At 35.5% G+C, this 144,179-nt stretch overlaps 4 protein-coding genes across 49 annotated transcripts; 3 read left to right on the top strand and 1 right to left on the bottom strand.

Annotated features, from left to right (window-relative positions):
• Positions 1–26,659: 26,659 nt before the first annotated feature.
• CPSF73-II (cleavage and polyadenylation specificity factor 73 kDa subunit-II) lies at positions 26,660–83,000 on the bottom strand. Of its 25 annotated transcripts, none has more exons than XR_016054436.1 (14): positions 82,721–82,924; positions 82,440–82,617; positions 82,259–82,331; positions 79,381–79,498; positions 77,872–77,945; positions 74,076–74,212; positions 73,073–73,136; positions 48,260–48,325; positions 46,230–46,299; positions 36,038–36,142; positions 34,207–34,253; positions 31,418–31,559; positions 28,106–28,199; positions 26,660–27,743 (listed from the first exon to the last, which is right to left on the bottom strand). XR_016054436.1 is itself a non-coding variant. In XM_088865143.1 (14 exons), exons 7-14 carry the CDS (start codon positions 73,126–73,128, stop codon positions 26,739–26,741), a joined length of 1,629 nt encoding a protein of 542 aa, XP_088721269.1. In that variant the 5' UTR covers positions 73,129–73,136; positions 74,076–74,212; positions 77,872–77,945; positions 79,381–79,498; positions 82,259–82,331; positions 82,440–82,617; positions 82,721–82,797; the 3' UTR covers positions 26,660–26,738. The 25 variants fall into 25 exon arrangements, 17 of the variants coding, with proteins under 17 accessions (XP_088721269.1, XP_006828470.2, XP_088721268.1 ...); XR_016054437.1 differs by having other exon boundaries at positions 28,106–28,179; XM_088865143.1 differs by lacking the exon at positions 34,207–34,253 and adding an exon at positions 55,482–55,572 and having other exon boundaries at positions 82,721–82,797.
• A 7,020-nt stretch (positions 83,001–90,020) lies between these two features.
• Positions 90,021–102,740, top strand: LOC18423812 (Tetratricopeptide repeat (TPR)-like superfamily protein). 18 transcript variants are annotated; one of them, XM_088865164.1, is made up of 7 exons: positions 90,021–92,144; positions 92,320–92,425; positions 92,729–92,802; positions 92,972–93,057; positions 94,339–94,473; positions 94,734–94,826; positions 101,966–102,740. In XM_088865164.1, the coding sequence occupies exon 1, from the start codon at positions 90,441–90,443 to the stop codon at positions 92,085–92,087; it is 1,647 nt and encodes a 548-aa protein (XP_088721290.1). In that variant the 5' UTR covers positions 90,021–90,440; the 3' UTR covers positions 92,088–92,144; positions 92,320–92,425; positions 92,729–92,802; positions 92,972–93,057; positions 94,339–94,473; positions 94,734–94,826; positions 101,966–102,740. The 18 variants fall into 18 exon arrangements, with proteins under 18 accessions (XP_088721290.1, XP_020531204.1, XP_006828472.1 ...); XM_020675545.2 differs by having other exon boundaries at positions 92,267–92,425; XM_006828409.4 differs by lacking the exon at positions 94,734–94,826.
• On the top strand, positions 101,848–102,740 carry LOC148782434 (uncharacterized; the record flags this gene model as incomplete). Its single annotated transcript, XM_088864635.1, has 2 exons — positions 101,848–102,068; positions 102,402–102,740. Coding segments are annotated over 2 exons (363 nt in total), but the record flags the coding sequence as incomplete, so codon positions are not given.
• A 20,310-nt stretch (positions 102,741–123,050) lies between these two features.
• Positions 123,051–135,846, top strand: LOC18423814 (carbon-sulfur lyase). Of its 5 annotated transcripts, none has more exons than XM_011629779.3 (2): positions 123,051–123,191; positions 134,690–135,846. In XM_011629779.3, the coding sequence occupies exon 2, from the start codon at positions 134,702–134,704 to the stop codon at positions 135,131–135,133; it is 432 nt and encodes a 143-aa protein (XP_011628081.1). In that variant the 5' UTR covers positions 123,051–123,191; positions 134,690–134,701; the 3' UTR covers positions 135,134–135,846. The 5 variants fall into 5 exon arrangements, with proteins under 5 accessions (XP_011628081.1, XP_011628076.1, XP_020531437.1 ...); XM_011629774.3 differs by lacking the exon at positions 123,051–123,191 and adding an exon at positions 123,220–123,360; XM_020675778.2 differs by lacking the exon at positions 123,051–123,191 and adding an exon at positions 123,308–123,397.
• The last annotated feature ends 8,333 nt before the right edge of the window (positions 135,847–144,179 follow it).

The raw sequence follows: 144,179 nt of genomic DNA, 5'->3' as shown, positions 1-144,179 counted from the left end.
CATAGGGAATTTTGCTCTGCCTTGCTAGTTTTAAGTGACAAGGAATATGTGACTGGATGTGAGAACTCAATGTTGGGTGTATATTTTAGTCATACTACAAGGCTAAATACACTTAGAGAAATATGCAAATAAATTTGATGCTGTAATGAATAGAACGAATATTGAACGGACGTCATGCATATGCATCTTGGTAGACATTACGTCACTATACTAATAAATATGGTTCTTGGAAAATATTTATGAGGCATGCTCCTGGTGTGATAATAGACTATGATATGCATAGGACTCATCATATAAACCCTTATATGCCTTAAGAGTCATGATCGTCAGTCAATCCATATACCTTGGCTAACTACCAATGATAACAAACACTATCAACATCTTAATTTGAGATAAGCTCTAAGGTCATGTATCCCTGATGCAACTATATGTCTTTCTACATGACATTAAAAGAGTATGGATACGTTAGGATATGCCTTTGAACCGATTGTCGGTCAAATATGTTCATCATGGCTAATGATCGGTCACAAAAGATTGTCTGGCCATCTTAGCTTGAGACGAGCTCTGAGACATATATCCCAAGTCCACAATATGTCTTTCCACATGATATTGGAAAAGTTTGGATACGGTATGTTACATCTTTGAATTCATTGTCGGACAAAGAAGGGCTGCTTGACAGCCAGATCATAAGGAAACCTCATCATATTATATCACTTTGAGTTGTGCCCTTGCATTATATGCTCAATAAGGCCCAATGTGCTTTTAGACCAATAACCATACAAAATTGGACATCATTTGGCTCATCATCCATTATTCGTCGGTGACTACAATATGCTTTGATTGACGACTTCAAATATAATATTTTGGGGATTAATACGAAATTCTTGGGAAACCATATTTGAGGCATTAAATACCTCATCTTAAATTTTTTAGTCATTTGGAGATGGCTTAACCCCTATCCATGTCTATCGGCAACGAGATCTTTATACGCCATCTGTCAGACAGATAGCTAGGATAACCTATGGTCATTAATTTTAAGATTTCTCCCAATTTATAAGGAGTTTTTTTATGAAATTTGGATCATTAGATTCTTGACTCAATGCGCTATCATCCATGTAAGTGTGGCATCCTATGGATCCCTCATGTGAGGGTGGCAAGCTCCGAACAGTAGCCATAAAAATTGTACAAAAGATTGGCTGCCGCCGCATGATTTCTCTTAATATATGGAGAATCTTTAGCCCAAATTTTGTGGAGATATATGTCATAGTCCCTTCTACAAAATGATCATACTCTCTAGGTCTATAATTTTTTGTGATGAGAGCGATTGAGTACACAAACCTCATATCCGTTTTCGCAATCTATTGTAGAAATGGGTTCAATTTGACATGTTATATCTCCCTCATCTGTTACCCATTTGAGATGAGGTTTGAACTATTGTGTTTATCTTTGTGTCCTCTATCAATTTATAATATTTCATAGTAAAAGTATTAATTATCAGAGAACTACAATAAAATACTCAGATATATCAAAACTATTCTACAGACTAGCAGATGACTAATAAAAAATAATTACTTTCCTTGATTTTCTCATGAAATATCACAATGGATCTTGGTAGTTATATATTCAAATTCAAACATCAAGATAAGATCAAGTTCAAACAAAGGCACTCGGAGGAATTTTCAAATTCGAACAAGGATAGGTGCTTATCATTTCAAACCAATCATGAGAGATGAGAGGTTGTGGTCAAAGGTTTGGATAAGGTTCATCAGCTCTGATCTTCATCATATTAGACCACTTATTTAAACCCCACTTCTCAATAAGAGAGGGGATGGATTGAACTAATCTTGGAATCCCTACACTTGCTTTAATATATTTCTATTCTTGTACGTGATATAGAGAGAGTGACGTCATACTTCTTGCATTGGCAGTCAAGAGATAGGTCCCCAATAGTGCCATCTTTTATTCTATAGGGTGTAAAACCATCAAAGAAAAAAAAATATGCCGATTACTTGACTTATTTGAAGTCTCAGTTCGAGAAGGAGCAGGTCCGTGGACATTATCCCTATGTATAGTCAATTACACGGATCCTATACGCCCATTGGTATTAATATTCTCAATTTTTTTGTATATTTTCCTTTTATATATGTGAATATATAAGCTTTGAAGCTCGAATTAAGGGTATTCAACCCCATATAGAGGGTTGATGTAAATTGTAATGGGAAATCGATGTTCCTGAAACTCTTTACGTATCCAGTATATATGTAAAAACTCCTTTTTGTTTTCATAATATAAAACTTAAAGGCGAATTTGGCCCCAGTTGTATTAGCTCTCTAGTTTATTTCTCTAATATGGAGTCATAATATCATAAATATATTTTATAATACATTTCTATAGTTTATTTCTCTAATATGGAGTCATAATATCATAAATATATTTTATAATACATTTCTATAGTTTATTTCTCTAATATGGAGTCATAATATCATAAATATATTTTCTAACACATTTCTAGTTAACCACTTAGACAATCTGAAAGGGTGGGATTTAATTCGAGTTGAACTTCCGGTTGCAATCTTATTTCCTGCTTTGGTTCTCCCTTTCCAAAGTTTGTAGTTTTTTGGGCTTTTCTAGGAGTATATTACATAGTTTTATTATCTTTAGGTTTTAGGGATTTTTGGTCTTTCTATTTCCTAAGGGTATTTTGGATTTTAAGGAGGGGTAGTTTAATTATTGGTAAAGTTTTCTCACTCCAGGCCAGAGGGTAGAAGGTTCGTCTGTCTAAGGGGGAATGATTAATTCAATTTTCAAACTCTCAACAATTGGGGTTGTGGGCTTTGATAGAACTTAAGTGAAATATGGGTGGAAAATTAAAATAAAGCCTCATAGTTGGCTCGGGCTAGAGGGGAAATTAATCATTTGGAGGCCTGAAGATTTTCATCAATTTACCTTGGGAAGAGCCTCTCCCATTTAACTATCCATTATTTTCCAAGTTGATGTGCTTTTGGGCCATTTTTTCTTAAATTTTCCCTTGGATTTTGTGGAGAATACAACCAGAATTATTATGTGACAAGTTTGGATAAAAAACTCTAAGAAATGAAAGAGTTGTGATCATTTTAGGGATTTGGCAACAATTTCTTGAAGAACACCCCATTCTTCTCTTGAATTATTATTTATTATTCGATGATTAACCACAAAAATTTCGTCAGGAATAATCTTTGCCATATTTGGATAAAAAACTCCCAAATTGACAAAGTTATAATCTAATCATTGTCGCTTTTTATTTTTTATTTTTTGATCTTTTTTAGCAGCCATGAATTTTTGAGGAACTTCTCTCTATGATGTGGCTCTCGAATCGTATGGAAACCTTCACTGTTTTATATTGATGTGAAAGGGATCAAATGAGGCATGTCCCTGCAAAGTTAAGCTCAAAACTCCCAAAAGATCGTGAGATATTGGTCTGAGAGTGGAATGGGGTCATGCGGATTGCTACACATGAGCCTACCTTTGATCCCCACTTTTGGTTCAATCTACCTGGGATTTGGTTAAGGATCCCAACAATATACATGAATGGAAAGGTAGCAGAGACATAAGCATATCCAAATTTGAAGTCATTTGGCCATAGAAGTCATGAGTTGTGGCCTTTTCTTTGGGAGAAAGAAAACTTAATAGTTCTTGTAAATTGGTCAACTATTGTAGACCATGCTTATACTGTGCACTTTTCATAACCATTTGTGGTCTGTCGAGTGTTGCTTTAGAAATGGCACTTCCCGACATTGGGTCATTCACAAATTTGAACCTAAGCTTTTGAGCATCATGCCTTTCTTCTATAAGATTTCAGCTGATTTGGCAATGGATTCATGGAACTCATTTGTAAATTTTGATCATTTAGACAGTGGCACCCACTATGTACCAATGTGTTGGAGATTAAAAAGGCCATATCTGAGTCATCCAACATTAGATTAGCCTCAAATTGAGAATTTGGTCTTTTATCATGGGCTATTTCCATCTTATAAATCTTGGACCATTCGGTCATGGATTTCATAGGGCGCCTTTGTAATTCACGGGTTGATTTGGGCAACCACTCTATACTTTCAAATTTGTAGAGTTGGATTTTTATCATCCACCATCTAATCGGCTTGGGTTTTGGAAGGAAATCTTGAGGCACCTTAGATTAAAGACTATACCATTGGATTATAGTTTTGAGTAGGTTTAAATAATGTTACACCGTGATCATTTTTGGACCATTCGATTGCCAACTTGATCATGAAACTAGTTTGGGTCTCCCTCTCATTATTTTGAAGAGAACTGTAGATTTTGGGCCTGATATGAGCTTACTTTCACTAACTCTACCTAGTTCCATTGATTCTTGCAGAACTCAGCTAGTTATTGTGCCAGACATTTGTTTGGCTAATCGGTCCTGTGGATTATACCTGGAGGGCCATTGTTTTGATTTTTTTTCCTTTAATTTTTTTTATCTGGGGTGACAAAATGCTATCTGAAAGATCAAAATCCTGGGTTTCACTTCCTTGTGACCATAATCTAGTGTTATGCTTCGCAATTGTAGTGACGATGGTTCAATGATTTTATTTTGTAAGAAAACAACCCCGAACAGGGCCAACAACTATATCTCACCCTATGAGATCTAATGTAGGATTTAAAGTGTTGGAATTGCATAGGATCCTACTGGAATCCTCGGCCTTGATTTGCATTATGAATTGGAATACCACCACGGCCTGTAATAGTAGTTGGTTCTCGAAATTTGGCCCCTCTACTATTGTTTCATTTAGTTTCTCCTCCAACTTGAGAGCCAGCTAGTATACTACATCCACCTTTCATAAATGATGCAATGCAACTTTGTCTTCGATTTGAAATTTCAAAAAATTTATATATGAGCTACGAAGTATTCTTCACTTTCTTGTGGCCCATTTTGTATGGAGGGCTTATAGAATTCCTCTATGTATTTATGTACACTCCTTTCTCCTCATTGTCGATTACGAAATCTCCGAAAAAGAGCTTGTTCATGGTCATGTGGTATTACTTTGCCTGTATATGCTTCTTCATCTTCTCCCAATCAGTACTCTTTCTCTTGCCTTTCTGTTCTCCTAAAGAATGTACTTGTGACCACCAAATCAAAGCATGTCCCCAAAACCTAATAGCAAAAAAATCGACATTCTTGTTTTCTAGGAGATATTTCTTCTCAAAGAAGTTCTCTACAACACTATTCTAGTAAAAAATCCTTCGGCCAAGGTAACTATGGAACTTCAATACATCAACTTTTATCTCATTGTCCCTATGAAGTTCAAGGACTTGAATCACCTGATCTTAGAGTCTCCCTTCTTCCAGCTCTTCTTGAGGACAAAATGGAGGAAGGGATTCTTATTGGTCCTTCTGGAGTATTCTGAATCATATCCATCCTTATGATCGGAAGTTTGTCGGCACATAATATGCCGTATGAAGTCGTCTAATCTCATATGAAGTTCTTGGAGATCTTTCTCCATCTGTGAGTTTCTTTATGCCCCTCGAGCAAAACCATGCCTAATTGTCATCGCGATTTCTCACCACTATCCAACAATTGAAATCATGCTCTGATACCAAATAATGAAAACATAAATTACAATGGAAGAAAATACAAGATACTAAGACAAATAGTTGCAAACCCTAATTAGGGCAGTAAGAAATAATCCCAACAAATTGATATATTTTCAGTGTCTAGAATTCCCCCTCCAAAATTTTGATCTATAAGTTATAGTGATTACAACCATAGTTCTTTTTAGAACATTTATATTTAATAGACAACTAATAGTCACCTTGTGAAATGCAATATATTTTAAAAGACAAGCAGCCAAAATTCAATAAGACTTGTTGACCTGGTGTTTATGCACAAATCTGACCTAGTGTTTATGGCGCAAATCTGAAGAGATCTCAGATGAAACCTCCCCAAATTTATGTTATAAATTGTTAAATTAAAATCGATAAAGAATGGCGGGGTCCATCTAATTACAGTTCAGAGAAAGATTTTGATCTCAAAAGATTAGTCCTCTTTGACAATTACCGGTAGAGCCAGCATGAAATCACCCAAAATCCACAAGAAGAAACCCAAGAAAACATGACAGAAGTTAAAAGAGAGGAAACAAATTGTAATTTAAAGAAAATAAAGACTTACTAGGAAACCTGTCCCTCTAGCTCGACAATTTGAGTTGATGACCCAGATTAAACTGCCATTTAGAGTGTCATCATCTTCGACCCTAGAGCTCTGCTTGAAATTTGAAAAGTACCTAGGGTATCTTCATCCTAGGGTTTACGGATTTGAAATTAGGGTTTGAAGCTAGATTCAGATAATCAGAGAGAATTGGCTATGGTTTCGCCTTGGGTTTTCTTGGGTTTCCTAGATCTAGGGTTTAGGCTTGAGTTTTTATGTTTCATCTATTCTAGTTTTAAGGATCTCAAAACTATGTGTTTTAGGCCTCTAAATTTTTTCCATGGCTTGGATTAAACCACGAATCAAAAAATAGGCCCTTTATAGACTTTTTTATGCAGCAAAGCACATTTTTGGAACTATCCAAAGTGATCATCTCGATCCGATTTCAAAAGCAATAGTGTCGTTGAGCCTTCTAGTGTTGTTGAGCCTTCTAGAATAACCAACGCGCTCTGCGTCGTTTAGAGGTCTGTTGCCCTAAATTTTGGGCCATGTGATCTTCTTGAGTTTTAGCTAGTGTTGTCAAATTCACTTCACTTTAGCTGAAGAGGTCGAAGCGTTTGGATTTTAGGCTTAGACCGAAGCGAAGATAAGCCTGGTACTGTCGCTTCGGTCAGATTCAGGTGTACTTCGACCCAATTTAGCCGAAGCTTTGACCTCTTTAGCCTAAGGAAAGAAATATCTATAAAAAAAAAAAAAAAAATTATTTTCTTGAAATTTTTATTTTAATTTTTCTCAATATTTTCATATATTATACATAAATATCTAATTTATTTATACTAAATTAAAAAAAGTCTAAAATCTTCTCCTCGAATTGGCCGAAGCACATAATTGTTTCATTTTCTCACAAAACTGAAGAACTCCAAAAACGAATTTGACAATATTGGTTTTAACCTCTTTTGAACTAATATTTATCCCATTTTTAGCTTGGAACGGTTCTAAGTTTTGGGTTATCTTATACTTCTTAGATTCTGATAACTTTAGGTTTGTAGGATTTTGTTGGATATTTCCTATGGTTTTTTAGAAGATTGGAACCATGGTTTGGGGTGATGGACTATGGGCGATTGTACACCAAGGTTGATTAGGTTATTGTTGTCCCTAGGGCTTCATTAGGCTATTTCAAGGATTTTTATAAGGTTTTTTTTAGAAAATTGGGGTTTTAGAAATTTAGAAAATTAACCAATTTCAAATGGAATGCCTATACCACGCTAGCTAATGTACCAGGTCCCTAGACCATAAGATTAATGACCTCAACATAACTAAACCAGCTCCAAAATAAATTGAAATGCCTAAACTGCCCCATAATTCCGGCAAAGCTAAACAAACCAAAATGCCCCTAAATATGAATTTATCCCCCTGGCATTATATCAAGTTGCACTAAGACAGCATTAAAAGTTGGTTTTAACTAAATCAATGAGAATTCCGACAAACTCTCAAAAAATTAGATTCGAGTAAAAGCTCCTTAAAGAGAAGCCGCCTTCGTCGTTATGGCCCCTTAATGTCTCATAAGATCCTCAATATCTCCACGTTGCTTTAACTATACCCTCTAGAAATTCTAGCATCTCTAAACTTCCTCGTGTTCTTGTATGAATATCACGATTCTATGAGATGCAACAGGATTGTTGCTTATCACCAGCTCGTCAAAATGAAACCCATTTTTCATTGTAAGTCCTTGAATTTTGCTCGCCATAAGAATATTCAGATATACACAAATACTGAAGATTAATTAACCATAGGTTTAATGATTCTCCTGAATTTTATATAACCCATCATTTGAATAGATATTGTTAATCTTATCTTATATTGGACATCATCATCATCAAAGTCTTTTTCCAACTAATTGGGGTCGGGTATAAGTCCTCGGATTTTTTCTCATGACTTCCAACCGTGTCCTTTTGGGCCTACCCCTGGGTCTGTGTTGCACATAGCCAACCTACCTAATGGAGCCACACCTAAATTCTTCTAAATGTTTTCAGTTCGAATTCTACCCCCTTCATGTTTTACTAGTCATCCATCTCAACATCATCATCTCAGCTTTTATGGGTACGTTGTTTCTTGACTGTCCAGCATTCTTCCCCATAAAAAAAAGCTAGTCGCACAACCATCCTACAGAACTTGACATTTACCTTCATTAGTATGCGGCAATCAAATAAAATTTCGATTGCACATCTCCACGTTGCCTACTCAGCTCTAATTTTATGTACAACATCTACTTCAATTTATCTATTTTCTTGTGTTATCGACCTAAGATATCGAAAGTGCATTCGTTTTAGTGTTTCTTGACTGTTAATCTTAACTACTTTATCGTTTTTACTCATATTATTACTAAACTTGCATTCCATATACTTTGTCTTAATCCAACTAATTTTAAAATATTTAGATTGGCCACAATTAAGAAAATCAAATGCTATAATAGTTTAACTAAATAAATATTTCTCGAACAAATAATTAAACAATTGAAATGGCTCATTTCTTTTGTTTGTTTTAACATATCCACTAGTTACACAAGTATATAAAATCACATATTTGGATGGCATGTGATTAGGAATTCACTTATTCCTTAATAAGGTTATCAAGCAAAAGTAAATCACTGCTTTCTTTCATAATAAAGTTCATAGTGAATATTTCTAAACTTCCGAGCCATAGCGGTGAACTCTAAATTTTTCACAAGTGTAACCAGTAAAAATAGATAGGCTATTTCACATCTATTTAATGAATCCCTTTGACAAAGTAAAACCCAACTCTAGATTACTTTGTCGAAAATAAACCTGAAATCCCTCATTAGACTATAAATATACAAACCAATAAGAACCCAATTGAAAATCAATACCTCTTAACAAATTCCCAATAAGCTGAAGACACATCAAATATGTACAGGATCATCGCTCTCTCTTTTCTTTTTAACAATATTCAAAACTTTTATTAGTAAAGAGAAATGATTACAGCAAGGAATTTACATCCTCTGAGAGTAATACTAAAAAAGAAGTAGCACCCCTCTTAGCCAAAATATCCACCAGCACATTAGATTCCCTATAAATATGACGAAAAGAAGGGCAAGCTTTCTATACTTCCCCTACAACATAAAACTTACATAGTTCCCCTTATCCAACCGTCCATTCTAAATGGAGGCCTAAGATTGCTTCAATCATAATGTCATGTCTCTACACTATTTTATTTTTAATTTTTTATATAAAATATTTTCACACTAAAGTTTGGGCATATAATCCTCTATTAAACTCGCACTTGTAAAAGATATAAAAAAAATATTCCCAATCAAATAAAATAACCAAAATACATTAGAAAGTTTTAAGGGGTATTTTGGACAGTTGGTTAGTAGGGGAAGCATAGATCTTCTATATTATAGGGGAAATATAGAAACCTTTCCCCAAAAAGAAATCCTTAAAGAAGCCGTCAGATCTTCAATCTGAAGCCAATAAGATCATAATTGCCATGACACACGTTGCTCTTTATTGAACCACTTGATGACATTCAAAGAATCACCCTCCACCATGCAAATATGTCCTACAAGCTTCTCCTTAAAAAGCTTAAATCTTTGTAAAAGGGAAGCTAATTCAGCATGATTGGCTGTAGTAATCCCACACGGATCAATATAACAAAAATAACATTATTATTCCAGTCTCTAACTACCCCTCGAGACAACGCCCAAGCCAGCAAGTTTTGGGTTACCAAATAAACTCTCATCAAAATTGAGCTTATAGCAACCTTGTAAAAGAGGTTCCCATCTAACCTTTGGGTTCACCATCCCCATTTTGAACAAACTAGAAAGATTCAATATAACTTCAATCTTTGTAGTTCCCCATCTCCTTGCTAACCTACCGCCTACACCATAAAATATCAACGTCATTCAAAAGTCCCTCCAAAAGCAATGATTTACTTTCAAAGGTCCGACGATTTCTCTCCTTCCAAACTGCCATAGAATAGGTCCCGTAAGGATTTTCCGTATCATCTGACCCTACACACTTGATCCTACCTTAGCCGATGAAATTTCCTCTCTCCCCCAAAAGAACCTTAAAGAAAACTTCACATGCTCATAATAACAACATTGAGCATCTATAAAAGTGAGATTTAGTAAATTCGAAGATTTGCAAAATAAGACTTGAGTAACATGACTCTACTCCCCAAGAAAAGATATTTAGGTTTTCAAAGATCTAGCTTAATGTTTATGCATCATCATCATCATCGTAGCCTTTTTCCAATTAATTGGATTGGTTATAAAAAAAAACTTCATACATAAATAAAAAATCGAAAAAAAAATAATACAAAGCAAGAATTTACTCAAAATAGTACTATTTTGTGGAAAACATTCAGCGATGACACTGAAAAAAAGTGTTATCTAAAAAAATGTCATTCGAATGAGAATAATTCACCATAAAAATCATTAAAAATAATAAGACAATTATTATAAGCAAAACAAAAACACAAATATTTTACATATTTCCTTCTTGAGATTAAATTAATGATAATTTTTGGATTCAACATGTTACTGCAATTTATTTATATATTTAAAGGAAAATGGTTTGATGGGGTTGCAGCCTTGTCAAAATAAATAAAGCCTCACCTAAACACTCGCCCAAAGTTGCAGTTCTTGCATGACATCAAATTGGTCAGTATGGTAACGAAACAATTTAGGATTTTGTGCCCTAAAATATTGTATATTGTATATATTATCTAGACTGTCTATTTTACCCTAAACAAATATATTCACAAATCCGCAAGATTTATATTATTTTTTTAGCTTCAAATTTCATAGTCGGTATTGAGAATTGATTTTAGAGCCATAATAAAGAATGCCCAGAGCGTTTTTTAAATTAAGATTCTAAGTGAAGCTTTACGTTGTTTTCATAAAGCCTAAGCCTTATAGAAACTGCATCCTAATACAAATGGCCTTGTTGTCTATTGTGAAGCATTATGTTCAAACCGCACTTCTAGCGCTCTAATAATGTATTCTTCCGATTTTTTAGGTTTTTCTTGATTACTATTTTAAACTTTTTGTTTGCCGGATTCCCAATTGGATAGTCGAAATGATATGTAATTGTTGATTCTAGTGATTTAAAGAACATGTCGGTGAAGTGGTGGTGTGGATCGCTATTTTGCTGTGCAGAAAAAATCATGAACCAGTGAAAAAATAGTGAACCAATCGAAAATTAGTTCGGATCGGTGAATCGTCGATCCGGAATCACCGTTTTACTTTACAAAACACCGGTTCCCTTCTAGACTTAGCCGATTTCCTAAATGTATATAGAATCGAAACGTGATGACCAATTCCCAAGTCAGACCGAGCGTTTATGTATCGACCGATCAGAATCCATGTGGGCTATTGGTCCCATTGGTCTTTTCGGAAACATCGGTAAAATAAATAAATTTGAAGTATGTTTAGGATCCTAAAAATTATGGACGTAACCTCCTCAATCTAAAGGGCAACTTTGTAACGAAAAAATAAAATAAAAATTAAAAAGGTCTTATACATTGAATACAAGCCTAAAAGATAACGTCCTCTTTTCTTTTTTTTTTTTTTTTTTTTTTTTTTGTAACACATGAACTAAAAGTTTACATAAAGGTGAGATCCTAAGCAATCAAGTTAAGGTGCATATAAAAAAATTCATTAGAGGAAGTCATTTCAATGTTGACAAACCCTCGATCCAATCATCTTGGCTCCAAGATGTATGGATATGAGAAAATAAATAAATTTTAATCCTTGAAAATAGTGCATCTTGTAATGTATTATCTAGACCTTCAATTTTCAAGATCTTTCAAGTGTTCAAAAATCTATTTGATCTACACTATTTTGATTTTTAAATTGTATAATTAGAGAATGAAAATAAATGTTGAGGCCATCACAAATATTTTTGATACTGAAACAACATATTAGGTATATTTAAAGATGCATCTTACTTTGATTGTTTAGGGCGTCAGCCTTATACAGACCATATCCCAAAAACATAATCATAATATTGAACATAGACGGTCTAAGTTTTCAATGGTTAGATCTATTTTTAGGAAATCAAAATCTAATCTTTTTTTTTTTTTTTAAGTACTCGTCTAGTGATTATAAAGAATAGGAAAAATGTTTCACATGTGCTGGACCGCATGATTACATATGCAGTCCACAAAATATAAAGAATCCATCTTAAAGATGGATACAAGCTGGTGTTCCATCTAAAAACAATGGAAACTAATGGTCCAAATGTTTTCTTACTAGAATTATTATTTCTAGTTTTTAAAATTTATTTATTTATTTTATATTCATGATCTCTATGTTAGAGATTACATGTGCTTAAAAATTAAGACTAAAAATCTATCTCAAAAATAGATTTATTAATAGGCCCGCATTTCTACATATGCGGGCTTGGCCGCATAGAAACCGGGTCCTGAAAAATATCTAGAAATTTAAGATTAAGATAAGGGTCTTGTTTCTATAAGGTTGCAACTTTAAACAATCCAATTAAGGTGTACCTCCAAATTTTATCATAACATGTAATTTTGGAGTAAAACGTTCTTAGGATGATCTGAATTTCTATTTTCGTATTTAATTATAGAATTTTAAACTAAAAAAATAGTTAAAAAATTCTTAGGATTATCTGAATAGCTATTTGTGTATTTAATTATAGAATTTTAAACTCAAAAAATAGTTAAAATCAAGTGGATCTACAAATATATGAAAAAGATGCACTATTTCTATGACTCAAAATCTATTTTTTTTTTATATTCATAAATGTCGATGTCAAGATGATCAATTATAAGGCTTTTTAACATTAAAACAACCTTCACTTTTTGAGACGCATATGTAATTCTACATTTCACGGTTGCAATCTTACATAAACTTTTTTGTTGAGATAATATCCGTAAGTACATCTTTTACCCAAGAGAATAAGTGCACAATGCCACTCCACGTGTAGACAAACCAAACATCCAAATCTCATTACTAAATAATCATCGAGATGATATAAAGCTTTTGGCAACTGCAGTTCTAAAAGACAAATAAGTCGTCTTCCCAAAGTTACAATAATGTTTGTGAAAGGAAAATGGTTTGATAGGGCTGCAGCGCTATCAAAACAAGTAAATCCTTACATATATAGAAATGAGAGGGCTTATTAATAAATTTATTTTTGAGATAGATTTTTGGATTTTATTTTTGAGATAGATTTTTGGATTTAATTTTTAAAGATATATAATCTCTACCACAGAGATCATGAATATGAAAAAATAAATAAATTTTAAAAATTAAAAATAATAATTCTGGTAAAAAAACATTTGGACCATTAATTTCTATTGTTTTAAAATGAAATATGCTTTGGTTTACACTTTTTGGACAGCATATGCAGTCTTGCGGTGCAGCCCGCATGAATCAATTTTCTTTCTGAAGGCCTACCGTCAAAAGAAAAACAATAAGCAGCTACCTCCAAAAAAATATCACTCAAGGTAAGGTGCAGATTCTAGAGAGAAAGCATGACAAAGGTAAGGTGTAGATTCCGGAAATGAGAGAGAGAGTTGCACTCTCATGGGTAAAGGTATAAAACCTACTTTTGCAACAAACACCGTATCAATGTGTTCCTTTTCTCTTCTTTCAAGTCTCCCTCCAGACTTCTCATCCTTCCTGGACATGGGGAAGAGCAAGAAAGGGGAAAGCATGGAAAAGGAAGTCACGCTGGTTAAGGCTGCAGCATGGGCATGGTACCAGCACGGCTCGGGTGCTGAGGGGCGGCCAGCGAGAGAGTTTGATGTTAATCGGGCCCAGCGGACCCCTAGCTCGTCTCGGTTCAGGCAAGAAGTGATAAAGAGTGCTAGCCTACCTAGCTCCTCAATTCAATATGAAGGGGCAGCTCCTGATCAAAAGGACAAAGAGGCAACAACCACTTTGAGTCCAGAGACAACTGAAAACTCATTGCTTGATTCATATGAGATTGAGAAAATCTCCCAGCACTTCGACCATCTGCTTGAACCACCCCAAGATTCCGACAGAGACTGGCCAAAAAATAGCCGGTATAAAATTCCTCGCCGCGAAAAGGCCAAGAGGCGGGGGCCTTCGATCAAGTTTTGGCAGAAGCATGTGCCTGCGATGTGCAGCAGCTCGAGGGACACTATCGTGGCGGCGACACACGTGCCAAGAACCACCGGAGGCAAGGCTCACACATGTGGGAAGATTGAGGCCATGCCTCATTGATACAATTGGTTTGAATGTTGTGAATGTTATAAATGTGGGGATGGGGATGTATTGATTATGAATGGGAATGCGGGGGAAAAGGTCTGTTTAGAAACAGGCATAATGCTTTCGTATTTATGAGAGGAAAGCGTGGAAGATAGGGGTAGGTTGAGTTGTGTTCAAGGTCCACAGCAAGCAACTACAACACGAGAAAAGGGGTGAAAAATGAAATGTAAAAAAGGAAAAGGGATGTTTGCTCTTATCCTTGTTTGGAAATCAGTTATATGTTTTTTGAGAAAATAAGGTACTTTTAGCACATGATTCTATCATCTTTTGGGAAAATTGGCTATGTATTTTTTTTTTTTTTGGGTACTTGTGTCGAGAAGAGAGGCTCGTATCCGGGTTTTTTAAATATGTTATAGTTGGTTTTTTTTAAGGTGATAATCGGGTGGGATATGTGGAAATAGAAACCACAACACAGTGTGGTGACTAGAGTGTGGGGGTGCTACCACCACAACCTTAACCCCTTTTCCAACATACAAGGAGGCGATTTATTTTTTATTTTTATTTTTATTCTTATTTTTATTCTTATTTTTGTTTTATTCTTTTTGAACATTAACAGTTAGTAGTGAGTAAGCAATTTTTGAAACTATTCGTAGTTTTCGAAACTATATATTTATTTATAATTTGTGTACATTTATCATTGGGAAATTACCAAAATTATTCTTATATTTTTCAAAAATTAAAAAAATGTCAAATTAAAAAAAAAACTAGATCTATCATACCCAAGAATTTTTGTTTAGCCCAAAATGCCTTTCATGTCCTCGATAGGGCTGTAATGCCCAAGGATTTCCCATTGTAGTTGTGCTTGGGCATCGCGGCTCATCATAGGGCCGTGATGCTTTGGATGCACCCAAGGCATCCAATGCTTTGGATACACCCAAGGCATCTGAGGGAAGGAAGGGGGCCTTGGGCAGAGGCATGCCCAACGAAAGCTGCAATGGGAAGCATCACAGCCCTATTAGTTCCGTGAAGGGCAGTTTAGGCTAAAAACAATTGTTGGGTATATACATAATTTTTTTAAAAAAATAATTGATATTTTTGAATTTTTGAAAATATAAGAATATTTTTCATAATTTCCCCTTATTTTTCATTATTTCCCTTTGTATAAAGCCGAGGCTCTAGGCAATCAAAGTAAAGTGCACCTTCAAATAGTGTCGAGAAATGTGGTTACAATATTAAAAATATTTGTGACAGCCTTAAAATATATTTTCATCTTTAATTATAAAATTTAAAGCTTCAAAAACATTGCAGATCGAGGTGATCCATAAAAAGTTGAAAACCTTGAAAATTGACTGTCCAAAAATGTGTTGCAAGCTTCACTATTTCCAAAACTTGAAATTCATTTTTATGTCCATGCATCTTGAAGTCAAGATGATCAATTTGAGGATATTTGGGCATCAAAACAATCTCTTGTAGTGAAATTTTTGAGGTGGGCTGTAATTTGATTATTTAGAGCCTCAGCTCTATATATAAACATTTTCCTTTAATTAAAGGGGAAAAGTTTATATAAGGTTGCAACCTTAAAATGTAGAATCACCACCTCAAAAATATATCGAAAAGGTTATTTTAATATTGAAAAACACCCTTTAATTGATCATCTCGGCATCAAGATGTTTGAATATTAAAAAAAAAAATTTAAGTCTAAAAAATAGTGCATCTTGCTACACATTATTTAGACCGTCCAATTTCAATATTTCCATATGTTTATAGATCTACTTGATTTTAACCATTTTTAAAGTTTAAATTTTCTAGTTAGATATGAAAATAGTCTTTAAGATAATTTTAAAAATATTTTTCAATAAAATTACATGTTATTATAAAATTTGAAAGTACGCCTTAATTGAATTGTTTATGGTTGCAGACAGAGCACCCTTAATTAAAACGTAAAGAGCAGTTATTCAAAATTTTGACCGCAAGCTTTTTAGTAGTTAATACCCCAGAGCCACGTACGAATGCGCAGAATGCAAGTCAGTCGCGAGAAAGTTTTCAATAATTAATACCCTAAGTACTTTATTTTTTTTTTTTACTAATATATTTTTATTATATTATTTTGAAAAAATTATGAATATATCTGCTATAGTTTGCGTTACGACGAAACTAGCGAATAGTTTCCGTTATTCTCTGCGTATTCTCTCTCTATGGATTTTCTTGTTTTCGGTTGTTGAACAATTGAATTAACTGAATTTTCAATTATTCCATAACTGAAATTCTAGATAAGAAACAGTTTAAACTCTAAAGTATAGAGAGAATAGATAAACATAAGAGAAAAAATAGATAAAAGTAGAGAAAAGTTTAAACTCACTCAAAGTATAAAAAGAGAATGGATAAACATCATAGAGAGAATAGATAACCATAGGGGAGAGTGTAAAGGGTTAAGAAGAGTTTCAACCCATCCAATCTAAGGTATAGAGAGAGAATGGATAGACATTGGGTGGGTTTAAACTCTTCTCTACCTTTTAAACTCTCCCCTACTTATCCATTCTCTCTATGTAGCTCAGATTGGGTGGGTTTAAACTTTTCCTATATTTATCCATTCTCTATGTTTATCCATTCTCTCTATACCTTAGGGTTTAAACTCTTCATTATCCATTCTCTCTCTACAATGATTAATCTATGTGGATAAATATCTGGAAGAGTTTAAAGGGAAAATATGAATAAAGCATGGGTGAAAGAAATGTAATGACTAATCTATGTGGATAAACATCTGGACGAGTTTAAAGGGAAAAGACGAATAAAGTATGGGTGAAAGAAATGTATAAAGGATTTCGGTTGTTGAACAACCGAAAATCCATTGAATTCGATTGTTGAAAAAAGAAAACTCCATAAAGAGAGAATATGCAGAGTACCTACGAAAAAATTTCTGTTGTTGAAGAAGCGAAAATTTTACTTCTTTAACAATTGAAAAGTTTGAATTTTTGGTTTTTCAAAAACCTAAATTTGCTTGTTTTCGATTGTTAAACTATCGAAAATCCATTGAATTCAGTTGTTCAACAACCGAAAAAGAATAAAATTATCTTTTTCTAAAAAAAAGTTCATTATGACATAAAAAAGACAGACATATAGGTAATAACGGAAACTATTTGATAGTTTTGTAATAACTCAAACTATAACAGATATGTATGTAATTTTTCCTATTATTTTTTACAATAAAATAAGATGCATTTTGGTGGGGGCATTCTGAGAATTATATTATTCATATATATAATAATCTTATCATGGCATTATTCGTAGTTTGCAAGGCATATTTTCCATATTTTTATATTTTACAACATTCAACAATAATCTTCCAAAAAAGTACGAAACAGATGACATTAGCTGGGTGTCGCTCAGTGGCGAGAGGCAAGTCCATGAGTTTCTCTAAGATTTTTTAATTCTAATGAAAATAAAGAATTTAGGAGGGATATTCAATACATTTATTATCTATAATATTTATAATCCATTTTGTTAGTAAAATTTTAAAAATATTAAGATTAAAATAACGATAGATAGAAAAAATGACAGAAATTTGATAAATTAATGGAGAGGGGGCACTTGTCGGAGTAGCCAAATAGGGCCGGTTCACTTGCCGAACTAGTCACATAATTTAAAAATTAGGAAAAATAAAAAATAAAAAAATAAAAAATGATAAATCCAGAAAATATAGGAAACTCCAAACAAAATTAAGAAAAATGCTAGGAATAAAAATAAGAAAAAATTGGATAAAACCTCAAAAAATGAACTTTCTAATCAATTTACCCACAATCTAATTTGTTCTAGCAACTTCCCCTAAAAACCATGTTTCCTAGCAAATACCCACAATACAAAAAGTTTATTTATTTTTGATGAAAATACCCTTCCCGTACATAACAAATCATTTTCGGATCCCAATAAAAGGAAACGCCGGACCACACTTTTACAATGCCTGCTCACTTCAAAATCCCGGATCGTCACTTTAAAATGCTCGACTGCCCATTCAAAATGCCGTACCGCCACCCCGGACTACCCCTTCAAAATGGCGGACCACTATTTCAAAACGCCAGACTGCCCATTTCTGGAATAGCATAATCCCCGGACCGTCACAATGAAACGCCAGACCGCCCATTCGAGCAAACTAATCGTAGGACAACGTCTTCTAAACGCCAACCGCCCTCTCCAACGAAAATAATTTGTTAGATTATGGAAGGGTATTTTAATTAAAAAAAATGAAATTTTTGTATTGGGGGTTTTTGCTAGGAAACATGATTTTTTGGGGGAAGGTGCTAGGAAAAGTTAAGTTGGCGGTAAATTACTTAAAAAGTCTATTTTTGGGGTTTTTTTGTAATTTTTTTTAAAAATAAAGTCTGTCAAGTATTATTGTTTGGACGCCGTTAGCATGTGGCCAACTCGGTAGAAATGCGAGCTTGGCAATAAATATATTTTTGAAATATAATTTGATCATAATTTTTAGAGAATATATAATCTTTAACATGGAGATCATGAACATGAAAAAATAAATAAATTTTAAAAACTAAAAATAATAATTATATTAAAAAAATATTCGGACTATTAGTTACAATTGTTTTTAGATGGACCACCTATATGCATCCATCTTTAAGATGGATGCTTTATATTTATGGACTATATGTTGTAGAAATGCGGTCCAGCCTGCATGGAATAATTGTTCTTATTGTTTTCCATACTTCATGGTTTATTGAAATTGAAGTATTAAAAACATAAATAAATATAAGAACCAAAAACCCTAGTACTTGTTTTAAAAAGTGCGTAAATCCTTCATAAAAAGCAAAAACATAAAACAATAGACTTAACAAAGAAATAACCATTAACATGAACAAAAGAAACAATATATTGCATGAATTTCGAAAAAAATAAAATAAAAGGGCAATCGTATGCCTAGAAAATCTATAAATTTTTATTTTTTAATATAAAACGAGAAAAATGGTGCCATAGACTTGGTCCATCAAATCGGGCGAAATGATGGTCGGAATCCTCCTCGGAAGTTGTGCAAAAGTTGGGCTTAAGTTTGGGGTGATTTTATGTAGAGAGAGTGTGTGAGAAAATTGCCAAAAGTTTTTCCTCTCTCTAAAAACAAATTTTAAATCCCGAAACCCTACCTATTTTAGCAAAACACCAACGACCTCTATAAAAAATTTAAAAGACAAAAAAAACCAAAAAGGTCGGAAAATGATCCAAAAATCAAAAGTAAAAAATGAAAGGAGGAAGTAATTTTTTAACATCATTGGACCTGCCCGGTTCGACAATGAACCGGTTGACCAGCCTACGAGAAAAATTTTAGGATAAGAATTTTCAAATGCCATCCAAAATACACCTATCTTCCATGATATGCCAATTCCAAGATATGCGAGTCATCTCCCTCAGCCAAGCATCTTTGGTATCCACATAAACCTTTAGAGACCTATCTGAAATTTTATCATTAAAAGGGAAAGCTTTCCATATGATAATACGATAATAAATTCATATATGCCACCCCTCTCTTAACCATCCGATTTGGATAGATGGCTAAGATGACCCAATCATAATGTCATGTCTATAAATTAAATTGATAGAAATTTTTGGATGACCCATCTTCTCATAGAGTCGCACCTACGAAAAATACTAAAAATATTTTAAATAAAATAAAATGATTGAAAATTTTAGATGTAGTTTGGTCATTTTAATTTTGTGAAAATGTTTTTTAATATTCTCATCGTTGTGTCCCATTGAGGTTATTATACACCAAATTTCATGTTCATATGATTTGTAAATAAAAAATAAAAAATAAAATACTCTGAGACATCAGATCTAGATCAAATGATAAGAAGCTCCCTTTTGACATTATCTTGGAAGCTATTCAAGCCATCCATTCATATCAAACGATTACGAAAAAGTGGCGTTAAATTCCCCATGCCTAGTAACATGTAGAAAGCGTTTCCTTTTTTAAAACTCTATTAAGATTGTAAATTCCTTGATGAAAATTTGCTGGTAAGAATAAGATTTTGAAAGCATTGAGTAAATAGGACTTCAAGCATTTTGCAAAAAAGAAGATCTACCGCATTCCATCGAGACTTTCAAGAGTTCCGATGCACGACGTGCATAAGAATGGCCAATAAAGCTCCTTTAAATGAAAGCTTAAACCTGTGAAAATACCCTATAAAATAAAATCATTACCACGAATATATATCATGAGGATTGTGAGAAAAGGTGACTTTATATCATAAACCTGAATACATAAATTGAATCCAGCAGCTTTTTTCAAATTAAAGATAGAGATAAATTCCAACTCCGAAGACAATTGATGATTATCATCAATGTATGCGTGATATGTAAGGAGGATGAGGAAACAATCCATCCTATTCCTCAATTGCAAGTATTTTTGCAATATGGGAGTGGGTCGATTGTCTGGCTGGCCCCTGGTCCCATAATGCCCATATTTTTCTTCAATAGGTGTGGAGTCCTTCTTTTGCCTTGCTAGGCCGGAATGTTTGGAGGATATCGATCGCTGCCTCCTTATGGACCTTGTGGAAAGAGAGAAACCTTAGAATCTTCGAGGGTCGATTTAGAGATATTATGACCTTACTCTCTGATATACAGTGCATTGCTATCATGTAGCCATATGCCTCCCACCCTCTCACGGCAGCGCCCAATCTCCTTCTCTTCTCTTGCTTCAAAGACCTACTCTTTCTTAAATGCCGTCAGTTGTCTCTTAGACATGTTTGGACAAAGCCTCCAGAAGGTTGGTTTAAATTGAACTTTGACAGGAGTGTTAGGGGTGCTCGGTCTGGCTACAGTGGCCTTCTCCGTAATCATAATGGCTCATTAATCTGATCTTTATCGGGTAGTCTCCATTCATGTGAGATTAATGAAGCAGAACGCTGGGTAGTTAAAATGAGTGTTTTTTATCTTGCCCAGTTCCACGGGAAGATTATTATTAAAGGAGATTGGGCCAATGTAATTTTATGGTGCTCCCAACCATTCCAAACTCTGTGAAAACTGAGCATGATCATGGATAAAATCCTCTTGGCACTAGAGAATCGGGGAACAACACTTTGTCAATATTTTTCAAAGTGTCAACTCAAATGCCGACTTTTTGGCAAAACATGCTATTGCCACTTCATTTTGGTGTGAATGGCTGCTTGTGACCTACTTAGTTAGGGCTTTCCTTCTTCTTTTTTTTGTTTTTTTTTTTCTTTCTTTCTTTTCTTGCTTTTTCTTTCCCTTATAACCTCCATTATCGTAATGAATATCTCCTTTATCAAAAAAACAAAATATAGAGACAAATAAAGATTGATAAATGGACAAAATTGAAATAAAAAATGAGTGAATTACGTACGAACACCCAAAAAAAATGAAATACAAAATGAGTCAATTTTGGGTTAAATTATGCGGGCAGTCAGTCAACTAGATGTTTTTTATTTTTTTTCAAAATTACCCTCGGTCTAAAGATACCATCCTCGGATGTTTTTTTATTGAGTTTTTTTGGTAGTAGGGTTGTGCCCTAATGTTTGGGGTAGTGCCTTGTCAGTTTGATATTAGCATCATCAAACCACCTTCTATGGTGCATTTCAAATCGGTTTGAGGTCAAAGACTGACTTTGTTAATCATTCAGAGGCGGTCCGAGCTACCAATTCAAGGGCCGCTTTCTCTAGTGCCCTTCAAGGCCATCCCAGGTTGGCATCCTCATATTGCATTAACTCATTTGCTTGCTAATAAATAAGGCAGTCCGAGGATGCCAACCTACGATTGCTATTTGGACTGGACACTACCCCTCACACTAGGGCATTGCCTTACTAACGGAAAAAATAAAAATAAAAAATAAAAAACAGTCCCAGGATGCCATCCTCGGACAGGACGGAAATTTAAAAAAAAAAAAAAAAAATACAAGTTGACCGACCTTCCGTGTAATTTTTGCCCAAAATTGACCCATTTCTTTTTTTGTCTATACGTAAATTACTCAAAGTAAATTATTCACCTTCTTGTTTAATGCATAAGGACAAGCTTTCTATGCTTCCCCTATAGCATAAAACTTATATGATTCTCCTTATCAAACCGTCCATTCTGAATGGACGACAGAGATGACCCCAATCACAACATCATGTCTTTAAACCATTTTATTTTTAATTTATTTATACGTTATTTTGACACCAAATTTTGAGCGTCTACACCTCTCTTGAACTCGCACTTATAAAAATTATTATCAATGAAATTAAATGATTAAAATACCCCTAAAAGTTTTAAGGGGTATTTTGATCATTATATTTTCTAAAACATATTTTTTAATATTTTTTTTAGGTTTGCCCCATTGAGAAGCTGGCACGTACCAAATTTCATATTCATACAATTTGTAGAAAAAAATAAAAATAAAATACTTTGAGACATTGGATCTAGATCAAACAGTGAGTGGCTCTAATGATCTAAATTGGACTTCTAAATTCGACGGCTGGATAGGGAGAAGCATATATCTAATATGCTGTTGGGGAAGTACTGAACCTTTCCCGAAACATAGTAGATAGATATGCCCCATTGGTTTCGGAAGTTTACTTTTTCCTGGAAGATGGACATATACACTTCCCTTGAAAATGACCCCATTTATTATTTAAATTCAAATATTAGAACCATAAATAACATGGAAAAAATAGAAGTGTCCAAATACTAGGGACTTAAGAAAGGTTTTACAAAATAGATACTTGTCAAGCTAAACTAGGAATTCCACCAAAATATTCCTGTAAACTATTTAGAATGTTGTCTTGGTAAAACAACTATGTCAAAAAAAATCAAACGATAATAGGAACATAAGAAATAAATTATATATAAGATTAGATTAACCTTAAACATCAGTGGATAAAATATTAAATGACTTAAAAATTAAATGAAAGGAAAAATAATATATCAATATTGTTGAATGTTTATGTGCATCTAAAAGTATTTGAAGATGTTCTAGATAGGTGCTTTACTTTTAGCTTAAGAGTATTTCATGTTTATGGGCGAGGTTTGTACAAGGTTGCAATCTTAAACAATCAAAGTAAAGTACACCTCAAAACTTTATCGTGAGATGTAATTTTTTTTTTGAAAATTTTTAGAATGGTGCGAAAATCTATTTTTATCTCTAATTATAAAATTTTAAACTCCAAAAATAGTTCAAATTGAGTAGATATATAAAACACATGAAAATCTTGAAAATGGACGGTCTTGATAATGGGATGCAAAGTGTACTATTTTTAGGACTTAAAATTATTTTCTCGATATCTATACATCTTGATGTCAAGATGACCAATTAGATTATTTTCTAACATCAAAACAACCTTTTTCTAAGGATTTTATAGGTGCACCTTAACATTGAAGGTCTAAACCTATATAAACTACGGTAGTTTGGTTTACGTACCAAGCCTTAACCTATGTGGTTTGGGCGCCAAATGACAAGTTTTCACGTAACGGTATTAGAGCCCAAGAAAAAAAAAAAAAAAAAAAAAGGATATTTAAGAAAAAATACATTTGAATGACCAAATTATTTTAGAAAAAAAAATACTAACATAGTCAAAACAAACAACTGATTGCCACAGCGGTCAATTTTAAAAAGATCACCTCACTAATAGCAAATATTCAAAAAATGCGTCCTCGAAAAGCCCGTATACTATATTTTGAATTTTGATAAGCAAGTGTTTTAGTAATGGATGAGCTTTTTACAAGAAAACAAAATATCCAATCATTTTATATTTATGGGTGCGGATTGTATAGAGCCGAGCATAGCACACCTTCGAGGAATGTGGTTTCAATACAACAAATCTTTGACTAGTATTAAAATATATTTTTATCTTTAATTAAAGTTTCAAAAATAATATAGATCAAACATATCTATGAAAATTTGAATAACTTAAAAATTGACAATCCAAAAATGTATTACAAGACGTACTATTTTCAAAACTTGAAAATTTTTTTTTTTTCGAGTCTATGTATTTTGATTTTGAGATGATCAATTTAAAGATATTTAGAAATTAAAATAAATTTTTTTATTTATTTTTTCAAATAAATATTTTGAGATAGACTCTAATTTGATTGTTTGGAAAGAATAATTAGATTGTTTGGAAAGAACCTAGACAATTGAAGGTGAAATTGGACGGCCGTACTTCCTAAATCTGCCCGTCTTTTTTTTGTTTTTTTGTTTTTTCTCTTTTTTTCACTAGACCCTGATTTACACATATAACGGGCATTTAGTGTTGCAGGACGAAATGATCAGCCATGCCCCTCGTGGGCATGCCTGTTTTCTCCGCGACCGTTGGCGCTGCATCCGTAAATTCGATTCAAATCGAGTGGTTGCAGATCCATATACTGCGTGCTAGTTTCCTCTATCTAGGCCATGTCGTTGCAGGCCTCTAATGGCGATTCCTAGGCCAAAGCCTTGCAGCATCTATACTTTTTTCAATCCCTTCTTACCAGAAAACCAGCATACCTTAAAAGCCATCTCCACAGTTCTTCAAACCAGGGAAATTTCGACTCCTCTCTCAAGAAATTAGTCCCCAATTTAACAGCAAACCACGTCGTTCACCTCATTCTTTCTCATCCATCACAAGACCCGCCTTCTCTACTCTCTTTCTTCAAATGGGTTGCTGCCCAAAGGGGTTTTCGCCACACCATTCAGTCATTTCGCCATGTCCCACTTTCTCTCTTTACACAGGATGGTCCCTGAAGCTCTCTCTCCTCAAAACTGTGGTCTCTCACAAGGGCCGAGAGTCTGCTTCTTCAGTATTCAATACGCTCCGCGAAACCCAAGTGGAAGATGGGCAACGCCATGACCAACTTTCTCACTCTACATCTTTTGAGAACGTTTACACTGATTCTGGCTTCATATCTGATGCAATTGAATGCTTGAGACCGGTAAAAAAACACGGTTTTAAGCTTCCATTTCAGTCATGCAATTATCTTATGGACTGCATCATGAAATCAAATACTCCAGCTGCTGCTTGGGCTTTTTACTCTGAGATTCTGGACTATGCGTATCCACCAAGTGTTTATACTTTTAAAATGATCATGCATTCATTCTCTAGAATTGGAAAAATTAAGGAAGCACAGGTATTATTTTATGACATTCGGAATCGTTACTCCCTCTGTGGTGAGTTTCAACACTCTTACAATGGTTTATGCAAGAAGGGTGATTTAGAGGGCGGGTTCTCATTGAAAATTTTAATGGTGGAAGAGGGAATTGCACCTGATGTTGTGACTTACAGTGTGCTAATCAATGGTTTGTCTAGAGAGCAAAAGATTAAAGAAGCTTGTGACTTGTTTGATGAAATAAATGACAGAGGCCTGGTCCCTAATGGCATCACCATCACCACTCTCATTGACGGCTACTGCAAAGGAAACATAGAAGAAGCTCTGGAAATATATCAAAAAATGATGAAAGAAGGCTTGAAACCAGACCTCGTAACATATAATTCAGTAATATATGGGCATTGCAAAGTGGGGGAATTGAAAGAAGCAGGAAAGCTTTTCCTTGAAATCAGAGAGATGGGTTTAAAGCCTGATAAGATAACCTACACAACTTTGATTGACGGTTTCTGTGAGGAAGGAGATATAAAAGCTGCCATGGAAATTTGAAGAGAAATGGTTAAGGAATTGATTTGGACAATGTAGCTTATATTGCTCTCATGGCAAGGCTTAGCCGAGAGGGTTGGATCCCTGATGCACAGAAAACACTTAGGGAGATGCTGAGAGAGGGGTTAACACCTGATGAAGCCACTTACACAATGGTAATTGATGGCTATTGTAGGAGAGGTGACATAAAGATAGGGTTCAAGTTATTGGCGGAGATGAAAAATAATGGAGTTGTGCCAGGAGTGATCACATATAACCTACTCATAAATGGGTTGTGTAAACAAGGCCGGATGAAGAACGCAGGAATGCTTTTGAATGCTATGCTTAACCTTGGGATTGCGCCTGATGATGTTACATATAATATATTGTTGGATGGGTGTTGTAAGAGTGAGGGATTGAAGGAACTGGTAAAGTTGACAGGGGAGAAGGGGCTAGTTTCTGATTATGCGGCTTATTCATATCAGTGACGTTGGGCAGAGGTCCAGAGATCATGGGGGAATTCAGTATTCCTTGACTGTTTTGGAGGGGAATTCAGAGAATAAGAACTCATGTTATTGAGATTACACACCTCGCCCCCTCCCCCCCCTCTCTCTCTCTCTCTCACACACACACACACACACACGTGCGAGTGCATGCATCTGCACATAATTTTTGCAATCTCACATTGAGAGTTTAAATAGCACAAGAAGGATACTCTTCTTTCATAATTTATATAAATTTTGAATGCTCTAATTTATCAAGTCAGAGAGCACAATGTTAATCGCAACTCAAGTCCAAGTCTTTCATAAATGATACAACTCTCCTGGCAAGCTTTTCATCAACCCAAGACCAGCTGCAGCAAAAAAATAGCGCCCTATCATATTCCTTGGCTGGCTCTGTTCTGTAGGGGCAATCTTCATTTCCACAGACGTGAATACACATCGAGTTTAACTGTATACAGCCATATAATTCTTGTATGTTTTCTACCTCACCTATCCATTCCTTCAATTTTAAGAACAAGAGATGAAGTAAAGGATGACGGTCTAGAGAGGCCAAACATCTCTCTGCAAACAAAGCTTCTGACTTCTCACTCATCTGATCAATTTCGATGGCCACTTCTGTACCACTGGAAGAGGCTAAATTTCGCTCTGCTGGCAAAGCTTCCAAATCTCTTTCTAACAAAGATCTTGAATCTTTCTCCACCATGAAAGCTTTCAAATTCCTCTCAGCCGACAAAGCATCCAAATCTTTCTGCATTGAAGAACCTTTGGAATCTCTCTCTATTGACAAACCTTCCGATTTCTTAGCCATTGAAACCTCACCAGATTGGATGCCTACGTACACGGGAAAACAATAACTGCAATGAACTTCATGTTCTTTTGTGTTTAAGAAAGGTAATAACTCTTCTTGATGCACAATCTTGGCCCTCTTTCCCTTCTCCATGACTATGATTCCTTCTCCCACCTTTGATGGGAGCCCGGTCAGGGTCTTGTTTCCTTCAATGATGTCATCTAACACCCTTCTCCTCATCATGCTTGTGTTGTGTTTGATGAATGCTTTGGTCATGTCTACTTTCACAATCTGGGTTGAGGGGACAGACACTGTTTCATGGTTTGCAGGGATATGGCATTCAATTGTCAGTTCTGATTTTATTCTCTCCCTAAGGATTTCCATGTTGGGTCTCTCCCCATGGACAAGGACCACTTGTCTTGGTGACACATGTTTGATAAGATCCATGATACCCTTGGAATCCGTATGGGCTGTGAACGCGAGCTGATGGATCTGGTTCATGGAGGAATCAGTAAATTAAGTAATTGAGGTTTATTCATGGGAATCAAATGAAATAGAGAACAAAGGCAATTTTTGTCTTGCTGAAAAGGAGGATAATAAATATCCAATCCTTCTTGGGCAAGCATACGAAAATCCAGGATGAACAGGGACCAACAGAATTATGATGGGTCCCACCCTCTCTATCCATCACCTTTCTTCATTTCACCATTATGTTTTTCACTAGTCCATTGGTTTGTGTGTACTATTTTGTTCTATGGTAAAAATAAAATAAAATATAAAAAACAAAAAAGGAAATAAATGAAAAATGGGGTTTCATGCTATTATCGAAATGTTAATAAATAAAGGATACGAACCTGGCAGCGCACATCTATGTGAGTCTTGTCATCCAAAATGATCTGCTTGGGTTTAGACATAAGTTTATTGCCAACTGTTCCATATACACAGTAACTGAAAGAGAATTATATGGTGATTAGCACAGATGAGATCCAAAAATGAATAATGAGGTTGATGTTCAAGAATTTCATGCTTGTTTTAGAGATAGCCATGTGAAACTCAAATGCCCCCATGCAAAACTGTAAGAAAGATAGCTTCTGATTTAGCAAAAACAAGATAGACTCATAGAAATTGTCAAATCATGTTTGGAAAAATAACAGAAATGTAAACCCATGAGCAACAAGCACTAGTACACTCATTCAGAAAGCTACAGTGCGATAAACATGAGCCACGTATTTCTCTCAGAACAAATGTATTTGTGAAGGATTTACTTCTTTCCATTCATTTCTCAATGTGCCTTTAGATTATTTTTCTTGAATATGTTAACTGTATTAAGCTAAAACAAATGGACCTTTAGATATTGCATAATTTTTATTGCTTTGATATAAAGCCAAAGGGCCTAACTCCAGCTAGATCTACAGTATCACTACCAAGTGTAAAGTTCATATAAGGTCTCAACCTTATACTGTACGGGTTAGGTACACTCAGAAATCCCACTGGTGAAGGTTGTCCCTATGCTGGAAAACCCTCAAATCGATCTTCTGGACCTCGAGATTCATAGACATAAAAAAAGGGGATTTCTAGTCCTAAGAATAGTTCATCTTCTAACACATTATATGGACAATCTATTTTCAAGATTCTCAAGTGCATACAGATCTGCTTGATTGTTGCCATTTCTGAAAATTTAAATTTCATAATTGGAAGCAACAATAGATTTTCATATCATTACAAGGCTTTGTGGCACCAAATTTGCATTTTTGGCATAGTTTTGATGTGTACCTTCAATAGTATAAAGTTGGAACCTTATACAAACCTTACCCTTTTTTTCTTTTTTTCTCTATTGATGTTTAACATCACTGCCATGTGGTTTAAAATGAATATCCCTAGGGGGCTAGCACAGTCATCCATGTTTTGTTTAAACCCCTACTATTTTTATTTTTGTTGGGGTTTGTGACCCTTAACGGGGGTGAAGAAGAACATGTATATTCTTCAGTAGGAGTATGTGTGTTTGGTGATGGACCAAGGGTTAGGCAGTCTATCGCCCTGGTCAAATCTAAACCCTTACCCCGGGGCAAATGGCACTACCGAAAAGGGTTTACAGAGGGTCATCTTTTTTGTATGTCGAAGAGAGGCTCAGCGATAGTTTGTAAGTTAGGAGAGGAATTTAGTTTCCTGTGTGCGAATATAGATATGTTAGAGCTATGGCTAAATCCTCAACAAACTTCTACATGGACCAGATTACTGGGAAGCAAACTTAAAAGGGTATACGCGTACACATGCATAGAGAAAGTCCCCATTGAACTATAGTGATATGTGCAAGTTATTTGCTCTTAAGGGGGAACCTGTAATCCACATTCCAGGACCATAGTTCCACTATTTATTGGCCGGCTCTGACGAGCCAATCATGAACCCTTGCATGACATTATGGGTCATTGGGTCTTGTTTGGGTCAATTTGAGAACATAGTTGGGGATCATAATTACTGGGTCGGGTGGAGTGCCCTAACAGTCACTTATCTTCACCCATCGGAACCAGTAATAAATATTTTATTTTTAGGGAGAAATGTTTCTGCAAATTTTAAAAATTTTACAGAATTTTTGAAGTTATTTTCAACACTAAAAACCTATTGTGATCGTGTGGAGGGGCACAAGTGGGGCCCTTGGATCCAACCCCACGTGTGTTGCATGGGGCCCACACGTCAACCGTAGAGGTGACATGCCCCCCTCCTCTCTTGTTTTAGTATTTTTGATAAAATTTTAAGTGTTTTATTAAAGTTAAGTAAGATAATTTTTTTAAAAAAAAAAGAAGAAAAGACTATGTTCTTATTTCTCGGAGTTAGTTTTTTATAATATCCTTGACCAAAATATTTTATTTTGACTTCCTACAATTTTATGAGAGATAAATGAACTTCTAAAAGATTATTTTAGATTGGTCTTATCCTAGTTTGACTAGAAGTGGATATGGATCAAAGATTCAGGAGATAAGGTTCTTAATAGTCCTCTTTAAATCATAATGGCTGATTTATTGGATGGATGGCTCATATTTAATTTCTCTTCCACCTCAAAATTTACTAAAATCCTATTGATCACGGTGAGTCATAATTGGATAGGCATACCTAGGGGCCCTTGAGGCCTATTTAAGGAGGTTACCCCCATCATCCTCTACACAATTCCATAGACTCTCTCTCTCTCTACTCCCACTCTCTCTCCTCTCTAACTCTCATCACTCTCTCTCTCTCTCTCTCTCTCTCTCTAGGTGGCACGCACCACCCTAGTTAGGTTATGGGGAGGAAGGCACGCCCAGCCCTAGAAAAAGGGAGATGACCAATGTCATGTACCCTAATTGTTCCAACTCAGAAATTCGGCAAAGCCAATAGGGTCAAAGTGTGCCATTAGTCAGAAAATCATGTGTGGGGTATACTATGTCCTACAAGGGTGACTCTAGGCGAATTCGAGTAAGCTTCCCAGTTGTTTGCTTTTATTTTTTTCAGTTATATTTGCATATTATCTTAAATTTCTAGGAATATTATTTGTATCAAAATTGTTAGTGAAAATTTGTTTTTCATTCCTGAATTGTATCTATTCCTTTTAATAGTAAATGAACAGAACCTAGGTTGTATTTAGGATTTTGTTTTTTGTTTTTTGTTTTTTGCTTTTTGTTTTTTATTTATAACAATATTTGTGGCACCTGTAAGTAGAATTCATATTTATTAATTAAAAAAAAAAGAGAAATTTTTTTATTTTATTCCCTTGAATTCCATATAACCACTTCTTTCAATTCTGTCACCCAAACCAAGGTGGTTAAGACGAGTCAATACTCATTGTTTCGCCACCCACCGTTTTGGATGAACTAGTGATAAGTGGGCGGCAAAACTAGTCCCCTAAACTTATATACCCATATTCAAACATTTCATGCCTTTGATCTATGAAAACACATGTCCAAGATTCATAAGATGCCAAATACATGACATAAGAAACCACATACGAGCCATAATCTAACACAACAGGAAGTACCTCAAGATGAAGCCAATACTAGAACCGAGACTAATAAATATACACATGCCAAACTCCCAAGTAAACTAGAGACATATTACATGGCCTCGCAAGCAATAGATAATTGCATAAAACTTTGAACATTTCAAAAAAAAAAAAAATACTAACTAAAAGAACATACCCTGGAAGACAGATAAGATTCATCTCAGATGGAGCCCACTGTTTGAAAACCTCTAGGGAAAACCCACCGCTTAGCATTCCAGGCGTAGCGAAGAGAACACATGGTCCAGGAGCAGTCATTTGAGAACGATCAAAATCACAAACTGCAAGGATGGAAACAACACTAACCAAGTAAAGGCATATGAGAAAAACCATACATGAGATGACCATTCCTTTTTCTATCTTTTTTCTTTATTCACAAACTGCAAGGATGGAAACAACACTAACCAAGTAAAGGCACATGAGAAAAACCATACATGAGATGACCATTCGTTTTTGTCTTTTTTCTTTACTTTTGGCCACATAATATAATTAACCTATGTGATAGGTATTTCCACCATAGCAAAAGGCAATCGAACTGTGCCCAGGTACGTGTACAACTCCAGCAAACATTCCCAAGCAACTTTAAATGGATATAGGGTCAGGTGCACTCATGCTGAATATGAATACTTTCGAAAGCTCTATGGAACATGACTTAATATAGGTCATGACTGAACAAATGTCCTGCTCTCCCCTCCATAGTTGCTCAGACAACCTAAAGAAAGAGAATGCAAATACATTATGAAATTTATGTTTGAACATGGGAAGAATAAAACTGGCATGGTCCCTTCCCACAGCTCTCAATCCTGGCAAAACTTCCATAGACCTAAAAAAAAGAAAACGTAAAGAGTAATTGGTCCCCTCATAAAATCTTGAAGAGATCCAAAAAAGCTACAACCTTTTCCGCTATGTACAAAGGGCTGGGTTAGCTTGTTTCGCTTTTTGGGACAAACATCAAGGCTAGAACGCTTACCTCCCTGTCTACCATGAAGATGATATTTCTCCAGCATCCAGAAAATCACCCTACGTGAGTGCCACCTACCAATCTACATGGCCAACAGAACATGTGCACCTGCATGAAAGGAGAGAGGTTTCCACATGGTTTTAAAATGCGGTCGCATCATGCGGTATGCGGTGGGCTTCGCATCAGAACTGACCACATATGCGCCGCATTGTAGCTGCGTCCCACATCACACCGCATCCCCTTCTGCCAAAAGTTTTTTTGATTTTGCCCCTTTGGGAGGCACAAAATGGTCTTTTTGACCATCCAAAAATGGGGAAAACTGTTTGGAGGGGTATTAAACCCCCTAAATGATGATTTCCGGCCACTTTTGTGGCTTTTTTCCATCAAATCGAGGGAAAAAAAAATTTTGGCGGAAATTTATTTTTCGATAAAATCTTCGATTTGGCGGTGTTTGATACTTGGATGCTGATTTGATGCGTTTGATTGTTAATTTAGGGATGTTAGGGTGAATTTGTGATAAGAGTTAATAGTTAAGTTATTAACTATTAAATCTTCTTGAGCTTAACTTTTGGTTTGTAAGACCACTATTTTGTGCTTATGGTTGTTGATGGTTGTGCTTTTGTGCTTGTGGTTGTGCTTATGGTGCAAATTTATGCTTATGGTTGTTGATTGTCGAATGTTTTATGAAGTTAGTTTCAAGTTTCTAGTTTCTATCAGGGGATAGTGGCTACCTGGATACAGAATCTCCGACAGCTAATAATTTTGAAGTTAATCATTAAACTAAAATACCTACTATCTCATATATCACCTCCATATTTTTTTCTATACATTAACCTATTTTTTTATATTTTTTAAAAAAAATTTACATTTACTGACCTCATCGTTGTGAGGCACCCGCATCGGGGCCGCATCGAGCCGCATTGGTCCCCCCACCGCTTTTGGCCGCAACCCGCATTTTAAAACACTGGGTTTCCATGATACTCATTGATAATTCTACTTACTAACAAAAAGGATTGAATTGACAAGAACCGAAAATACTTTCCACTAGACAATGAGGGAGACTCAACGAAAGTCAATCAATGGACAGAGGGAAGCTCCACTGCCTTGGGAAGTTGTCAAGAATATGGGAGCCAGAGAGAATAGGCCAATATCATCTATATAGTCCTTGCATGAAGGAAATGACATGGTTGTATCAGCTGGCTCATGTGCAACTATTGTAATTTCAACTTACCTATTTCATATATTTAGGAGACACCCCATCATCTTCATTTTCTCATCATCATCATCATCATCAAATCCCTTTCCCAACTATTTGGGGTCCGCTACATGAATCTTGGTCCACCATTTAGCTCTATCAAGGGTCATACCGTCAGCGAGGCCATAAGTCCCCATATCTTTTCTCACTACTTCCAACTATGTCATTTTAGGCCTCTGCTCCAAAAATGCAATCCCATACTACCAGAGCAAGATTTCGATTTGGCACAATCCACATTGATGGAGAGCTATCTCAAGTCGAAAGCAGACATTCAACATATTGACATGCTCGTATTCCTCAATTTTCAAAGGAACATAAGCAATAAATGCATATCAATTAAAAAATGCAATAAATAATTATACGACCTCATATTCCATAAATTTTTCGAAGGAAAAAAGAATCTTAAAAATGCATCAATCACAATGAGAAAGATTTAATTTCCATGTTCCCATGATCGTATTAATATGGGGCCTGTTTGGATGACAATTAATATTATTAAGAGTAGACTATCTTATTTGAAATTAATATATTATGCATAATATTATTTTGTTAGCCGTTAGGCACATACTTTGTGTTATATATATTATTATTTATTTATTTAACCTTATCAGCAATTTTCAGCTATATTTAATGATTTCTGGCTAAAAACATGTTCATTTTCATCAAATTACTTTGAATAAAGTAAAAACAGCTTTCTAAAAGATAAACTTACATCTAAAACTGCCTATAAGATTATCTCAGATAATTTTATGAAGGACCCTGCGAAACAACAAGTAATTCTTAATCAGAGATAATTTTATCGAAATAACAAATTATTTTTTATAATGAGTACCTCCAAACAGGCATATATGAAATCGTGGGTCTAACATTTACCATAAATAGTTATGATATTTGTTTTTGAAACTTATACTTATGAAATTTGATCAATCATCTTTTTAAAATGTGCACAAGAGAGGGAATGATCTCCCTTTCTCATCTCTCTATCTCTCTCTATATATATCTTAGCATTTATTTGCTCGATCACCTCATGCTTTTAATTTTCCTTATTTTTTTCTAATTGAAATGAAAGGGCGTACATAAAGAAAAGAGTAGGACTTGTAAAGGATTTGACCAAAGTAAGAGTCTCTATTATCATTTACAATGTAAGATATCTTTAGCACAATCGTAAAACCCAGTCCTCCTGGTGCCTTGAGCCAGGTAAAGGCCCTAGATCATTGCCTAAGGATAGGTAGATGCCTAGTGATACGTGCTTGCATAGATGGCCACCTTTTTGGCCTAGATGGGTGCCTAGCGCTTTGGCCCGCCTTTTGGACCAAAGCTAGCACTATGGTAACCCTTTTGGGGGGTAGAAAATGATATTTGAGAGGGGAATTTTATATCAAATTTTTCCCTAAAAAGAAGAAATAGAGTTTTAGGAGGTATTCCACCGGCATAAAACTCTTTGTGCGAGAGTTCGAAAGAAAAACAACAAATGAAATCTTTCTTTCTTTTTTTTTTGAGATTTTGAAGATTGGAAAAAATTTTGGTACTATCAATTTCGGTACCTTCCATTTCATGCTAGACCGGAGAGCATAAAAGTCAATAGACTCGAAGAACTGGAAAAAGAGGTTTTTCGACAGCCAAAGCTCTCCAATTCGAGCAAGCTCTTATTGGTTTCAAGAGGTTAGATTATTTCAATTTCACTTGTAGGGTTTGGTGATATTTTTCAATATTGGGTAGGAATTTGTTTGTTTTCAATCATTGTTTATAAATAAAAAAAAATGCATTTACTATATTTTATGGCATATTGGCATGTAAGGAAAGATTAAACTTAATTCATCTTATTTCCTGTTTGGGCAAGGTTTGTCTTCTAAAGTTTTAGTAATTCAAGTTTCGAACTCGTTATGTATATGACTGGAATAGTAGAACACATTAGTTAACACAAAATACTTCAAAATCGATCTTTCTGTTATTTATTAAATAAGTTCAAATATGGTGGTTTGATATCCAACCCAAACCCCCACTGCTCTCTATTTTGGGCACTTTGAACAACCTAGGAGGCTGAATCCGAAATTTAAAACTCTAATCTTAGGTATATTATTGTGAATGACTTACATAGGAAAATACTCAAGTAAATAAATGAGTTTTTTTTTGTATGTGAATAAATATGAGTTAATAATCTCAATTTTATTTGAGTAAATTATTTGGAAAATTGTCTAGTTTTATATATTTAGTATATGATCACCATCATGATGCTCCTAAACTAGGGAAGCCCTACAGAGCAATGACCCTCCACTCCCTCTCCTACAACAGACCTTGCCTCCAACACTTATTTTTTATTTTCACTTCATTTCAATGGTATTCTTAAAAATTGGACAAAATGAAATAAAACTATACACGACTCATATTCTAGAAGCAATCAATACCTCAAAGTAATATAATGCTAAAAGCGTCATATTTGCAAAACACCATTAAAGCATATAGATGTAGTAAGTCATCACTAGAGTACAGAAAAACACAAAATCACACTAAGCAGCAAAGTTGTCAAGTTGTAAAATAGGTACCATTCTTGAAATCAAATGCATTGCGCGTTACATACGCATCTTTGACCTTCTGGCTAGTCCACCCGATAAGTATCTTATAGTACATATTAGCCTGTATAGTTAAACCTAGAAGATGATCATAAGAGAATGAGTTAAAAACAAAGATACTCCAGATAATGATGCATTAAAATCACAGCATCATACAAAATCTACAAAAAACCAAGAAATTAGGAACTTTATTAATAAAAAGAGTCCTGACGCAAAGACTAGCCCCATATTCATGATTTTTCTTGTATGACAATTCATGTTCTTTCTATCTGCTAGAATAACAAACATTTATAAACAAGAACTATCGAAATAATCAAATGCATTTATTAAATTAAGCCTAAAAGTATGGAACAAATGCCAAAAACTGTGAACAAACAAGAAAACAATTAAAACAGGGTTCATTAGTTCAATTTTGTCTAGAGAATAATGCTATACAATCACAAATGCCAAACCCGCTTCACCATTTCAAGTTTTTGGCAAAGGGCGAGTGGATAAACATTTTTCGTAGCAAGAACATGGAGTTCAAAAGAAAAATAGTTGCGATTAAAAGATCTATACGAGTAGCAATTAAAACCTCTATTAGTTAGAGTGAAAGGCAATTACGGTAGAGGAGATTAGAGAATTCTTGCAATAAAATCTATCTTAGTTTCGTTAGATTCTCTTGGAGACCTCTTTGTTTTGGATGGGGAAAGAAACATCCAATGCGTCAAATGATTCCAGGAATACTTTAGCTTTTTCAATAAAAAGCATGCACGCATATACACACACACACACATAAACATAGACATATAGTAAGAGCTACCCTTAGGTTGTCACCTAAAATGAATAGTGATTTTGGTTCTGCACTCAACCCTATGATCGAGTGTCTACTACTATTTGAATTTTATTTTTAGTTTGTTTACAAAGATTGAGCTGAAATTTAGAGTGTGCGTCTCGTTTGGGCGCACCTAAAAACTAAAAATAAAAGACCATACATAAAAATAAAATGAACAAAACACCCCTGCAAATTCCAAGAAATTAAATATCCAAAATACCTCTACAACTTATTTTGTCAATTTTATTTTTTTTAGAAATATTTTTATTTTTCCGGTGTGTGATTGAGATAAGTACACATGGCTGAAATTTCAGCTTAATCTAATTGTAAAAAATCAAATAAAGTTCAAATAGTAACATGCACTCTCAACTGTTGAATCAAGATACGTCAACATTCTCCAAAACAAAACTGTTGAATCAAGATAGATTGATATCTAGGGGTATAACCAAAATCAATATTTATTGTAGGTGACAACCAAACAATAGTATTTCAAATAAATAAATAAATACATATATAAACATACACCAACTATCGTGGAATGGCTAGTTTTTGTTAGAATAATCGTGCGGGCATGGCTCCCAAGCCTGGATTCTTGGGTTCAAGTTCAGCCTACGACCAACACAACACCCAAGCACATGAACACAAAGGCTCAAAGGACCGTGGCCCAATTATATTGCAACTATTTATAGTCACAAGTGGTATATTGACAAAAAATGCCCCCCTCAAGCATCTGGGAATGGGTTTTATATAGCGAGTACAACTTTTGAATTCACATTCAATGGGACTCTTGGCCATGTCATGATAAACATCTAAGGCCCTTTCCAGGTCCTTGCGGTCCCCCTTGCACCTTTTGATCACACCATCCTAAGTAGCACACCCCGCCTGACAAAGCCATCATGATCATACACCAAAATTCAAGTTTTGAATATGGTTGTCTGCCCAGCTCAAGCGCACCATGGAGCCCACAATCCAGCCCATTGCCTCGTTCTGTGCTGGTATGGTTATGGAGCCTAAGCCCCTCCATGCCATGCACCACATCTGCCTTGCCCACTACGAATAGTTGGTTAGTCCAAGGCCCACTCACATTGGGTTGTAGGTGTAAAGCCCACCAATAGTGGTAATAATTCCATGCATCAAAGTCGCATACCTGCACCACAATTCTCACAGGGTTGTCTCTCTTGGGTCAGCTGGGTTAAGGGAGGCTCCTCGGCCAAGTCCTTAACTAACATGCTTGCAGCGAGCTGGGGATCTGACAAGCCTCCCACACTAAGAGATTCCCATGTCCTCATAGAGGGTCTAGCTAGAAACTCCTAGATCAAACCCTCGTATTCTCTCCGAGTTGCAACCCTTTCCCAACTAGCTTCGTCGTCTGGCAAGGAAGTCCACTTAACTAGAAATTCCATCCTTCAATTTTTCTTGGTCTCCCCCAAACCCTTGTCAAGCCAGGATGGCCTCGACCTCACATATGAACTGCGTCCCCACACTTGGGGGCGTTCGAACTGCCTAAACCCTTGACTCATCCCCGCACGATGATAAAACCTCAAGGAGCTCGCATAAAACGTCGAATGCACCTTGAACTAGTTTGGGAGAGACAAACGATTGGCCAACTTCCCTATCTGCCTAGTCCCCTAAAAGAGATCATCGTACATCTAGATCAAGCCATTGTGCGTCATCTTCACGCTGATCTTCTTCCAAGTCTAGGGAGTGAGCTTCATCATCTAATCCCCCATCTTGAACTCAAGATGTTACCAACACGTCAGCATACTTCATCCATCAGACCGCTTGGCATAGACAATCACGAATCTCCTTGAGCTATTCAACCCTTGCCTTAGCTAACATTAATGCTACCGGACATCGCGATGGACTCTGTCATGAGTCCACATCATGTGGTGCCAAGGGTTGCTGATCTGTGAGCTTTAAGGCGCTCTTCCCCTAAACGAGCTGCACTGCAAGTTAGAGGCAAAAGTGGGCTAGATCTAGCAAGTTAACCCAGTTGTACTGGTTGGCAATCACTTAATGCCGGAGGTATTCATCCAATATCATAGTCACCCTCTTAGTCTACCCATTTGTCTAAGGGTGCTTGCTGGTCGAAACTCGTGAAGTTCATCCTTGTGTCCATCATCTTAAACAAATGCTGCCAAAAGCTCCCTATGATTACACGTCAACTAAAGGGTATGGCTGAAAGAAAGAATAAATCCTTACTAGAGAGAGTCAATTGTATGATGCAAGAAGCAAATGTATCTAACCAATTTTAGCCCGAACTTATATACTAACTGAATAACTAGCAAATCTATAATATAACCCCTTTTGAATTATGATTCAATAGAAAACGTAATTTAAATCACATGAGAGTGTGGGGTTGTCCAACTCATGTACTCAACCCAATGAAAACAATTTAATGCACGTTTGTTGGGTATTCCAGTAACTTTAAAGGCTACAGATTCTATGATCATGAGACTAAAACTACGTAAAAAGAAAAGATGCTTCTTTCTTGGATGATGAAGAAATGTCAAAAGGGAAACAACCTCAAATTATAAAAATAACATAAGACAAAATGGGGCAACATGGTAAATGTCTAAACCCTAGTGATGTTGATCATACTATTATGCTAGAGTGTATGAGAAGTACTAGGGAAAAGGGATCTAGTTATTTGGATGACTATTATGGGTATAATGTAAAACTTGATGATGAGGCCATAAGCTTTAAAGAGGCTATGAGTTCATCTGAAGCATCCAACAATTTAGCACTACGGTGATTGGGAGTCACAATGAAGGTCACATACTTTGAGAAGCAATTGACCACAATTGATCGCCATCATGGTTTGATTCATGTCGGGCCACTAATGAAATCCATGGACAAATAGACATATGGTCTTTTAGGAATGGGGAGGGGCACGAGCAACCTATCCAGTCACTACTGGTCCGTATTGTCTCACTAGCATACGAGGCAGGTTTCATCCTGCTCCATCTGATGCCAATGTTAGCTTCGAGATAAAAGGCCAATTCTCTCTACTCAGGTAGCCGGCTACTAGAGCGTCATGACACTCCCATAGCAGTTCCTTTCAAAGGGCACCTGTGGTGGGCACAAAAGTTTGTCTGCCTTTGGCATAGAGGACACCACCCTCTAGCCAAAACCTCCTGGTGTGGTCTCTCCTCGACTTGTTGCACTAGTTTGGAAGTCTTTAGGTCTCCTTCGACTTCCTCACAAATCCGTTTGAAGAGACTCCCCTCTACTCGAGCAACAACTGCTACTGCCCTTGGGTGGTCCATTTTCTGGCTTAAGGCATCCTCAAACACATTGGCCTTCCCTAGCTCATACTCCAAGCAAAGTCAAACTTTATCCTTCATCCTCTTCAACTGAAGCGAAGTGAATTTAAGAACATCGACCTACATAGTTGATTATGAAGAAAGAAATTCTATATGACTAATAAGCTAAAAGTGGGATAATTCGTAATAAGCTTTCTAAAGTGCCTGCAAAATGAATTGCATCGTACTCAAGCAACCATGATGAAACCAACCTAAAGAGAGCCAAGCTATAAAACCTTTCATCCGAAAGGACAAGAAATAATCCCAGGAACAAGAAGCAAAAAATACCCAAACAAGGAAGTATCCAAGTCCTATAAGACAAGCCAAAGAAATCAGCAATTTCAAATTATATTTGTAAATAATCTTCTTCGAAGATCATGGAGCATATCCAAAGATCTATTCATTTACTAAATCCTTCAAAAGAGAAGACGATGAGAGGTGCCAAAGCCTAGAAGCAGCAAATAGGGATATAAAAGAAATAAAGGTAAAACGCTTCAAGTTGTTCTGTCCAAATAGAAACCAGGTCAAATTAGAAGGATATTGTAGAGAAAATTGTCGATACAATAGTGGGTCTCTAAGTTTCTAAAAACCAAATTAGTAAATAACCTCAATAATCATCGAGATCAATGTTATAAACCACAAACTCGCTCCAGGATCCAAGCATGGCCAGGTCCAAGTCAACTCGATGAGTCCCAAGTTGATTTGGCAAGTAAAATTAGGGAAAATAGAAAATAGGAAAAAACATAAAAAAACTGCATAATGTAAAATGATGAAATGTTAATTTCAATATGTATATAAGGTTGTTTGGTTATTTTTGTCATGTTTGGCGTACTCTCGATGAAATAATAATGTAATTGTTGATGATTCCCCACAATTTCTAATGCAAATTCATATGACTTCCATCAATTTCCTGGTTCCAACTTCGTATTAAAGAAGATCCAAATCCAACGGAATATACAGCATATAGTTGTAGACTCATAAACAGACAACAACATTGATAAATATATATTTCTCTGGAGACATAATGTCACACATAGTCCAGAAAAAAAATAAAAATAAATAAATAAATAAATAAAAGAAGAAGAAGAAGAAGATAAAGAAAGGCAAAAAAAGAAAGAGACACTCCGATCTTCAGCATTTATCTACAACCAATACAAATGTCGTGGAGGTTCATAATCATTATAGCAGTCATGTTAGTGGCCCCAACATCTTGCATTATAGCAGTCATGTTACTGGCCCCAACATCTTGCATTATAGCAGTCATGTTACTGGCCCAAACATCTTGCATGTCACCTAGGCCCCAAAATCTCCAAGGCTAGTCATGTTAGTGGCCCCAAATGTCTGTATGGGTGGACCAATCCTCATGCTCACCTTCACAGCTTTCTTACACTAGTCTCCATCTTGCATGTCGCCTAGCTAGAGCTGCCATCATCATCTTCTTCATTGCCATCAGAAACCTCATCATGTCGCCTATGTTCAACTTGTTGTCCCTCTTCTTGAGTCTCCTCAGTGCAACCAGCCCCTTCCCCCACGTCTCCCCCCACCCCCTGCGTTTTTTCCATATCAATTGGACTGATCACATATTTAAGCACCCTATTACTGAGGACTAGTTCTTTCTGCTCAACTAACCATTATCTACATGATTTTCTACAAACATGTAGTCATGATTTATGGGGTTGCAATCTCTCACTTACTGCCTCAACTACCTCGTCCTTGGGTTCAACTTTTATAGTGCATGTACAACAATTTGTGGAGCTTCTCGATTTTCAACATGTTCCTCCTTGGTGTGTCGATCCATTGAAATTTACTCCAGTTTCTCTAGAATCTTAGCATGGAATATGTTTGGCTTAGGTTCACTTGTTATTTTGCTTAAAAAGGAGAAGACATTGCTTAAATAAGAGTACGATCACAAAGCAAAATACGGTGGAATAGAGTCGTATACTATTATAATGCTTCAAGTCCATGACCGCATGAGAATTTGAAAGCTAACCAGCTCTAGCTATGTGCAACTCTTTAAAGTAAGGCTTGACTCAAACTGTTCTTATGCATCTGTATCTAAAGCAAGGTCAAAGAATAAAGTCATAAACCAAAGTAGGTTTACACAGATGGACCATGCAGACATATTATGAAATTGAAACATCATCATAGGTTCACAATTTCAATTTACGTATAAAACAAAAGTTTACCTCATTCAAAGCCTCACTTTGTGGTTCTTCATCGTATTCCAATCTTTTAGTGCAATACTTCAACCCATCCATAATCTTGGTCCATGTGGACTTTAGGTTCTTTTGCTCTAACTGGGATTAGACAGAAAGGGGCTAAATTGACCTTGGGTAATGTCAGTAGACCAAGTAGGCTATGAACTCTGGGAAGGCTTCTTAGTTACAGAAGGCTAAGTACGACTAGGAGGTCTTTGCCTCTCAAGTAGCCCTGAATGTCTAAATAATTTTGGACAACCTATCCAGGTATTACAAGATTGGATCATGGAGGCACTAGATGGCTAGGTCTAGCACCCCTCGCCCTTGCACCACCCTGCCTCACTATTGAGGCAAGTTGTCTGTGAATATCTTCTAGATGGCCCTCCTTGCCAACTCTAGCTAAGCATCAAAATGTTTTACCTTTTCCACTAAGAGAAGTTGCATAATACAATCTCCTAGTCTTCTATACATCTTTTGTCATTTGCCTTCTTGCCTTTGCCTAAATGATGGATGCAAGTATTTATTGCTTGACAATCCAAAGAACACTATCATAAGGCACAACGTCACCCATCATTTAGGGTGGGAGATAGTTTAGGTGATTGATACCACCAGTCGTCTCTTTCCCCCAAAATAAACATTTTCACATATTTTCTAGACAGCCCTCCCAGCAAATTCAAATTGGGCATCAAAATGTTCCTTCCTCTTGAGAAGTTGCATGGTACTCTGTCCCTGTCTCCTCAATCATCTTTTGTTTTTATGCCATCTTGCCTTTTGCTACCATGATGATGCAAGTATTTGTTGTGTGACATTCCCAAGAACACAATCACAAGGCACATCATCACCCATCATTTTAGTTGGGCCACCAATCTCTTTCCCACTGAATTCTTATTAGGGTCCACCTTCACCCTGTATTGGCTAGTTGGATCCTCAGGTGCCCATGTCATCTCCTAAGCGTGTAGAAGCATAAGCCACTACAAGTCTAAGTCTAAGAAGACATTTATAAAAATACTATCAAATACATCAAAATTTTTAAAAAATAAAATTTCATTACTACTTTTCCTAAGAAAAATTTACTCTGGAAACAAAATAAGCATGCTGGAGGCAAAAAAAAAAATATCTAACAAAAACATTTGATTTGCTTCACTAAGGTTTGAAAAGATAAAATTAAAGTGATTCCCACATGTATATATATTATAAAAGTATTTTTTAACAGATCAAATATGAAAAATATTTTAAGGATATTAATAGAAAATCCCAATTTATTTTTTAAATTTAAAAAATAGTCCCATATTGTTTATGTTTTACACTTAGTCCCATTTTCTATAATAAATACTATATTTTAAAAAAAAATCTACATATCCAATAAGCTCAATTTTTGGCCATCCATACTTCTCACAACGATACACTTGTAGAAAATATTAAAAAAAGATAATTAAGTTAAATAAAAATGACCAAATACCCATAGAAATTTCAACATTTGAGGGATACTTTGGTCATTTTAATTAATTTTGAACCATTTTTGGTGTTTTTTACAAATGTGAGATGGTGAGAAGTATCAACACTCCAAATTTGAGCTCAAGTTCATGCATAGAAGAGAAAATAAAACTAAAATACAACATGCACTCTGAAAAGGTGCGACTTGAGCATAAAATATGAAATATACAAGACTTTTAATATTTTGACAATGAAATGAGACTTTTTCATATTTTCCCAAATGTTTATTTAAAGAAATTTTCAGAGGAAACGTTAATGCTAGAAACATAAAAGACCAATAGAAAAAATTCATTGGCATCATTAAAAAAAAAAAAAAATAGATTTACAAGCGTGTGCATATATATTATTATACACAAAGTGACCCACATGTGTGTGTGAATATATATAATTTGAATAAATTAAAATACGAAAAAATAACTTACTAAATCTTTTGAGAGTAAATGTTCCTTGGAAAAAAGTGTGAGCCTGCTAGAGGCATTAAAAACTTAAAGAAACAAAAAAACATCACATTAGTGTCATTGAGATAAAAAAAATAGCCAGTAATTCCCACAAGTATACATGTATAAAAAAACATTTTTGTGCACACCAAAATACGAAAAAGGTTTTATCAACTAAATTTCTGAAAATAAATGTTACAAGTAATTACCACATGGATATATGTATAAAACATTTTTCTATACATTAACAAACAAACTGATTTTTTGAGAGTGTGAAACAAAAATATAAGATAAAGACAAAATAACAAGATCCAATGATATTTCTCCAAAATAAATGTATTTAATGGACTTTAAATTGAAACAACAACCATTTCACTTATCCTAACTTTCAAAGCCGACCACCCAGCGACACCTCAGCTTAGAATCAGAGGACTCCAATCTTTGTAAATAGATCCACAAATACCCCAAATCAAAAACCTACAAACTATATTTAAGATCGGATTTCAAATATACTAGATCCGAACATCTCAAAACTTCCGGAAAACCCCTAAATAGAAAATCCAAACCTCATATTTGTGCGATTTTGATAACTTCTTTTATTAAATCCAAGAGTTGGATCAAATAGAGGACACAGAATCAGGCGTAGTGCCAATTTGCAGGTGTATGAAGCTCTCATTGAGGAAAAAAAAATGCAAGAAAAGGGTTTCTGCTTTGTACACTCCGCTTTATATTCTCTTAGACTCGGCTGGTCCTATCAGACTCGATCTAGGTGACCCGTCCAACTCCAGCAAAGAAACACCCGGATCTGAACAATGACTCTTTAGCTAAAATAAGGCCTCAAGCAAGTTGGGCACCCTCCGGGAATGGCAGGCTGATGTTTCCAGATGACTCTTCTAAGTCTAAGTTGGACTCGATGAGTTCTAAAGCACTTACTGGACTAAATGGTCCCAAAGCTTAGGGCCAATACCAGAGAAAAATTGAAAGTAAGCATGAAAGATCAATGAGTAATTCCTTTCCAACATATCAAGGTCAGTTAAAGGGCATGACATAAATGCCGCTTGCAAGCCCAATAACCAGCATAAACTTCCCAATTAGAAGATGGTTCAATGCATGCAATCTACTGCCATGCATGTCAACTCATGGGAATAAGCTTCTAAAAATTCAGGAAATATTATAATCATTTTGTGTGATATAAATACACGCTAGTTTAGAGTAACTAATAATTAACCACCCAAAAACAATCATGGATGAGATAGCATCACTCGCTAAAGCAATTCATATTGCTTGAGGAATTTGTATTTACATAGGAGACAGCACAAACAACACCTGAAATAAAGAGAAAGATTGCCCTGTACTTGTATTTTGGAACGACGACACCAAAAAAGACATTTGAAGAAGGTTTTGTGGAAAGGAGAAGAATGCAATTCATAGGACCAAATTACGCGGAGAATCAGGAAGAAATACCATAATCAATTTTTTATAGTAAGGAGTAGGCATTTTTTGGAGAAAAGCATCAATTATGTATTTGAGGTGCTTTCAGAAATAGGTTTGAAGACCCATCCAGGTTTTATGTATGTCAATAATGAAACAGAAAAGAATAAACCAAAAAAAAAAAAGGAAAATCAATGGAACAACAAGAGCAACCAGGTTATTTAATCTTTAAGAAAGTTGAGGAGTGAACTTATTTGAAGTTCAGGATTCACCTTTAGCCTCGGGTCTTTGCTTAATGTTCGCTCAAAGGCATAAACCTCACATATAAAGAACAAGGATTTCTAAAATTATGATCCAGACAACTAGAGACATGAGAAATACAAAGGGTAACATTCCAGCAATCCAATAAATATCACAATCCTGTCAGATATTAAAAAATACTCGAATTATATTTTAAATATAGAAAGGATTAGCATGAAGTCTAACCAGCTGAAAAGTAAATAGGAATCTTTAGATTCATACGCTCCCAGAAATCATCTAACAACATACAGAGTTCCTGCCCACAATTAAAAAATAGTGTCAAGTGGTTAATCTACTCCCAGAAGACAAGTTAACTTGTAATTACCACCATGGAATGGCTAAAAGAAAAGAAAAACACATCAATTGGACCTCCCACTCCAGTTATCAATGATTATAAATCGTGCACATGCTATAACAATTCCCGATTAGCATGTCATCAATTTAACATTCTTCAAGTACATATGAAAGTATCAAATATATGGAGTTTAACATCGGCTCCAAGAACTACATGCAGGCAATAGTATACACATATTCAAGAGAACATATGCTGTAAATATATTGGAATCTGAAACACTTATTGTCTTTAAAATACCATAATGAAATTGAAAAGTGGCAACAGTGCAATTGACAATTGACAAAAGGCAACAGTTCATCCAAGTTAAATTTCCACGCTTACCAAAACATAGAGGAATAAAGGATGAGAAGATTATGAACAATAACTAATCATCATTCCATGTGTATGGTATTCCACACCTTCTCTAAGATTATGATTTTTCAACAAAATAAATCCCATCAATTTCTAGTAAGATAGAAACTATTAGAGACAATATTATCCAAAAGCTCATGTGCAGAGTCGACTAAAGTATGCAAATCATCATTCCATGTGTATGATATTCCACACCTTCTCTAAGATTATGATTTTTCAACAAAATAAATCCCATCAATTTCTGGTGATTTCTGGTGAGATAGAAACTATTAGCGACAATATATTTCAAAAGTTCATGTGCAGAATCGACTAAAGAATGCATCGCTCATGTGCAGAGTCGACTAAAGTATGCAAATCATCATTCCATGTGTATGGTATTCCACACCTTCTCTAAGATTATGATTTTTCAACAAAATAAATCCCATCAATTTCCGGTGAGATAGAAACTATTAGCGACAATATTATCCAAAGTTCATGTGCAGAATCGAATAAAGTATGCATCACAATGAATTATAAATAAAGTCTTATGGTAGGCCTTTTGGAAAAAAAAAAAAGTCAAGTGGCCTTGACTGATTTATCCAACTTGTACTGAACAGTCTGTACTGAACAGTCAGAGTAGTAACAACTTGACTGATTTACAACAAGTCAAGTGACCTTGACTGATTTTTTAATTAATCAAAATAAAGTCCTTCATCGATTTCTTTATTTATACTCGAATATTATTTTATTGGGTGGGAAGTGGTCATGAACAATTGATAATTGACATTAAAAATTCCAAGACACAGAAGACCTCATCTTTGGCACAGATATGATATTTGACTTTTTAATTTTTAAGAAGCATATGATTTTGGTTTCTTATGTCAATGTTCCCTCACCAAAGTATGCATGAAACAAATAAATTATATATATATATATATATATATATATAGGAAAAAGCTACCTATAGGTTGTCACCTAAAATGGATAGTAGTTTAAGTTATGCTACTAGCCGTTAGGTCTTGATTGGACAGTTGGAAATGTATATTGATGTTATTATTTAAATTTTAATATCTTTCTAAAATCAGATCAAGATGAAATTTTGTGCATTCGTACTATACAATAGAGTGCACATGAAAAACATAAAACAAATATTTTCCAAATTTTAAAATGATGGGGGTAATTTGGTCGTTTTAAATTATTGAAAATATTTTTTTTATATTTCTATATAGTGTGTGATGATGTAGAGTATATACACTTAAAATTTCAGCTTAAACTGATTTGTAGAAAAAAGATTCAACTTCAAATAGTGACATGCATTTTCAACCATCCAATCAAAGATCTAACGGCACGAAGCATAACGTAAATTACTATTTATTTTAGGTACAACCTAGTGGTAGCGTTATCCATGCATGTACACACACACATAGAAGAAGATACTCATGTAGCAATGAGTAATTGTGCTCTTCCTAAAGCAACTATTGGAATCATATAATCAATACATAGAACAAGATACTTGTGTGGCAATGATCACCTGTGCTCTTCCTAAAGCAAATATTGGAATCAACACTTTTCCTCCTCCAGCAACACATTTATGTACCTGGGGAAACATACTAACAGTTACAGCAATAGAAAATATATCCCATTTAAAACAAAAGATTATTCAAGTGATGTTAACTTAAAGCTCAATTTGAAATAATTCATTCAGCAGTTTGAAATTTCAATTTGTAGAATTTACGTTCCACATTCAACAAAAGCAGTAGAAAACAAACAATATTCAGATAGTAGCAGTCTCTATGACTTTACTCAATTCACTCTTCTTACAAACATTGTGATCACATCTTACTTTGAGCCATTGGTATGGAGCAATAATATAAGTGAGTGTTGCATGTAACTTCAATCGCAAAAACAAAATGGCAACTTCTGTAACCCCATTTTTTGGCTCCATTCTTTTGTCTTCGACCACCTTAATACCGACTTTGGGGTATACTGATATGTTGATATTAGAAGAAATAAAAGATATTGCATGTATTGGCAACTATACTTAGCTCAATGGTAATAGATTCGACCAGTATTTTAAAAAGCGGATCAGTGACCCGGATCGGGCATATCAAAAACCCATCCTGATCGGCGAATAAGCGATCCGGATCGGGAATCGACTAAATCGGTCGGATTAAACCTTAAAAAAAATCCCAAAGAATTATTAAAATTCATTACAAATGTTGTTTTTTAAGAATTCAATAAGAAATGAAGGTACTCCATTAAGAATTTTCATTTCTTTGCATGAATATGCGAATATTGATATGTTCTTTCCTGCATGAACTATTATTTACCATTTAATTTACATCACATAAAAGGATAAATATAGAATTATCATGGATTAAGTATATCATCATACATGGACTACAGTAAAGCATATAATTCGTAACATACGATCTAAAAATAAAATGACAGACGACGTCGTTCTTCATCTTGGTCACGCTAGTGCCATTGATTGAATTCACGTGACAATTCATTGACTCGTTCTAAAAACAAATCATCCAAATTAGTGGGCACCTGACTATATCCAAATCCCTGAGTGTTAGTGTTTTGTTGTGGTCCTAATCCAAAATCCCCGAAGCTTGTCCATCCTTCATGCTCACCTACACTATCGTGCTCATCCCTACCCTCTTGTAGTTGGGACTCGATATGTGAATAATTTGGTTGGGAATGAGTGGCCTCAGAATCATCATCTCTCTCATTTTCCCTTAGACCCCCTTCCCACTCTCCCTCATTAGGTGTAATATCACCAACATCTTCGATGAATTGTGGATATGTTGGCGGGCTGCTTCCTCTTTCATGCTGCTCATCACCTTCTTCAAGATCTTCCTCACCGATAGCCTCAAGGAACGCTCTCTTGTGCAACACTGGCTCCTCTTCTTCTACTACCCCTTGTTCTGGTGTGTCTGTGACAAATATTGTGTCCAAGTCTATCGACCCATAGTCTTCAAGCTTCCTTTTTATTTGTCGCTCTCAGAGGTTTAAGTTGTAATGAACGTAGACTAATTTATGAAGCTTCTCCGAAGTGAGTCGATTCCTCTTAGTAGTGTGCAACCATTGAAACGTACGTCAGTTTCGCTCACAGCCAGTAGCATAACATATCTGGGAGAGCACCTTGATTGCTATCCTCTTTAGGTGAGGTGCATCACTACCATATATCTCCCACCATTCAGCTGAATTAAAATGCAAAAAGCATTGTAAAGGCAAGAACAATTCATATAATTAAATATATGAATGCACAAAATATTAGTAAGGGGATAACCTAGATCCATATTAGTTCGAGAATTCCTGGCAAGTCTAGTTCCAAAGGATCCTATAGCATCCCTATATATAGAAAGCTAAAACAAAATATTTTGTTTTAGTACATTATTCCTCACAAATATAACAACTCAATCAAGTTCTTACCCAAATATTAAATAATACCTCTTGTATTGCTGCTACCTGGTTTCGATAGCTTCTCTCCAACCTGGCAATAATGTATTTGACCCCTTCCATAATCTTGTGGGGATGTTCAGGTGTCAAATAGAAAAATTTTGGGTTGAAGTAGTAACCTAGAAAATATATAGATAGAAAAATGTCATTTAAAATTTCATAAAAAAATAATTTAGAATGAAACATTCTAATGATATAAATATATATTTACCTGCATAATGAATTGGATGTCCAAATTTGGTGTTCCACTTTTTTTCTATAATCTCGATCACTTTACTAGCAAAACTACACTTCTCCCTAATAGCTGATTTGGCCCTCTCGTACCTTCATAAAAGATGCCCATGGTAGCTTTATTGTCAGCATCCACCATTCTTAACACCGTGACCAAAGGGGCAGTGGCCTTTACGATACTGGAACATCGAGACCAGAACCTCCTATTTGAGACTATGCCGTCCACTTTTAGCCCGGTACTGGACTTCGAGAGGCAGTCATTTAACCACTCTTCACTGGTAAAAAATCTCTTTATTGTACCTTCAGATTCCCGAATGGAGTCCACAGACAAGTAATCTGTCACAAAGCTGGTTAAGGCAGGCCTGATTATCTCTTTTTTTTTAGACTGTTCTCTGAACAAAAATAAAATTTTAGAATGGTTATATATAAATCTTGACACCAACCTCGCTTCCTATAGAGTCTCCTTCACAATTTTGATCTCACCGATCTCCTCTAACCTAAGATCGATGCTGTGTGCAGCACACAGCATCCACTCTAGATGCTTCCTCTTATCCATCAACTTGCTGCCCACAGAAACACATGCACGCGCATTGTCCGTAATAAACTTGACTACATGCTTATCTCCCACCTCCTGCACTATCTGATCATATAGTCGTACGTAGAAGTTTGCATCCTTCTTCATCCCCGATACGTCTTTACTAGACGAAAAAGCTGTACCTTTTGGAGAATCGATCAAGAAGTTTATAAACTCCTTTTTGCTAACTTTATTCAACCAACCATCACTCATGAGAGTAATGCCTGATCTTGACCAACTCTGTTTATATTCTTCAATCCACTTTCTAACTTCCTCCACCTCTTCATCCAATATTGGCCCACTGAGCTCATATGCCGTCGGGGGTTTTACCCCGGGCCTGGCTCTCTAGATTGCGTTGACCATAAGTGGAAAATATGAGCTATTGGCTGCATCAAAGGAGATCCCTTTATCGTAGAACCATTTACCAACATATCTGCCTAACATGTTTCTCGTACCTTTCACCATGTCTTTGAGGGTCATCTGTTCTGACTTAGGCTTTGAGAGAAATGGGTCTATACGACCATGACCTACAATACTTGCACTCCAAGATAAGCTAGAAACAATTTCTTCAACGTCTGATTCCTCTTGATACATTTTGCCACCAAACCCTCCATACATATTTGAGCTGGGCCCGCCATACATGCTTGAGCTGAACCCGCGTTCCCTCTGGTATGTTTCTTGTAAACTCATTCTTGTGGCCATCTCCAAGTCATTATTATATTGTTCTTCTGGATCATTCCCGCTTGATGGCGTATATAAACTAGCTATCTCCTCATCCATCCTCTGCTTTACAATTTTTTTACCTTTGATAGCCTTGAAAAATGCCGTCATTTGCTTTCTTACATTACTAGGGACACTATTGCACGCAGAAACATCTCCCTTAACCCCTGCCAAGTGTTGCTTGAACCTACGCACTCCACTACTTATCACTCTTTGGCAGTAATTACAAATAATTTTGCATTTTTTGTTGGCATCAAGTCTGACCCCATGTTGCCATGCAGGGTCTTCTGCAGATCTTGTCATGATTCAACTTTAATATGCAAAAGGTTAAAAATTAACCTGACAGTTCAATATGAAAAATAATCACCATGTGCAGTGATAATATGTAGAGGTAGTTCATGAAGTTATATTTGTTGTTAATGCAAAATACTTCTATTGACAAAAATATTTTAGTTCCTACTGGGAAAAATAATTTATTTATGCAACATTATAGATAAAAATAGCCTATACCAGCCACTACATATAGAACAATAAATTTACATTGATATAGTATCAATAAAAAATATATTTACAATGGTATAGTAATTCACAATGGCAATACATATGGACTTGTTACCAATCTTCATTTCGACAAACATAAATTAGTTCTTACTGAGAAAAAAAAATATTTATGCAACATTATAAATAAAAAAAAGTCTGTATAAGTCACTTAGAATCGAGAAAAAAATTACATTAATATAGTCATCCATAATGCCACTACACGTATATTTGACACAAAAATAATTTACAATGATATAGTCATTCACAATGCCACAAATAAATTTACAATGATATAGTGGGCACAACCCCAACTCGATTGAAATGATCACAAATAGTCGTACATCTCAATTACAAATATGCAAGATAATATAATAAAAAATACAAGCTCCAAACATGGCCACAACTCAATTATCAGAACATACATTTTTTGCATTAAAAATTTAATAATAAAATTGAAAAATGCAAGATAATATAATTATCATACATGCCATGATTTTTTTACAATGATATTCACTTTAATTCCTCATGATAATACAATTTAAAAACATGTATTATTTGCATTAAAAATTTTAAAACTTAAAAATACATTTTTAATGCAAAACTGCATTAAAAATATAATACAGTTTCAAAGCATGTATTTGTTAATGTATTTTTTTGCATTAACAACAAATTAAAATATACAGTTTTGCATTAAAAATATAATAACATGTATTTTTTTGCATAAATAATCCATCAACATGCAATTTTTTTAACTAAAAATTTAACAATAAAAATTAAAATTATTGTTTAATTCCTCATGATAATGAAAACCTGGTCACGATTTTCACAATCTTTTGGAAAATCACGATTTTCAAAAAACTTGATCATGAATTAAAAAAAAAAACAAAGGCAGTTCTTCATAGACCCACCTAACATCAGTCATTCCAACTCAAAAATCCGCCTCAAATCGAATAAATTACATCAAATTGACTACATGTTTTGATAAACAACACTATAACCAATCAAAGCCCTATAATATTAACACATTATTATTAAAAAATTAAATAAAATCAATTGAATTGAGGGAAAAAAAAAAAAGCCCAGTTCTTCACAGACATCAGTCATTCAATCCCAAAAATCAAGCTCAAATTAAATAAATCAGATCAAATTGAATACATGTGATGATAAACAAGACTATAAGGATTCAAAACCCTATAAATTTAACACATTCTTTGGAAAATATTGAGTAAAATTGATAGAATGGCAGAAAAAAAAAAAAAAAAAAAACAACAGTCCATTTTTTGTTCACAGACCTCAATCTTTTTTTCTCAAAAATCAAGCTCGAATTGAATAAATAAAATCAATTTGAATACATGTGATGATAAACAACATGATAACGAATCAAAACCTTATAAATTTAACACATTATTTGCAAAATATTGAGTGAATTTGATAGAATGGCGGAAAAAAAAAAAAAGCACAGTTCCTGTTTTTCGTGCACCCATGCGTTCAAATTCAAAATTGATATGTATTCCTCCAAAATAATCACAAATTATAGACAAAAACTTCTGAACAACACTCTTACGATCAATCACCCTGAAATTTTACAAAAAATGATGCCCTCTTTCTCTTGAAATCAGTGAAATGGCGGAAACCCTAAACCTCACTCTTCGATCCAAATTGTTTTAATCAAAATCGGTGATTTTTACTACCCTTTTATTGACTGAAATGGCCGAAAAATTTGAATTAAAGCCTGCAAGATTCGAATATAAGGCTGAAAAAGATGAAAAATGATTAGAAAATGACAAAAAAAGATGAAATCTGTGAAGAACATTGTGGAGCCCGTGTTTTTGGGTGAGTCAATGGTGAGACTCGGCGATTCATTATTGGGAATCGCCCGGTTCTCTCTAGACACAGGCGATTCCCGGTTTTGTGGTGGAACCGGCACGGGGACTGCCGATTCCAGAGTCAAACCGGGCAAGTCCGATTCGACTCACCGAGTTTTCAAACCCTGGATTCGGCCTATGGGGAACAAAGATTGGACCCTTGAAGTTTGTTCCAACAAGCCAAGCTGATTATTCTTTTCTTTGTACTTTTTAAGGGTTGGAATACAAAAAGAAGAAGTGGAAGAGAGAGATTTATCATGCATTGAAGTGATACAAAAATATGCGGTTCAATGGGTTAATATTTTGGAGAAGACAAAGAAAAATGAAGCAAGAATCACAATAAAAATCAAGTTCTGAAATTTCATTTCGAACTTAATATCTTCAACTGCTAGTAACAAACCCTAAAGGAAATGGGGAACTTAGAGCAACTCATGGAACATCAAGGAGGAATCCTACAAGTACATACAATCAGATTTCTTAAGCAGAAATTTTAGAATAGAAACTATAAACTGGTTGTGAACTGTTTATGAAACGAAGTTGTGGAATCTAAACACAAATTTTAGAATAGCTCTCCATGATGTGTAGCACAGCACACTATTTGTGGACTGTTTTCTTGCCGGCTTCAGTATCTCTATAGAGCATCTGGTTTTGTGGGTTGCCTTTAGTTTACTTTATCTTCTTTCTTTTTCTTCCATTTTTGTGCCAGTTTTTTGTATAGAGTACCCATTTTGTGAGCTGCTTTTGGGGGTTTTTAGTACTTTTCTGATTTATTAAATACAGTCAACCTTCTCCCAAAAACTCTAAACAACAAGCAATCCATGCCATGCAAAAACCATGTTGGATTTTTTGTGGCCATCTAAATGCCTTACGAGAGCATGTAAAATTTTATTGTAGTGATAATATTGGCTCCATTAGGAGTAGGGTCTGGTGGGACCGACAGGGCACATTTTGAGATGCCATGACTCACCCGGATTTGATGGGCTAGGCTCAGGATGGAGTCTTAAACCTTGTAGCCATGGGGGCATACGGCACAACCATGGAGAGTTTGTAGGGTTAGCCCTTGATTGAATCTCATCATGATGGCAAACCCTAGACCCGTAAACATTAATTTGCATCTATAAATACCCCCTTTGAGGAGGCCTATCTACAGACTAATAGCTAGACCTCTCTTTTTCTCTCCTCTCTCTATAAAGCCATAAGCCCCCCTCTCTCTCCTCTCTTTTCTCTTATCCCTAGGGTTAGAATTAAGGGGTGACACTTGCAAGCTAGACAACAAGGTGGCACGCCCAAGGCTAGGAGATGAGTTACCCTATTCCATGTGAGATACCATTTTCATATTAGTATTAAGAGTTTACCTTGGCTTCCCATTTTGGGCCTATATCTTGTGCGCCATCGGTGTTGGAGATCCAGAGTTCGGTGTAACAAGTCCATGGAGTTGGAGGTAACCTGAGACAAGGTATTTTGGAATTTATTGAATTTCCTTTTTCTCGAATCTCAGTTTAAGCATTGTATTCTTGTTTTGATTTAAACAAATGTTTATGTAAGTGGCATGCAAGTGAGGATCCTAGGATTGCTTTAAGTTTTGTCTTATGAGTTAAATTTGTAATTTGGACACTTGTAAGTGTTCTAGCTGGTATAAATAAAATAAAGCAAGAAAAATTTCAACAACATAAACTTGGCTGGATCACCCAGTCTACCTTTTAGTGGTATCAAAGCCAAGTTATCCTGCTCCCATTTTTCTGTTGTTTTTACATTTTTTTTTATGTGTTTTGAGTCAACAACATGGCAGCCAAAAAGTTCCATGGCTGAACTTTTGACAACTGAGAGGTTAAATGACACTAAGTGTTGGTTATGTAGCCTTTCAAGGCCTTAAAGCCAAGAGTCTTTCGCTTAGTGGGAGCTAGAGAAAGAGACTGAATCTGGGTGCTTAACACACTAAGGCCCAGATTCAAATAATCCGAGTTTTATAAGGCATTGAGAGTTTCAATTTTGAGATAGTGATCTCTCGGGGAGGTGTGAGGGTCACCTCCGAGTCAGTAATATATTGATTAGAATGCCTCAAAGTTGATGCGATAAGTCAGGGCTTGGAGAATCCAATTGAGTATAATAGAACCCGAGTATTTAAAAGAATATTCGCCCTACATGGAATGGTTGGCTCCTGAGACATAAGCTCGTATCCTGACATAAGACTGTTCCATTGCATGTGCACCCACAGTCGTATGGGGAAGCCACTCTTCTATAGTATTATCAGACTTAAAATAGTTAGTGCACATATGGGGTGCACCAGTAATCCATTAAACACCTGGTGATGGGAAGCTCTAGCTCATCAACTTTGATGTGACCAATTATATGTCCCTGCCATAGAAAATGGAACATAGGTCCGTTGGGTCGGCTTGAGACACCGGTGGAACATCATTCGGATTAGCCCAATGGAAGACTCCCACTAGTGTTATAAGTCTCAATATCTCATTTACCTTTGGCCTAAATTAATCTAAAATTGATGAGGAAAGAGTTTATATTGATGAGAAATTGTGTAATAATAGTGAAAAATCATTTGGAGATTTTTTGGGATTTTTGGAGAATTTTTCAGAACTTTTAAATAATAAAAAATGTGATTTTCAAATTTGTTTGATATAAATACAAAACAATGACATCCTATGGGGATGCCACATGGATCCCAAGTGGCCATAGGGATGCCACATGGCATCTCAACTACACCACTTGTGGCTGACATCATATCCATGTGCAGACCTATTTGTCATTAGTTTTTTTGGTGGTATTGTGTTATAACATGTTATTTTGTTATTTATAGTGGTATATATTGTTATGACTTAAGTTTGATGTAAGTCACATGTCTTTTTTTTGCTGACATGTGCCATTTTTTTGGCAAGTGGGAAGTCATGGGATTTTGAGAATTAATTTTTTTATATTATTATTTACATATGATTTTGTAGCATGTGCGTATATCTTATGTGGCACCACCTTATGGGTTTGACCCATGTGAAACTTTAGTGTTGTTGAAATCCTAATGGCGGTATCATAAAATATTTGATTCACATGTGTAGATGTCCCATATTACCTTTATGTTCATATCCTTATCTTTTATTGACTCTCATAAAGTATTCAAAAATCATGGGCATAAGTGTAAACATGAATTTAGACTTAATGGGAAATAAAACATGGAGCTAAAGGCTTTAAGGTAAAACGACTATAAACCTAGGTTTTAAGGAGTGAAAGGTGTCAAAAGCTCATCTATTGATCTTGGTGAAAGGATATGGATGAGTGGCTTGGATATAAGCCTCTTACGTGTCATTGATCTAAAGAATCAAGGATCAAGATCAAATCCACCTTTATAATCTAAGTATAAAACTAACTTATGGGATCAATTGTAACCCTAATTTTGAATTTTTCACTTCAAAGAGAGAGAAAGCCCCCTCGCCAAAAATATGACCCACATGGCCCTCTTGAGATCAACACCCCCATTCTTGTGTTCTTATTTATTGAGCCTTGAGTTGAAACATTTTGATGAAGTAGTCCCTCATATATGAGATCAAGCCCATAATATTGCTTCACTAAGGAATTGATTTTCTTCATATATTCCATTTCCTATATCATTTCCATTATCAAAGCTTGCTGTAATTCTTAATTTACAGTAGCTTTCTTTATCTTTTGGTCATAAAAACTTGATATTTGAAGAGTCTCAAAGCAATAGTGTAGTCTATACATATGGTATGTGTAGACTAGCTTGCTTACTCCATGATCTTGAGTAGTTTCACCTTGATTTTCTTGATCTTATTTTCTTGGAATTTTTACTGAGAATATACAACTGATGAGATGTTTATTTCATCACATTTGAGCATATAATATAATCCCTTGATCCTTTTTAAATGTTGAAAAGTTCATGTGGTCCCTTATGGACCACATAGTGTAGTTTCACCATAACTTCCTTATTATGTGTAGTATCTCTCTCAAACTTTGAAAGGTTGTTTTGATACATATCTCTCTAATGATTTGACCCCCATTAAGTGAAATAAAAGTGATCATTTGTTTCCCATTGGATTGATCTCCTTGAGTCATTATTATCACTTGTGCCTTAGACAATGGGACAAAATTAAGTCCTCAAAAGGCCCTCTCGTGGCCCGGGCCTAAGGGGTTTGAACCATGGCTTCCCCCAAGTATGTTTGCATGTTAATTTGATATATTTACAGTTACTTAGTGATTCATGATTGATAGAATTGAGTATGTTATGTGAATATTGACATTAGTCTTTAATCTTGCGATATGAGCTTTAATGCTATGCTTTATTGCTTATGTGAATTGAAATGTTATTGAATTATTATGATCAGGTGTATGATGTGTATGAGACATTGTGATATATGATGAGCATAAAGAATGAAGATGGAATTATCATATAATTTTGATATAATGAGGAATTGCGAGTGCAAGTCATGTAATATGTTGTAGAGACGTACATTGTGAGTATATATTGTATTGAGTTTAATGGTATTTTGAGTAAGAGATTTGTAGGGGACCTATTAGGGTTGAATTTCTATTATTCAAATGTGTATAAACCATGTTTGTAGGCTGGAATATATGTATTATGGTTTTATATTGAGATATTTATGCATTTAAACCCTTGAGTTTTAATAGAATGGAAAAAAATTTAAAAGATTGCATTCGTAGCCCATTGGTCTTATACCACCAACACTAATTACTCCTTTTGCAAGCGCAAAATTAGATACGTGCTCCATAAGGAAGGCTTAATTCAAATGCTCACACAAAGTCCCCCTCAAGAACCTAAGAATAATGCATTACCGGCTATAAGGGATGCATATGCTCAATGGGAACATAAAAACATGTTAGTAAAGCACCTTGTACTTGTGCCCATGCCTCATACTACGAAACTTCAAAGCCCACTAAGGCGATCCATGAGAGACTTCAAAAGAATTCGTTGATCCTTCTCTCGTGAAGAAAACACTTGCGATGAAGAGGTACAATGATTTAAAGATGGCAAAAGGAAGCAAAATTGGCAAGCGAATGCAACCGACTTGAAGCCGAACAAGCCCATGCAAGTATGCCATCTTTCGAACATGCTCCCCAACTCGTTGGAGGTTTTCTTATCACGTGCCGTCGAAGTGAGCCACAGATGGAGGAGTTGGCGACTCTATTGAAGGCCGAGGAAGAAAGAAGAAATACGTAGGATCCACTGGCATCAAAAGATTTGGGGACATGGTAAACTACAAGCCTTCAAAACTTTTAAGAAAAGGGGAAAGGGAAAAATAATAAGAGAAAGATCGAAGAAAATAAGAAAACGGGGAATAGGGGACCACAAAATAATTATAATGAACCTAAGAAAGAAAAGAAACAATGCTTTAATTGTAAGAAGTTCGGTCACATTACAAGGTTTTGCAAGTTCGAGGGAAATAATGTCCGAGGGGGGAAGAGAACATGCTTGTGTTGTGTTTGAGAGCATGCTAGCCGATCCCAAAGCGCACATAGGTATTTTGACTCTAGTTCCACTGCTCATGTGTCAACTACCAAAAATGGAGACCAGACTTTTAAGCCCATTGGCCCCACATGATGAAATCAAAAGACCAAAATCTTGGGTGTGGGAGACTATGTGCTTGAACTGAGAAATGGGAAAACAATGGTCCTAAAACAAACTCATTATGAATAGGGGAAATGATATGGATGTGGAATCTTCGGTGCGAGAGACTATGTGCTTGAAATGAGAAATGGGAAAACAATGGTCCTAAAACAAACTCTTTATGAATAGGGGAAATGATATGGATGTGGAATCTGTAACTTTGAGTTGAGAGAAGTTAATGAGACGGCTCGGCTGTGCCACCCTCCTCTCTTTCCTGGAATCAGATCTATGCCCTGTACCCCAAGCCCCGTCCTCCTCCTCTCCATTGCCGCCCTCCAGTTGCTCGCACTCAACCTATTTGAGGCAAACAGAGTGCTCCTAGTTTTGCCGAGGTAGTGGCAAAGAACACCCGTCCTTCTGAAGTAGACACCAGGACCCCACGGCCTTCCCTTCCGACCGGCAACCTGGGGCCCCTCTACTCTACCTGACGTTGGTTGCTCTACTGCTACTTCCTCTCGCCACACCTTTGCCCCTAACTGTATCTCTGTCCCCCGTGCAGGGTGGGCCCCCCTCAAATCCAAGCTTGAGGCTTCCCCAGTCGGTTTTTTCTCACCAGGCGAGATGACATCAGGGGGGTCTCAGATCAACTGGAAGGAACCTAACCTTTCCTGCAGGTGGCTATCGGGAGGGAAAGTGCTTTTTTCCTTTCCCTCTCCAATACTGGCTCAGCACGTTTTAAACGAGGCTCCACCCCTCTCCTTTAAAGGAGTCACCGCTCAGCTTCGCCTCTGATCTCCTAAAGTTGGTTCCTTCTACAAACAGAGAGTTTGGCTCACCCTTGGTCAGGTCCCCCTTAATGCTTGGTCTCCTTCTACCTTCAAAAATATAGCAGCAGCATGTGGGGATTTGGTCTCAATTCTCTGGAAATTTTTAGAATTCCTTCCTCTTGGGTCGATCCGCCTCCTGCTGACAGTGCTGGACCCCTACCAAATCCCTTCAACAATTTGGTTGGAGGTTGAAGATCGTTTCTTCCAGATCTCGCTTTCTTGGTCCCCAGCTTCTCGTTGTCCCCCCATTTCTACCACTACCCTTCCCACTCCCGGGAGCGTAGTAAGGATCCCCTACAGTGGACTCTGGTCGAACGGAAAAGACGATGGGACAGACCTTCCCGACAAAAAACCACAGTCTTCCCGACAGGCTCGAGATTTCGACCTGCTTCCCGGCAAGCCCCTAACGCAAACGGTCACCTGCTCGACATGACCACAGCAGCGCGTCAGCAGACCCCTCCCCTCTCCTCATTCAACTCATCTCCCCGGCCCTACAATTGTGACGTTGGGACTTTCGGGCCTCGGCTTACCCCTGTTCAACCCGCTCCTGGACCTCAACCCCTTCTCGTTATCTCTGTATCCTTGGGCTCCCCTACTGGCCGTATCTCTGGCCCACTTCCTTCACCTCTCCCTCTGACAGTTTGACCCGCATCATTCCCCCCTTGACAGCATCGCCCTCGAGCCCCTCGCCTCAAACCCCCATCATTCCCCCCCTGACAGCACCGCCTTAGAGCCACTCACCTCTTTCGCCTCCCTCTTCTCCACTCGTCACATGTCCTCTGCTGCGACATACGGGGTCAACACATACCCCTTGTTCGCCCCCTTCTCATCCCTCGATCTCACCTACCACCCTGCCCTCTCTTTCTTCTATCTTACTCGCACCGCCAGTTGACAAGTGTACCTCCCCTCTCCACGACCCATTCTCTTCTCTTGCCTTTCCTGCCCCCTTGCCTGACTCTTCCGCTCTTCTCCCTGCCTCTCTCTCTGCTACCTGATCTCTCTCTCACCCCTCCACCCGTACCCTCGTCGCCTACACCCCCTGAGTCTACCATCGCCCCTTCGCTCCACCCCTCTCCTAGTATGACCTCTCTCCTCTTCTTTCCTTTCCCCTTTACCTCTGTTGCTTCGGCTTCCTGCTCAGTTATTGATAGAAACTTGCTCCCCTTTGGTTTGGCCTTGGTCCACTCTTCTGACCTCTCTCCTCTTAAACCCGAGGTAGCCTCAGGCCTGCAGTCCCCTCACCTTCCACTTGACCCCCACCTCGTTCGGATCTGCCACGTGAGAACGATGCACATTCGCTACCCCTTCCCCCCCCCCCCCACCAACACTTGTCGACAAACTCCTCTTCTTTGCACGTCCACCAAGATCTTGCCTACCTCCCTTCCCAGACCGCAGTTGGTGCTCTCCCTCCCCTCTCTTCCCTTCCCTTCCCCCTTCTTATGGGTACCCTCACGTGGATCCTTCACCACTCTCTTCTTTGGAAACATTTTGCCCGTCCCTCTCTCTCCTCCTCCTCCCCACCCCAAAACTTGCCCTATCCTCTTCCTCCACTTCACAAGGACCCTGCACCTCTCATTTCTGTGTCCCTTGTATCTTTTGTGGAGCCACATTCTACCGACACCTCCCCCCACCCTGTTCGAGCTGCCACACCAGAAGTTGATTCCAGTTCCCACCCTGCAGAGACGAACACCGATGATGAGGCCAACGGAAGAACAAGACAGAGACCTTGATAAGATGAAGGAAATATATAAAGTCATGAGCTTTGAACATGATGGACCAGAGGGACCTGCTCACCTCTTCTTTCAGGCCGATGCCCAAAGCAACATAAAGGTGCGATCTAAGGGACAGAGGGAACTTCATAACCTCTTTCCTCTCTCTTACCTATGGCCTTAAACCCGCCAACTTAGTGGGCTCACTCCACTACACTCCCGAGAAGGTAAGCCAAGTTGACCTCTACCCAGGGAGCTACCCTTATATTCCACTCGGACCCATGGAGATCCTTTCGTGGAATATCAGAGAATGGGACCAGTTGCGCAAAAGAACTGCAGTCAAGGATATGACTGCAAAGTTCTTACCCTCCCACTCAGGAGACTTCTCGGTTACTATTCTACTCTCTTGCACCTTTAATGGACTTCTTTGGAAATTCACGGCTGTTCACAGTCCTAATTCAGATGCAGATAGACCCAATTTTTGGGTTGAATTGGATCATATTGCCTCTCTACCACACCCTTGTTGGTGCTTTGGGGGGGATTTTAACATCATAAGATGGTCACAAGAACCTACTCTAGGGGTATGAACGCCTTCTTTGACTTCATATCCCGCAATGAGCTTATTGACATCCCACTTCAGGGAAGTCGGTTCATGTGGTCTAGCCACTCTCCTCAACCCACCCTGTCCAAGCTTGACAGGTTCTTGATCTTTATTAAATGGGAGCAAGCTTTCCCTGGTTCTCATGCCCTATCTCTTCCCAAAACTACTTCCAATCACTGCCCCATTCTCCTAGATACGATTGTTGTACATAGAGGCCCCAAGCAGTTCAGATTCGAACTGGTTTGGCTTCAAGAGAAATCCCTCTTAACATTGATTCCTCTCTGGTGGAACTCAATGTCCACACCAATTGCAAGAAGAGCAGGATACAGGCTACAAACTAAAATTCAACTCCTCAAAGCAGCCTTGAAAAACTGGAGCAAGTCCATACCTGGGAACTACTCCCAAAATGAAACATCCCTCTTTCATGTCATCCAATCTCTGGATCGTTTAGAGGAATCCAGGCCTCTTTCTGAACAAGAAGCTAGCCTTAGATCCTCTACGCGTTTGGACTATTTTGTGAACCTTAAGAAAGAGGAACTTTTCTGGTTCCAGAGCTCTCGTGTGAAATGGTTGAAAACAGGGGATCTGAACACGGGCTTCTTCCATCGAGTAGCTAACTGCACCATCTCAATTCTCAAAAAGGACAACCGTCCCCTTACCCATCCTGGGGATATTGGGGCAGTCATATTGGAATACTTCTAGTCCCTCTACAGGGCCCTTCGGTCCGAAGGCCCAGAATGACTTCCCTCGACTTTCTCATTATATCGAACCAGTGGAGAACATGGCTCGAGAGACCTTTCTCGGAAGCTGAAATTGTAGGGGCCATTAACAATTTGGCAAAAGATAAAGCCCCAAGCCTTGATGGGTTTCTGATTGCACCCTTCAAGATTTTTTGGGACACTTTTCGTCCTGTTTTCATCTCTTTCAATGATGAATTCCATAATAGAGGCATTTTGCATAAAGCTATTAATGCAACCTTCATCGCCCTTGTCCCTAACGGGGAAGGGGCTGAGGACCTTAAAAACTTCCGACCCATTAGCCTCATCAACTCTTCTTACAAAATTCTTTCCAAGGTGCTGGCCACTAGGCTTCAACAGGTTCTCCCATCTATCATTTCGCCTTCCCAAAGAGCTTTCATCAGAGATAGGTAAATACTCGATGGTGCTCTAGTAGCACTCGAGTGCATTCACTCCAGACGTCATAAAAAAGCCCGGTCTGATTTTTAAGATAGACTGGGAGAAAGCCTATGATCACGTTGATTGGTCCTTACTCGACCAAATTCTGGCTAGGATGGATTTTGGTAACACTTGGGGAAAATGGATACAAGGATGCTACTCCCATCCATATTTCTCTATTATCACCAATGGATCCCCTAAAGGCTACATGCCCTCCTCAAGGGGACTACGTCAAGGGGACCCTCTTTCTCCCTTTCTCTTCACAATTGTGGCTGAAGTAGCAGATCACTATCCCGTCTCTACCATGAAGGCCTATTATCTGGTTTCAGGAGCTCCTCTCACAGACCTGTTGTGTCCCACCTGCAGTATGCAGACGACACACTCGTCTTTCTATTTCCTACCCCACAAGAAGTTGATAATCTGAGGATTTTCCTTAAATGTTTCCAGGAAGCCACAGGATTCAAGATCAACATGGACAAATCTAAAATGATGGGGGTGGCTATCACTTTTGACCACATTAGATCCCTGATCCCAAGTTGGGAATGCCAAGTCGACGACTTGCCTTCCACCTATCTCAGCCTTTCCTTGGGCATAGGGAAACAGAAAAAGTGTCAGTGGTCCAAGGTGATAGATAAGGTAGACAGACGCCTATCAAGTTGGAAAGGAAGATTCCTCTCAATGGCAAGCCATAAAACACTGATCAATGCTACATTAGCAAACATTCCGGTCTACCTTATGTCTTTATTTCACATACCTTCCTCAGTGGCCAAACGTTTGGAGCAACTTTACATGAACTTTTTAAGGTCTGGTCAAGCTGAACATACAAGATTTCATCTCATTTCATGGGACAAGTTTGCCTACCAAAATCTCAAGGTGGACTCGGGATTAAATTTCTGAGAATACATAATCTGGCCCTCCTAGAAAAATGGTGTTAGCGCCTAGCTACACAACCAGATGTATTGTGGACTCAAGTTATTCGTCACAAATTCAAGATCCCAGCTACTACTTGGGTGCCACACGTGAGACATCGAAGTCGAAGTTCAGGTGTGTGGAACTCCAATGCCCACTCTCTTCCTCGTTTCAATAATTATGTCAGATTCCACGCCAGAGAAGGATCGAGAGTAAAATTTTGGTCTTACCTGTGGTTTGGCCATACCCCCCTAAGGGAACTCTTTCCTTCCCTTTACTCAATCGCCTCACATAAAGACTCTATAGTGGCTGACGATGTGGTTACGGTAGGAGGGCGGAGAGTTTGGAATCCGTCCTTCAGGAGAAACCTCTTAGATGACGAATCCCTCTCTTTTATTCAACTCTCAGAAGCTTTGCATGCCAGCTACATTCCTATCGATGGGAACGACACATTAGTGTGGACTCTTTCCTCCTCCGGCTCCTTCACAGTCGCCTCCTTTTATAGGAGACTCACCCAATCTCTCATTCTGCCCCTCAACCCCTGCTCGATTCTATCTAAAGTCTGGTCATCGATCGCATCCCCAAGGGTCCAGTCTTTCAACTGGATAGCTGGATCACATAAAGCACTAACTGTAGACCAATTACAAAAGAGGGGAATCCATATTCCAAACAGATGCATTATGTGCCAAAATGACGAGGAATCTAATGCTCATCTGTTTATTCATTGCGAGAAAGCGAGAAACCTCTAGAGCCGGCCTTTAATACTTTTTGGCTTGCAATGGGTTACTCGACCTACTGTCCTATCCCTTTTATCCACAAATTTCGCCATGACCTGGCCCAAAGCTGGAAAAATTATGTGGAAGGCTGCCACTGCTGCGCTAATATGGGTTATTTGGATAGAAAGGAATAATAGCATATTACAGGGACTCTATCAACAGTGGCCTGCACTTCTCCACAAAGTCAAGACCCTGGTTACCTTTTGGGCAACCAATCAGAAAGTCTTCACTAGTACACCTACAAACTTTTTTCTAAGCCAATGGGATAATATCCTTTTTCATCAGCCGCGGAAGACTCAAAAAGCCAATAACTGGCAACCACCTCTGTTGAAAACTATCAAACTTAATTTTGACGGTTGCTCAAGGGGCAATCCAGGCCCAGCCAGGCCCGGTGGAGTCTTCCGAGATCACGAGAAGAATAATTTAACTACGTTAGCCAAACCCCTAGGCCACACGGACTCACAACGTGCTGAAGCAATGGCACTGTTGATGGGGCTCAAGCTCTTTAACCCTCTTGGGGATCTCACTTGATAGTGGCACTGTTGATGGGGCTCAAGCTCTTTAACCCTCTTGGGGATCTCACTTGATAGTTGAAGGGGACGCATACAATATTATTTCTTAGGCTTCTGGAAAGTCCACACCACCTTCGTACATAGCTTCGATCTTTGATGAGATTGAATTCATTTACAAGACTATTAGCGTCTCATGGAGCCATATCTTCAGGACGTCCAACGAGCTCGTAGATCTCATGGCCAATGACGGAGCCGATCTTACAAACAATCTTGGACCTCCTTGAAGTTAGCTGCAGAGTTCCTCTCCCATTTTTGCTCACCACTTGTATACACGTTATAAAAAAGGGTGTTTTATAAACCCTTTCACTGTTTGGCTTCGCCAACTTTTTGTTGCCACAGTATTGGACTGTTTTCCTCTCCTGTAGTTTCTGTAGAGGGATTACCTAGACCAATTAGCGCTCGAGTAGCTCCCAAATTTTGTATGGGATGCTCCCAACACTTGTACATACTACTACTTTTTTAATGATATAGTTAACTTTATCAAAAAAAAAAAACAAACTCTTTATGATCCGGATATGAGGAAGAGTTTGATTTCAATTCCAAAGTTAATAAAAGCAGCGTATATGCCACATTTTTCACTGCTAATAAGGTGGTAGTCAAGAATTATAGCGAAGTCATTATGTGCGATGTTCTCAAAGACGTCTTTTTGCTATTGAAATAAAGAATCAAGTTGCTTAGGTTTCATATCCTATTATGAGAATGATGCTTTTCTATAGCACATGAGAATGGGGCAAATTTAACAATAAAAGAATGGAAAGATTAAAGAGAGATGGTCTGCCGCAAAATTATAAAGGCGACTTTTCTAAAGTATGTGAATCGTTTATACAAGGAAAAATGGTTAGGAAATCCTTCTCGAAAGCTCAAAGACCTCTGGCGTTTTAGAAGTCATTTGTAATGAACTATACGGTCCCATGAATGTGGCAAACAAGTGCAACAAAAAATCTTTCATCACATTTATCGATGGCCACTCGCGAAATGGCCATGTGTACCTATCACACTCCAATCCAAAGCTCTAGACCATTTCAAAGAGTATAGGGTTGAGGTCGAAAAACAAACCAATCATCCCTTATCCCAACTATTTGGGGTTGACTACATGAATCATGTCTTGTCACTCTCCTCTATTAAGGGTCATACCCTCAGTAAGACCACATGTCACCATATCTTTACAAAAAACCAAAAAGTCTTGAGGACTAATAGGGGCAGCAAGTTATCCTAACAACTCTTTAAAAACATGTGCTGAGCATGGCATAATACATTAATAGACCAATGCCTACACACCCCAACAAAATGGTATAGCCGAGAGACAGAATAAGACTTTGGTAGAAATGATAAGAAGTATGATGTGACATGCAAAGCTTACCCTAGATATCTGAGGAGAAGCGGTTTTGACAGCGAAGTATATCCAAAATCAAACTCCCACCAAGGCGATCCCACTCACTCCTTATGGAATATTCATCGATCATATTCCATCCCTTGGGCATTTAAGAGTATAAGGGTGCTCTGCCTATGCTTTAATCCCATACCAAAATAAGTCCAAACTTGATACAAAATGGGGCTATCCTTGAAAGCAAGGATGCCTATTTCTTTGAGGATGAGTTCCTTGAAGCAAAAATGTAACAATCCTAAACTTTAAAATATATATATATATATATATAAAAATAAATAATCCTTTATAGTGTAACGGCCCATATAAGTATTATGGTCCTTAGGGACCATCACCACTTTTGTTAACTTTTTCCTTTCCTTTACCATGTCCTTTAGTTGACATGGGCCTCAAACGCTTCACGTATAACATTATTGTCACACGTCATGTATGAGGTGGAGCTCAATAAAATAGTATAATAATATGCCCTAAGAATTTAAATTCGGAGAGGTGAGGACTCCCACCCTAAAAAACTTTTGAGATCTTTCTCTCTCTAGTCGAAACACAGTGAGCTCCTCTCTCAAGCCGAATTTTTATCGAAAGCTCCCTCTCAAATATTTTAGGTAAGTGACTTCATTATCTTGAAAAATAATCCGTTCTTTTGAAAAATGAAATGAAATAATTACTTATACTTATTATCATGAATTTTAGGCTCGATAAATTTTATGCGCAAGCGACCTCATTATTTTAAAAAATAATCTTTTAATAAAATTGTGATATTTTATCTATGTTAAAAATTTTAAATGCTGTAAATTCTTAGAAATAAATTTATTTATTTTTCTTGTCTATTGTTAGAGAATTTTAGATACTGTAAAATTATTAGAAATAAATGTGATATTGCTGCTTTTAGTAAAATTGTGAGATTTCTTTCTACTGTTTTTAAATATTTAGACATTGTAAAATTCATGTGCAAATGACTGCCTTATTATTTGAAAACTGATATTTTTGCATTTGATTATAGCATTGTCTGTGAAATGTTTATTTGCAAATTGACATCCCATAAATTGTGATAATTTCGTATTCTTGAATTTCTACAAGAGTTTTTCTATACATATTAAATTGGCAATTAAGCTAAAATGTCTTTACGAACTGCTACCTTTCTAAATTTGAGCCCAAAATATTTGACTGGTTATTTTTGAAATGTTATTGACAGAGACTGTTATTAACGGTTTCAGTGAAATTCATATTAATAATTTCAGTGATATGTTGAGTACATGATATTGCTGCTTTCGAATGTTTAAAGAGATTTAGAAATATTTTAAGTATGCAAGTGGACTCATCCGGTTTGCCGGTGAGGAATAAGTGGACCTATCCGGTACGCCGATAGGGATTAAGTGGACTCATCCGGTACGCCGGTGAGGTATAAGTGGACCTGTAGGGATTAAGTGGACCTATCTGATCTGGGACGTCGATAGGGATTAAGTGGACCCATCAGGACGCTGATGGGGTATATAGGTGACCTACTTAGGACGTCAGTAGGGTATTTTGTGAAATCTTTTGAATTATGCACTAACGTTAAAATGTTATACGTATTTCAATTATTCGAATTATACTTAATTATGCATTTTTTAAAGTGAAACTGTTGATGCATTTCTGTTTTGAAAATATTGATATCTTTCAACCATGATTAATTTTAGGATTATGATGATCACTTACTGAGTAGCCAAACTCATCAAATTATGGTAAACATTTTTTTCAGGATAATCGCGGTTTTATTTTGAGTGCTCTTCAGGATCAACTCTAGAAGATATTGTAGTTGTGCTTAAACTTTCTTTTGTTACTTTGTAAGAATTCGCCATTGTAAATTGTCCTAAAAAGAGATGTATATATGTTTTGACGGTCACATCTTAGGAATATCAGTATTGTAAATTCTTGGGGCATGACGAAATAGTAGTCACAAAAAGACCGATCTCTTTGAGTTGGCTCGTGACAAGGTTGACTCTCGAGAACCCAAACCACAACCCCTTAGAAGGAGCAACCAAATCAAAAGAAGACCCAAATTTTGTACTTACCTAGGGGAACAATGAACGCATTGGGGATGATCCAAATTACGAATGTACCTTATATCAAGAAGCCTTAACCTGTCCCGAAAAGAACCATTGGATATCTGCCATGAATGAGGAGCATAACTTCATAGTTTAAGACCATGTTTGGGAACTTGTACCTTTACCCCATAACTGAAAACTCATAGGGTGCAAATGGATTTTCAAAAAGAAGTTAAACACAGAGCGAAAATTAGAGAAACATAAACTCTAGACTTGTCGCCAATGGTTTTACCCAGAAAGAGGGCATTGATTATGATGAAACCAATGGTTTAAAAAACGGATCGGTGAATCGACAATCCGGATCGAGAATCAGCCGAATCGATCGGATTAAGCTTTAAAAACAATCCAAAACAATTATTAAAATTCATTATAAATGTTGTTTTTTAGGAATCCAATAAGAAATGGGAGTACCACATTATTATTATTATTATTTTCATCAATTTACAAATATTGAGATGTTCTTTCCCTGTTTAAACTTATGTTAACCATTAAATTTGCATTACATAAAAGAAAAATCATAGAATCATCATGGATAAAATATATAATCATATATGGACTACAATAAAGAATGGAATAAATCGATGAAAAATGGCCACTAAAATCTAGAATTATTGTCCCATTGTATTGTCTTTTTTTCTTTTTATTTTTTCTTTTTATTTTTTGATGACTTATTTTCTTCCTTTTATTTTATTTTTAGAGGATAAATTGTTTTTCGACAAAACATGCTTGTTGCATTATCTTTTATTTTACTTTTTTGTTATACTTTTTGTACGATATTAATTTTTTCCTTTTATTTTGTTTGAAAGATAAAAATAAAACTCTTTTTTTCTTTTTTTTATGACATTACTTTCTTCCTCTTTATTTTTTTTTATGACATTATTTTTTTTTATATATTATTGTTTTTCGTTTTATTTTTTTGATGATATTATATTTTCTCTTTATTTTTTTCGCTTTTTTCTCTTTCTATATGACATTAGTTGACAAAAGATTATTTTTTGATGATATTATTTTTTATTTTATTTTTTTCGCTTTTTTTCTTTTTTTTATGACATTCAAAAGGGAAAATGTTAACGTAGAGGTTCGAACTCGAACCTGGAACCTTTTGCTTAAATAGCAATGTGATAACCAAACCCCCGAGACGCCACATTGTGTTAGTTTCCTTATAATAAAACAATATATTGATTTGAGGTCCCACGTTGGGCATTGAATTGTATTTGTCCCACATCGAAGAGAGGTGGGACAAAAAATGGTTATATAAGCACTTCCAACAGCGTCTGAAACATTGGTTGAGGTGAGAACCACGTGCAGCGCACACAAGGCATTCGAAATTTCTTCGCACGTGGAGTTTTGTGGCGTCAGCCAGAACCTATCGAGCCGATCTGTGATGTCATATGAGCGGTTTAAACCGTCATGAGGGTGGTTCACTGTTCAGAACCGGCGGTTTATGACATCATGTGGGCAGTTCTGCTCTAAAACCGGGCAGTTCCCGGTTTTACACATAAATCGGCACGGGGTAACTGATTCCCGTGCTGACTCGGGCGAGTCCGTTGCTACTCACCGATTTTTTAAACACTGGATGAAACATTCTCTCCCATAGCCAAGTTCCCATCTATTAGGATTTTGATTACTGTAGCTACCGACTTCAACTTCAAGCTCCACCAAATGGATGTAAAAACAACTTTTCTAAATGGAAAGCTAGAAGAAAATATCTGTATGAAACAACCTGAGGGATTCATAGAACAAGTCAAAGCTATGTCATCTGCAAACAACATACACATTACACCACGTACCTCATCATGTAGATGCCTAGTTAACTAGTGCACAAGTAAAACAAAGAGATATGGGCTTAATGTTGACCCCTGATGCATGCCTACTGTCACTATAACTTACTTGTCTCTCCACTAGTTGTCCTCACACTAGTTAGTGTTGCCTCTTACATATCTCTTACAATGTCAATATATCCTCTAAAGACTCTTTCTTTTCCAACACTCACCAAATTAATTAGCTAGATAAATAAAGACCATGTGGAGGTCTTTTCTCCTGTCCCTAAATTATTCAGTCGATTGCCTTGGTACAGAAATAGCCTCAAATATTTCCATCCCATTGCCAAGCTTTGTAATACCATTGTATTTCATTAATAATCTTTTGAACGTCATCATTCCACCACCAAGTTTCCTTATCTGAATGCCTTTTCATTCTAGGTTCTCTTAAAACTTCATTTGTCATTTTCTTAAGACAATCAGCCATTTCATTCCACATAACATTAATTTTTCCTCATAATTCTATTTTCTTTTATCAATTTATTCCAAAACAAGTATATTTTCCCCCTTTCAAAATTCTACCACATATTATATATATATATATATATATATATATGAAAAAATTATATAAGGTTGCAACCTTATACCATAGAAGTAAGGTACACCTCAAAAATCCAGTAGAAAAGAGTGTTCCAAGGTTGGAAAACCTTCCAATTGATCATATTGAACTTGAGATGTATGGATACAAAGAAGAAAAAGAATTTCGAGTCCTAAAAATTGTGCATGTTGTAACAAGATTTTTGGACCATCTATTTTCAATATTGTCAAGTGTTTATAGATCTTCTCGATCTACAGCATTTGTAGAATTTTCAATTTCATAATTAAGGTTGAACATAGGTTTTCAAGCCATCATAAAGCTTCTGACATCTAATTTCACCTTCGGCAAAATTAGAGGTGCACCTTACTTCCACAGTATAAAGCGGGCACCTTATACAAACTTCATCCATATCTCTCTATATATATAGAGAGAGATAGAGAATGAAGGAGAAACACACACACACGAACACACACACACACATACACACACACACACACACATATACGCACACACACATCCATCGATTATAGGAAATTAGTAGATATCAAGTTTGAATTGTCTAAAGATTCAAGGAAAGTATACAAAGAGACCATTTACTTTTAGTACAAGGAGGTGACAATCACTCTTGTCCATTAAATTTTAAATCATGTGGTGGTAAGTGTGTCATTGACTAGACTCAAAATTCAAATAAAAAATTCTCAAACTTTGTGAGGCACCCCAAGCTTCCAGTTTCACATCTAATGGCTAGGAATAATTGCGACCTACTTGTAACAATGATAAATGGTCTCATAGCATTCAATCCCAAGATTCAATTCAATGTCACATAAGCATTTAATATTTTGAGCAGCAATGGCAAATGACGGACTTCATGAAAATCAATATCAATATAATCACAATAATTAAGATACCTAAACAAGTGAAACTAGTCAAGCAAAAAAAATGACCACGTATCAAGGATACGTACAGCTGTAAGAAAATCCCTTTCACGAGCAAGCTTTGATTCTCGTACAGAATTCGCATACGTGGATCTGGAAGAAAGAATGGGATAAGTTCTGACAAAACAAAAATTTCAACTAAAATGCAATAAAATTCATTTGAAGTCCAAAAATACAACAAAGTTCTACAGCACTAGATTGACCATTGGTATGGCCGACAATGCTAACATTGAACACAATAAATGGTAAAACTAGACTTCTTGATTTGGCAAAAAAAATCAAATTAAGAACGAAAAAATCAAATTAAGAACGATGCGATCCATCAAAACTTCCTGAGCAAGATGGATGTGGAATTCTTGTCCAATTCACATGCCCATTATTTGTGATGAGAGGCGCCTTTGACAAACAAAGAATGCAACTTGGTATGGTATTTAGCTCTCAAGTGGATTGATTAAATCACATATATTAAGGAGGGAGTCTCTGGAGGGTTGAATTAGGAAAGAGCAGTTATTCGTAAGGGGCGGAATGCAAAACCTGGATGGAAGTGGTATAGAAACCAAACCTTCCCAAGAAACCCAAGAAGTTAAGGAATACAGCGGCTAGGAGTCCTCCATATCTACTTTATAACTTCTGTGTACTAATGATTGATAAAGATTATGCAAGTCAAACAAAAATTTCAGAGATAGAAAGAGAGTACGAAGTCATTTAGATACAAAATATAAAAGTAAACTACAATACAAAAGGAACTATTGTGGAGAAAGACCCTAACTATTTTTTATTACTTAGGTAAGTTATATGTTCATAATAAAATAAGGGGTTTCACAAACTTATGTGCATCCGACATGTCACGTGAGTTTATAGGACTTCATACAATTATATCTTTTTGAAATTTCATCAATTGGATTTTTTTGGGAATTTGGTTGATTTCTAGTATAAGACCCATTGCCACTGCAAATGCTGGCAATAAGTCGATCATTAAAATTGTTGCTAAAACTAAGAACACATTAGTAAACCGGTCGCAACCTCACTTACTCTGTTATAAGGAGATCCACATATAAACGGTCTATTTGAGCTGCTCCTAGGTGTCTATCAGGAGTCATATTGTAGTCCCCTGTGTAAACAACAGTACAACTACCAACCTTTGCATAGAACATTGCCGCTCCTATAACCTATTTTCATATAGCACCCAGGAAGAAACATAGAAGCTGATGAAAACCCACTCGAGGGCAAGGAATAACATTTCTTCAATGGAATCATAAAATTGATGATATTATGCTCATGATTGGACTTCAATGACATGCACATGTAGGGTGACTCACAAGAAACTTCCGTGATAAAAGCACGCCAGACACAGGAAGTACATTCTATAGTTGATGAATAAATATCATTTCTACTAATATCATTCTTCTAATCAAGAGCAAACTTATGGGATCAAATGAAAGAAAACAAACCACTTCAATGAACATAAACGGAATCTAGTTTCTGCAGTACTAATTGGCATGATATGCAGTAATATCGAAGACAGGTCGGTCTAAGTATCAAGTTGCATACAAGATAGTTTATTAGAAAGAGAAGAAGTGAATCAGTATCATTTCAATAAACAACCACAATCAGACTAGGTCCGCTATGACAAATAATATCAAGTTATCAACTATTATATGGCACAGTCTATGAATTACACAAAAACAAAATACATGCATCAGCCCCCATGCAGGTCAATCGTCCACCAAAATTAAATCCAAAACCCTATAAAGTTCTGCCAAAAAGACACTCGACACTCTAACCCAGCTACTGGCTGGACATCTTAAGCAGACACCACTTAACAAACACCAACCCCATGGCCTACAAAAGATGACATCTGCAAGATCCCAGATGAAAAAAACCCCAATCACCACCCTCTATCACCCATCATACCCTCCTCCAAAAACCAGCTGTTTTCTAATGTATAGTTGGACATGTGATTAGGAATGTCTTTGCCTTATGTACCTCTGAAATTCATCATTACATGCTTTTGATGAACGATAAACCAAAAGGCCTTTAAAAGAAACAGTGTCAAAAATGTATAGTCAACAGAGCATTAAAAATATGTCTTGCAGTGAAAACAAGTGCAAATATGTGCGCTTCTAGAGTCCAACTGGAAGTTTCAAGCTGATTGGGACAAAAACATTTACTTGCATTTCAAGGTTCTGCCTCCCCGTCAATGGAAAAAAGACAACATTTCAAATAAAGTAATTATGAAAGTAACCAAACTTTAGTTAAGCATCATAATCAATACACAATACACATTATACCCTTGCGGTTTCAAGAAACCTAACATGCAAAAATATGACGATTATTCAAAAAAGCATTTTAGATCATTCTCTTCAAATATCTTTTAGTTTCTTTAAGAATGCCATATTTCCTTAATCATTGGTCTGCAGTTGTATTAAAACAAAGCCACATCTTTCACAATGACAAAATACTAGATATATATTTATGAACATGTTTCTTTAATAATGATAGAAACATATAGATAGATATAACGATCCATACTGTCATCATGATACCATGGTCATAGGGGTGATCGTCAACCAATCAGTGTGTGTTGGATAGTGGTGGAAGAAAAGTGGGATAAATGAAATGTTTGGTGGAACCCACTCACCCAACCTATCAATAAGACGGTGATAACACTGATTGCAATGTTAAAAAATTTGGCCGCCGGGCAGCATAGGTGGCTATCAAAAAAAAGGCCTGATATACGCCTAGGCGGGCACCTTAGGAAGACGTGCTCCTAGGTGCCTGCCTAGACGAGCTCAAGGCGGGCGCCTAGGCAGTCAAGGCAGGTGCCTAGTGCCCACTTGTAAAAAAAAAAAAAAGTAAAGCCCCTTTAAAAAAATTTTAAAAAAATAGCTAAGCCCTATAAAATGGTAAAGGCCCTTCTCTCTCTAGCTCACAGGCCCATGTGCTCACTTTTTACATATAAGAAGAACCAAAAAAAGACGATGGCCCCCAAGTGTTCGATGCGAAGCCTCTCTCTCTCTCTCTCTCAAACACATATTTGCCCATATGCTCTCTCATTATATACAAAGAAAAAGAAGAAGATGACCTCCACGAGATCTCTCTCTCTCTCTCTCTCTCTCTCTCTCTCTCTCTCTCTCTCATATTTGCTGTCTTTATACATATGAAGAACAAACAAAAGAATGAGGGGCCTCTTTCGCACACACACAAATGCGTATGGTTTTTTTCTCTCTAATTCTACACATAAGAAAAAAAATAGGACCTCAAGTGTTTGTTGCAAGACCTCGCACCCTCACCCTCTCTCTCTCTCTCTCTCTCTCTCTCTCTCTCTCTCTCTTTCAGGCCTACCCATGTATTTGGACGGCCACTAGGGGTGGACACAATGAGGCAGGTGACCTGACCCTAAAAACTAGGGCCTGGGCAACAAAATATGGCCTGGGGGCCGGGTCTGGGCTAAGGCAAGAGAGGCCCCCCGCCCTGCCTTTTTTTTATATATATATTTTTTCCTTTGGTTTTCTTTAGTTCTATCCGGCTTTGATAAGGCCAGGCCCGGACCTCAGCTGACCCTTAGGAGAACAGGGACGGGGTAGGTCCAAGGCTGGCCCGACCCATTGCCAACCCTAGAAGCCGCCCAGCCACCTAGACGGTCCGGACCCTTAGCTATGCGGTTGTCTCCGCCTTTTTGAACATTTGATGACCAAGTTATTATGCTTGATTATATAGATTTTTTCTTTGCTAATGTATATGTTTGGTCATTCATCATATTTATGAATATTTAGAGTCTTTAATTCCATATCTCGGTCAAACCAAAACCACAACATATATATGTCGAAACTTCGTTATTCTTACCAGTGTACACGTAAACTTCTCTTTATATATATATATATATATATATATATAGATAACAAAACATACATCTGAGAGAAAAGAAAGCCATTGGTTCTTGGACAACTCCTAACAAAGAAATCATGGCTTATTGGGTTCTCATTCTAAGAAGTTATTTTGCAATTCCGTTTTTCTCAAGGCTTCTAGGATTTTGTTAGCTTATATAATTTGTAATCATATGCCATGTTAACTAATACAAACTCAATACATTAAATTTATTTAGAAAATAAAGTTTGATTGGAAGCAATTGAAAAGTTAACAAGAAATTTCTCTTTATTTATCTCTTGTCTTTTGTCCACTTTTTCCCCCTTTTTTCTTTTGAATTTTGTATGTTTCCCTATTTTCTTCAACTTTCCTTTCTCTTTTTATCTTAAAAATAACCAACTTGTCAGAGGAATTCAATTACAAAAGTCGTTAAGTACTAAATCTGAATTACTCATCAGCTGCTCCAACTCACTACCATAACATAACTCACTACTTCCAACAGATTAGATCCTTCTAGATCACACAGGATGACTAACTAAGCCACTTCGTGCAATCCCCCTAAAACAACTATTGTTGCTGGCTTTTTAAATCTTTCATAAACATACCAAGAACATGCAATACATTTACCTCAGTGTATCAAGTATTCATTTTAATACTCCCTAGACACAACTCCATCATTCTGCTACACTAGACAGTAAAACAAATCTTTACCAGGAAGCTGATAAAGGGAGAGGCAATTCACCTCTTCTAAAAGTAAATATACGAAAGTTTTTTTGGCCATGTGAAGAATGAAATTGTAGAAACATATCAAAGAAGCAAACCGAATCTCTTAAATAATAAATAACTCTCCGAACACAGTAACTCACAAAAACATATAATACTTCTCGAAACTCATGAAAAAACAAAAGGCACAAGGTCATAATTTGTAAGTCTATATGCAAAATAAATCGTTAGAGCTTACATGCCCTGCATAGTAGGCACGGATTTCAAGGTCCTTATCAACTTGCACTGTCTGCTTCAAGTCTACTGCTGTAACTGTAATGCAACAACAGAAAGAAGCACCATTGTGGTTCAAACAATATAACGCAACACAAAACACCCCTGAAATCGGAAAGATTTACCCATGACTTCTTGTCATATCCGTATAAATTACATGCAAAGTCCAAATTGTATGCAAGAGGAATTACATTCCCATAATGTATGTGTAGCCACAAGTCACAATATAATGGACTTTCTCTTCATGGAAAAGCGTTGGGCTTGGGCAGATACATTATTTGTAAATATTAGATCTGATTGGTTGATAATGGGTAAAGTTAAGAGCATCTTTTCCCTGAGGATTAAGAAATTGATACGAACTCGCAACTACCAACTGATCTAGAGAGTTATAGGTATTCCATGAGTCTATGCCAGCGAAAACCACTAATCAGCCTCTTAGAAGGGTATACTATTAAGAAAGCTATTCATTAACACAAGTTTGCTCCAAAAGTAGCAAAAGATTGTTTTCTTTTCCATGTCCTCTCCTTCACAGTATTGATTTGATGGATGATGCTGCATGCAATGTGAATTTATGAGCAGTACAAAATGGCGACTTAATATGAAAATTTCGGGCAAGTTGACATTCTTCTGGCATACAACCCACCAAATTAGTATCTGCATCAAAAGAATTGTATGAAAGCATATTTAAAAAGAGAACCCAAAAAATGAAATTAATAAAACACCTTTGAATGGTGAGAACACATGATCCCAAACACCACTATATGAAAAAAGGATTCCAAGTTGAGGCATAATGATGCACAATCACTTTACAGTTTATACATAATCCGATGCAGAGTTACTTCAAGGTTATTCACATTCGAATAGCATTATTTGGCCCAGTTTGAATGACCTAACAACTCCAGGAACGAACAAGGTTATTTAGAAGCATGTGAAAAAAAGGAATTATGTTCATAGAGTTGTGGGCATTTTAGCAGCATTTTCTTAGATAGAGGCCCCCACTAATGACTATAGGAGCAAACAAAGCTATGACCTTTCTCATTCCTGAATGGTTGGAGAGAACAGAGTTATTCCTTAATAAATGATCTATTCAATGGATCATTTGAAACCTTAAATATTTGGCTTTTAGCACCTAAATATTGACAGAAAGAAGATTTGCCACAGGAAACAACATGAATATTAAATTGAAAGTTATACTTCATCAACAAAGAGCAACTCATGGCTAAACGTTTTAATGTCCATATCCTGGAAACCCAAAATTTAGAGACTATTGTGGTTAGAACTTAAGTTTTTCCTTTTTTTTCTTTGTCTCTTTGAAACATTAGATCTATATGTTTATGATATCTTACTTAAGGCCTTCTAAAAACCTATCATAAGTAACAGGTGCAAAAAACTCTTAAGAACACACAATTATCGAAAAAAAGGAACAATAAAAATTAGTAAACACAGAAGTTGACTTTGGGATACTAGCTCGTACCTTTCTTCATACAGCCTTGTATTTGTTGTGCGGTAAACTGTTCTTTCTCTCCTCTTCGGTCCACCATAACTTTTCGATAATCCTCCAGCATTAGAGGGGCCAGAGCCTTGGTTGGATACTATATCAACATCCCAAAGGGGAAAAATTTTGAAAAACCAAAGGACAAGTTTAATTAACATAAAATTCAAGATTTTAATAATGTGTAAAATAACTAATATTTTCTATAATTAATCTTCATATAGCCAAGGAAGCAAAAATAAAGACCATGAGCAAAAAAAAAAAGGCATCCACTCAATATCGATAGTATTCAAGTTCAATGAGAAAATGTATCAATGAACGGGGATACCACTGCATGAAAGAAGTGTAAGTATAACCTTCTTGCAATACATAAAAAAAGAACCAAAGAGAGCTTTAGAAATAACATGTTTCTTTTCCCTTTTTTTTCTTTTTTTTGAGAAGTGATTGACTAAAATTTATCTTGACAAGAAAACAAATTGCAGATGAGACTGGGACTTGAACCCGCCTCCTTTAGAAATAACATATTCATAGCAAAGTTGTAGGTACTGCTCCTAAGTCGAAGGGGTTAAAAGAAATTTTGCCAAGGCACATAGGATTAAAAGAAATTCATGTAATATCTCACTGAAGAGGATGCAGAGTGCTCAGCAAACATGGAAGTTCGAATTGGAATGTCATGTAGTTATGACATAAGATGAAACATCAAAGACAATGGAAAATCCGTTGCAAACTTGGAGAGAGGGGAGGAGATCTATCAGAAATCGCATGTGTTAATGTGTAGCGAGAGAGAGAGAGAGAGAGAGAGAGAGAGAGATCTATTAAAATCAAATGTTGCAGTGACACTTAACTTACATCATATCTTCGTTGCTACATGAGGGCCTAAGCCTAAGTACGACTAAGGATTTTTTAATGTAGACAGGAAAAACTTATAAGGTTGCTTGTTGGGTAGGGTACCATTACCTTCCTGGGTTATTAAGATGATGGTCAACTGCTCATAAAGTCATTGTAAATAGACCACTCTCTCCAGCTTTAAAAATACAACTACACCTCAAAACCCATTAACATGGACAATAACGTGCCTTTGATCCACTCATAGCCTCAAACGTATCATCATCCAAAGCAACCCTTATTAATAGGATTCAATTATAATAATAAAAAGTGGCTACATTCCCCTCGTCATTTGCAAAACAAGTATCCCGTAATATATCTATCAAATTGGAGAATCGACAAAAATCAATATTTTAAAACACGACCCAAGCTCGAAACTCGCCCCCTGGGTGAGCCGAGTGACTCTAGCGAGTTTGAGTCAAGTCCCTCGCTTGAGCCTCCCAAAGAGGCAAAAGAATCAAAAAGAAAAGGGAATAGGGCAAAAATGGAAAAACAAAAGAAATGATTATATAAAAGATTTAAATTGTAAAAAAAAATTCAAATTATAGAAAAATAGAAACCTGGTTGAATATCACTTTATCAAAATTCAAGAAAAATGAGAAAGACTAGCAAAACCATAAAAAATAAACACATTATACATAATTAATAATAAATCAATTACAATTGATTTATAGAAAGACTGAATCAATTATAAATTAATTTTAATTAGTGGCAAATACAAAATCCCTAGTGGGGGGTTTCCGGACATAGCAGCCTATTGAGTCCAAGTGGCATGGGAGAGTTCAAGTTGTGTATTTATTATATAATCACCTGAGATCTTTTTCACCGATAAAGAAGAGTCACAGTTTCTTCACTAAGAAGGTTTGTATAATTATATTATGGTCCACCACTTTTTATATGAACCAACAACATACTAGAGGAACTAATATAGTGTAAAATAGAAGTACACCATCCCTTCTACACAATTACCTTAACCTCTCCCCTCTCTCCTTACATGCCCTTTCTTTTCTTGTTTTCTTTTCCTGGTTTACTTTTAAGTTTTTGCCTTCCATATGTGTCTCTACAGCTCCACTTAGTTGAACTAGATGTGCAGGTGATCATGTTATTAAGTATCACTATTAGGTAAAAATTTCTAATCTTAGGGCCTGCAAGGATAACGAGGGACTGCAGGGGTTGAAAGAGAGCTTAGGGATTGTCAGAGCAGCATTGTTATAATATAGCTAGGCCCCTTGGAAACATGTGACTCACCCAAGGCAGAGGCAAGAGCCCTCCGTACAGACATAGGTAGGACTAGGTGCTTGAAATGGAAGAAGGCAGTCATTGAGAGGATCTGATTGATGTTACGGGTTAGCTGCCAAAAAATTGCAGCTCCATGATGAATATGCCAATTTTTTGAGGAATGTTTGCACTGACCAGCAACTTAGAGATTACTTTCCAAAACTGTTGGAGGGAGTGCAGAGAAGTTGTGAACCTTTTGGGCTAGAAATGAGGTTCAAAAAGTTACCTGGATGGTATCTCATTTCAAATTTAATGTCTTTTCATAGACTCAACTTTGTAAATTTCTTATACTTGTAATTTCATTTTTTTTAATTCAATGAAGACATGATAATTCATCAAAAATAAATACATGATGTGATGTTATAAGCAAAAAATAAAAGTGCCACCCCACATATCAGAGTAATCCCACTCAAATCCTGGACAGACTTGCCAAATGTTCACCTGGATCGGGTCTACAAAGGTTGAAGGTTGAGATTCAGCATTCAATATCATAGATAAATAGAAAGAGCAACTAGTTCTCTTGATTCTAAAGAGCAATGTTATAACAAGTAATAAATAATAACGATTGCTCACAGAGCATATAAAATTGTACAATAGCATGAATTCTGCACATAAAGATAGATGCTTAAGTATATGTAATGATGGAAATCATTCAAGGAACCAGATATACAAGCAGTGAAACCCAAAATGCACTTACAGTCATGTATATGGGACCCTGATACCCCAGAACCTCCGTAAAGTAGGGAAGCGCACCTATATGGTCCAAGTGACTGAAAAATAAACAATATCTAGTAAATGATCCAAAACATGTTTAATCCATTCTAATAAACATGAATTTCTAACTAGAACTGAAATCAATCAAGAGAAACCATGCTTACAAGTGAGTTATGATAATACAAGTAATCGCCGTGTCGAAGTCATTTGAACCTGGTATCAATGAGAAATTAGGGTAGCGTCGACGATCCTGATAACCCATATGCATTCCGCAGTCGAACATAATTCTCTTTCCACCCGTTGTAACAACAACGCAGCTCTTGCCCACCTCTTGTCCAGCTCCTGAATCCATTTTCCAGAAATTTTCCAGCCATTTTTGCATGAGGTGAGATTAAAAGAGAAATCTAAGAGACTGGGATTCTGACAATAATTTATAATGGCTTACCTAGAACCAGGCATTCGATTGTCATTGTCTCTCTGCAACTTGATCACTCAGAAACCTTAGGCGGCCTAGGGCTCTCTATTCAATTTTTCAGCCCGCCAAACCTTTTATCTAGAAAACATATCGTCGTCATTGCCCTCCATTTTTGCAAATTTGTCAGGTGTGCCCTACATAATACATCTACAGGCTGGTAATTTTAACATGGGTAAGTTTTTGATGAGTCCATTGACTGTGTATTTATACGATCCCTCCTTCCAAAATTTATGCTAGGGATAGATTTTGGATGTAAAATTTTTGAGGTTGAGAATTTCAACTATATTGAGCATGAAATTGAAAAAAATTAATAAATTGTAAAAAAAATAATAATTTTTATCTATTCTAAATGCGGTTTTGTGGAGCTACCATTTTTTAACATAAAAAGTTTATAAAAGGTTGCAACCTTAAAATGTAGAAATAAAGATGCATCTCAAAAATTCATCAAAAAAAGTTGTTTTAATGTTGAAAACCTTCTAATTGATCATCTTGATATCCAGGTGTACGAATATAAAAAAAATAAAACTAAGCCCCCATAAATAATGCATCTTGCGACGTATTATCTAGACCGTGCATTATCAAGATTTTCGTATGTTTATATATCTATTTGACTCTAACTACTTTTCAAAATTTAAAATTTTATAATCAGAGATGAAAATAGATTTTTAGATAATCTTAACAATTTTTTACTCCAAAAGTACATTTAATAATAAAATTTGGAAGTGCATCTTAATTGGAATGTTTAAGGTTGCAACTTTATACAAACCACACCCTTTTTTTGACATCCTTCAAGTGGATGATTCATGTGTTTGGGGGACGCAGCTATTAAACTGCATCCCCAAATGTATGAAATACTCTTCCACGATGCATTTGGGGGACGCAGCTGTGGAAATGCATCCCCAAACCTATAACATATTCTTCCATTTAACAATAGATAAGGTTTTGATGAGCCCGCTAACTCATCCATTTACGCGAGTCCTTCCAAATCCAATCTTCGAGATGGATTTTGGATCCAAAAATTTAGGGTTTTGGAATCTCTACTATGGCCAACATGAATATAAAGAAGAAAATAAATGTTAAACTAATTTTGATGTAGTTTTAGTGCTGTCCATTTTAGGTTTTCGTGAGGAACATTTCCATTATATGTATATCTCGGTAACTTTGAAGCTCATTGTGTTGAGTATCACGAAGGGAGGGGAACTTTGTTTTTCCAATATTATATAGCAGGAATAATATGATGAAAACTATTTGTCGTCGCTGGTTGAGCATAACCCCCTGCATTCGCTTAGTTGGGGACCCAATGCACTTTCTAGTCACCTGTAAATTTAAGGGAAAGTTACCTCATTCCCCCCATGTGAAAAGTAATCCACATTAAAGCCATTTTAAGGGAAAATGCATATATTCCACTGTGTAATTATAATTCCACATAAACTTTCCATATTGAAGCCCCCAAGGGAAAAATACATATACTACACTATGTAATTATAATCCCAAATAAGCCTTCAAATCCTTATAAAGCACCCACTAAATTAAAAGAAAATGATATTTAACTCCCCACTGTGTCTGTTTTATTGTTCAGGTTATAATATTTATTATTTTTTAATTCTTTTAATAAGACATTCACCTAAGGCCTAGAAAAGTTCCCCCCTTTGTTTCTCTAATTTCCTCACCTGTGAATTTATTCCTCCCTCCCTCTCCCTCTCTCTTCTCTCTTTCTCATAATCCCAAATAATCCTGCAGGTCCACATAAAGCCTACGAACACCCTCTAAGTTTAAAAAAAAAATGACATTTAACGCCCATTGCGTATGTTTTATTGTCCAGATTCTAATATTTATCTTTTATTTTATTTTCTAATAACACATTCACCTAAGCCCTAGAAAAGTTCCCCTTTGTTTCTCTCATTTCATCACTAGTGAATTTATTCCTCCCACTCATACTCTCTCTCTCTCTCTCCAAACCCATCTCTCTCTCGATCATGAACCTCCCGAGCAGTTTAAAGGTATCTCAATTTTCATTTACAAGATGGGATTATTGAAAAGAAAGGCATAAATGTTATAGTTTAGACAACGAAAAAGGTAAAGAATATATTAAACTTATTTTTCCTTAAACCTAGAGGGAGTCCATGGTTTCTCCATGCACCCAAGGGGTTACTTGAGATTGCAATTGTAGAGGATGGTATACATATTTTTCATAAATCCAATTTCTACTGCTAAAGCCTGGATTTGGAGCTCTTAGGATAGTATGAATAGGGGCAATTCAGGGCTTCTTTGCATACATATGCTTCCTCGATTTTTCTGATCCTATCACACGTGGCCTGACTAATACATTCATGAGGCATTCTCATACCAACTCTTACTAGAGGAGACCCTCAAACTTCTCAGTTCTAAGTCAATAACTTCTCAAATCCCAGTTCACAAAAATCCGGTAAGTGCAACATTCCACATCACTCCCATTGTGACCAAGAACTATTGTGAATGGTGGACTAAAGGCCTTGAAACGCCACAACTCCAACTCTTCCAATTACCAAGTCACCCACCCCCTAGTAGGTAAGTTTATATTTCTTTCTTTTAATTCTAGTTCAATGCATTAACAAGCCACATCTTTTAATTTACTGCAGAATATAATATAAGCATCCTATGATAAAAATATGATATCTCTCAACTTATAAATAGTTTATCTCATAATTATTTTGAGTATTGAAATAGACTCAAAAATATAAAATAGTACGCAGTTCCATCCTCAAATCCCATCACTTAGTGATTCTACGATTTAGTGACATTCACGTCACAATACAAATTTTTCAGCAGAAAATCTGGTTATGCATTTCTCAATAAAATATTTGTTTATCTCAATTCACAAAGGATTTCTTCCTAAAATATTTTTTTTTGAAACTAGACTCAAAATCAAAGTATAAAATCATAGTATGAATCCTAAATAACACATTTTTTAGATAAATAAATAAGTAACGCTCACATCACAAAATAAATCATACTGTAAAATTTTAGGATGAACACTATCTTATAAAATTCTCTTTTCTATCCACCCAGAAGGAGTTTCATTTTCAAGCCTATTTTGTTTGAAAGTAGACACAAAATGACAACAAGTATATTTCTATATGCCTTATATTACTATGTTAAGTAGACTTGATAAATATAAATATTTATATCTTAATGCAAACACACAAAACTGCAGAAAATTCAGGATGATCTCTCTTCAATCAAAAATTTTTATTCCTTACTTCCTATAGATATTTATCTCTCAAATAAATTTTATTAGAAACTAGACACAAAATGAAAGTCTATAAACTTAGTATGGACCTTAAAATATTATGTTAATAATGAAAATAAAATCATGACTTCCAAATCATTGAAACAATTTTTATTGCGGCAAACAACACTTGCAAACCCTTCAATAAAATGATCATATTTTTCAAACCACAAGAGTTTTCTTCATGAAATTATTTTTATTTGAAAATATACGTAATTTGATGAATTACAATCAAATTTCAAATAAAAATAAAATCATATAATTGGTAAAAAAATTTATGGAACTCAATAGACAGTTCTTAGATTTTGCAGGGTCAAAACTGACAACCTTTATTGATGAGTCTATAACTCTCAATTCCCCCATCTCCCACTGAAATTTTGCAGGGAGATTCTGCTCTCAAAAAAATATAATATCATTGAAGTATGTAATAGATAAATACCTCATTATCTTTGCCATATCACTGCTTCAAAATAGCACAAAATACCATTACACAAGTGCCTTTTAAGTTTTTCAAATATTCCTATAATTCTTCCAAAAGTGTATCACTTGACCACAAAAAAATGCGAGCAATCATATCTTATTCCCAAGCAAGATCTAGACTCAAATAAAGAGAAAAGACCACTAATGGCAACAAGTATCAATAATTGTGATACCAATGAAAGAATGAATAACGTGATCTAGCCGGATTATATATTTTTTCTTCTTTTTTCAATTTTTTTCTTTTTCTTTTTTGCTTGGATCACGTTAAAGTAGTCCTTTTGCAATAAAACAACTTCAAATAAAGTAAAAAAAAATAAAATACAACTAGGATCTCAAAAACTTGAAGCCATTCAAAGCCATTCTTTCGATAACAAAGAAAAGACACAATATATGATTGGGAATAAAAAACACAATAAGTAAATATGAAAGAAATAAAAGATGGTGCTGGAGATTACCTCAACCGGACTGAGTACACCCCACACTGAGTCTCTTCCTTCTGATGGTGCTCGAGATCTTTGATCGATCTTTTGATTTCTCATTCTTATGTCAAAACCCAATCAATGCATGTAGATCTCGATCTAGAAGCACCCACCTCAATGCGTTAGATTAACTCAAGCCTTTTGACTTGATGCCTATGAGAGATAGAAATCAAAAAGAGAAAGGAGAAAACTATTAGTTAAGGGATGATCCTTTTGTTACCAAATAATCACAAACCAATCTAAGTTCTTTAGAACCCCATAAGAGAGAGAGAGAGAGAGAGAGAGAGAGAGAGAGAGATTAACCTAGTTAAGGTGTGCCACCCAATATAGAGAGAGATATAGGGTTAGGTTGGGGCGTGACCCCTTAAGCTAGCTAGGGTTTGAGATAGAGAGAGATAGGTTAGGTAGAGTGTGCCCTTTAGATTAGCTTGAGAGAGAGAGTGATCTTATCCTAAGGCAGAATGTGCCCTTTAGAGAGAGAAGAGAGATTATGGGATAGGAAAGATATTTTTTTATAGATTTTTCATGCATTAGGGTTTGCCATAAATCGTATGAGCAAATATTGATAGTCAATTTAAGGAGACTTGTACGGTGAGAAATATGAGTCATTCATTCATTGGATTCACCACCAATATACTAAGAAGGTGCTAGAACCTCATCCTCCCCTCCCTAAACATATTCCCATCAAATAAGTTAAATAATGAAAATATTTATTTACGTTATCTAATAGTAAATATTCATTCATTATTTATCAATCGAACCTTCTTGATTCTCAATTCTAAAATCGCATATTTCATTCATTTATTGCAAGTAGGCTTCTCTCCACAAAATGAAAGCTAACTAGTACGAGATGCCTCTCACAATATTTTAGCAAATTGTGGCCTCCTATGGGCCTTACCCAATCCAACAAAGATATTAAAAGGCCTCCCATGTATAATGGTAGGTCTCATATATTTTTAGAAATAAGAAAATTTGAATTTTTAGGACTTAAATCTTCTTAATTTATTTAAAACTTTAGAAAATGAAATTATATTGATTTATAAAACCAAATGGCAAAATTAAAATATCAGAAGATTCATAAAAATTCAAATAAACATTATAAAAATCAAATAACATATAATTAATTAAATTAAATCAATTTTGATGGGAATCGGATCCGAATAGGTATAGGATTTCATCAACACAGATGAGCACTCCACTTTCAACTATGGACCACAATCCACACTAGCTTTCTCAAACTGATATTGCAGTTCCTATAACCTACAGTCCACTGTAGGGGTTCATGATTAGACCGCTGAAGTCAATCAATTCGCTAGAGGATGTAATATCAGTATGTGGATTTCAGGTTCTTCCTTAGAGACAAACCATGATCTGCTAGACTATGATATAACCATGACTTTATGGTGCATAAACGTAATCTCTCGCACATGTAAACACTTTACCCTCAATGGTGGATTACTATCTCAATACGACTATCTATGTACATGCCGTGTGATGATACAATGATGATATTTTAATCATGTCTTTATAGACTATTCATCACACATAATGGTCACACAGTCCCTCAGCTCTCATCATGGCATACTCCGACCTCATCAAGAGCTAACTCACTAAACTCTCATCGGTTATATATCTATGCTTATGTACATTGGGTTTATTCAACTCGGCTGGGCTAGCATGTCAAGCCTAGTTCGAGTATCGGCAAATTACATTTACCTAGTATGGTCCACAAGATGACTACACTCTCATTGAGTTTATGTTTTACTATATACAATGCTTATACAAGCTCTCATAAAGCTTTTGAAGGCCACATAAATCCAACAAACGTAACTACATGCAACAAACACCACTTAAATATCTTGAACTTTAAAACTAAAGCGAATTTAGTAATGAAAATCCAAATATTTATCTATAGGAAAAGTACATAATAAGACCATTTATCTTTGGTACAAGGTGGTCCCAATTACTATTAACCAATATGTAAAATTAGATGGTGGCATTTTTTCTAATGATCAAGCTCACATTTCAAAAGTAATTTTCTTGAACTTTGTGATACATTCAAACTATCAAATTTCACATCAGATAGTTGTAAGTAATTGTGACCTCTTTGTATGAAAAGTAAATGACAGTATAATATACAATCCTTAGCTAAATTAAAATTTTTTCCCATTTGTTATCCTTGCTCGAGAGCTTATACACTCTAATGTTCAGCAATTTCTTGCACATACTTGTGCATGGAAAAGGCACACTAGGTGATCATGTAAGATTTGTGCCCAAAACAAAAGAGAGAAAGTTACAGTCACCTTCAGAGCACTTCAGACCTTTAAAATTCGAGGTGATGGGACTTTAGACTCCTTCAAGTCTAATAAATAAAAAATATTTTTTATGATAAAAGATTACTAAACCCTTAAACTTGTAGAGGTATTTTGGTGTGTGTATATATATAAAAGGTCCGGTCTGTATAGAACCAATGTTCTAAACAAACAAAATAAAGCACACCTTCAAATAGTATTGATAAATGTGGTTTCGATGTTGGAAATCTTTATGATAGCCTTAAAATATATTTTCATCTTTAATTATAAAATTTAAAACTTCAAAAATAGTGTAGATCGAGCAAATATATGAAAACTTAAAAATCTTGAAAATTAATGGTCCAAAAATGCATTACAAGATGCACTATTTCAAAACTTTAAATCTATTTTTTCTGATGTCCATGGATCTTCAGTTATGAGATGAACATTTTGAGAATATTTCGGCATAAAAAAAACCCAGTTTCTAGTAAAATTTTTGAGGTCCGCTCTAATTTGAAATCAAAACATCTTCATTTTAGGATAAAAAATTATTCCCAACTTAGCCTGTGCCCGAGGGAGTAAGTGTACAGATGATCCAACGGGAGAGGAAGATGCGGAACCCTTAAAAGTAAGATACGGACGTAAACGCTTTCTTACTTTCTTACACTCTCTATCCTTGTCTTTTTAACACTTCACAGTTCACTCCTCACTCCCGATTTCTCTCGCCTTCCCTTAATTTGACAGAGCTCCCTGTACTCCATGAATCGGCATCCCTACAAAGGCAAAGCGGGTGGGCTTCCATTTTCGATCTTCTCAGTCTGGAAACTTAGAGCGGATGTGCTTGTTGAGTGGTACCATATACATCATGCTCATAACTTCTAGGGTTTTATCCTTTTCAAATTTTTATAGCAACTTCGGCTTCAATTTTATACAGCTCTGGAAAAATTGCGTATATGATGAGAATTTTTCTGGTTGTGTTCTTTATCAAGTGGGCGTTTTTTTAGGTTTCTATTGCTTGTGAACATTTGAAAAAGTGCTGGACCGTTTTCTTAAGATTCTTCATTGGATGAATGATCAATCTTATTAATTCATGATACGAGAAATCTGGATATTTAACTAGACTAAGCACACAGAATAGGGATCATCTCGAATGTGCTAGTCTTTCTATTTAAATGATCGAAGAAGCCTTGCAATTCTTTGCTCAAGCCAGAAGAGGCAAGAGATTTCCTGAGGTTAGCAGGCTGATTCATCAATTGATGAGGTCAAATTGTGAACAATTGGCACTGAAAATATTCTCTGATCTGGTGGGAAATGGTTACCACCCGCATTTATCATCTTGCAATGCAATTATCTCCCTTTTTTGCAAATTTGGTAGTTTTAGTGGAGCCCAGCATCTTCTAAGTATCATGCCCAACATTCAATGTGAACCAGATATTGTGAGTTATAATTCTTTAATCAATGGGTATTGTCAGTTCAGGAAATTGAATGAAGCTACCTCAGTATTCAACACAATTCAGAGAGGCGCTTATAAACCAGATGTAATTACATACAACATTTTGATAAATGGATATTGCAAATATGGAAAATTGAAGGAGGTTTTGGTTTTCCTTGCTTCAATGTGGAAGATCTATACGCCCGATGTTGTTACTTACAGTACTTTTATTGATGCTCTTTGTAAATTGAACAAGTTGGATGAGGCTGATTATGCTTTTCGTGACATGTCGATTGTTGGAATATCACCTAATTTTGTGAGCTTTACTTCTCTTATTGATGGGTATTGCAAATCTGGATCCATCGATAAGGCATTCAAGTTATATGACAATATGTTGAAGTCCTCTATTTCTCCAAGCGTAGTTACTTATAATGTGCTTTTGAATGGTCTTTGCAAACAAGGCCTGATGGAAAGATCTGAACAACTCTTTATGCAAATGTTGGAGAGAGGGGTGATACCCAACGCTGTCATATACACTTCCTTGATAGATGGGCATTTCAAGAGAGGAAATGTGGATGAGGCAATGGGTTATGTGAAGAAAATGTTACATCAAGGGATCAAACTTGATGTTCAGGCATATGGGGCCATTATTTGGGGCCTTTGTAAGAAAGGACAGTTGTGTGAAGCGGAAGGACTCATGGTTGAAATGGAGAAGAGAGGTTTATGGCCAGATAAGTTAATATTTACCACTCTTATTGATGCCCATTTCAAAGAAGGTAACATGATAAAGGCTTTTGGTTTTGTCAATGAGACGCTCAAGAGAGGTTTTGATTTTGACACTGTAATGATTTCGTCACTCATGGATGGCCTCTGCAAGCATGGGAGATTAGATGAGGCAAAGGAACATCTCAAGAGATTGAACCAGGCGAATGCACCAGCAAATGAAGTTACATATACTGTACTGATTGATGGGCTTTGTAAGGAAGGGAGTTTAAGTGAAGCTGAACTAGTTCTTAAGGAGATGTTGGAAGCTGGTTTGATTCCAGACAAGTTTGTATACACATCTTGGATTGCTGAACTGTGCAAACAAGGGAATATGGTGGAAGCATTAAAATTGAAGAAAGCTATGCTTGAAAAGGGCATAACTCCTGACTTACTTACATTTACTTCTCTTGTATGGGGGTTAGCAAATAAAGGTTTCATGATTGAAGCTGAGCTAGTCTTCAATGATATGCTCTGCAGAGGCATTGAGCCTGACTTTGCTGTTTATGATGTTTTGATTAGAGGGTATTTGAAACAAAACAACATGAGTGAAGCTATAAGGTTGCAAGATGACATGAAAGAGAGAGGGTTGCTACCTATTGCATATAGAGTGGCTTGCAGCTAGTGGATCATGAGAAAGCTAAATACCCATGGTTGCCAGCTACTTTCAACAAATTAAAGAGTGAGTTGCTTCTGGAGTGGTTGCTCTTGTTGTTCCATTTGGCTGAATTGGACTTAGTGGCATGGCTGACATGGGCTACACATTATCCTATCTAAATTATCTATTTTAAATTGATATTGTAGATGGGTTAGCTGGTCTTCTTTCTGACATCAGAGGATTGTATATGTCCTTTTAGACAATTCCAGAGTCTGCTGGCTTATCGATCATATTCCAACACATTAATATTTAAGCACTTGAGGACATATTGGCCTTCATTCTGATCTTGACTATGGATTGGAAATGTAGGTAATTTTTGTCCCTGTTGTAACAATTGGTATGTATAGATCCTGTTGATTATTCCATCTCTTCTTTGCTAAAAAGAAAGATTAAGGTGGTTATAGGAAAATAAGATTTCTCTCATTGTTTTGGTTTTGATACTGATGATCTCTCTCAGTTATTTATTTAAAATGTATTTTACTATTTATTATTATATAATTATTTTTACCAATGTTTTAAACATACATTGATTCTAGTTCGCAATAACTATGCTGAAAATGGATTACTTGAAGCTGGTTGACACGTCAGTCTCATTATATGGCCTACAGAAGTGGTTACACCAAGGGCGAGAGAAGAACTTGGCTTCTATTTGGAAGTATGGAACCGCAAGGGGCAAAACAATGTGAGTTTAACTTGCTCCATTTCATGCCAATATCTTGTGGTTGTATTTCTATTTCTTTCTGAAAGTCAATAACTTGTGGTTCTTTCATTCCCATGTTTATTACCAATTGGTTCAACTCAACACTTTCAAATTCATGGAATCATCTCGTTTGGCTCTACCTATGAGAAAGTTGAACCTGCCATCGAACATCCTCAGAAGGTTTTGGGAGTTAATATTGTTAGACTTCAGTTAGCAATTTTTTGTTGCTTAATGGAGGTACTGTGAAATTCCTTCTATTTCTATGGAATGATTCATATTTATAAAAGGAAATAAGAGAAAATTTGACCAGAAAAAAGAAAAGAAGAGAAGTTGGACAAGAAATGCAAGATTCAGGAAACCTAATCAAATTTAGAATTCGAAAGAATATGGCAGAAAATTGTTAACATTCACATTGAATCTACTCACGAACTATGTAAGCATAATGGCTGACATTCAAGTGCACAATAGTTGAAAAATAATTGTACTGTCCAATGTGCCGAGACTCGCCTCAGCCGAGTCATGCATTGGGCAAAAAGCCCTAATTAAATTAGGAAAAACTAAGAAATTTTGAAAAAAAAAGGTTTCTTAAAAAGTAAAATAAAACCAAAATGAGCTTTAAAGAGTAAAGATATGCTTAAAATGTAGAGAAAAATGGATTCAAAAAAAAAAAAACTGCTTTATAGGTAATTTGGGACATTTAAAAGATCCAAAAAGGGAAAATATGGAATAGAGATTATGGCAAACAAAAACGCCCTAATCTTTGACAAAAACATCTAACTCATATAAAAAAAATTATGAAGCAATCTCAACTTTTTAATAGTTTTAAAATTGAGCATCCCCTTAGACTGCAACAAAAACTCAACTGTTGCATTTTCTGCTACATTAAAGAATCTGATGAGAGGCATTATCATTTTCTGTTGCATTTTGGTGGATTGAATTTTTATCTTTCCTTTGCCATGACACAAGTCTTTAGATAAATAGGTGCAACCCTAGGTAAATTTCTTATGTAGATTGGACAATGCTAGGCTACAATCTTCTAGGCCATACCTGATTATGTATAAAGTTTGGTCTAAATAATTAATGTAGGGAAAGAGTGAGAAAGTTTTAAAAAAAACTGTGAAGGAGGTTGAAAAAATGTCTTTGTCAATGAGCTACAAGGTAGTCAACCCCTCAAAATTTCTCTTCACAAGACTCAAAAAAACTTAATTCTCTTTTTCTCTAAATTTTTTCCTGGTCAAGACTATCATTTATATGGAACACAAAGAAACCGAAACCCTAAACCTATCCCCTATCCTGCATTAAACCCCTAAAAGGAATCCTCTGCTGTGCTCATTTGTAAAAGAAAAAACAGAAGTCAACCACATATCACACTTTCCCACTTCTTAAGTAATTCTAGTCCTAATAGATAACTACCCACTCCTATCTTTATAATTCTATTTTTTGTTGCATCAATAATTTATAGATTGACTGTTGAAGATTCCAAATGTGACTCTTGTCTTATTGGTTCAAATCTACCAGGGTATTTAATGGATTCCTTATAAAGATCGATATTAGCTTGAACTTGATTGACTTTGATGATAAGAACTCATAAACTCGATTGCTCAGACCAAGTTACAGACTTCTTCATGCATATGCTTCCATGTCATGATGCAGGTATTCTGTTTAAATTTATTTTCTTTCTTTACGATGGTTCCTTTTAGCTTTATTTTAAATGACATTTTGGTACCCTCCAATTTTAGGAATTTTTTCCCGATTCTACTGCTCATAAAAGAAAGATAATTTAAAACAGAAAATTTTCAATTTTCCTTGAGATTTATGCAGATGCTAATCAAAATATTTGTGTATTGAGTTGATGCTTTTGTTAGCTATCTATATACACACATATTAAAACGCTAATATCATTTGTCATTTAGGTAATAGTAATCGCAAGAACTAAGAAGCAATGAGAAATTGACTTGGTAAAGAAATGGCAATCATGGCAACGGAAATCCAAAGGCAAAAACTTCGTAAGTAATACCTAATGTTAATCAAATGATTAATTGAAAAATGCTCCAATGTTTTTTCTGGTAATCAGACAATCCCCCAATTTTAATCAAGAAACATAAAACACCTTAGACTTGCTAAATGTTTGAATTAGAGTGTCCTTCTTTAGATATAGAATTCTTATTAAAGATCTCCACGAAAGGCATCATCCATTCTTCTGTGTACCGCACAATCATTCTTGAGCTATCTTATTGCATTTGTGAAATTGCCTGATCTTATCTTTTGTTTGTAAATGCCTTCCACCTGCTGTCCACAACCTGCTGCAAGAGCATGGACCTCCAGTCAAAAAAAATTCTTGATCCCAAGGAGATCAATGCATTTTGCAGTTTGCCATAACTTTCTTGGATCACATCAGCATGCCCCATCAGATCGAGATTTTAACTTATCTAGTCACCAAAAAAATGTGAGTTTCAGAAGAGCAAGGGCTAGAGGCCACTCCACTACATGAGTAATCTTTGGGCTGAATTTCATTGCTTCTATCGTTTCACATATGAGATGAAGTCATCCTAAGCCACAGTGGCTGGTATGCATTTAAAATACATATTTAACTCACATAAAAGGAAAGAGTTTTTTCTCTGTCTATAAATTGTGTAAATAAGCAGTGAAATGCGAGACCAACCACAAATACTATTATCCAGACCCAATTTATGTTATTGGTGGGGAAGCAACTGAGTCCATTGATCCTCCTTCTTCCCATAACAATGACATAAAAAGTCACATTTTGAGTTGTTCTATGTTGGTTAGTCCAAATGCCACCACCCTAGGTGGGGATTCTTTCCTCTAAGCCTTGCTCCCATAAAGCTATAACGCTTCAACTCCAATATAATTTTTTTTGCCCCGAAACTTCACTTTGTTCTATCAATTTTTTTAATAGGTTATGTTTTTAACTCTTGATAAGTTTATTGATCTACATTTTTAGTTATTTATGAATTTTGTATTCTAGGGTTGGTAGATTTAACATGGCCCAATCTCTCATTGAGTTGAGTCGAGTTTCTCTTTTTAATGCCTTGTCCTTGTCCAGGATTCTGCATTTGGTGTTTCCAGTTATGGTGTCTGAACATGGTTTTTCCAATTGTGATGCTATACTCATTCTGTAACTCTCTAGTGGTCAAAATTATCAAACTTCATAATTTTATGTGGCCAAGTTCCATGCTTTTCACTTGTTTCTCTTGGCGGCGTATAAAATTTCATGCTTGGTATTCTGATTTTTGTCCATTTATTGGATTTTTTAATTTTCTTTCTCTTGCTGGTATTAACTATGTAAGTCTTCTAGTGTAATTCTTGTATTTTTATTTTCTAAACTTGTTCCTCTTGTTATTTTGATATGGTGGAGTAGTTAATGCTAGCTACTTCCTTTTTGAATGAAAATTTGTCTTTTGGTGTATTTCGTGTTACTTTTCAGAAATATGACCTTGGAGGCTTATAAATTGGGAAAACTATTGAGTGATTTTCTTATGAAGGGATGGTGTGTCGAGCATGTTATTCATTAGTCTCAGTGGTATGAAGTGTATAGTGTTTTTAAGTGTCTGGGATTTCCAACAACTGAGATGATGAGCCTTGCAGCTATTGGAAATGGTTGGTTGGTTGAGCAGCTTATTCACAGGGCTTCATCGGACTTAGTTGCATCCTAAGTTATACTCATCACTATCCAATGCAATTAGGGTTCGGTATAAGAATGTTATGGCTATGGGATTCTAACTTTAACACAAAAGAATGTCTGTGTGTGTGCAGACAAGAATGAAGAAAGTGAGTGCATCTCTAATTATGGTCACTCAGTTTTGAAAATTGGATCAGTACAATGATTCCTGCTCTGTTTAGTTTTAAAGAAGGGAGACTAGGCTACAATCCTCATGACTATTAAAAATCCATGGTCTTGAGAGTGATGATTTGTTTAATTAGTGGTTGGATGATGATGGAAAGTGGGTTGCCCCAAATCTCTAAGGGCCTGTTTGATAATTGGAAGGTAATGTTACTTGGATATTGGAAGTTCTTTCTCAGGAACTGGAACATTAACTTTCAGGACTGTTAATAAATGTGTTTGATGACTTATCTGGAATTTTAAGGAGATCCGCGAACCTGCGTTTGTTTGAGCCTGGAGCATTTGGCTTTTGGAGATCTGGGAATAAGCCAGTTGTAACCGTTTATGAGGCTGACATGTCTTCTATGAGGAGATTTTTAAGTCACCCTGCATCCTCAGCAGGTTGAACAAAATGAAACGGCTAGATCGAGCCTCTTCTTTGACAACGAGTACAAAAAATAACCGACCTTAAAACCAATTCACCGTCACATGCAAAGAAGAGCAATTTCGAAATGCTTCAATAGCATTTAACCATGATCATCTCATGAAAACTACATTAATATTGATAATGAGATACAATCATAAAGTCAAGTGGCTATTACAAATATTATATGACTCCATGAACAAACCCATACAAAAGTACACTTGATAATATGTTATGATTAAAAAGAGTTTGCTCATATCAGAATCCTCATCCATATTTCCACAAAAAACTCATTCAAACTCAAGTAGAACCTAGTTGTGCACGTTTAGTCGATTCCCTTGATTAGGATGCCCACTGGACAATCCATTATCGAAGACAATGTCCATGATATGGGTAGGAGGAAAACATCTATTCATGTTATTGGCTGCCCATTCGTTATCTTGTGCAAGTATAATAACCCAAAAAAATAAAAATAAAATGAACAAATTTACAATCTAATAGGTTACATTGTCATAAAACATGTATTAAAAAATAAAATACTTGTACGTACTCCTCCCAAACTGGACCGGTCATCCTTCTGGTTTCCTCATCAATTGAATTCTGATATGGGTCATGAGCATCTTTATCTTCCTGTAGATTTGTCTAAATCATTTAATTCTATACTTTATCATGTCCATATTAAAGTAATTGGTGCGTGTTTATGCATCTGGCTCCTGGTCTGTGCAGGGATGTGTGTCTTGTCAATCACTTCGATATAATCCTATTAATGTCATATGAAATACCTTTAGTTCAATTGTATAATATCGTAAAGTTATATGAATATTAACCCAATTTTTTACATTGAAATATGGGTAAAACCTTTTTATATCATCTAAAATGTGCTTAGGTTTTTCACTACTTGGAGGTTGCAAGATCTGGGGTTTCAATTGTAAGATTGACATTAAAACTCTGTTGAAATAGAAGTTTGACCATTTGCTCTGAATGCTGGAAACATTCATGGATCGCCTTATTACGTTGATCGTGTTTCAGGGTGCAGAAAATGGCCACTTGTTTGTCCATTAAATGTCTCGTGTTAGTAATCAACAAACTCTCCTTAAGAAGCCTACAAAGATCGAGAAATGCAACCCTCTCAATTAGGGTCCATTGAGGAATTCTTCCATCACCTTATGCTTTGCTCTATTTCCTGACATTGTAGGTCTGGTTCCAGATGAGGAATGAGCTCCATTCCTTTAGACAAAACAACACAAACATAATAGGAAAAGTGAACCGTGTGTCAGGGGACGCAGCGTCCCCCAATGCACCAACCATCCATCTCAAAATTGGATGGTTGGCGATGGTGGTTCCACCCAAGAGGGTCTTAAAAACACATCCAAAGATGTCAATTTATATTGTTAAAAATTTAGTCATTTTTAATATTCATGTTCACCATTGTGGAGCATATCCACCCCGAATTTTGGATCCAAAATCCAACTCTAAAATGGATTATGGAGAGAGGACTAATGTACCAAGAGTGACATGAGAAGAATTAGATATGAGCCATGTAAGGCATGCTGAAGAGAACACAGACAGATAAGTTGGTGGGATTGCACCATTTATATTAAAGTTGAACCAACTTCACTGTAATATTCTTTTTGGTTATTGCTGACATGATTCTAGATCAAAGTTTCTAAATCTATGCAAATACAAAAGTTATGCTCCCAATCATAAGCTTAAATAATAACATCTAAAATGTTTTCAATTAAATCATATCAGGTTAGTGTTAGGCAGGTGATTATGGCAGGACCAACAATACTTCAATTTGTGCATGATATGTAATTGAGCCAATTTCAATGTTTAAATTAACTATTTTTTATAAAGTAAATTTTAAATTAACTCTTCATAGATAACCACCAAGCGCACATCCAAGTCTAGCAGAACATTCCATTTGTGAGAGAGAGAGAGAGAGAGAGAGAGAGAGAGAGAGAGATACCTGGTTGAGTTGGCTTAGATCGGTGTGTCATATGCTGAAGTGCTACAGTAATGAGGAACGTTTGGTTTCTGGAGTTAAATGTTCCTCTAAACAAACATGCCCTAAAAAACCACAGTGGTTCCCATTCTCCTATTGTCATTGCCCTATCTTTACTGGTCTGTGGATGACCTTGAAAACCATAGATTTTCTATGATCACGACTTTTTATTGGATACTTTCCACTCTGAGGGAAAGGTGCACCACATTACTTGTGATGCCAACTTAATTATCTGTTTGATTCAAGCAGACAATTCACGTATCGGACGCCATCGAATCTTTTGTGAGTAATCTACTCTGTGTAGTCAATTGAACTTTTCAAGTCTCATGCATCTCATCTGTATCATTGGCACACTATGCATCTAAGGTTTGGAATTTATATGGTACCGCATAATTTTAGAAAAAGAATTCCCTACCACACAGGGAAAAAAGAAGGGATGGTGTTGTTCTTTTCCTCTGATATATCACTAAAATGAAAATAATGTTTTTTATTTAGATCATATACTACGAGACCATTTGTATTTGTCACAAGGAGGTCACAATTGCTACTAGCCATTAGATGTCAATTTGGATGGCTTGGAGTGTGTCACAAAGCGAAATTTTCGTTGAACTCCAAGTCTAGTCGCTACCACACTCACATCCACCAGATTTGAAATCTGACAAGCAAAAGTGATTGTGATCCCTTTGAATTAAAAATAAATAGTCTCTTTATATACTTTTCTTCATTTATTTACCTTGTGCTTGTAGGCATTGAGATGAGCTTTTCCCTTTGTGATTCTCAACACTTGGGTTTTAGGTTTGAAGGCCATGCATTTCTCATGAACTCCGCTGGCATATAGGCAGGTAGAGAAATCCATGGAGCTTCATTTTCGGGGTCTTATCGTAAAGGAAAATGGTTTGATAGGGGCTGTAACCTTATCAAAATAAGTAAAGCCCGACCTCATAACTCATTAAAAATTGCAGTTTTGAAAAAACCTTTAAGTCGATCATTTCAGCTTGAACATCATGGTTGTGAAAAGAAAAATGATTTCAAGTTCTAAAAATAGTGTATGTTGCAACAAATTATGTAGACCATCCATTTCACCCTAAGAAAAAGTATTAACAGATCTGCATGATCTGGACCATTTTTTGAATTTCAAAATTTATTGTCTGTGTTGAGAATTGATTTGAGAGCCCTCATGACGATTTTCGATGCCCAAAGTGGTTTCCGGATGAGTATTTGAGGTGGGACTTTATTTTGTTTTCATAATGCCTGGGTCCTATAGAAACTTCATCCTATTATAATTGGCAGTGTAAGTGTATTATTATTATTTTATATTATTATTATTATTATTTTGTTAATGTTTCAATTTTTGATTACTAATTTAATGCGATGCGAATTCTTTTCTTAGATTCATGACTATTGCATGATAGTTATTGGTGCATCCTGATATTGTACCATAACTTTTGTGACTCGGGGGGTTTATTGGGATATCATGAGAAGAACATAGAATACAGAATAAAGTAATTGCACATTCAATGCTCAAGGTTAATTCTGATCACCGTGCACCAAAGGTAAATGGTCTCATTATATAAAGGTTAATTCTGATCACCGTGCACCAAAGGTAAATGGTCTCATTATATAAAGGTTAATTCTGATCACCGTGCACCAAAGGTAAATGGTCTCATTATATACTTTTCCATGTATTTTTTTTTTTCCCCTTGAGAGGGTTACATATCTTTTGAAAAATATTTATACCACCATAATCATGGGGGAGAGAAGCCTCAAGGCCCGGACTTTTTTGAAGTCATCACTTAAGCATTTGCATCAAATTCCCCTATAAAAGGAAAGCTAAAAATCCTAGCCAAACCCAGCTTAACATGAACATCCCCATTTGCCTCCCAACTTACAAGAAATCCCATGGCATCCTCCTTCCTCATTCTTATCTCCTCTCTTATCTTCATCTCTCTTCCTTTTCCAATGGTGACTGCAACACCATTAACAGATCAGTACTCAAACAAGACTCTCTCACTGCCGCTGTTTTATCGCCCTCTCTCGTATAACTCGTCCAACCTCCAACCTCCATCTTCATCAGGGAAATTTTACCATAAATTGAAAGCTTCTTTCAAGAATAGATCTGGCCCCTATCTTTCAGTAACCGTCGGCACCCCACCTCGGCCCCAACAAATGCTTCTTGACATTGGGGGCATACTCACTTGGATTATGCATGGGAACTCAAACTCTTCTTCTTGAAATCCCTCTGAGTCTTTTCCTTCTCCTCCCTCTCATGCCACATCACCTTATGTAGAGACTCCAAGTTCACGGAATGCGATCATAATAGTAGGTGCTCCCACACTTTCATTATTGATATTGCCATGGCTGTAAACGGCCACCTAGCCAAAGAACTTATTCTTACAACTTTTTAACTTCTCCTATGGTAATTGGTATCACATCCTACCCATGTTTCAAAAAGCCCACCCCCTGTACCTGGTGGGCGGCGGCGTAGGTGGTTATGCGCTCAGGCCTAGGCGCCCGTCCAAAAAAAGCGGATATCCCTGTTATGCCTAGACACATCCCGAGTATTTTTGAGTCATTTTTTTAATACTAAAAGTGAAAAATTGTGGGTTTTAAGGGGTTTTAGGTTCATTTGGAACCTAAAACTCCTTAGAGTCTATTTTAGAGAGAAAAATCCCAAAACAAAAAAATTATACTGGGCCCCGCCTAAGATCTGGGCAGCTTGGACCCCCGACTGCTTAAGTGCTATGTATCGTTTTTTGAAACACTGCTACTTTCTTACATTACTCTTCCATTTCCAGCAGTGGCCTCAACATGGGGAAACTGTCTTATATATCTCAAGTCAAGATCTCAAAATTCTCTTATTGCATTCGTTCTTCAGGCATATTTTACATTGGAGACAATCCCGATTCCCACTCATTTCGGTACACCAAGCTGGTATCGACAAGCGATAAGGAAGCATACCAATTGAAGTTGAAGAGAATTTGAATGGGGAAGAGTACTATAGAAGTGTGGAAATCAACTCAGCTGCCAAACGGCGACCACCAGTAGGGAGAGTCAATTATTGATTCGGGGGTATTCATACTTGAAAGGCCAAACCTATGATCCTCTCAAGAAAGAATTCATGTCTCAAAACAAGAGGTTTCAGAGGTGGATGAAGCATAGCCATATCACCATGTTGGGGTTGGATTTGTGTGATGAGGTGGGGCCTAGGGAGATTGATGCTTTTATTAAGAGCTTGCCAAGCTTGTTTTTGGAGATTGGTGATGGGGCTGAGATGAGGATAGGTAGAAGGAATGTATTCGCGCAGGTTGAAGATCAAATTTGGTGCTTTGCGTCTGGGAAATCGCAGAACAAACTTTCTTCCACAATGTAATTGGGAGCCACCATCAGCAGAACATGTGGGTGGAGTATGATATCAAGAAGCATCGTCTCGGCTTTGCTCATGCAAATTGCTAGAGGCAGCGGCAAATTCGTAAAAATCTCCCCCTGTCAATCATCGGAGATTCTTCCGTGTTAAAATCTTACAATTATGAGAGTTGCTTGGAAAAAGAAGTTTGGTTAATAAAACAGCGGAATAAAATTGAGAGTGTTCTTCATACATAAATGAAGCTATTATGATGCACTTGCTCGGCAGGTGTTATATTTTTGAGTGATTTATGTACTGGCCCTAATTTGTTTTTTAAAATTACGAAATGCTCCATTTATAAGTAGAAATTACAAAGAAGGTCGGTCAATTTTTATTTATTTTTTAAATAAAATAAAATAAAAATTATCTGTTGGTCCGAAGATAAGGCATTGCCTTACTAACGAAAAATCTAAATAACAATAAAAATAAAAGTTCGGACAGAGAATTCCCCAGAACAAGGGGCAATTTTGAAAAAAATAAAAAAAAGGTTAGACCAACCTTCTTGGTAATTTCCACAAATGTTTCTCAAAAAAATTCATATGGTCAGTTTCCTAACGACAAATCCCTCTCCACAAATGTCTCTCAAGATTATTCAAAAGGTAATATTGGCTTACAGCGATCGTTGAAAAAAAATATAAACATATAGATCCGAAAATATATGAAGGTCACTTTATACCTGAATCAAGTATAACGAATAGTAGGAGGATCGTCTTCAAGAATCTAGAATCATGAGGTTGAGCCTATTTTGATGCTCTAAAAGTGTTGCTACTGGTCTTTCCTTTTATGAGAATTCAAAGATTGTGTATCAGGCTTTCTTTGATTGCTTACTTTTTTTACTCACAATCGTTTTCCTTCTCTTTTTTTAGCTTATGGTTCTTTTTGTTCTTGCAATTTCATTCTTCAACCATCCTATTTACTTACCCTCATTTGAAACTGTTGGAAGCTCGATCATATATCAGTCTCCAACATAGGTACGTTTTATGTTGCAAGGAATATGCAAGGAATCTGTAAGAGGTGATTCTGAAAATCTTATTTTTCCTAAACTTTGTATGTGCAAGCTTCCTTTTCAAATGTATTTCTTAATTTTTTTTCAAATACCAAAAAATGTATTTCTTAATTTTTTCTTCAAATACCAATTTTTTTTAAAATGAGTATAGAGATCCGTGTGCCTCTCTTATATTTTGCGACTCACCTTAATGTAGTAGACTTATCTAAATAGGAAGCTTTTAAGATAGGGTGCAGTTGGCATACAGATGCATTTGTAGCGGTAGAGGTAAGGTGCGCTTTCAAATTTTATCATGGTATATAATTTTGATGTAAAATGTTATTAGGATTATCTCAAAATCTATTTTTATATCTACTTATAAAATTTTAAATTTCAAAAATGGTTAAAATCAAGTAGATCTATAAACATATGAAAATATTGAAAATGGACGGTGTCGATAATATGTTGTAAAATGCACTATTTCTGGGACTTAAAATATTTTTATTCTCATGGTCATACATCTCAATGTCGAGATAATCAATCAAAGTGTTTTTCAACATTAAAACTACCTTTTCCGATAGATTTTTGAGGTGTATCCGTAGCTCTACATTATAGGTGAGATATAAATTATAGGTGAGATATAAATTATCATGGATGATAACTCATGGGTTATTTATACTCTCTTTCTCTCTTATTCTCTTTCTCTCTCTATCCTTAGAGTTAGAAACTTGTACTACAACCTCTATACAATTAGGGACCCTTCTTAGTTTCATGACATGTATCCACCTTTTAACTTTTGCTTAATAATGTAAAACTAGTTGGATTACGAGTGTTCCACATAAAATTGAAATATGAGAATACATAAAAAAAAAATTGATAATTTAGAAGTCCTTAGCAAAACATAAAAATCAATCATGAATCTTGAGAGATTTTAAACATCACATTACAAAACATAAACTTATTAAAAATTCTTAAAAGATATAAAGCTGAATTTCTACTTCATGGTAAAGACACAAAATTATTTTCTAACATTCTAAAATTTATAATAATAGTAAAAATTGGTTATGATTAATTATGGATACATAATATAATTCATAAAATTATATTTATATTTTTGAAATGATGATATGTAAATCTAAAAAACAAAGTCAAAATATTTTTAAACTTAAGTTTACTAAACTAGAATATAAAATTTTGAGAATAATTTATGGGATGCATCAAAACTCCTTAATAAAATTATGGATTACATGTGTTGTACCTAAGAATGAAATATGACAATACATAAACCAAATCTCTTCAAAATCTAGAGGATAATATTATTTTGTTGGACAACATGTGGAATGTACTGGTACGATGATCGTACTATATCAAGATGACTATAAGCATTTAAAAATGCCATGATATGTATCATTGTTTTTTACAATGTTAGTTACAATGTTGGAATTATGGGAACAGATATAGAAAGGGAGGAAAGAGAAACACCGAGCTTAGCTAAGCGGTCAACATTGATAAATATGGAACAAGGAAACCCTATGGCCAAGTGAAGCACAAATATGAATGATCTTCAGCTAGAAGACATGAAGGGACCAAGGGATTCTTTGCTTTTGATTACACCATTTGATAACATTTAGAGAGTCTCATTCAATCAGAATAATGCCCTGAATATCTCTGATAATAATGATTTGCAGGACCTGAAGAAGAGAAACTATCTCAGCCTAGTTAGCCGTGGTAGAACCACATGGCCCATCATAAGAGAAAGCCGTGGTAGAACGACATGGCCCATCATAAGAGAAGACAGTGGTACCCTCATGATCTCTAAAAAGATCACCTACTCCAGCTTGCCCAGGATTTTCCAAATAACTTCCATCAAAATTTAATTTATAAGCACCTTCAGGAGGAGGGGTCCAAGTAATGATGGGCGGTATTTTGGAACATAAGAGAAGACTAGGGGCTTTAATTTAACAAAGATATCTGCCCTTGAAATTCCTCTCCCATCAACAGTAATAGAGTACCAATTCCATAAGGTCTGCAAAATTTTATCTCTAATGCTTGCAAGATCCAAAGACCTTCATTCAAAAATGCGTCTGTTCTGCTCTAGCCAGATCTGCCATAAAATAACACTTTTGAAGATATTCCAAAAAATAGTTCATGTTTTGGGCAAAGATGTAAAGCTGAGATGATTAATAACTGAAATAAGATCTCTTGGCATGATAAGAGTGATACCCAAAAGACTAAAAGCCCACCTCCAAATATCATCTGTAAAGGAGCAACGTGGCAACAATTTTTTTCATCGTTCTTACACATTCGACACATATTAAGAATGATTTTCCCCCTCTTTCGAAGATTGTCTATAGTAAGATATTTATCTTGTAAGGCAATCCAAATGAAAGCTTTAATCTACATGAGACACATATTAGGAATGATTTTCCCCCTCTTTCAAAGATTGTCTATAGTAAGACATTTATCTTGTAAGGAAATCCAAATGAAAGCGTTAATCTTCATAGATATATGCCATTTGTAGATTACAAAAAGATAGTCCTTGGACCATCTTAAAGGATCATAGAAAAGTAATCGATAGGCAGATTTAATATAAAAGACCCTGTCACTTTCACTGTCCCATATAACATTGTCTTCACCTATAAGTGAGATATAAACATCATGAAGGATAAATAATAAATTCTGAAATTGTGAAATGACTTGCTCCGGCATTCTGCTATAGCTACATTCAACATTTCATACGGAGGCACCCGACAGTGAGCAAGAGAATTAGTTTGAAAGTTTTGCCACCGGAGAATTACTCCTACAGATAGATCTGAAAATATAAGGTATATGAGCTGATCCGTGTGTCACTCAGTAAACTAGAAGAAAAAATCGTTACCATTACCAATAAGCCAGCGAGAATTATCGAGCACCATATTTTTGCAACTATAAATTCCCTTCCAGATTTGTGAAGAAAATTTACCTCCTCTTCCTGTTTTAATCAAATGAGTGAAATGTTCAAAACCATACTTTGTGCTAAGACATCTTTCCATAGCTGACTGGGGCCTTGAATGATTCTCCACCACCACTTAGAGAGAAGAGCCAAATTCATTTATTTAAGCTTTCAAATTCCTAGGCCACCCATTTTCATTGGAGTGCAAATTTTATCCCATGCTACCAAATAGAATTTTCTATGGTCATCTTCGAAAGAACCCCATATGAAATTGTGCATAAACCTTTCAATGATTTTAATAACATCGACATGAGATAAATATGTAGATTTTCATAGGTGGATTTGACAAGGGTAAGACGACCTCCTAAGAAAAGAGTCTTAGACTTCTAGAGATCCTGCTTAACTTGGTACCGTTGGATTAGAGGGTCCCACACAGACCTAGGAAGCCTCAAATCTGAGATATAAACCCCCAAATATTTGAGAGGGAAAGAGTCAATTCTGCAACCAAGAATAAGAGCCAAAGAAAGAAGCAAATCATTGGCACATGAAACTCCAACCATAGAGGTTTCATGGAAATTCACTTTGAAACCCAGGGCTAGTTGACAACATAAGAGGAAAACATTGAGATTTTTAATCATGACTGAATCTGCATTACAAAAGATCAAAGTATCGTCCACATATTGTAAATGTGAAATAAAAGACTTATGGGTCCCAGCTTGGAACCCCTCCAGTCTTTCCCAGCTTGGAACCCCTTCAGTCTTTCTTTCCTCACTATATTTTTAAACATCATGCTGAACCTTTCTGCCATCAAGGAAAAAATGAAAGGAGAAAGATGGTTGCCCTGTTTAAGACCCTTAGAAGCTTTGGAAAAACCTTTGGGACAACCATTAATTAGGATGGAGAAGAGAGCCGAAGAAAGACAACCCAAAATCCAAGAAATCCACTTGGTGCCAAAACCCATACATCTCATATTTTCTTGAAGGACTTGCTATTCAATGCTGTCAAAGGCTTTTCCATATCCAACTTGATAACAAACCCAGCTTTCCCTTTAAGAGATCTAGAGTGAAGGCATTCTTACGCAATCAAAATACTATCTGAGATCAGTCTGTCACGAATAAAAGCAGATTGTTCACCTGAAACCAGAGAAAGGATGACCACTTTGAGTCTTTCGGCCAAGACTTTTGCAACAATTTTATATAAACTCGACAAAAGACTAATGGGTCTAATATCTCCTATGTTAGCAATGATATCTTTTTTAAGAATACGAGAAATATATATGGAATTAATGCTTTTGATAATCTTACCACTGCACATAAATTCCTTTACCATAGACACAGGAGCTGATTTCAGTAGTCCCAAAAAACGTGGAAAAAAACCAAAAGGAAACCATCTGGTCCGGGGTGCCTTATCACCTGCTAGCCCAAAAACAACTTTTCTTACCTCTTCTTCAGAAACCTCCCTCTTGAGGTCCTTTTCCAAATCAGGGGATAACATTTTGAATAGAACCCCGTCCAAGATAACCCCAAGATTATGCTCATAGGAGAAAGCCTTAAAAATGATTGATGATAGCATTTTCTTTACCCATAGAATCTCCTTCAAAAACTCCAGGTATACGCAGTGTTGTAATTTCATTTTGCCTCCTACAAGAGTTCGCTATGGCATGAAAGAATTTTGTATTATGGTCACGCTCCTTGAACCATTTAACTCTAGACCTTTGCCTCCGATAGATTTCCTCTAGTCGCAAATAATCATGCAATTGATTTAACAAAATGTTCTTATTACCTAATAATTCTGTAGAGAACTGTTGTTGTTCTTGAACATGGTTTTCCAACATCTCAAGGTCCATAACAGTAGTATCAATTATGTACTTAATCTGGTATCTGGTAGATTTCTTCCATGCAATGAGTTTATGCTTTAGCAAATTAAGTTTCATATGTAGCTGATACCCTGCACTTACCAAAATAACGTAGTTACCTCAGGTTTGTTTGATGATATCAACTACATCAGGCTCTTCAAGCCAACCAATTTCAAACCAAAACGGCCTCGGATCAGCAATTACTTTATCAGTATGAAGACACAATGACATGTGATCTGAAGAGAGCTTAGTTAAATCGTTGACCTTAACAAGAGGAAAGACTTTCTCCCATTCGGCAAAAACCAGGAATCTGTCCAGCTTGGAAAGAATTAAGTGTATATATATATATATATATATACACTCTCTCTAAGAATTTAATTATTTTTATTATTTGTACTTTTCTCTATTCTTTTTATATCTCTTTCTCTGTATCTTTCTTTACTTACACATTCTCTTTATGATTCATTTCGCTTGATTTTATTTTCTCACTTTGGTTACTGCTTCAGGGTTATTATATTGCATGGTTTGTTACTTTGCTACACTTTTTATTTATTTTTAATTTTATTGTTTCTACATTTTCTGTTTGGTCTTCTTTTTTTAGGCAAAAAAATATTTTTTTTTTTGGTAAGTATTAAGCAAAAAACGTGATAATGGAGTGAAGCAATTCCTCTCTCTATTTCGCACGTGATTTTTTTGGTTGGGTGTTTTATTTATGCATAAAATGTTGTGAGACTAAACTAATCGGCTGAGGGAAAATCTCTATCTCTCTCTGTCTCAACCTTCTCTCTGTCTTTGTATCTCAATATTTAATGTAATATTTAATTAGGTATGCTTGAGGCAAGTGGAATTCTCTTTATGTGTATGAGGTGAGAGAGAAGAGATGGAGAGGCAGAAAGAGCACATAGACATAGACATAGAGAGCTTCTCTAGCATTGTTTTTTTTTTTTTTTTCATGAGATTGAGGGATACAAATATTTTTATATCCAATTAGTTCCCTATTATAAAACCATTTTTAGTCTCGTTTAATATATAGTAATAGATAATCGAACAAAATGATAATTCATGTAAATATTATCTAGCTTTCTCTCACTATTTTTCTTTTACACTTTGTCTCTCTTGATTCCTTTATTTAAAATAGCATTTAGTCTCGCTTAATACATAATAATAGATAATTGAACAAAATGATAATTCATATAAATATTATCTAGCTTTCTCTCGCTATTTTCTTTTGCACTTTGTCCTTCTTGATTCTTTTATTTAAAATAGCATTTAAATTTTTTTGGTCTTCTTATAATCTTATTTTATGATACCTATAATCTTATTTTATGACAAACAATATATTTGAATTATTTATTTCTTTCATAAGAAATAATAATTATTTAATAAAATTATTCAATTATGAGGATAAATTCAATAATATATATGATCATATTGAAAGATAGACTAATGCGATTTTGCAAGGAAATATATATTTTTTATTTTTCTTCTTTTCATACATTTTCTTGGCTTTTTCTTTTTTTTTGGCAAAGATCAGTTACAAGTAGTCTTATTACAATAACTCTTACTTCATAGAAAATTAAACTAACAAATCCAATATCTTAAAAACCTTGATGCCATTAAACCAACTTTCTTTAAATAAAAAAAATATCCAAAATTCTTCTGCTTGGGAATATAAAATAATATAATTAAATATAATAAGAAACAAAAAGAGAGTACCGGAGATTACCTCAATTGAGCTTATTACATCCCACACTGAGTCATCACCATCCGATGGCGGGATCAATGATCAGCCTTCAATCTCAACCGAGAAAGCAAGTTGAGGCCAAGCCACACCAATAGAACATGAACCCCTTTGATCACAAACTCAAACTATAGGTGAATTCTCTTAGCAAGCTAGTTTTAGAGAGAGGAATTCTCTTTTCGCTAAAACCTAAAACCCTTAGCCATAAATTCATAGTTAAGAGATGGGCGAGAGGAAAACTCCATAGCCTAAACCCTTAGGTTCTTTCACAATGTGGGAGAGACATAAATCAAAGATGAGAGAGTGGGGCATGCCCCCTTTGGGCTTTCATGAGAGAGAGAAACTTTCTTAAGAGAAAGATATAAAGATAAGGTATAGAGATTTTGGGTTGAGATAATTTCTTTTTATAGGCTTTAAATGATATTAGAGTTTCTTAAGATTTTCCTTGGCTTGCCTATTTTTGTGAGATTGAATATGAATCATTGATCTTGGGTGACTTATGGGGTGAGAGATTTGAGCCATCCATTTCATAGATGGGCCATCAACATTATGAAAAGTGCTAGAACCTTTATCCCCCTCTTTTCTTTGACCATTATCCCATCAATATAAATCAAATAAAATAATATTAATCATAACGTTGTGTTTTATCTAAAAATATGCACAACCGTTATCAAGCATGTTAAAAGATTCACTCAAATCTTTTTGAACCACTTATCCTATAAAAGATAGGAAACCCCCAAAAAGTGGGGCGTGCCACCCCATGAGAATAGGAAGCCCCAATAATTGGGGCGTGCCACCCATGTGGTGGCTTTTGTTACCCCCCACCAATTTAAAACATGGTGGGCCTATGTGCATAAGGGGCCCTAATGCTATTTTTAAATATTTAAAAATCAATAAATAGTTTTAGAATTAACTTGAATATTTAAAACATTAAAAATCAATATCTTTGATTTTATAAATCCAAATTGTATAAATAAAATATCCAGATATCTAGAAAAATTCAAATAATATTTCTAAAATCATATCATTATAAAATAAACATAATTATATACATTAGATGGGATAATGATCCATATGGTGTATGAATAAATAATCGGGGGCACTCCACCTTCAACTGTGGACTACGGACCACACTTGCTTTATCAAACCGATCCAGTGTTTTTCATGACTCATAGTCTATGCATGGGCTCATTAGTGGGTCATAAAAGTTTAGTCGATGAGCCAAGGGGTCGCAATCCCAGTTTGTGGATTTCATGTTCTCCCCTAGAGACGGGCCAAAGTCAGTCAGACCTGATGCGACCATAGCTCCAATGACGTATATAAGTATCTCTCGCACATGCATACGCTTCACCCTGAAAAGTTGCTTGCTTTCCCGAAACAATCTATCAATATGCATATTGTGTGATGGTATATGAATGAAGTTTTGGCCCCCGTCTCTGAAGGCCACCATCACACATAAGGGTCACACAGTCCATCGGCTCACTCATCCGGGCATACTCCGACCTCATTAAGGGATGACCCATTAGAACCCTTATCAGTTTATACCCTATGCTCAAGTAACATGGGTTTTTTCCAACCGACTGGCCTAGACTGTCAAGTACTGTCCAGTATCAACAAACATCATTTGCTTAGTATAGTCCACGAGGGACCACATTCCCATGGGAATAGGAAGCCCCAATAATTGGGGCGTGCCACCCATGTGGTGGCTTTTGTTCCCCCCCGCCAATTTAAAGCATGGTGGGCCTATGTGCATAAGGGGCCCCAATGCTATTTTTAAATATTTAAAAATCAATAAATAATTTTAGAATTAACTTGAATATTTAAAACATTAAAATCAATATCTTTGATTTTATAAATCCAAATTGTATAAATAAAATATCCAGAGATCTAGAAAAATTCAAATAATATTTCTAAAATCATATCATTATAAAATAAACATAATTATATTCATTAGATGGGATAATGATCCATATGGTGTATGAATAAATAATCGGGGGCACTCCACCTTCAACTGTGGACTACGGACCACACTTGCTTTATCAAACCGATCCAGTGTTTTCCATGACTCATAGTCTATGCAGGGGCTCATTAGTGGGTCATAAAAGTTTAGTCGATGAGCCAAGGGGTCACAATCCCAGTTTGTGGATTTCATGTTCTCCCCTAGAGACGGGCCAAAGTCAGTCAGACCTGATGCGACCATAGCTCCTATGACGTATATGAGTATCTCTCGCACATGCATACGCTTCACCCTGAAAGGTTGCTTGCTTTCTCGAAACAATCTATCAATATGCATATTGTGTGATGGTACATGAATGAAGTTTTGGCCCCCGTCTCTGAAGGCCACCATCACACACAAGGGTCACACAGTCCATCGGCTAACTCATCCGGGCATACTCCGACCTCATCAAGGGATGACCCATTAGAACCCTTATCAGTTTATACTCCATGCTCAAGTAACATGGGTTTTTTCCAACCGACTGGCCTAGACCGTCAAGTACAGTCCAGTATCAACAAACATCATTTGCTTAGTATAGTCCACGAGGGACCACACTCCCACTCAGTTCATGTTCCACTATATCATTTCATTTTACAAACACTCATAAGGCTTTAATTGGCCACACTCACCCAACATCTCCCATTTGGCCTTTGAAGGCCGTACATTCTATCTTCCTCACTTTCTCTCATAGTTACAATCTCTCTCTCAAGCATTTTTCACTTATTCTCTTTCAATATATTAATCATGGCTTTTGCTATCAATCTTTTTGTAAAAAGATTTATAGAGGCAATAATTTTTTCTCTTTGCTACTCAAATCTCATCCCAAAAGTGGTCGTAGCACATCTTTCATATCGTATCACGAATCATGGACCTATTGTTGCAAAAAACCATCACGTACCGTCATCGCATGTGGTCGTATGTTCATGGGCTTAAAAGAGTTCTTCAAATAAGTTGCTCCTTATTGTAGCCATAAAACCAATGGCACATATCTCATTCCTCAGGTGATAGAAACATAGTTTTCTATGCTTGGAGTTCTTATGAAATCGTGGCTCTTTTGATACGCATATCACCAATGTATTATCGCAAAAAATCCTTACTGCCTCACAGCGTACTGGGTGAAAGTCAAGGTGATTAATAAATTTATTTATCCTTATGGCATCCTTGGACGCCAAATAGTACGCCACATATTTTGCCTCCATGGTGGACAATTCCACCACATCCTGTTGTACCCCCTCCAAGCATGAATACATATCCAGATGTAGACTTTGCATCAATTGGATCCATGAGATAACTTGTACCTGTATATCTGAATATCCAAGCAGCTAAAAAAATGTGGGACTGTAGCAGTTCCCACTCAATTATCGCACATACAATATATACATTCTTAGTGTTCTTTATGCGATAAGTAATTCAATACCCGTTAGTTTCACAATATGCAAAACCTTCATGAACCACAAATGTTCAACCACACTTGTCATCTTGGTAGTAAATTCATACAAACCAAGTTATCGAATCAACACAACATGTGTCAAGGACGCCTAGCAATATGACCTTCCTTCAACATTCTTTATGGTTCAAGGTCTTAGGTAATCGATGATTTTAAATAACTAGAAATATGAGTCAAGGTATATAGGTATTTTAAAAGAAAAAAAACAGTGCATGATAGTTTTTCTTCCACTTTTATAAATACCTTCAAGACACAATAATTTTCTCTTTAATAAAAAAAATATTGACTTGATATATATATATATATATGCACTCTCAAGCAATAGTTATATAATAGTATGACAATTTCAAATGATTTTTATAAAAACTTAGTGGACCTTATAAGACTATGTGGTGCTTTTAAAACCATATTCATAGACGTTTGATTTTTCTCAAATCATCCAATTTAATTTTAAAATATATGCTCAGCCCTCATAAATCATTTTACTACATTCACTTTTAATTTCCTACCAAGTCAAGTTCATGGGCTACAAAAAAAAACAAATAATATATACCATCTTATAATTTTATGCAAAATAAAGCATTACTAAAGAATGATTATTAAAGCCTTGACAAAATACTTTATTTTTTACAAATATGGAGAATTTATCAAGAGACCATCATTACATGCAACACATCTTATTATAGATATTATTAGGAGGATGGTCACTAAGATTGAGTTCCATCATAACACTCCCTTCGTGCTTACAGATTTGAATGAGCCACACCCATCTCTTATATTTCATCCTTAGGGCTCAAAGCTCTTGATCAAATCACATCTCCATGTGTATCACTACCTTAAGTAGTTCATACTCTAGTACAAAGAGGCACTAAAACACATGATATTCATAAATCGGCTCTTTTCAAAATTGTTAGCACCTATCACTTAATGCTCATACACTCTATACATATTCATAAAACAATTAGCTAAAATATAACAAAAGCATATTAAACATAAAATAAAAAGTTATTGAATCATCTTTCCCTATATGATCTTACCATATAATGTGGGATAGATTTCATACGTCAAAACTACGTAGTGTGGGACCTGGGCTTTCTTGATTCATTGCTTTTACTTGTTTGACAAGCTTTTGTGATATTGGAAGAGCACACAACTTATGGAGAATATAGGTTATCAGTTTCACATGCACGAAGTGTCCATCCTTTTGGCACTTAGATTCTCCCTGTCTCACACTGTGAAGAAATAATCTTCTTCATCTCATTATTTTAAATATCACAATTTCAATTCTCTCATTGATCTTTAGCGTTTCTATGCTACCACCAAGTCTATCTATATGTCCTTTCATTTTGAAGAAAATATGCTTTTATAGGTATTGTGTTTCTCCTTATTTCAGCTATTCTCAAATCGAATACTCTTCACATAGATCTTATCAACTCTGTATTACCTCTCTCTCTGAAGCTTTATTATAATAAACCATACTCATAGCACACGATAAAAAATTTTAAATGAGCCCTAAAAAGGTCTTCATTATGAAGAATCCAAAGTTGTGCCTTAACGTGCCACGTCTTTTAGTTTACTGCAGAATCGAATATGAGCATCCCATGATAAAAATATGATATTGGTTAGGTGTCTTTATCTCGTCCTTCGGGTCGGGATGACCTGGTGGCGTGGTTCCGGGTTCGAGATAGACCCGGGACCTGAGATCGCTCTCTCGGGAACCACGTAAAGAAGATGTGGGCATGAATACCAACCAGTGAGAGAGGAATTAGGGTCGTGAGGTGGAACTTACTTCATGCGGATCAGTGACACGCTCGGGCTGCTCGCATGGGCACCCTCTTAGATCACGAAGAATGCCCCTCAGGCCTATTGCCGGTTCGGACTCAACTCCCTTGACTCATTTTTATGTGTTCATGCACACACATATGTAAGATGTCCAAACAAGTGGGTCAGAAGACCCTGACTTGTTGAAGATGAAGTAAAATGAAATGAAGTGAAATGAAAATAAAGTGGCATGAAATAAAATGGAAGTGGATGATTTAATATGGAACTAGCAAGTGGAATGAAATAAAATAAATGAAATGAAATGGGTAAAAAATAAAATAATATGAAATAAAGTAGAATAAAATAAAGGGGATAAGTAAAATAAAATAAAAGGGACAAAATAAAATGAGGTAAATAAAATAAAATATAAGTAAAATAAAATAAAAGAAGTAGAAGAATGAAATAAGAGAAGTAAATTAAGTGAAATAAGGTAAAGTAAAATAAAATAAAATAAAGTAAAGTTGCGAGAGGAGAGAGAAGGTAAAAGGGGGAGGAAGATTGCAAGAAATGAAGAGAAGGGAACGAGGGTATGGGAGGCCGCCGCCTGTGTTTGGTTGAGAATGGCAGGGAGAAGCAAGTGGGGGCGTCACATGGAGAGAGAGACATGGGAAAGAAAAATAAGGAGAGGAAGAGGACAAAATAAGGAAGATAAAGGGACGGGTGATGTGAAGAAAGAGATGGGAAAAGTAAGGAGGGGAAAAGGACAAAATAAGAAAGAACGGTGAGGGTGACGTGGAGAGAGATGGGAAGAGTGAGCAGGGAAAAAGGACAAAATAAAGAAAAAGGCGGGGGGCGGCTAGAGGCGCTACAGTGAATGTTTTTTGTTTTTTGGTTGAAGAAAAGAGAGTGGGGTAGGTGGATGCGAGGGTTGACGGAGGAAAAGAGTGATAGAGTGGACCAACGGTGCACAGAGAGTGAGATAGACAGGCAAAACATGTCCTCTGTATTTTTTTCTTTTGTTTTGGTGCCATGAGTGTAGAGAAGAGAGAGAGGTATCGTGAGTGAAAAGAGGAGAGAGAGAGAAGTGCCATGAGTGAAAAGATGAGAGAGAGGTGCAGTGAGTGAGAAGAGGAGAGAGGTGCTGTGAGTGAAAAGAAGTAGGAGAGAAAGAGAAGAAAGAGAGAAAATAGAGATAGCGACGAGGCTCATCAAAAAGGGTAGGCTCACGTTGTGTCCTTGCTATGAGAGAGAAAGAAAACAGCGACGGAGGTGAGGTCGGCCAAAAAGGATAGGCCCATGTCGTTGTTCTTGCGATGAGAGAGAAACAAAGAGAGGGAAAGAAAACAAAGACAACGGCGAGGCCCGCCAAAAAGGGTAGGCCCACGCCGCTGTCCTTGCCATGAGAGAGAAAGATAGAGAGAGAAAGACGAGAAACAAAGGGAGAGAAAGAAGAGAGAGGAAGTGAGGAGAGAGAAAATTACTTAAACGCCCAAGGTACCAGCCTAAATCTTCTCTTTCCTCTCTCTCTCTCTCGCTCTCCCAAGACGTGAAACGTGACCCAAAGGATTAAGCAAAAAGCCCAATTTTTATTGATTGAAGAAAATGGTCCTTTACATGAATTTAGTAGGTGCTTATATAGAGTGGGTCCCCAAACATGGGTGGATAATCAAATTTTGACCTAATTGATAAAAATTAGCAATTGAATGAATTAAATAAATTCTAAAAAAAGGGGGCAAAAATGGCTATTTTGCCCCTTCACCAACAATTTGTGAAATTTCAAATTAGTCCATGTAATGGCCGTTCATCCGTGAGAGCTTTCCATGGCTGATTCGGGACCTTTCCGGTTACCATCTAACCAAAAGAATACTGTATTCTTGATGAGCTCGAGAAGATGATTGTTTTGGTATCCATTTCGAGCCATAGATTGGAGATTTGGACCATGATCATGATGCGGCAAAAACATGGAACACGTGCAACCTTAGATTCTGGATTCAACCCATTTCTCAGTGTTTTTTATCGATTTCTTCGTTGTAGCGTAACAAGCAAGTCGCCATGATTGTTCTGCATAAAGAATGGCGCGACTTGGTGCCCGGACAACTGTTTTCCAAATTGGGAAATTTTGTCGGAATTTGGATTCCGGTGGAAGGAATTTGCCACTGTTCATCCCTGATTTTTGACGAATCAGACCGTCCAGCACATGTGGAGTTCGACCCAGAGAAGCTCTCGACCTTGTGGTCATGACGAGCCCGATTGCGCATCGATCCGACGCTCGAGTGCCGTGATGTGGGTATTCGATCGATGGGACGTGCTGCTGGAAATTCCCTGCTAGTTTTATAATTTTTCGACAATCTTCTCTCTTCGATTTCTTTTAGCTCGGACCGTATTGTTGTGCGTGACCGGGTCGACGAGACGAATATGCTCCCAAAATTTGGGCTCGATCCGACCTGGGATGAGGAAGATACAACCATGAAAAGTTTGCCCTCGAAATGGTGATGCACAGTTTCTATTAATGAAAATTGGTTAACTGATTTCAAAAAGCTTCAAAACAAGCAAAAAATCATCCGATTTAGTATAGAAATCAGCAAGAACATAAGTGTTTGGCAGAAAAAAAATAATTTCACACAGAGCACCCTAAAACCAAAAGATTACGGTGATTTAACTTGATGAACTTGCAAATCAGCACATGGCTTTTGTAGATAACTTCAATAGATTGAAAAAGAACCCATAATCAATAAATTTGGTAGAGAAATTAGAGAAAACAAAAAAGATTGGCGGATTTTGTATTGACGCACGACGAACCCTTAAAACACATAAATTTCGTAATGAATTCTTATTCAATTTGGGTTTTTATAAACCCAAATCATATCATATAGATAAGATTGTCGTTAAAACACAAAGGTTTAAAAAATCCATCAAAATTAGATCAAAATTTGGATTTTTAGTTTTAAGAGAGAGGGTTCTGTTGCATGAGGAAAGGAGAATTTGGTATACAACAACGAGGGAGATGTCATGCGATTTCTCAAATTCGGAGGTGTGCAAAATTTGCACCGTCTAAATAAATGGACGGTGCAGATGGCTGCAACCCAACTTCAACAAATAGGGTTGCAGCCCTATATAATCTGCATCCATAAATAAAATAAATTATAAAACCCTACAATTTCTAAAAACTAAAAATCCTAAAAATAAATCTGAAAACTAAAATCAAAATATACAACCTTTAAAATTGAATTGAAATTAAGAATAAATATAATTTTGCCCTCCATCATTCTCCCCTTGTTGGAGAAAACTCGTCCCTGAGTTGTGAAGTGTGCTAAGATGAATTCAACATCAAAACCACCTTCTTTGACCTTCTTTTTCTTTATTAGCTCAAATATTATTCGAGGTAAGAAAATTCCTCAAGAAATGGGTCATGATATGCATATTGAGGAATCTATGCAAATTTATCAAATTTAATTACTGTAGGAAAACTTGAGGGAACAATAAAATTAACAAGAAACAAGCCAAATACAAGTAATTTTGGAAAAACCCTAAGGCTTTCTACCACCTAGGACTCAATCCTTAGGAGACAAGCATTTCTTTTCTTAAATAAGAATGTATGGATGACTCTCCAACCCATCCACGCCCTTATTTATATTGAAATAAATAAAAGAAAATATAAAAACTTTAGAATTCTTAAAAACAAAAAATCCTAAAAATAAATCCTTAAACTAAAATCAAAATATAGGTCCTTTAAAATTGAATAGAAATTAAGAATAAATATAATTTAGCCCTCCATCAACTTAGCTGCTATAAATGGCGTGGCGGTATGATAAAAAAATTTCGCAATTACCTTTCTCATAGTTTCAGCCTTTTTTTTTCTCCCCATAGGAGATTAAGTTTTGTTTGATGGTATTGGGGTACATGGGGGTCAATTCTAGAGGGCTCGGGTTGGGGAGGGGGTCGGAGGTTGGGGTCGGTATAGGATCGATGATTAGGAACGAGATGAGTTTGGTAGATAGTAGATGGCCGACCAGTGGTAGTAGGTTGGGACAAGAGAGATTGTCTCATTACTAGAAGCTCAGGAGATACTATAGGTTCTGGAGCATGAGAATTAGAATCTCTTGCCTGTCTAGCAAACTTCACGTCATCTGCCTATCATGATGTTCTGCTAGACTAGCCTGTTTAGCGTGTTCCATCCGAGCCTCATACTCCTCCTTGTTATGAGCAGTGGGTTGACATAATCCCTTCCTTGCATCCTCAATGATGATTTCTTTATCTGTACCTTCTTCCCTTTTGGTAATCTCCATTGCCTTTTGAATATCTTCCTTAACAGCCACATACACCTTTCAACATAACTTTACATTACTTTGAATTCTAGCAAGGTGATGTTTCATGCGATTAATGCTGCTTGTCATCTCTTTCCTACATAAATTACACTGGAGCCACCTCTTTCCCTTACCATCGAACTTGTTTCCATACTACCTAAATCGATTCTCCCTCATCATCTCTTAGACCTATTAATGTAAAAAAAATTCCATCACGAAAATTATATATTGCAATATATATATGTTTTAATTTTTGAATCAACGTCTATGTTACTTAGAGTTAGATATTTATGTTTGTATTATTTTTATGATGCACTAAATCAATAGATATTGGAGCAAAACAAACCAAAGCAATATATGAGATTTCAAGTTTGTTTCAATATCTTAAAAAAAAAAAAATCAAAATATTATTGTTGAGAAATTAGAGAGAAATAATAGATTTTACAATTTTTAACAGTTCATCAGTATTACCTCTTTGATGCACGAAATCAATTGATATTGGTACAAAAAAAACGATGAATCTATATACGGCTTTGGAAGTTGATATCAATAAATTCGAAACAATAAAAAATCATAAAACATTGTTGAGTAATTACGGGTGAAACAACAGATTTAGTGGAACATTTACAGATCATTGATATTACATCTATGATGCAATAAATCAATTGATATAGGAGCAAAAAAGCGCAAAGCAATATAGGGGTTTTCAAGTTATTTCAATATCTTAAAAGTACACTAATAAGCAGAGCACTATTGTTTGATAAATTAGAGAGAAATTGTAGATTTTGTAATTTTTTTATTGTTCATCTATATTAGGTCAATGATATATGAAATCAGTCAATATTGGAGTAAAAAAACCACTGATCTGTAGAAGACTTTTGAAGGTGATTTCAAAAGCTTCAAAATAAACTAAAAATTATAAAAAAATGTTGAGTAATTAGAGAGAAATAATTGAGTTGGCGATTTTTTCATAAATTATCGATCTTACCTATTTGATGCACAAAATCAATTGATATTGGTGTTAAAAAAAACCACAGATTTGTAAAGGGCTTTTGAAGCTGATTTCAAAAGCTTCAAAACATGCAAAAAATCATCTGATTTGGTATAGAAATCAGCAAGATAAGAGAGGTTTGGCAAAAAAAAACAAGTTCACACATAGAACCCAAAAACTGAAAGATTACGGTAATTGAACTTGATAAATTTACAAATCAACACAGGGCTTTTGTAGATAACTTCAATAGATTGTAAAAGAACCCATAATCAGTAAATTTGGAGGAGAAATTAGAAAGAACATAAAAGATTGGCGGATTTTGTATTGTAGCATGATGAACCCGAAAAACAAATAAATTTTGTAATGAATTCTTGTTCGATTTGGATTCCTATGAACCCAAATTATATCATACAGATAAGATTGTTGTTAAAACACAGAAAGGTTCCATAAATCCATCAAAATCAGTTCAAAATTTTGATTTTTCAGTTCAAGAAACTTTCCATATTTTAAAAACCAAGATTTATCCATGAAAAACCCCTACTCGGGAGAGTTTTAGAGTGTTTGGATCCAATCTTCCAATATTCCACCGATTCTTGTTCATTTATGGTATAAAAATGTACTTGTACCATTGAGTCGGGGCTCCTCGGCCTCGGCAGTAGGGTGAGGCGGAGTCGAATCGGCTAATTTTGAAAATAATGATTTGATATATGTCTAGAGAATGTTTGAATAGTAGAGGAAGGATTCAAATACAACATCATCATCCAAGTCTTTTCTTAATTGTTTGAGGTGGGGAAGGATTTATATGCATATGTAAAACAATAAATAAAAAATCTATCTTGTTTTTAACATGGATAGTATTAAACTCTATATAAAATATAATTGTGAGGAAGAAGACATTTAAGTACAAGGCTTAAAAGCATGACTCGGCCTTGCCCTAGTTAAGTAAGTTAGGTGAGTGGACTCGTTCGAGTAATTTACGGGAAAAAAGCTCTAATATTTTATTTTTTTTAAAATGCTAAAAATAAAAAATAGTAAGAATCAAACTAAACCAAAAATAGCATTCAAAGTCTAGAAGATAACCTTTTTTCAAAAAAAAAATATAAACATGGATTTAGAAAAAATTGATTTGTACAACTCATAAAAAATCTTATCATCATCATCCAAACCTTATCCCAATTAATTGGGGTCGGCTACGAGAATCATGTTCCTCAATTCTTCCATAGGTTTAGGATTTATGAAAAGAAGTGGAAAATTTCTATGCTGGTTGCCTACCTAATGCAACCACTTCCTTCACACGAGCTTGGGGTGGGTAAAGGGAAAGTTTAAGATCCTCACCTTTCTTGGATCAATTCCGAAAAATTATAAAAGAAGTAAATATAAGAATCGGGTATATGAGATGAACTACTCAAATCATCATTTAAAGCATCAAAATTATATATAACGTATTTAGGGATTGTTTGATAACCAAATTTAGGGATTTTTTGAATTGTAATTTTCTCAATTGCAATATGAAGAAATGTTACATTGATTTTACAATTTTACATAATGTTTATTTTTTAAATACTCATGAGTTGAGTATTTGCCCTGGTGACTGAGTCCAAATCCTTGAACACTGTTTGAGTGTCACTCAACCGAGTCGCTAGACATTGTAAGTGTGATACATAATTTGTGACTCAAACTAGTGTTTAAAGTTAACCTTTAAAAGGTTGAGCAAGATCAACTGGCCCAATTCATGGCGATTTGATCCTAATAAATGTTTTTCTAGCATATTATGCCTAAAAAGATGGTGGTGCCATCACCTTATATCTATTTATTATTCCAACCTTTTTTTGATGTTATTGCTGTTTCAAAATTTCTATAAAGCTCAAAGTAATGTTCTTCGCCCTCATGAATCCACTAAGGTGGGTTTATTTGTTTTCATTTGAACCGTCTTGGGCCAATATCGTCTTATATGTTGTACATTAGGCACTAGGTTATTAAGAGTGACATGATCATCCAAAGCTAGCATGTCTAGGTGATCATACTTGTCAAGATCATTTTTTTTATTTTATTAAGGTCTGCTTTCGTTCTAATGAACAATAACAAAAAAAAAAAAAAAAAAAAAAAAAAAAATTGAAAATACAACTTAGAAAATAATTTTTTAGGCTAATTAACATAGGCTGTTCATTTTGGTAAGATGCTTAGATCTAGGCATTAGAAAGATTTTTTTCATTTCCAATCGTTTTGGATGACTTTATTATCATTAGATGAACAATGTTAAAAAAGAAATAAATGATTTTGAATTTATAAAAGCTAAGATCTTGAAATTCACCATATAAATGGTCTAGATTCATTTTTAGAAAGGATTTATTTTGACCATTTGATTTTTTTTTTAAAATTAATAATTAAGATGAAAAGTGTGTCCCAAATTTTTAGTCATGCAAATAACACATACATAGTTTCCTAGAAGTTTCCTATAAGTATCTTAGCATTATAGTATGATATGATGCTTCCATGAAATCATTGCTGCATAAGTTTTAATATAAGTTTTATGTTGTAGGCGCATGGAATGCTTGCCCCTAAAAAAAGCCCTCCCTTTATTACTAACATCTCAGAAAATCGTCATCCCTTTCTCCTTGGCGCATCCTCTTTTCCCTTACAAGCTCGTCTCAAAACCCTTTGCAGCCACAATGAAAACTGAAGATTGGTAAGCCCTAACCTTTCTCTCTCTGTAGCCCTTTCTTAAATCAGCACTCTCTCTCGCTATCGAGCTATTGAGGATAACCTCTTCTTAGACCCACAACAAAAACTGAAGCTTGGGATTGAAGGAGTTAGCAATAAGCTAACTGGATTAACATAAATTGAAGCGGGGTGGGGTAAGGCTTCCATCATCTCGCTGAAATAATTTTCTTGGTATAGTATTTATTTCCCAGTATTTTGATGATGTGTTTTTTCTTAGACTCGGGGATGTGAGTCGTTATTTTGTGGAACTAGTTTTAACTTTGTCTTAATGAGGCTAAAGTTGAAGCCAGTATGCTTGCTTGATAGGAGTTTTTTTAACTCAATCACAGTGGAGATGAGGAAATATGCTATTTGGCCCTGGACACATTAGGTGTACGCTTTTGTTTTTTCTGCATCTTATGGTACAACTTTAAGTATACTTTTTAATTCCAAAAAGGATCCATGAATACTTCTTTCAGTGACTTCAGAAAGAATATGTATTTCATCCCTGACTGGTCGATCTATGTGCGGACCGAAACCAGTCTGCATGAACCGGCTGGAATTCTAACTAACCGGGTGTTTAACCAGACCGGTTTCCGAAATATGGGCATTATTATGTAAAATAGGCGTCATATCACATGATACTATTCTTTGATACAGGAGACCGTGATACTATTCTTTGATACAGGAGACCGTTATTTGATGCAAAAATGAACCAGTACGAAACGGGTTCGATTTTGATTATTTTTTCACCGATTTTTAAGTTTTTTCAGCCTTTACTGTCGATTATTGATTGAAATAATTGATCTTAGTGTATAAATCGAAGAATTTGCAACCAAAAATACATCTGAAATCAAATTTTTGAGCCTGTTATTTGTTGTTCTTAGCAGTATTGAAAATTTCTGCCCAACGATCAATTTTGGTCTCATTTTTTATTATTTATCAGTAAAAATTTGGGTCTTTTGTAGATCAGAGACTTCCCCACAAGATTCCAGTCCTAATGTGGTCGAAAAGAGTGATTTTAGCGTTCGATTTTTAGAGTTTAGGGCAGTGACTCAGTGTTTCATTTCTGAGTTAAAATTTTTCCACCCAACGATCAATTCTGGGCTCGTTTTTTATTACTTCTCAGTAAAAATTTGGCTGTTTGTAGATTAGAGAGTTCCTCACAGGATTCCAGTCCTAATTTGGTCGAAAAAAGCAATTTTGGTTCACAATTTTTAGAGTTTAGGGCTGCGACTGAGTGTTTCATTCATTATCGATTGATTTTGGAGCTCGTTTTTGTATTATTTCTCAGTCAAAATTTGGGCCTTTTAGAGATCAGAGAGTGCATCACAAGATTTCAGTCCTAATTTGGTCGAAAAGAGCAATTTTGTTTCTCAATTTTTAGAGTTTAGGACTGCGACTCAGTGTTTCATTTTGAGTTGAAAAATTGAGCCTAATGATTGATTTTGGGGCTCGTTTTTTTTATTTCTCACTCAGAATTTGGGCCCTTTTTTTTTTGGGTAATTCAGTGGGGGAAGATAGGCCCCTACCCGGTTTTTCAATAGATTGGGGAGTTACATGTTGAAGGTGTTAATTGGGAGTGTCAGCATTAGGAATGGATACCAAGATGTGGTAATTGGGTGTGGGGATGCTATCACCCCAACCTCAGCCCCTTTCTTAAATTTGGGCCTTCTGGAGATCAAAGCACAAGATTCCAGTCCTAATTTGGTCGAAATGAGCAATTTTTGTGCTCGATTTTGGCTGAAAATAAGATTATGAAAAGAAAAACGGTGAAAAAATAGGTAATTTCTTGTGACTTTTCATTTCGCTTTTTTTTTTCTTTTTAATATGATTTTTTGTTGCTCGAGTAATTGTTTTTCAAATTATTTTGCTAAAAAAAATAATTATGCAAAAAATATTTTTCTCCAATTTTGTTTTAATGCTGTAAAATCTAAACTTGCGGCATGTTTTTTTTTTTGTCTTTAATGACTTAATATAATATTGTGGGTAGTATTTTTTATTTTATTTTTTGTTAATTGGATTTTTTATTGTAATATTGTTGTGATATTTTTTTTTAATGTTACAAAATATATTTGTTCATTTACTTAGATGCATTAATGTGTACTCGTGTACTATTATGTTCTTGTAGACATTGTAAAAAATTGTGGTTCTTGTATTGTTAGTGACATGATTGTAATGTTTTGAATTGGTTGCAAATTATTCGATTTATACACTAAGATCAATTATTTCAGTCCATAATTGACTGTAAAAGGCTGAAAAGCCTAAAAAAGGTAGAAAAACGAATCAAAATCAAACCCGTGACTCATGGGTTATTTTTGCATCGAATAATGGTCTCATGTGTCAAATAACAGTTTCCTTTGTCACGACACTCGTTTTTACATAATAACGCTTGATATTTCAGAAATCGGTTCTGTTAGCTATAAATTGCCCAGTCAATTAGAATTCTGGCTGGTTTGTGCACAAACCGCTGGTTTTGGTCTTGGCATTTGGGAGGGTGGGGGGTGTCTACCCCCCTATTAGCGCCTTGAAACCAGGATTAATCGGGACTGGAAGGGCGGTTTTGGTTCGAGCCGGCCGATTTGTCGAACACTGTTTTGGATGCATTAACACTTCTTCCTTTTTTTCTCAAAAAGAAAGGTATTATTAATGACAAGATTGTCACAAAATAATTTTTTAGATTTGGTATTATAATGATAAAACTAGCTCTGGATGTGAGCATACCACCTTCCATAGATGTTATTTGGAACTATTATTTCATGAATCTTGGAATAGGAGTTGGTCTTAGTCCAACCTGGAACTTCTCATTGCAGTTTAATATCTGGATCCAATACATGCATGTGCTTGATTTGCAAAACTAGAATGCAAATTTTCTGTTATTCTTGGATCCATAGCTGACATCTGTGCCTCATAAGTAGTATAAACGAAATATTATTTTGAATTGAGAAGTAAGGCACCTTTTCCTCTGTATATGGATTCCAAGAGGTTTGTGTTCCATTGCAGAAAAGGAACACTCTGTCACAGTCCAACAACGGACACTAAGACATGTTTTGTTGGTGTTCATAAAGTTGGAATGGATTGCCTAGCTGGTCAGATTCAATATCAGTTGATCAGTTGCCTTGTGTTAGCTCGTATAAAGAGATTGAGTGCCAAAAGCCATCAGTTCAAGTATTCTCATGTCTTGCATGATGGCATTGGCCAAGGAGCTAATAAGTGGGCAGCTTGATGGAGCCCAATGGGTTCAAATGTGCTAACCTTCTTGGAGGCTCCATCCTGCCCCCTTCTACCTGCGCCAACCCATCCCCCCTGGTCTGAAGGTCCCTTCCCATTTCTGGGCGAATTCTTGGATCGATTATTGCATATATTATTTTGACTATTTAATTTTACTTATTGAAGGGATAATTAAAATGTACATTGTAGAGAGAGATAGTACCTTTACAAAGAGGAAAAAGATTACCCAAAGTTCAAATGCTTCCTAATGATTTTGTACCCACTCACTTCTCTGTAGACATGAACAAATGAACTGTCCATCCACCTGCTGTTCTCTATCAAGAGTTTCTACTTCCTTCAGATAGAAATATCCTTGTTCATCTCCAACTAACTTAGAAATGCACTCGAAATTATCTAAGAAAGTGAATTTAGAAAATTTCAAAGAAAAACCTTGAGTGTGGATGATTTTTATGAAGCAACTTGTCTTTCAGTTGCTGGGTTGGTGCTTATGAAATAATTCATTTAATCTATGTGTTTAATGATCTCTACAAGAAAAGCTTTAGTGGTGGATTTGATACCGAGTTCATTGTAACACATGTTTGTCATGTGAGCATAGGACATATGGCTGGAAACATTTCTTCCAGTGTATAAATTCATCCAATGAGGATTAAGATGTGGGTATGCATCAACATGCTCCCTCTCTTTGGGTGCAGAATATATTTACTGAATTAGATATTCTGGTTCACGGTTATGGGGAATTCTTTCCTTAAGGGGTTGGGAACATGGTTTTGCATTTTTAGAGGTGATCTTCATTGGGACTTCGATCCGGATTATATGGGATCTCGATCCCCTTGAACATGGGACCTTGATCCCATTTAAATGGGATCGTGATCCATAGCCATCAGATATATGATTAGATGATTTTTTTTTTTTTTTTATAATTAATGTATGATTAGACACATTGATAGTTATAAAATGACTATGGTGACTAAGGCATATTTGCACGCGTGTTGTATGCGTTTATGTACGTTGATTGTGTGTCTTATATGGATAGGAGATCAGAGATCCCAAAGTAGTTCGAAAAAATATGGGGACTTATGGCCTCACTGAGGACATGGCCTTTAATAGAGCAGAATGGAGAATCATGATTCATGTAACCGACCCCAATTAATTGGGAAAAAGCTAAAATGATGATGATGATTTGAGATCCCAAAGTTTCACAAACATCATCGAAAGTCTATGTTGGGGGTTGGCTAAAAAGAGGTGCATGAGTATAAAATATAAAATATAGGGGAAATTTTTAAAATACTACTAATTATAAGGGATATTACCAAAAAATTAGGTATATAATATTAAAAAATGAATCATTTGTTTTTTTATTTTTTGTAATTTCACCCAATTTTATGATGTACTTCTATGATTTATAATACTATATAATATATGTATTCTAGAGCACTACTTGATATGTGTTTCCATGTACATATATAATATTTATAATGCATATATTCTAATGGCGTTCCTAGATGAGCTATCCTATGTGCTGCCAAAGTAGGGAGTTTTTGGCATGGGGATGATTTCCATGGGGATGATTTCTTGCCCTTGCTTCTGCTCCTTCACCGGCTCTTGCTCCCAACAACTGTACTCTCATTTTTCCAAACAAAGGTTCTCTAATGATAACACAGTCAGATAAATCAGTTGAGGATGGAGAAGATGGTTATTTATATCATGGTGATATGCTCTTTATTTGTTCCATATTGTACTTGTCACTTTTTTTTGGTATTTACTTTTCTTTTTTAATTGCAACAAAAATTCTCACTTTTGGTATTACCTTTCTTTTTTAATTGCAACAAAAAATCTCAGTTTATATGCTAGCTGATTACTAATTGACCACAATGATTTCTATGGAGTTAAGCACATTGTTAAATGGAAACTGGGCCATGCTGAATCAGAATTTGCAGTATTTTTTCAAAATAAATCCTTTTGCAGGTCACTTTTGATACTTCCTTTTAATTATAATTATGCTTTTATTCCATATGAAAATAAAATTATATAACTTTATGTGGCACAAGTACAACGAAATGTATCATGGCCAAAGGGGAATATATTTGGGGACATAGTGGTGCTTTAAAAGTTGATCTAGACAAAACGAATGAACCAAAATTTCATTGCCATTAGTGTAATGAGGTTAGTGCATGATGGCCAAGTTTTATGCAAATCATGTGTCTTTGTGGGAACTGGCGTATCTTCGCTTTGTAGATGACCTGTATCGGTTCATATACTGTTCACCCTTTAGCTTGAATATGTGCCTCATATTCTTGTAGCTGCTTTAGATTCTCAAAGTGAACATGCTTGGAGTAAAGTGAGTTCATTATGATGATTTAACTTTTGTCACTATGAATTGATTCATGATTATTTACTTAGGTTCATAATAATTATGTGGATATTTTAAACATTACCTAAAGGTATTACATGATTTATTAAGCACGTATATGCCTCAACAAGACTTTAGGTCATTTTGGTCTTCTCTAATCTCTTTTGCGATTCATATAAATACCAAACAAAGGATTCTTATCGTTCTTTTGAGATATCTCATGATAAAGGTCGAAATTTTTTGAAGAATGCAAATACGAAGTATTTTCTTCCCAAATGGTCTATCATCAACAATTGCTAGAAGTAGAGGGTGTCATTGTGCTTCTACTACTATCTTGGTTTATTATGAGGATAGGGAAGTGTAAGATTTACTCTTTGCTTCAATAAAAACCCTCACAATATTAAATCTTTTTCTTCTTGATTTTTGGCATTACTCTTTTGTTTCTAGATTCTTTTTTATTTGGAAGTTGTTGAAGTAGAAGATCTAGTATCATGTTAAAACCATGTACGGAATATGAGTACATGTTTTTTTCTTAAAATCATAACTATGGGGCCATATGATATTTCAAACCATGACAAGAATACCAGGACAATAGTTTTTGCACTACTTGTACGAGGACATGATGTAACTTGTCTGAGGACATGATGTTTTGAAACTAATAAAAAGAAAAGAAGGGCTCATTTATTTAGATTGTTTAGGTATGCACTGACCTAGGCTAGTTCAAAAGTAGTTCAATAAGAACCCTGTTGAAGAAGGTAATGTTGACAATCTACAAATCCAAGCTTCTATCTATTTTGGTCTCCGTTACTGGTATGAATTATCAGAAGAGTTGTTAAACTTCATATAACTTCATAACAATTATTAGTAAAGGTAAAGTCATCCTCATATTCCTTTGATGGCCATACTTCTTTCATGGTCTCATGTCGGATTCATGATTTCAACCATCTGACTATTTGGTCCTGTAGTTACGCTTATTTAGATCATTTTTTTATGTGATGCCATCAAATGCTGCTTGCATTAATTATTAAAAAATATACTACAGTTATCTAGGTATGTATCTATAAGCTGCTGCATATCTATGAGCCAATGGGCTTATGCTACAATATAAGCCTGTTAGTTAAAATTTTGCATAACATCTTTGATTCGAAAAATAAAGTTTCAAAAAATTGGCCTGTCTAGTGCCTAGGCAGCCACCTCGGCATCCACGAGGCCGTGGGCTCACTGCGCCTAGGCCCAAGTGGGCCATTCTGGGCAGAAGTTTTTGGGTGTCTACCCAAGGATGGGTTGATGCCCAAAGCCCAGTCTTAGGTGGTGCCTAGGAACCACCATAAAAATGGAAGAAAAACCCAATGTGGGGGCATTTTGTGTCATTTTGACATGGAAAAGAGGAAAACGTTTGTTTGTTTTTTTTTTTTTTGGGGGGGGGGGGGGGGGGGGGGGTGGTTTGAGTATTATTCTAGCCTCGCCCTGCCCACAGGTTGGGCCTAGGACCCAGCCTTGCCCTAGCCCCTATAGGATCGACCCTAGCCAAGCCTAGCCCTGACCGGGCCAAAAAAGGCCATGACCTAGTGCTGACCACCCTCTTCAGGCCAGGCCAGAACTGGCCTAATACACTCAAAGAGAATATTGGGAAAAAAAACTATAGAAAAAACTGGGCCGGATGCATCCTAGCCCTGTCGGCCCTGTTGTGGCCCCAGTCTGGTCATTGGGCCACATTTTGTGGCTTGGACGCTAGTTTTTTAGGGCCCAGCAGGGCTGGGCCACCTGGACCATTGCTAGCCCTACCCCAAAGTAAAAATACTCTTCCTATGCCCTAGGAACACCCAAAATTAGTTGATTTTGCAATTTTTTTCCAATCGAGAAATTCTTCAAAAGTTTGTATAATCATCTGAAACCTTACCATATCTTATTGAAATAATTTTTATGGTTCAAGTGAGGTTACTAGATGACCTTTGGGTGTTTATTGGAGACTTGGAGCCTATAAGTATGATTGGGTGATGTATGGACTATGGAGTGTAGTTTATAGATAAGTGTTTCAGAAAACGCTAGGCAGTGCCTAGGCAGCCAGGGGGGTCCAGGCCGTCCAGCGCCTAGGCAGGCGTCCAGAACTTGGGCGACCTAGTAGAGAGAAAAATGTCTCTATAGGTTAACAATATAAGTATAATTGTATAACACATAAGAGTTAGGAACTTAGAGCACGTCAAATGTATAGTACACAAGTCCACATAGCATACACTCTCCATATTCCATAAGTTCATATCCAATTATCCATAGTCTGATAGTCCACACTCCACACATAGTTAAAACTTAAAATTTACCAACCAAAGTTACCAAACCAACAATACACAACCAGAGGAGGAAAACAAAAATAAAAGTAATATAGCATATAGATTATAGACTTGACTACTTGAAGACTCAAAACTAGTTTTTTTGGGTTTGTCTCTCTCTAAAATAGGCTCTAATGGGAGTTTAGGTTTCAAATGAACCTAAAACCCATGATTTTACCCCTTTAATATTTAAAAAAAAAAAAAAATGTCCTCAACGAGGGGCATTTCCACCGCTGGGCGGTCACCCAGGGCTGGGTGCAGGCGGGTGCCTAGGGGCAGCCCGTCTAATTTGGCCGCCTAGGCTTTCTAGACCGTCTAGGCACTGGGCAGTCTGCTTTTTAAAACAGTGGCATGGATATTAAATCACTAACGGATTATGGACTTATTTTTGTATTTCACTATTTCAGTTATTCAAAGAATTAAAATTCTTAGTGATTTGAATGTATTTCAACATTCATACGCATGTATTTGCATAAAAAGTTAGTTAGAACGCATATGCATCCTTACATATATCTTACATTTCAAGGTGCCTAAGGTTCTGCGCGGCTGCCTAGGTGCTGGCGCCATAGAACCTTAAACATTTTGCTAAAAGAAAATCTAAGTTCTTGAAGGTTAAGATCTACCCTCCATCAAATGGAAGGTTTGCATCCACCAATAATGCAAACTCATGTTCTCCTTTTTGATGACGTGTTTTTTTTTCTTAATGGCCTTGATGAGATTTATATATGCTCAAAATTTAGGGTCCAACAACTCCCTCCACCTCCATCTCCAACCAAGCTTATGCTACAATACAAGCATGTGGGCTTAAAGCATTTTTTTCTTATAATATGTTGTCTGTAGAGTGACATAATTGAAGTTGTAGGACATGTACTTTCAATATGCCATTGTATTTTTTTTTAAAATTAAATGTATTCTTACTTAATGATTGATCAACACAACAAAATTAATATTTTTTTTTTCAATAAAACCGCCCGTTATAACTTATTATAATTTTTAATATATATATATATATATATATATATATATATATATATCCGTTGGACTTGAAGGATCTTTTCCTCTGTGTGTGTAAATTCTTGCTATGATATTCCTTTCATGTTTTCCTATGTTATTATATTGGATACGTGAAAAATATGATACCATCGAATTCCTTAATCATCATATCTTTATATCTATACTACGTTATTAAGCCAGAGTTAAAGGGTGGACACATGTCACAAGAATAAAAAGAGACCTTATCTCTAGAGGGAACATAGGGTAAGTTTCCTAAAAATGGAGGGAGTATATAGTAGTCTGCAGGTTGGATATTTTTCTATATTTGAACCAGACAAATCATGTGTTTTTAGGATGGTCTTATATAGAGATACACCCATATATTTGAGGTGAAGGAGATTTTTGTAAAGAGAGAGAGAGGGAATGAGGTGAGGATTGAGTCTCCTTCATACGAAATATTGTGGGAGTGTCTCTCGCAATAGAAAGAAACATATGTGTGGTGGACCAAGGATAGATGCTCCCAAATTGAAGTGATATTCTATACTAAGTTTCCTTCAAGTCTTTATCATATTTTCATAAATATATATTAAAGTAATATATTAAAAATCACTTAATCGTGCTTCCATGAGACTTTATGCTTTATTTCATAAATAAATTATGGTTTATATTTTTATTATATTAAGTGTTAGTATTCATATTTTTCTGATAACATATTGGAATGAATGTAAATAAAATTCAAATAAAATACTGTGATAAATATTATAAAAATTACAAAATTAATTAGAATCATATTTAAATATCATGAGATTATGTTATAATCATCTAAGTATAAGTTTAAATTTATAATAATAATTGTAGTAGTAGCAGTAATAATATTAGTTGTAGTAGTAGAGAGAGAGAGAGAGAGAGAGAGAGAGAGAGAGAGAGAGAGAGATATGTTTTAATATATGATTTTCCTAAGAAAGAGAGAGAGAGATAAATTTTTAATATTTAATTTAGTTTTGGGGCATGTTGATGGAAGGCCCTTATTTTGGGGGACACATGCTTGATTTTGGGGATTAACTTGATGGATTCTTAGATGTAGGAGCCACCCTCATGAATGATGGATAGCTAAAGCCTATGCCTAATCCCATTTCCAAGGGGTTTCACTTAGGAGATATAATGGGGTTACTTTCTCTATTTTATAATGACGAGCCAAATCTTTTCCAATTAGCATTACTCTCCTATTTAGAGGACACTTTGAGGTAATGACAAAAATGAACAGGATGTGCAGAGAGAGAGAGAGAGAGAGAGAGAGAGAGAGAGAGAGAGAGAGAGAGATGGAAGCCCAAGTTCTAGATAAATTTCCATGTTTCTCTGTCCAATCAAATAGTAGTATTGATCCTTGTTTGTATTTATTTAGTTTCTTTTTCTTATATTTCTACATGCAGCGCATAGACTTCTAGTGAATTGTAAACAAAATGTAGTTCTTGTATCTTGTTCCTGATTTCTATCATATGAGCTGCAAAAACATTTAGATGATATAAATAAAAATATTAAGTTTTAAAATTATCAATTTTGTTGGAACCAAAGTGTGGTCCTTGTCTATTTAAACAACCAAAGTGTGGTCCTTGTCTATCTAAGTGTTTTACTCTTAGAATTCTTTGTAATGCCCAAGGCATAGTCTCTTTGGTGTTCATAACTTCATATTAATCCTGAAGAAATCCAAGGGGCCAAAATGCCCCAAAGCTGAGCCTAATATGCCTCTGATAAATGATACAATAATTTAGATACATCGTTGCGGCTTACAGATGTTTGCTCCCAAGTAATTGGAATGATTGTACTTTGCATTTGTTATATGGAAACTGGCTATTGTGTTTTAATGTGTTATACACTTGTAATCGTTCTATATGATGCCGTTTGTGTTATACCCTTGGTAATGCACATTTGGTTCATTAATCTTTTTCTTTGGGTTGATAAACTTTTATAGCTCTCATATGCCCCTAAATGCATTCCCTTGTGACCACTGAATGTTCAATTGGTAATCTGGGCATGTAAAAATTACTTTATTTTGCCTCCCCCTAAATTTTACCTGTAAATTCGACTCTGGAGCCAGTTGACTTGATTGTGTTGTCAGAAAAAAAAAAAAAAAAAAAAAGACTTAAAGAGACCCTTATATGATTTTCAAGAATATTATGCTGCCTGATTACTGTGATCTGGGTTGGGGTGAAATTCGAACGGAAAAGTATAGAATGAGACCATTTACCTTTGATACAAGGTGGTCACATTAATCTTGACCATTGGATGTGAAATTGGTTGGCTGCAATTATTCCATTGACTAAGCTCAAACTTCAAAAGAAATTTTCTCGAATTTTGTGAGACATCCAAGCTATCAAATTTTACATCATATGGTCGTAAGAAATTATGACCACTTAGGTAAATGGTCTTATTGTATACAAACCCAATTTGAACACAACCTAGTTAACCAAGGCTGAGAAACCCCAATTATCAATCCATGAAAAATTACATTAAAGAGACAAGCTATCATTTGAAAAGTAGTGAACAGTTCACAGAAAAAAAGGACTTAAAAATGCTTTTCCACAGGGCCCTCTTTGAATGGACACTGAGAGCTCCACTGTATCTCACAGTGGTGGGTGCCACTGCAAGCGTGTGAGATGGCGAGCCGAGGCGCCACCAAGCATCGTTGCGTGGAAGTGCAATTGCTCTGATTGCTCGATGCGAGGAAACATTCATTTCATCATCCCAAATGCCAAGTTCAAGCTCGAGAGCGGGTCCCATGAGTGGATTACTACTTATACATTTGGGACCCATAAAGCAAAGCACACATTTTGCAAGGTTTGTGGTATAACTTCGTTCTATGTACCTCGCTCTAACCCCGATGGGATTGCAGTGACAGTTAAGTGCGTGGACCCTGGCACATTGCGCCATGTGGAGATTAGGGATTTTGATGGCCAAGATTGGGAGGGTTCTTATGCAAGGAGTGATATTGTGTCGTTTTCGAAGATGGGGGTTGAAGGGTCAGTGTGATGGTTTCTTGGAGTGAGTTTGTGTGTGTGCTGCATGTGAGGTTGGAGCAGGGGAGACTCAAGTTTCTTGGTGGGGCAGGCAGAGGCTGGAGAGAGAGACTCATTTTTTTTTGGTGTGGCTGAGAGAAAGAAGGCATTTGATTGAACTGGCATTAAGAGAAAGAGCCTTAGGTTTGTAAGGCGAAGTGGATTCAGAACATTAAAAAGCACTATTAGCTAGACTCATTGGGTGTGTAGATGAGTTTGGCTTATTACTATACACTTTCCTCAGAAGAAATCATCTGAACAGTCGAAATGGCATAGGCCACATTCGTTTGAGGAGAAATCTAAATCATTCATTTCAAGATGAGACCGGTTCATCAGAATCAGATCAATTCCCTACTTCCAAAGAGTTTTTGCTTAATAAACACCCTTGTCTGAAAAGGAAAAGAAAGAAAAAAAGAAGGAAGAGGCGAGATACAATTTTCTTTGAGACGAGTCTACATGTGAAAAAGGAGGTGGGCATGATAGAATTTGTTGTTAATGCTGTTTAAGATGGTATAGATGGTCTTTGTTTTCAATGCAATTTAATGACAGGCAGAGCGTTCAAACATTCAGTCATTATTAAATGATGTTTGATTCTCACTGCTTATATATTTGGATACTTTGTGTATTTATTTGGACAGTGTAGAACTTTCTGAAAAAATGAACAGGTGAGAAAAATTATTAATAAAATAATAGTAACTTAAATATAACAGTGTATTAATATTATACTATAGTTGTAACTTTACAAACATGAATAAACATGTTTTGTTCATAGTTTCATTATGATAATTATATGAAATTATGAATTAATTATTAAAACTACACTTAAATAACAGATAATTATTATAATAGTCATACACATAAATATTATTGTCAACTAGTAGTAATATAGTTGTGATAATGGAGTACTTGGGATCGGCAGAATTGGCAACTGCGGTTTGTCTGCCTTCTGGTTCTTCTTTTGTCGGCCTTTATGTGTGCATTTATTGATTTTGAAATAGAGTAGGCATAGGCTTTAAGGACTTTCATCTTCTCCTTAAGAGAAGAATGACCATGGATTTGGTTTTGAGCAGCTTCATAATGGGAAGAATTTGGTTGGAAGATAAAAGAAATTTTTGATCGTGGTTATATTATATTAATAAAAAATGAAAAGAAGTGTAATTAAATATGATGAATATATTACAATGAGATAAGTAGTAACTATAGGTTAATAAGAATATTATTTATTGCGTCAAAAAAATAAGAATATTATTTATTATCTTATTTATAGAGATATTTTTCCGTTGATATTATTTACTTGGTATGTATTCTAATATATAGTCTCGCCATGGTAAAAGTATAAAATATATGCAGGGAATAATTATAATACATAATTAAGAAAATAATAATTATTATATCAAATTAATAATTAAATACACTTCTTTTCATATCTAATAATAATTATAATTTTATTAATTTTTTTATTTATTTTAGGATTATGTTAGCATATTCATATGTACGAGTATTTCTTTAATGTACAATATTTTAGACATTTATCGTCTCTTATTTTGTAATATAAAGCTTTTGAGTAAATACATTTTTTATTATGAGAGGTATGACAAATATTTCTATAATAAACTATTGGTATTTTACTAGCGATTTAGAAATAATCATTGTTCCATGTGGTGTTGTCACGTCTCATTTGAATAGTGTCGTCTTCTATGATAGTTAATAAATGTTTATCTTTCTATCAAGAATTTATGTTTTATCTCTAATTGATTACCTAAATTACCCCTACGCAAAAAGGTTACTACATGGTAGGGTAAATGTATCAAGTATTTAAAAATGTTGAATACCTTAAGAAAATACTCCTATATGAGTATCCTAACCTAACTGTTCATTTTATTAGGTTAATTACACGTCTTTTCATTTTTAATAATAATTAATTATGCATAGTTATAATTATGTTTACATGGTGTTGCACATATTTACTTCAATGCTATTAATGTATTTAGTTGTATAATGACAATTGTAAGAAGTTATATACTTAATAAAAATATTCTAATAATTTAATATTACTCACCAATTAATAATTAAAATTGCAGTCATTATTTTTTATTATAATTATTATTTTCCATATATAAGATCTTAAAAATTTTATTAGTTAAAATTGTTGAAGGAAAATGTTTATATAAGGGTGAGGCTCTAAACAATCAAATTAAAAAGCACTTCAAAAATTTATGGGAAGAGGTTGTTTCAATGCCTAAAAATCCTCAAATCGACCAGCTTGACCTCAAGATGTAAGGACATGAGAAAACATAGATATTAATTCTTGGAAATAGTGCATCTTGTAATGTATTTTCTAGACTATCAATTTTCAAGTGCTCATAGACCTGCATTATTTTTGAAGATTTAAATCTTATAATTAGAGATCAAAATAAATTTCTAGGCTATCACAAATATTTCCAATACTAAAACATCTTTCAACACAATTTGAAGGTGCTCCTTACTTTGATTGTTTAGGGCCTCAGCTTTATACAAACCACACCCATTTCTAATAAACTATAGTATTTTGATGTTGTATATATTATTAACATCAAATTAGAATATTAATTAAATATGATATATTATTGACACAAAATTAGAATCTTAATTAAATAATGTAAATATGTTATACGTGTGTAGGTATAGTTACGCTACTTAATTTGCTTTATCTATTTTTTGTGATATTAGAAAATAATGTACAACCACATTTGTTTTTTGGTCAGAAATATTATTTTGTCACTAATATTATTTTGGAAAATTGTTTGGAAAAATTACATAAAACCCTCAAAAGTAGACTTTCTAGGCACTTTACCCCACCTTAATTTTTCTTAGCATATTTTTCCCAAAAATCAAGTTTTATAGCAAATACCCTCAATACAAAAAGTTAAATTTTTATTTATTTTTATGAAAATACCCTTCCTAGACATAACAAATCATTTTCGGATCCCAATAAAAGGAAGCGCCAGACAATGGTTGTATATTATCGGCCCCATCCATTTGGACCGGAATTGTACACTGTCGGGCCTCCTATTCCAAGAACAATTTTCAATTATGCCGAACCGTAGCTCACAAATGCCGTACCGCTCATTAATCTAGAAACACTTCCAAAATCTCGGATTGCCATGATGAAGTGCTGGACTGCCATGGTGAAGTGCTGGATCGTTCCAAATTAGTGACAAGTGTCGAACCGCCTCTTTCAAACGCCGGACCACCATGGTGAAGTGCCGGACCATCATGGTGAAGTGTTGGACCGCTATGGTCAACATGTGAGGTAAGGGAAGTGTATTTTAATCTTTTTTTTTTTTTTTTGAGTTGGGGAAAATAGTTGCTAGAAAAAGTTAGGTTGGGAGTAAATTGCTTAGAAAGTCAATTTCTGAAAGTTTTATGCAATTTTCTCAAATTGTTTCATGCGTGCTGGACCGCATTTCTATAATATGTGGTCCTAAGGTATAAAACATTCATTTTAAAAATGGATGCAAATAAGTGGTCCATCTGAAAACAATTGAAACTAACGGTCCAAATGTTTTCTTAATAGAATTATTATTTCTAATTTTCAAAATTTATTTATTTTTTCATATTCCGAATCTCCAAGTTAGAGATTACAAGTCCTTAAAAATTAAGTCAAAAAATCCATCTCAAAAATATATTTTAAAGAGTTGACTGATTTCTGCTTGGACTCATATAAACCGTGTTCTATTATTTTTCACTATATGTTTATCAATATCGTATCATGCATAACTTTTCAATGAGATTTGTGAAGCAAGTGTATCGTAAATCATTCTAATATAGAACCATTTTGTTGGCAGTCAAACTATATTATATAGTCAGATTAAGTGTCATTACAAAGCAGCGGGCCTAAAAAGCGCTTTCCGCTTTTCTTGCGGTTTTACCCCTAATTCGACGCTCAGCTTTCCCATTCTTTTTTTTTTTTTTTGTCTTTTTTTTCTTCTTTCTGTGTTTATGTTTGTGGAGAGAAAGAGAGAGAGCTAGCTGTGCATCCGTATGAATCTTTCTGTGTTTATGTTTGTGGAGAGAAAGAGAGAGAGCTAGCTGTGCATCCGTATGAATCTTAGATGATTGGAATTTTTTTTGGGTAATTTATTTGGAGAGACAGGCCTTACTTATTTTTTCAAATAGTTTAAGAGTTAAGTTTATTTAAAGTATAAGTAAGATTAGGGTGTCGGGGTGCTATTACCACGACCCCAACCCCTTTCCCATGGAACTTTTAGTATGGTCTCATATGCCTTCTGCTTTAGCTTATCAGTCTTGTATCTTTACTGTGATTCCTAATTGATCATTTGAGACCCTAGGATATGTAAGTTCTTCTTTTGTATATCAAAGTTTTGATTGCTTAACATCATTTGGGTGTACTTTTGGAGATTATATCCAGGATATCCACATCCTCAAAACATATCATATTCATATTTAGCATTTGCTCATTCCAAAGAAAACTTGGAATGAGCAAATTCAAATTTTTGAAAAAACTAGCTTTTGCATGGCACGTACCTCCCCCCTTTTTCTTTTTCTCTTCATAATAATGGCTAGTAATATACACGTGTGTTGCATGTGATATTAATTATTAATTATAAAAATAAATTTTTATTTTGAAATAATATTTTAAAATGACTTTAGATTATAGAGAGAGAAAGCTTCTAATAGATCCATCTTCACATAATTATATAGAGAGATGATAGACCTACTTTGCTGATCATATTTGATAAAAATAATTGAAAAACGATACAGTAAATACAAAAATATGAATATTTATCTCTTATTCTAATTTAATGCCTTCTGCTTATTTATGAGGCAAACCATAGCCCAAAAACTTCTTTGTTATGTTTTTTTTTTTAATTAAATTATTCACTAAATTAGTTTTACTTATATTAATATATATTATTTATTTATAAGTTTTTCTTTTTATAAATTAACAAACTAAAGATGCAAAAAAGAAAAACAATAAAGAATAATCTTTTTCTCTTTTTCATTTAGCAATATAAGTTTTTTATTATATTATTAACTTATATAGTTTGAATTGTGATTAATTATTTTTTGGTTGTTTATATTATTGGTTATGTTATCTTTAATATAATTAATTTTATTTTTAATTACAAAAGTACATATATTATTCATTTATAAAAAATTATTAAAAAATTAGAGAATATGAAAATACAAAAATATTTCACACGATACATATAATAAAATTATAATAAACATGTAACTATCGCAATCAAAACTAATCATAGTGTTGGTATTATTTATTTTTCCTCCTTTTATGATGGTAAATTTTTTCTTCTTATTTTTTAATTTTATTTTGAATTTTAAAAATTATAAAAAAAATACAGATAGAAAATGAAAGATATAGAAGAAGAAAAACAAAAATGAATAAGGCGAATTGGAGCAGTTTTTTTTTCAATTACTAATTATAGTAATACTATAATTTTTTATTTTTTATTTACCGAGGTGGCTTGCATTTTGAGGTAGTTTCTAACTATAAAATAATTTCAATTATGTTAGTACCTCTATAATTTGTATTTATGGTTAATTATGATTATCTTTTTTCTTATTTTTTGCATTTACAATTATATCATTCATTAATATAAATTGAATAATTTTTACAAAAATATGAAAAATTTCTTTAAAATTGAAAACAAATAACATTAATGATTTCAAATATATGAAAGAAATTTACATAAGATAAAAAGATACATTTTATATCATACATTCAACTAGTCACTAACTAGAAAAAGGTTTTTATAGTATAATATGTGTAAATGGTGGGGAAGATAGGTAGAGAAATTTTAGGAAAGTTGATTTATTAGGAAATAAAGAGAGTATAGGTATGTAGAAATATTGGTGAGGAGAGAGATCAGGGGGATTTATAAGGAGAGAGAGTAGGTACACGAGAATACTGGTGAATAGAGAATAGAGAGCAAAACGTGGGACAATTGTAGTATTATATTAGAATATATTTTATAATAATTCAATAATTATTAATGAAAATTATAATAATACTAATTTATTTTTGTTATTATTAGTAGTTATAACTAAATTGTTACAATTGTAATATTACATATATTTATATCAGGAGATTATTATTTTTTTAAAAGTAAACTATACTTATATGATTCACATATCAAAACAATAAATTGCTACAATTAAACAATGAGTATCACATAAAAAAATGAAAATTCGCTTAATGCAAAGATGATGATGCAAAATCCACTCATCTTTATGAAATTTTGCATGGGTCCAAGCATTACAACTAACACATTTTATTAGGGTGTATTTTATCATCTATGTAAGTACCTTGCATAACTTTATTGCACATATAAAAGTACAATCGATAAACAATTAAAATTATTTAGTTCTTACATTAAACATTATACACACTTCTAAGCAAAAGTAATAACTCTAATATCCAATGAGCAGCCAAATGAATGCTCATCGAGGTTTTCTTTCAAAGTAGCCAAGGCGGCTAGATGCATCTGTTTTGTTTCTTCCTTGGCATGTGGTTGCGCTTCATCTATGCGTTCATGGAAAAGAAAAACAAAAGAAAACGAAGATATGATATATATATGTAAAAAAATGAAATCAACATAACTATGTAAGGGAAAAAAATATGATTGCCTTGCATAACTTCATGGACGAAGTACAACAGATAAACAATTAAAATTATTTATTAAAAACTGTACACACTTCTAAGCAAAAGTAATACCGAAAAACTCTAATATCCAATGAGCAGCCAAATGAAAACTCATCTAGGTTCTTTATCAAAGTAGTCAAGGTTGCTATATACATCTTTCGTGATTCTTCCATGGGTGTAGATGTGCTTCATCGCTGGGCCCTTGGAAAAGAAAAACCAAAAAAAAAGAAAAAGAAGAAGAAGAACAAAAATCCAGACGTGTAGCGTATAGGTTAAAAGTTGTCATCACTCAACCAAAGGAGAGATGAAACATGAGCGATAGGAAAATATTAGTAAATTAAGTTCACTTTAATTGGGAGAGAGAGAAGATGAGGTGTCATCGCACAACCAAAAGAGTTACCTATTTATATATATTTGCATGCATGTAGGATAGAGAGAGAGAAAACTAACATAGAAACGTGGGAGAGATGGAGAGAAGATGGGGTGTCATCATACAACCAAAGGAGTCACCTATTATTATGTATTTGTATACATGTAGGATAGAGAGAGAGAGAGATAATAGAAAAATATAGGAGAGATGGAAAGTAAGAGTAAATTAAGAAAAATAAAAGAGATAGAGAGTGCGTAAAAATGTTGGAGGGAGAGAGGGATAACAATTGAATAAAAAAAGACATGTGGTGCGATAATAAAAAGGGTGTTGCTCATGCGGTATGTACCAGGAGACGCATCACAAAACAACGCCTATGCGTTTTGGTGGGATGCACCCTCATATGCATCACACCCCACACATAGCTTATAGTGCTCATGGTAAAAAATAAAGCCCACGAGAAAGGCTATTTTGGTAATCGTCCAATGAGCAGCCAAATGCAGACACATCTAGGTTCTCTCTCGAAGTAGCCAAGGCTGCTATATACAACTTTTGTGCTTCTTCTATGGGGTGTAGATGTGCTTCATCGATGGGTTCCTGGAAAAGAAAAACAAAAAAAAAAATAGAAAAAGAGGAAACAATAGAAATCCAGACATGTGGCGCAAAGGTTAAAAGTTGTCATCACACAACCAAAGGAGAGATGAAATGAGGGAGAGAAGAAAAGATGAATAATTAAGCTCACTTTAATTGGGAGAGAGAGAGAAAATGATGTGTCATCACACAACCAAATGAGTTATCTATTTATATATATTTGCATGCATGTAGGATGGAGAGAGAAAAAGCTAACATAGAAACATGAGAGAAATGGAGAGAAGATGAGGTGTCATCATACAACCAAAGGAGTTACCAATTTTTATGTATTTGTATACATGTTTGATGGAGAGAGAGAGAGAGAGAGAGAGAGAGAGAGAGAGAGACAGAGAGAGAGAGAGAGAGATAATAGAAAAATGTAGGAGAGATAGAAAGTAAGAGTAAATTAAGAGATATAAAAGAGAGACTATGTAAAAATGTTGGAGGGAGAGAGGAATAAGAATTGAATAAAAAAAGACATGTGGTGCAATAATAAAAAGGGTGTTGCACTTGCTTAATATATAATAGATATTATTCTATAGTTATAATATTTATATTTTATATTTACTATCATCATCATTACTACTACTACTGTTACTATTATTACTATTATTACTATTATTACTATCAGTATTTTAAAATGTGACCGCATCGTGCGGTATGTGCCAGGAGGCGCATCACAAAACAACACATATGTGCATTGGTGGGATGCACCTGCATCTGCACCACCCCCCACGCATAGCTTATAGTGCTAATGGGCAAAAATAAAGCCCACGAGAAAGGCTATTTTGGTAAACACCCCTCCCTCCCCCCCCTGCCCCACACACACACAAAGGGGGGGGGGGGGGGGGGGGGGGGGTTGGAGGTTTAATCCGAAACTTAAAAAAATTTGCACATTTGTGGCCTTTTTTACATCGAGTTGATTAAAGAAAAACAAATGGTGGAATTTTTTTTTTAATTTGCTCTTTGTGTTTTGCTTGTTGATTGGGATTAGATTGGGATTGATTTGAAGAAGTTTGATTGAAGATTTGTCAACATGTTGAGGGTCTCAATGACTAAGAAGACATTAATAGTAAGTTTTTATTTCCTAATACGGTAAGACTTCGTTTGGGGGTAATGTCTTCTTCAAAATGTTCTTGTAATAAGAATCTGACTTGAAAATATGCAGAAACTAAAAAAATCTGAAAGACCAAAATTATATTATTTGAACTTTGTAAAGTTTTTTATATGGGGGGTATTTTTTGACAAAAAGAACATATAGCTGGTATTTCTGGGAATGTCAAAGCATGCCTACAAGCTACTGAAGAGATTAAAAAGAAGATTAGAGAATACATAGATAGTTTGAAAAAACGAAAAAGA

Source organism: Amborella trichopoda, chromosome 4 (assembly GCF_054954075.1).
Source record: "Amborella trichopoda isolate Santa Cruz 75 chromosome 4, AtrichopodaSantaCruz75HAP2 v2.0, whole genome shotgun sequence".
Taxonomy (NCBI): Eukaryota; Viridiplantae; Streptophyta; class Magnoliopsida; order Amborellales; family Amborellaceae; genus Amborella; species Amborella trichopoda.
The sequence above is the reverse complement of the archived record's forward strand: the minus strand, read 5'-3'. Positions and strand labels throughout refer to the sequence as shown.

Bases quoted from the DNA above. Each gene is read 5' to 3' on its own strand.
- CPSF73-II (XM_006828407.3), bottom strand. From the start codon at position 82,745: ATGACAATCGAATGCCTGGTTCTAG. The intron at 79,499-82,258 runs GTAAGTGCATTT...ATGTTGATATAG, and splicing joins AGGGTCCCATATACATGACT to TATCCAACCAAGGCTCTGGC. The intron at 46,300-48,259 runs GTGATCATTGCC...AATTGTGGGCAG, and splicing joins TTGCTTTAGGAAGAGCACAG to GAACTCTGTATGTTGTTAGA.
- LOC18423812 (XM_088865167.1), top strand. From the start codon at position 90,441: ATGATCGAAGAAGCCTTGCAATTCTTTGCTCAAGCCAGAAGAGGCAAG.
- LOC18423814 (XM_011629779.3), top strand. From the start codon at position 134,702: ATGGACACTGAGAGCTCCACTGTATCTCACAGTGGTGGGTGCCACTGC.